Here is a 121,428-nt window from a genome sequence, read left to right on the forward strand (position 1 = left end):
GTAAATGAATTAAGACTAAGGGGCAGCGCATGATTGGCCATCAAATACTGGCTTCCAAATTGAGCAGTTTGCATCTTTTGGATATAGACATAAGCCGAGATGTTTCCTCTTTACCTGCACCCAAGGTGAGTTATGATCACAATGTCAGATGCTTGCCATTTAGAAACTCTGATCTCTGATTCTTGAGAGGGAATTATGGTGACGACTTGATTGCATTTAGGTTAAGAGGGGGTTGCAGTGTCAGGGACATTATAAATCTATAAAGATGGCGGATAACGTGGCTGTTTAACCTGTCTTTTTCTTTTTATACAAAAAATATAGATTTTTAGCCATGCACCTTTATAACGTTTTTCTTGAGTAAGGGACTGTTAAATCTTTCAAAAGTAAAATTGGCCCATTCATTTAGGTCACACATTAACTATTCAATTCTTTAGTTTTACCATTAGAAAGCACAGCAACTAAGCGTTTTTCAAATTCTAGATGTATTTTATTATGGTAGCAACTCTTAGCAGATGAATAAAGGATCTATCTATCTATCTATCTATCTATCTATGATTCACAGGCCGGCTGGTCTTGATTCTGCGAAAATCATTCAAATCCAAATATATGTGTACAACACTTATCAGGGGAATTGCATCTTCATAAGAAATTTAATGTACATTAAAAATATTCCAAAACACTCACAAAAACAACAGTTAATATTCTTAAGATCTATCCATCTACCTTGGTCATATCCCTCAAGAGGTATGACCGACAGCAAGACAAACACATACAATAACAAAGAAAATTTTAAAAAAGGAAATTAAAAAGAAAATAAAAAGGGGAAAAAATAGCAAAAAAAAAAACACACACACAAAAAACACACACACACATTTTTTTGGGACCATAACCAAAACCCCCAAACAAGTTGGGCACCTCGGCACCTAAGTTGGTTATGCTTTCGTCCATCCAGATGAAACGGGACACAAGATAACGGTCATGTCACTCGGGTCAGGGTGACACAACACACTTCTGTTCAACAGCAGGGCCCAACAGCTTTCACTGGTTTACCCCTGCCGCATCATACAGGTGCCCTGCTCATCCCTTAGAACGCATAAAAGAAAAACACCCCACTATCCTTTTACAACAACAATATTAATGATAATGATAATAAATGGGTTGGCACAGCAGATAAGTGGTTTGCGCGGCACGGTCATGGGATTTAAATCCAGCTACCAGCCTTCTTGTGTGGAGTTTGAATGTTCTCCCAAGTTTTCCTCCGGACACGAAGGTTTCCTCCCACATTCCAAAAACATGCATGTCAGGTTAATTGGCCGGTCCAAATTGTCCCAAGGTGTGAATGAGCGAGTGAGTTGTCTGTGTGCCCTGTGACTGTCTGGCAACCAGTTCAGGGTGTCCCCTGCCCACTGCCAGAAGATAGCTGGGATGGGCTCCATCACCCCTGCAACCCTACTGGGGATAAGCGGTGCAGATAATGGATGGATGGATGGATGATAATAAACAGTTAAGTCATGTTTATTTGTATAGCCTTTCAAAACCTTTTAAAGGTCTGCACAGACCACTTTCACAAAATCCCCTGAGCTGGAATCTGAAAAAATATCCAATTTATATAAATTAATTACTGAAATGATTCACCTTTGGAAGGCAGAGAAAACAGACAGAAGATGTTGCAAACTGCTTCCCAATCAGTTTCATTCGTATGACGACGTTTGAAAAGACAGCCTGAAGTGGGTAATAGCTGATCTGGAATCAGCCAAACCGACTCACCGCGTGAAGGCGAGCCAATCAGCTGACCGCCGCATGACAGGCGCCTGTCGCGCAAGCGCACTGACGCCTGCAGGCTGGCAGGGAATATGGCTGCGTCCTGAGCGCTGTCGCGGGGCCAAAAGCAAGTGAGCGATAGCACCGAAAGAAGCCGAGCAGGCTCCGGCGACAGACGGCACAAGGACGAGGGCGGGGGGCCTAGGGAGGCTTGCCTGCCTGGAATTCGCACCCGCCTGCCATTTGACAGGTAAACGCCTCACGCGTCATCGCCGCTCAGTGCTAATGCTAGCTTAGCCGAATGATGCGCTAGCTAGTCGCTCATCTTACCACAACAAGATGAAGCTCAAAGACGCTTGAGCTTTTTCGTCTCCATCAACAAAAATCCCCCTGGCCTTTCAAAGGCTCTTGTTATTGCGACAGCGTGGAGGCGACGACCACCAACCCGGGCTAGCCCAGGTCTTAGGCCGCCGCGTTTGACTGGAGCAGTCTGTGCAGGTTGCACACTCTGATGCCTGTCGAGGAAATAGGAATATAAACCAACTTTGATTTAATCAGCACCCAAAGTGCATCTGCAGAGAACACATTTTTTTCTACCTGACAATATGTGCAGTTGGCATCAGGCTTTGCGTCCAGAAAATCAACAACTCTGCCTTGATTTGTCTCATCAATATGTGGATTATTATTTTCTGTCATTTAATCCTCGTGTGTATGATCCTCATTTGTTTTAAAAATATCAAAAATCTGAATGGTTACCGGTCGAGCAAACGAATTATTATGTTGACAAATTTATCAGTACTAATAATTCCGTTGTTTCAAATGCGGTGCAGTGCAGTACAAGTGAGATGTGTTTCATTCTTTGCGGGCATAGCTTAAAAACGTGCAAAAACTTCATTTAATTGAATTTTCCATTCATTTCTATTTGCAGAATACTTTTGAAGTTTCTGGCAACATCTTCCAAACTATTTGTTTTGTTCTGTCTGTCCTCAAGTTATCGTGAGCTGTCATTTTGCATAAGTGGCAGAATGGCTTGACTGGAGGATATGTTTACAACAGTTACAAACTTCACTCGGTGCCATATAACAAAAATGTGCACATGATACATTTTTGATTGCGCAAGCCATGTATGTCTCAACAAGGTGCACATTCTATTTGCAGGTGGCATAATTTAACAAATAAAACCTTAAGAAAGTAAAATTTGTCTGGATTAAATTCATAATTGTTGTCCAGTTTGACTGACAAAAAAAAAATCCCAATTTTTTTCTTGGCCCTTTCATCCAATGTTATTATTTTTTAAGAGGCCACTCAAACTGTTGGGACACTTCTGGTATACGGCTATTGTTTTCTTTTTTCTACGTGCTCCATTTTTCCCCTCTCACTATTGATCCACTTCAAACAGGAAATGTGGGCTGGTTCCAGGATGGCTTGTCACATGACTCAATCCTGGAAGTCAAATTTATTTTTATGTCTCCTATGCACAAAGTGTCAAACGTCTTGACCAAGACCACATTTTTTAGCCGTTATTTCTGGAAACATGGGCAAATATTACTAAGTAAATTCTTGTCATTTGCTTTTCATGCAGACATTCTTTAAATTTGCACGAGAGTAGAGGACGGGAAAGCTGGAGTCTGACTTTTCCTGGCAAATCGAGCATCGACTACGCAGATATGAATGATTCCTCCCAATTGCCTACAATGTCTGATTTGTAGTTTCATTTGAGGAAATCCTAGTTTTCAAATCCATATTGTAGTTGTACAGGCCTCGCAAATGTCATAAAAATCCACTTTTTCTTTTTACTGACTTGTTTGATGAGTGATTGATGCGTGACAGACCCTTGACCTCCTGACTGCATCCGTAATCAATTGTGAGTGACTCAATCGATTGAAGCTGGAGCGCAGCGGAGAAGCTGCCAGATGATATGTGTTAGCCCAGTGGTGTTTTTTCCCATCATGGCGCTGAATGTTGAAGGCACGCGTGAAGCGTGCGTGTCGGTGCAGCATGAAACCACTGTCGGCCATTCGGAGATGGCATCCCGACGTCCGGACTCTGGAATACTCGGATGCCAAAATCTGGGCGACTTTTTGGCCGTGGTCAACATTGCGCCGTCTGCTGTCTTCCTCAGGTCCTGTGAAAAGATGAACGTTCTGAAGGACAACAAGGACCTGGCCTGCTACTACACAACGAAGCACTCTTGGAGGGGAAAGTAAGTGCTCTACTTTTCACGCCTCTACCCCGCTATGTCTGTTGTAGCTTTGACCTTTTCAGAGAAGTCCAAAAATATTTTTTTGTAATTATAAGTTTTATCCCTGTGCTGTCAAATAAGCTCAAGATTACATTAGAAGTTTATTCAATGCACCAAGTGAGGGAGTTTTTAAATCCACAACTCTTCAAATGAGACCGGTGGGAGACCGCAAAATCATTTCGTAACCTAACCACTTGAGGTCTGAATGGCTGCAAAGAGACAGAGACGGCATATTTATGACTAGGCAGTACGCTCCATATATTTCAGTCAGAACAAGTGAGGCTACGCGGACTTAGCCTTTTGCTCAATACTCATCTTAAATTCTACCAATTTGTTTCGTCAATGAAATTTATTCAGTTTTCTGTTTGCTTAATGAAGGAGAAGTGGTTTTGTCTCATAAAGGAAGTTGCTTCAGCCGCTGGGTTATGAAATATCACAAGTGGAAGGAAAAGCTTTTGGAGTGAAACCAAAATTTTATCAAGGAAAGGAAACGGGATATGTGCGCTATCTGTCTGCTTGTATGAAAGCCAATGAGGGGCTTTGTTTATCATGTGATTTGAAGTGAATCTCCACTGTTTTTTGTGTGTATATATATTGTGTGCCGTGGGTAAAATTATCCTGATGTCAGCTTTTGACCTGTGCAGCCTGCTCATAACCATCTGCTTGTTTGCTCATTAACTGCACTGTATGAAACCACACTTCGAATGTCGAAAAGACTGCTATAAGGTAGTTACCTTTTTCAATGGGAAAAGGCCACCAAAAAGGTGGAGGGGGGGATTTATCTCACTGCTAAACCCAGTTGTTTTTGTACGCACTGATTTAGATCTATTTGCTTATGGAATTTTTGATAACTTTGAAGCCAGACAAGACGCTCTCTTCCACACTTGCCTGTTGAAAAATATGCTGCACTTGTTAAGTCCCTTTGCCAGTTTTACCAAACAATTTCATTCCATTTGGCTAACCCAAATTCCTTGTCTTCTCGTCCTGATTTTTTTCCTTTCTATGCACAAAAAGCTGGTTCTTTTTAGTTGGTTGGTATTTTTTTCCTGTTAACTGTTTGTGGTGTCATGCTAGCCAGGGGAAAATGAACAGCCCGCCATAAATGGGATAGCAGGACGGGCCTCGGGCCACTGCGTGTCCTGTCTCTTGGCCTTAAGTCATTGTAATAATGGCTCTGAGCTAAACTTGTGCAGCCTCACAATGATTTTTATGGGAAAAAAAGAGAATGTGAGCGAGAGAAGCCAAGTCTTCAAAAAATCAAACCTTCATATCGTGGTCATGAGCCAGATCCAATAAAACAGTTTTTAGGGAGAAATCCGTGGTTGCAATCCTGATGACTTCTGCTTACCTGTGCCACCTCCTTTCACATCTTTCAGGTACAAGCGTGTCTTCTCTGTTGGAACGCATGGCATCACCACGTACAACCCCGCCACTCTGGAAGTAACAAATCAGGTTTGTGACCGCTGGAGAAGTTCCCCTGGTGATTGTTTCCCTGAACTTTCCCACATCACTTTGCCAGTGGCCTTATGGAGACATTTGCGGCATCGGCCCAGTGGGGAAAGGCCAAGGAACAGAGTTCAGCCTCACCTTCCGGAAAGGAACTGGCAAGAAGTCAGAGACGCTCAAGTTTTCCACGGAGCATCGGACCGAGCTGCTCACAGAAGCTCTGGTGAGGGCCATCGTGCACAACTTCTGTCCAAACGTAGCTTGCGTTTGCTTACCGGGGCTTTCGTCATTTCAGAGATTCCGAACAGAATTTTCAGAAGGGAAAATCACCGGGAGGGTAAGTACAAGACAGTCCACTTTTTATGTTGCATTATTCGTATTGAATATTTAATTTTCCCATGTCTAAAAGTAATTACCGTAAATTCCGGACTATAGAGCGCACCTGATTATAAGCCGCACCCACCACATTTTGAGAGGATAGTCGCTTTTGTACTTACACAAGCCGCACTTGTATATAAGCCGCATGCGCCCAAATTAAAATACGTAACGTAATCATAAAATTAACCCAAACCCAACTTTGAGTCCCGCGATTTTAACTGAACACAAAGTTCACAGTCCAAAAACCACAGCCGGCAAAATAACGGAAAACGATTGGTTACAGACCTGCAGAGTCCGGGTCCCGTTAAAAGTAATCCAAGGAAAAAAAGTGTGTATTTCCAAAGGTAAGGGTGGGAAAAATATATATCCACTATTGTCTGCCGTGTCCACAAAGACTCACCTTTACCGGTCCCCACTTCCCGTCATCCCCCACGTCTGTTACGCCCCTTCTTTTTAATTGGTCAGTGCAAGACTTATCAGAATAAGTGTCCAAAATAAATACAAAAATATACAGTTGCAAATACATATTATACATGGTTACACATATTTACAAAGAAAGACGGTACACCTAGAGAGTTTTCAAAGCTTTAATATAATATTATAACTTTCATCCCAAACCGTGCCTGTGAAGGGTAGCAAAACGCTACTAGAAACACGCTCGCAACACAGTGAACCGACCTGTTAAAAAAAACAATCCATTCTTGCAGAAACCACGGTAAACCGTCCTCATCTATCTCCTTATAATTGACGTCATCAAAGTTGTCTTCCCCAGTATGGGTAAGAGACTTGGTCTTATAGACGACGTTCCACGCTCCCTTAATCAAAAACACGCTAGCAACATGCTCGCAAGGTAATTTACCTTGCGAGCAGTAGCTCTGTTTCCTTCTTTATCGGACTGCTCGATTGCTTTTAGCTTGTAAGCCGCGTCATGTGCATTGAATTCGAGCGCTGCTGGCGGCTGTTAGAAAAATTACATAAATTGGCCGCATCACTGAATAAGCCCCAGGGTTGAAAGTTTGGGGAAAAAGTAGCGGCTTATAGTCCGGAATTTACGGTAAATAGCTTTTAAGTTGGAGGGGGAAGAACCAAAAACATTTGGCAACACTCTCATTGAACACCATTGTGATTGGCCAACTTTACAACTAACTTTGATCTCATTGTGCGTTCGTCAGCGCTATAACTGCTACAAGCAGCACTGGAGCGACACACGAAAAGCGGTAAGCTTGGAGGTGACGCCGGGCGGTATCGACCAGATCGACCCACACACCAATCGGGTGTTATGCTCATACGACTACCGGAACGTGGAGGGCTTTGTGGAGATCTCTGACTACCAAGGCGGCTTCTGCATCCTCTACGGCGGCTACAGCCGGCTGGTGCGGACACCGCAACATTGGAATCGCGGTCCCATTTGGCTTTTTTTAAGATGAGAAAGACCTTTTTTCCTTTGTCAGCACCTGTTTGCCTCAGAGCACCGTGACGACATCATCCGCAGCGCCATCGAACACGCGGGCAACTTCATCGGCATCGTGCTGAGGCTCAGGAAGGAGGCGCTCAGCTTTGAGAACTTCGTTACCGACCGGCTGGGGAAATACAGCTCGGACGAGAGCATCACGTCGCTGGCTGAGTTCGTTGTGCAGAAGATCTCCCCGCGACACCTGGTCAGGACAGCTCAATTTAATTGACAAGGCACTTTTAGAAAGGCATTGTTGTGTAAAAAATGAAGTGAATGATAACAAAATAATGCCAGGGAATAAAAGTCTTGTGCCAAGTCAAAGACCAAAAAATAAACATAAAATTTTAAAGTGGGTACACAGACGCTAAGCAGAAGGTTGTTTGGAACAAAAGACTAAAAAGAGATAATTGTCATCAGATTCCTTTTGTTAGTTCTCGTTGATTCATGTGTCATGTGACTTCCAGGAGCCCATCAAGCGAATCTTGGCCCTGACCGAAACATGTTTGGTGGAAAGAGATCCGGCCTCCTACAACATCGTTACCATCAAACCCTTCGGAGAGGTTTGATCGTCACCTCGTCAAACTCTTTTGTGTAATCAGAAGGCTGGACTGGATTTTTTCTCATCTGCAGGTGTTTGCTCTCATCTGCGATGCGGACAACCCACAAGTGTTTACAGTGGAATTCATCCGAGGCCAGATCAGAAAGTACTCCTCCACCGAACGGTATTGACAGTTCGATAATCCTTGTCCGATTTGGGAGTCACGAGTGAGCTTGATTCTATTCAATGTGTTCTTAATGAATAGGCTATCCTTGTTAACCAAGCTGCCTACATCTTTTTGATTCTCCTTACTTCTCTTAATTAAGGCTGACTTAGCGTTTAGTTTGACTTCGTCAGTCGTCAAATTGTTCCATGACCCCTACCTGGTCTCTTATGTTTAGGGACTCTCTGCTGGCCAGCCTCCTGGACGGCGTGCGTGCCTCAGGCAACAGGGACGTGTGCGTAAAGATGGCCTCAACCCAGCGCGGCCAGAGATGGGGCCTCCTCAGCATACCCGTGGACGAGGAGGTGGAGAGCCTGCACCTCAAGTTCCTGGCTGCGCCTCCAAGTCAGTTGCCGCTCGTCACCCTTTAGTCAGACCAACATAAATTGTGGAAGCTTAACTGATAAATGATGGATTTTTTTCCAATAAGATAACACGATCCATCTTTGTTTTGCGCCTCAGATGGAAACTTTGCCGACGCAGTATTCCGGTTCAATGCCAACATATTCTACAGTGGCGTCTTGCACGCAGTCACACAAGACGTGAGCGCCTGCGAGTCTTTTGCCATCTACAAAAGCACAGAAGCTCACCTTTGCCCCGCCATCTTAAATCTAGGGTCTTTTCTCCGAGAACAAAGAGAAGCTGATCAACAACGCCATCCTGGCCTTGCTGTCACAGGAGGCGGAGCTCCCGGCGCTCAACACTGAGCTAGAGAGCCACTTTCAGGCCATCCGCAGGCTGGTGGCCTCCAAAGCTGGCTTTCAAGCCTTTACTCAACTCCCCAAGTAGGAGATGCCGCAGCGTGAGTTCCAGTCAGTCATCCGAAATAGTGAGAATCTTTTTTTTTTAGATTCAGGGAAAAACTGGGAGTCAAGACGGTGAAAGCTTTAAAACGGAACAACAACGGTGTGACGCACGCTGCTATCGACATGCTATGCGCGCTGATGTGTGTAAGTAGCACCTCCCTTGTTTTTACACATGAGCGCCTTAGATCCCGTTTCACTTCCGAGCATCTGCTGCTCTTCCTTGAATCAGCCCATGCACGACGACTATGACCTGAGGCAAGAACAGCTCAACAAGGCCTCTCTGCTGTCGTCCAAGAAGTTTCTGGAAAACCTGCTTGAAAAGTTCATCACCAATGTGGTAAGTTCATTTCTAACGGTGGTCAAGGTGGAGCAGGCTTTTCCTTCAAGTGGCTTTTATTGACCTTCATTGTTGACTTTCAGGACCAAGGAAGCGGGGCTTTGGTCATCAGCTCCCTGCTGGATTTTTTAACTTTCGCCCTGTGCGCCCCCTACAGCGAGACCACTGAGGGCCAGCAGTTTGACATGCTGCTGGAGATGGTGGCCTCCAACGGCCGCACACTCTTCAAACTTTTCCAGGTCGGGAACATATTTTTTTATCATAACATCTCAGAACAGCAAAGAAATAAATGGGCTTTTTTTACTTGGAATGATTGAAATATACTGTATTCTGTTTTATTCTTCTTAGCATCCTTCTATGGCCATCGTCAAAGGAGCCGGTCTGGTGATGAAGGCCATCATTGAGGTGACAGAGAATGTTTTGTATACGGCTTAAACTTCTTTATTAACATGCTTTCCTTTTTGGACTCCAGGAAGGTGATAAAGAAATCGCCAGCAAAATGCAAGAACTTGCTCTGAGTGAAGGGGCCCTTCCCCGCCATCTGCACACATCTTTGTTCACCATCAGCGCTGACCAAAGGATGCTCACCAACAGGTTGGTGGAAGGGGCAGAAACTCACTCGTCCTCCTATGGAAAAGCCTGAACATCATGTTTGACGTTTTTAGACAGTTAAGCCGGCACCTGGTGGGACTCTGGACGGCTGAGAACCCCGTTGCCATGAATCTTCTCAAGAGAATATTGGTAACGGTTTTGCTCTGTGAACGAATGAAAAGCTTTGGGATGGTTTTGTGATTCCATTTTTGCTTGTAGCCGACAGGCCTGCTGGCTTACATGGACAGTCCAGATCCAGTACCGGAGAAAGACGTAGATCGGATGCACGTCCGAGATAACTTGAAAATTGCCACAGTATGGCAACAACCTCAACTGGCAAATCACGGTTCGGCTGCTCTCTTTGATTGATATTGTTTTTGGCTTTGTGCAGGACCTGCTCAACCGCAACAAGGTGCCTGAGTGGCAGCGCATCGCTGGCAAAGCAGCCAAAGAGGTGGAGAAGTTTGCAAAAGAGAAGGCAGATTTGGTTCTCTTGCACTGGAGGGATAAGATGGGCATCGCTCAGAAGGAGGTGAGAAGCAGTCTGGCCTGTTTTCCATCATTGTGCTGCTCAACTTGAAGAGCTGGCCCCTTGAGAACCGATCACCATTTTGTGAGGTTTCATGCACCAATCAATAATCACGCCATCTTGTCTCCGCCCCTCCCCTTTGCTCTCAAACTATTGTAGCAGGACAGAAATAACCTGGTGAGTGGCCGACGGGGACACCATGCTTTTTTTCCTTGTGTGCTTTGTGTGTTCCTTGCATCCCTCCTTATCATTTGATTCATTTGAATAAACCATCGGATTAAAATTTTGGCAGCAAGGAAGAGATATACTCATAAAATATGTAAAGCCTGTCTGTGAACGTTTTCTCCATTGATTTGAGTGTTAAATTATCCCATTCATTCAGAACATCAGTAGGTCGTTTAAAGAATGGGATTTTTGTTTGTATGTTCCTCGTGTCAATAAGCGTGAAAAGTGCATGGATACATTTGAAAGGCTTATTACTGATTATCACTGATTTCTTGGTTCATGTCGTAGAATGCCAATCAAAAGCCAGTCATCCTGAGAAAGCGAAGACAGCGGATTAAGATTGAGGCCAACTGGGAGCTTTTCTACTATAGGTAGGTGGCCTGATCCAGACTCCCAAGTTTTGCCAAGCTGCACCACCATATCTGACATTGTGAATTGAAGATTCCAGCTTGACCATGCGCGTTCCAACCTGATCTGGAATCTGAAGACCAGAGAGGAGTTGCGAGACGCGCTGGAGGGGGAGATGCGTGCCTTTAACGTGGACCGCGAGCTAGGCAACGCCACCGTCATCTCTTGGAACCACCAGGAGTTTGAGGTTTTTGACCGGTATTGGCTCTTCATTGTGATGTCATCATTTGAAGATTGCCCTTGATGTCCCTGCAGGTGAAATACGAGTGCCTTTCTGACGAGATCAAAATAGGTGACTACTACTTGCGCCTCTTGCTGGAGGAAGATGAAAACGCAGAATCCAGCGCCATCAAGAGATCGTAAGAAATTAAGGCATTGTGTTCTCATTGGTCTAGCCTGATCCTTTGCTCGGGCCTCTTCCGCCTCCTAGGTACGAGTTCTTCAATGAGCTGTACCACCGCTTCCTGCTCACGCCCAAAGTGGCCATGAAGTGCCTATGCCTACAGGCCCTAACCATCGTTTACGGCAAGTGCTTCGAAGAGATCGGGCCCTTCACGGACACCAAATACATTGTGGGCATGCTGGACCGCGTGAGTGAGGGCACGAGGGGCTCTCTTTAAACCTTTCTGCTTTTGGCCCGACTGTGAAATTGCGCCTTTTCAGTGTTCAGACAAGCTGGAAAGAGACCGACTCATTCTTTTCTTGAACAAGCTGATTCTCAACAGAGTAAGTGCATTTGAAAACGCCAGAACTACCCTCAACAACAGATTTTATCTTGTTTTTTTTTTTTTGCTGCAGAAAAACGTAAAGGACATAATGGACTCCAACGGGGTGCGCATCCTAGTGGACCTCCTGACCTTAGCCCATCTGCATACTAGCAGAGCCACCGTGCCCTTGCAGGTGTGTAAATGTGCTTGGCCTCGCTTTCCCGTCCGTTAGTTTGATCTCATAAGCATTTTGTGAGTAGAGTAACGTTTTGGAAGCGGCGCCTGACATGAAGCGAGAGAGCGAGAAGGAGTGGTACTTTGGAAATGCGGACAAGGAAAGGAGAGGACCATTCTCGTTTGAAGAGGTGCAGATGTTCCGTCACACAGACATGTTGATGCTACTCCAAACCTTTTTTTTTTTTTTTAAAATTCAGATGCAGGAGTTCTGGAATACGGGCATCCTATCAGCCAAGACGCGCTGCTGGGCCCAGGGCATGGATGGATGGCGCCCCTTACAGGCCGTCCCTCAGCTTAAGTGGTGCCTGCTTGCCACGGGGCAGGCGGTAATGAACGAGACAGACCTGGCCACACTCATCCTAAACATGCTCATCACAATGTGCTCGTACTACCCCAGCAGGTCTCGGCGGCTTCTGTCTGTCATTCGTGACAACCAACACCTTCGTCATTCATTTTTCTTCTTTTCCAGGGATCAGGATAATGCTATTATTCGCCCATTACCAAAGATCAAGAGGATGGTATCTGACAGTGCTTGCTTGCCTCATATTGTCCAGGTAATATGGGATGCCAGTGTAGACTGAACTTGAAAATGGTCCACTTTTGAAAACAAATAGGGTGTTTTTTTCAGCTTCTCTTGACATTCGACCCTATTCTGGTGGAAAAAGTGGCCAACGTCCTGTACCAGGTGATGCAAGACAACCCTAACTTGCAGCGGCTCTACTTGACAGGAGTCTTCTTCTTCATCATGATGTACACAGGCTCTAATGTGCTTCCTGTGGCAAGGTGCACAACGCACTTTTCTTAATCTGGTTTGAATCGAGTATGATGGAAATCTTTTGTTCTTTCAGGTTTCTCAAGTATACGCACTTGAAACAAGCCTTTAAATCGGAAGAGGTGATGATGTCATATTTTTTAAATACTCCGACCATAGATTTGGGAACTACTCATGATGAACACCCACATCTGCTTGTGTCTGCAGTCGAAAGGACAGGACATAGTGCAGCGAAGCGTTCTGGGTCCAGTCCTTCCTGAAGCCATGGTGTGCTATCTGGAGAACTACGAGGCTGAGCGCTTCTCTGAAATTTTCCTGGGAGAATTTGATACCCCAGAGGCCATCTGGAGCTGCGAGATGAGGTGTGAAGTTCATTTGGAAGGAGAAAAGCTCGGGACTGACCATCCCTGTCTTTCAGGCGCATGATGATAGAGAAGATCGCTGCCCATATTGCCGATTTCAGCCCAAGGCTGCAGAGCAACACGCGTGCTCTCTACCAGTACTGTCCTATTCCCGTCATCAGCTTCCCCCAGCTGGACAATGAGCTATTCTGCAACATCTACTACCTCAGGCATCTCTGTGACATTGTCCGCTTTCCCGACTGGCCTATTCGAGACGCTGTACGTGGCTTTTTCTTGTCTCTTTGCGGGAAAACTCGTGCTTAAACACTGTTCACCTCTTAGGTCAAGCTGCTTAAGGACACGCTTGAAGCATGGAAGAAGGAGGTTGAAAAGAAGCCTCCCTCCATGTCAATAGATGACGCTTATGAAGTGCTCAATCTCCCCAAGGGACAAGGAATGTGAGTTATTTTACTCCATTCTCAATCACACGGCTTGGATTATCTCCGAGTGCCTCACGTACTTCTTTTTTCTCTCTGGGAAAGGCACGAGGAGAGCAAGATCAGAAAAGCTTACTTCAGGCTAGCACAGAAATATCATCCGGACAAGAATCCAGACGGCAGGGTGGGCTTTCTTTTTGTTTGCTTATTGTAATAATTTATTTTTTTGCATACCCACCTTTTTATTTCCACTCTCTCAGGATATGTTTGAAAAAGTCAACAAGGCCTACGAGTTCCTTTGCACAAAGTCGTCTCGAGTCCTGGATGGACCCGACCCGGAAAATATCATCCTCATCCTCAAGGCCCAAAGCATCCTTTTCAACCGGCACAAGGATGGTATGAAAACACTGGCCAGCATCAATCGTTCTCCAAAAAGTCCCAATGTTGTACAGGGGATTGTCTCAACTACTGCTGCTGTTTTGTCTTTAGATCTGGAACCCTACAAATATGCTGGCTACCCAATGCTCATCAAAACCATCACCATGGAGACTCAAGATGACCTCCTCTTCTCTAAGACTTCCCCCCTTCTGCCAGCCGCCACCGAACTTGCCTTTCACACTGTTAACTGCTCGGCCCTTAATGCTGAGGAACTCCGACGTGAGAACGGAATTGAGGTTAATGTTTTTCTTTTGAATAATTTATTCAACGCTACACATAATAGTGACAACGCACTGTCAAAATCTCCAGGTGTTGCTGGAGGCGCTTTCCCGATGCGTCTCTGTGTTGACGGCATCCAGCAAGGCTAATGACATGGCTGTTCAGGTAAGTCAGCACACAGGACGCCTTCCTTTCTTTGTATAAAAAACACTAAATGCGAGAACTGTCCCAGGTGTGCGGGCACATCTGCAAGTGCTACAGCGTGGCAGCACAATTCGAGGAATGCCGAGAAAAGATCATCGAGCTGCCATTCATCATCAGAGACCTCTGTCACATCTTGTACTATGGAAAGGTAAGCATATAAATAACCAGCTTCGGGGAAATCTGCCGGTCGACTTGTACGAGGTTGCGTTTTTGCCATCTTCTCTTAGGGTCTCCCAAAAACAGCAGCCCTGGCGGTGCAGTGCGTCAGCTCCTTTGCAGTGGACTTTTTCCTGCAGACACAACTGTACCACGCCGGCGTGCTCTGGCACTTGCTGGTGCACCTCTTCAACTACGACTACACCCTGGAGGAGAGCGGCGTCAAGACCAGCCAGGACACAAACCAGCAGGAGGTGTCCAACAACCTGGCCAAGCTCAGCTTGCTGTCCCTCAGCCGGCTGGGGGGCTACTTACCGTCACTGCACGGAGGCAACCCCGCTTCGGAGACCAACGGCGTTCAAAGCGTCCCCCCGGAGAACCCTAGCATCCGCAAGAGCTTGGCCGCCATGCTGACGCCTTACATCGCCAGGAAGCTGGCCTCTGGATCTCCAGCAGAGGTTGGCTAAACTGCGGTCCTGGAAAGGTGCATATGGAACTCAGAGCGGCCTTTGTTTGCTCTTCCAAGGTCTTGAAACTGCTGAATAGCAACACAGAGAACCCCTACCTCATCTGGAACAACGGAACAAGAGCTGAGCTGCTGGAGTTTCTGGAGTGTCAACAAGATGGGAATATTAGACGGGTGAGAGTGGCTTTTGTTTAGTTTTATTTAGGTTAGTGCAAGTGACATATAACGTGTGGACTTCTTCTTCAAATCATTTAGAAATGGTCTGTAACTGTCTGCCCTTTTCCTCCTTAAGTTATACAATCTTTGAAAAGAGACTACATTACCTTTTGAACACTACACTCGTTGGATCACTAAATTCCTTCATTTGAGAGGCTATTCAGAAAAAAATCAAATCTCTCGTTCCATTAATAAGTATAGTTGAAAAGCATTTCTCCATTAGAGTGAGGCAAGAAAAGACATGCTAAAGTTCAGACACACTCGTAGAACATGGCATGAGGAAGGCCATGCAGGAAAGGCGGGCACAGCGCAAGGGCAGGCACAGAGTGTTGATAATTTAGTGGCTACCCGAAGGCTAAATCAACCTCACCAAAAGTTGTGCTTTGCTTTCGGCATTCAATGCCGCTTGCAGTTTCATCATGTGTGACCACTGTGCAGGTAGGCACTATTTGTAACATTCATGATGACTCCAAAATAGCTTTTAGAGTAAAGTTTTAAATGTGATGTTTCAAGTGTCAAGTGTGAATGTCTTTTATTTAGACTAACGTCCTGTCTTGACAGGGGGACAACGACGAGAGCTTTGGTGCTGACTTTGTATTCAGCGAGCACAGCAAAGAACTCATCGTTGGAGAGATTTTTGTTAGGGTCTACAACGAACAACCGACTTTCCCACTAGAGGTGAGCTCCCCATATTACTATTGCAGATTATTTGCTCACAGCCATTTTTACTTCCTGACCTGCAGTTTCCCAAAGTGTTTGCGGCCAGCCTGCTGGATTACGTCGGCTCGCAGGCACAATACCTGCACACACTGCTGGCCATGAGTCAGAGCAACAAGGTGGAGTCCCAGCAACACGCTGAGAGGCTGCGCTTCGCTGAGATGGCACTAGAGGCCCTGCGCAACGTCATCAAGAACAACCCCGGTAAGATGCCACCCCCGCCGCTCCCCTTTACTCACGAGCAAACACTGAAGCAAGTCGCGTAATGCTCGCAGGCTCCGAGACGGAGTGCATCGGACATTTCAAGCTGCTCTTCTCCCTTTTGCGGGTCCATGGCGCTGGCAGGGTACAGCAGCTCGTGCTGGAGGTGCAAAAACATCACACAAAGAAGGATACCATGTCTTCTGGTCTTCTGGTGACCTTCTCGTCCACTTTCCCGACAGGTGGTCAACACAGTCACATCCAATCAAGATTGTGTGAGCAACATTGCCGAGTCACTGGTGCTGTCCAACCTTCTCTTGCTGCTCCACTCCCTCCCCTCAAGTAAGTCCAGTCAAAAATCAAAGGATCGTTATTATGCAGGGCTGATCCTATTATATGTAAAAGAAATATTCCACAAGTAAATAAATAGCTTCATGGCATATTAGTAGCTATTCATGTATACATTTATTTCTTCGTACAGCTGGATCTGTCCACCATACTTTCTTTCAATTGTGGTTCTGCATTTTTCACGTGTGTTTTTGCAGGTAGGCAAATGGTGTTGGAAACGCTCCACGCTTTGACATCCAACACCAAAATAGTCAAAGAAGCAATGGCAAAAGGTTGGTGTCATGCTTTTCTTTTCTGGTAGATAGTTTCTGTCAAAAGCATCTTGATTGTGCTTTTCTGGAGCTGTCGTTGTTGGGATATAGACAAAATATAGTTTGTCTGTTCTTCCAGGGGCGCTCATCTACTTGTTGGATCTCTTCTGTAACTGCACCCACCCACAAGTGCGCACGCAGACGGCCGAGCTTTTCTCCAAGATGACTTCGGACAAACTGGTTGGGCCTAAGGTGAGTGCGGCAAAATCGATGTCTGACAGGACTCCACTTTTGACGTTGTCCTTTGGCGCCAGGTCCGCTTGACCCTGATCCGATTCCTCCCGAGCGTCTTCATGGATGCCATGAGGGACAACGCGGAGGCGGCGGTGCACATTTTCGAGGGAACGCACGAAAATCCTGAGCTCATCTGGAACGACAGTTCACGAGAGACCGTGTCCACCACCGTGCGGGAGATGATGCTTGAGTCAGTCCTCATGCTTGCTTTCCCAAAAGGAAGGAGAAGCCCGATACCTGACTGTTCTTTCTTTTGCAGGCACTTTAAACAGCAGAAAGATAATCCTGACATCAACTGGAAAGTAAGTTTGTGAAATGGAAGGCTCAAAATCAGGACACACTTCTTGTCGCCACTCAAATTAAGAACGAGTTTGTCGAGTTTGGTTTTTGCATAAAAATTCATTCGCCCTTAGTTGCCAGAGGACTTCACTGTGGCCTACGGAGCTGGACAAGGCGAGTTGGAAGTCGGCGGTGTCTTCTTGCGCATCTTTATTGCCCAGCCTGGTTGGGTGCTGCGCAAGCCCCGCGATTTCCTGGTGTCACTGCTGGAGACACTGACTGAGCTGCTGGAGAAGAACAAGCCCAATGTGAGACTGGCCACAAATTCAAAAGTAAATGACAAATGAGGGTTTTTTTTGACTTGTTGAACCGCGGCTGCAGGGGGAGGCGTTGGAGACGGTCACCACGGCAGCTGTTTGTCTCTTCAGCACGCAATCGCAGCTTGCTGATCAGGTGCCCCCTTTGGGTCACCTTCCTCGCGTTCTCGCCGCACTTAACCATAAGAACAATGCCATCCCCAAGAGCGCAATCCGACTCATTCACGTCCTCTCCGATAATGAGGTAATCCACAGCTCACATCACTCTAATTGAGGAGCTATCCTGACATGTCCATAAATAAATACCTACAGATATGTGCGATAAAATCAATGAACACATTAATAAATCATGTAAATACCTCAATATATGACATTCATGCTATTCATTTAATTATCCATTTTGGCATCTGTGTTGTATTTTGATGTGAATTTTTATGCATTTTGTCATGTAGTTTGTTGTTTATTTTTATTTATTTTGTTGTTTATTCTGTTATTTTGTTACGTATTTTGTTGTGTAGTTTGTTGGCTAATTTGTCTTTTATTCTCGTTTTGTTATGTACTGGTAATTTGTCGTATATTCAGTCATTTATTTTGTTTGGTATTTTGTGTGTTCTGTCGTGTGTTTTGTCATGTATTTTGTCATTTATTTGCTCATGTATTTTGTTGAATGTTATTCAATGAGGTGGCCGCCCAGTAGCCTGAGGTTTTCACCTTTTAATTGATTAGTGGTGAATATTCAGCCTCTTCAACGATCAACCAATAGATAAAAAGCTCAGCCAGTTTGACCAGTCGCATCGTTTGAATAACATTTTCTTGCAACAAAATGGATTACAACACACACAACAAAATGAATACCGAAATAAATAAATGACAAAATGCATAACGAATAAATCTCATTGATGTCATATATTTAGATATGACGCAATATTAATGATGTTCATTTATTTCAATGCAATATATTTGTCGCTATTTATTTCTACATATAGCATGATTGGTCTTCCACAAACTCGCACACAATTTTCTGGGACCATTGTGCACATTTTCGGTTTAGCTGCAAAATAAACTGTTTGTCCTTCAGCTGTGCGTCCGCTCCATGTCGGCCCTGGAGGCCATTGGCCCGTTGATGACTGGAATGAAGGTCCGGGCGGACATGGCTGGGCTGGCCTGTGAAGCGCTTAACCGCATGTTCCAGAAGGAGCAGACGGAACTGGTGGCTCAGGTAAGGATTTTTTGGCAGTCCCCATGGAACGTCATCGACCTCACAGAATGTTTTCAGGCGCTCAGAGTGAACCTGGTCCCGTACCTCCTCAAGCTCCTGGAAGGAGTAGGCCTGGAGACGGTTGAGAACCCATCTGCCACCAAGGCCCAGATCGTCAAGGCGCTCAAGTCCATGACGCGCAGCCTCCAATACGGCGAACAGGTCTGAGGCACCTACTCCAACTTATTTGCACTCTAAAGGCCGACACGATTGTGACGGGTGTTTGCAGGTGAACGATATCCTGGCCAAATCTTCGGTGTGGAGCTCCTTCAAAGACCAGAAGCACGATCTCTTCATTAACGAGTCTCAGACCGCTGGTTACCTGACAGGTAGATGCTCAGTGTTCAAAAATGACTAACCTTTTTTTCCCTGCCCTAATCCTGACTCTGCTGCCACTGCCTTCTACCTTGCTCTCTTTTTGGTTGTCTCCTCCTCCTGGTTTCCTGCTCAGGGGTTTCCACTCCCTCTCTCTTGGCCGCCAGCAGCCCATTGCGAGGGGGGCTCTAGAGCCCCCAGTCGGGCCCTCAAAGCCCTCCTCTCTGTTGCACTTAAGCAGGTAGATGCTTGCCTCCTTCTTTTATCCCATTGCCCCGGCCTCTCCATTTGTACATTGCCACCTCCTCATCAAATTTGGACACTAGCTTTTGAAGCTCTTATCTGTTCTTTGTCAAATTCATCCAAATCTTGTTTCATCTTGACGTGGCTCCAAACATGCATGATTTGTTTTAAAAGGCTGTTGCTGGGCAACCATGCCCATTTTAAATATACAGTGGTATTTCTTCATACAAGCTTAACCCCACTAAACAATCCTGTAAGATTTGCCTCAAAAATCAATCCAAGACATACTTAGAATAAATAAAGCTGTCCTTGAACCTTTTTAAGAATATTGACAGTTTTTGGTCTCTTTTGAAAGGCAACATAAACTGAAATGATCACTAAAAGTGCTACTAACATTGAGTAATCAAAGTTAAAACACAGAGAAATGGTTATCTTTTCTCTCCTGGATTTTTTTTCTGCAATCACTTGTCTGCTGAGTGTAGCATGGGGATCCCAGATGGAAAACATCTAGGACAATAGCATGAAGCCTTACCTGGTCTTAGGTCAAATTTGATCACAATCTGAAAACTAAGAATTGTATTTTACCAGTTTACAGTTCTAAAATCTCTGCAACCGTGTATTTTACTTTGGCCATTTTTTAGATGTTGCGGAAGAGTTGTAAATGTTTGACTTCTCCTATTTCCAAATTTGCACAGTTCCGCGTAACTGAGCATGAAAAAGGAGTTGCGTTACACACATTTATTTTCAACTCTGGTTTCGGGTTTGTAGCCGGAATGTAGAGCGTAAAGTTTCTGTTGCAGGAATGATGGTGGTGGGTGTGATCTCTAGCCAGTCAGAGAATATATATCTACATAAATAAGGAGAATTTGCAATGATTAAATTATTAATCATTGTATAGGTTGACAGAGCTCGAGACTGTTGATGATATGTAAGCACTTACACTTAAAATTAAAGTTACTAAAACTTTAAATAAACGTACACACAAAGATGTTTACAGCACTTTTTTAGAAGTTTGAGTGTGTAAACTTGACTGATGCTGGCGAGATGCAGTCACGTGCGGTGAGCGGTCTCTACTCGTAGCTTCTGGGACTGCTCGTGAACTGGATTTAACGAGTAAGTTTTTTGTTGCAAATAAAACTTGTGTACCAAAATTCTCGTGATTACAGGTGCTTGTATAAAGATATACAACTGTAATGAAATGTCAATAGTATAATTTTAAAGATGACATTCTGTCCCTCCGACAGGGCCAGGAGTGGCAGGTTACCTGACGGCAGCAGGCAGCGGCACGACCGTCCTGCCCAGCGGCCCTCCCCCGGTGGACAGCGATCAAGGCTGACAGGGCCCGAGGAGCCACGGGCATTCGCTACTGGGGCCGCCCAGCCCGGCAGGCCCTCCCCAAGACACAAGCGGGGTCCACAAGTGCGGAGGAGGATTTCGTCGACTTCTTAATCTCCTTGTACCCCCTCAGAAAATTTCAAACGGGCCACATTTTGTTCTTTTGATACACTTTTCTCCCAATGAAATGCAAAAGTTTTGACTTTTTGTATGAAGATATTTTTTACTGGAGATTTTCTTGTGTTTTTCCCACAGGAAGACTGTTATTCTGTTGATTATGTCACTTCTCATTTAACAATTTACTTCCTTGGCCCCAATCTAAGAAAAAAAATGAATCAAATCGTGATACATTTTGGAGTTTAATTCCTGCTTCATTCCATAGTTACAGCCTCAATTTTTATATAAAAAAAAATCCACTTCCCCAGAATGAAAAACAAGCACTAGAATATTTATAAATAAAAAACTGCACGAAGAAATAAGTTTCTGCTGGGTTGACAGGACAAATGATGTTTGAGAGAACTAGTGCAGTTTGTGACATGTTCAATGTAATATTGCGTATATAAACTTTATATTGAATGTACATTCAATCAGTCGCACTTGTACATAAAATTTTAAGAATAAAAGGGAACTCAGTGTTGAGAATTTGTTGATGTGGTCATTGACGCCAGTAAACGTTTTTGCTCCTAAATTCTCTCATATTGATTCAGAAGTAACATGTTTGCCTCACAGATATAAGGGAGAGCAAAAAAAAATCCATGATGTTCTGATTGAAATGGACAAGTCCTCCATTTTCTGATTGTTATTTTTATTATACCGTATATTACAAATGCATTTTTCTGAATAAAATATTTAATATTTCCATTATGGCAAGAAATTTAAATGTTTTCATAACTAAGTTATTAAATTATATTGAGCTTGAATCATTTGTTTTTTCGGTGTTTCTCTGCACCCACTTTGTTGACTTAAAAAAGTATTTAATACTATTTATCATAATGTACTATTCAAAAATCTTTGGGATGCATTCAAAGTTATTTGACTGGGGGGAAAGCATATGTGAAAATGGGTGAGTTGACATCTGGATACTTGGGGTACCACAGGGTTTGGTCTTGGGTCCAAAGCTATTCCATTTATGAACTATATGTTTGTTTCAAAACCATTAAAACTAATCATACTTGCAGAGGACACTAACATCTTCTATTCCAGTGATGTGTATAGTAATATAGTAACTTATCCTAATAGTGAATTAATTATCCCCCAAAACATGGATGGGTATAAATAAATTAACTTTAAATCTGGAGAGGTGTTGTAAAAGGATAGTGGGATGTTTAGACGTGTTCTAAGGGATGGGCAGGGCACCTGTATGATGTGGCAGGGGTAAACCAGGGAAAGCTGTCTGGCCCTGCTGTTGAACTTAATAGTGTTATGTCACCGTGACCTGAGTGACTTGGCCGTTTTCTTGTGTCCCGTTTCATCTGGAGGGACGAAAGCATGACCAACATAGGTGCCGAGGTGCTTAAATTGTTTGGGTGTTTACGGATTTGGGTTGGCCATGGTCCCCAAAAATTTTTGTGTGTGTTTTTTGCTACCTTTTCTTTTCTTTGTTTTTGTATATGTGTTAGTCTTGCTGTCAGTCACCCCTCTCGAGGGATATGACCAGGGTAGATAGATAGAATAACTTTAAATTTGAATAAAATAAAGTGATATTCATTGGTAATCACAAGGAAAATCTAAACCTGGCAGTGAAAATTGATGTTGCCTTAGACACTGTTTCAGAAATTAAATTTTTTAGAAGTTACCACTCAAGGGTAAATTAAACTGGAAAACACACTTCAGACACATACAAATCTAAAAGCATTTCAATTATGAATAAAGCCAAATTATTTTTAAATCATTATGCATTGTATTTAGTATAGTGTTCTCTACTTTTGACATATTTTACATACTGTGCAGAAGTCTGGGTTTATAATTGCTTAACCCCATCCCCTTTTTGTGCTCCAAAAATGCGCAATAAGAATTAAACACAAAGCAGGATAATGTGATCACACCAATATTTTATTTCTGCAGTCCAAATCATTAAAACTGTGTGATCTAGTTTATGTTGGTGATGATGGTGAAAACTAAACAAACACAAAAAAATTGAGATACAATTACATAGAGATAACTTTAATAATAACAGAAAACAACTCGTAGCTAGGGCAGACAAGTGGGAGTTTTGATGCTGGCGGCATCTGGTTTAGGCTCCTCCAGCGGCAGGTTTAAAGATACCTAGTATGAAGGACAACAAACACCAGTTAACAGTCAGTTGTCACCATGATCACAAGTGCTAATTGTTGTTATTATAATAAATATTCTTATTATATAGTGTACTGAAAATGTATGGAGACAGCAATGATGATGATGATGACAATTAAGTGACTGTGCCTCCACAGAACATATGAGAATATGTATATTTGTGAGGTGTTTGTTATATGTAAATACTCAGAAGACCTAGCTGTAAGACACAATTATTAAGGAAGCCGAAGGGGTAGAATTAAATAAGCATCTGCTTCTTAGTAATTCTTTTTTTTCGGGCATGTTTGGTTAACATTGTTTTTGTTTTTTCATTTACTCCTTTGTTTTCTTTTTGTTTAGCTTGCGTTTGGAATATAGTTTCATTAATTCATTCATTTTTCTTGTAACACCAAGAGGAGAAGAATTTCAATGATGAAACAAGGACACATTTACGCTTTTGTAAACCACTCGACGAGGACATATTAATATATATTTGTTTTTTTCAAATTATTTATCTTTTGAAAATAGTTAACAGGAGGATTTGTCAGGTGATGTGCTGAGAATTGCACCCCTGCCGGGGTCTGTCTCCCCTAGTGTGAGCGTGCACACGTTACTCCCGCTAGTATAACCACTTTTACCTCGTTTTATCTCACTTTTTGGGAATGTAATAGCTAAAATGTCCCCAAAACCATTTCATCTTTCATTTGTTGGGAATATTATAAAATGGTAATACACATTCTATTTAAATCACTTTTGAGCAGGTAACATGTTTATTTTACCTTTTGCTTACTCAAATCACTGGTATTGTAACTGTTATGCGTTCTACCATAAAGCGTATTATGCTGAAATGAACTGTCAAATCATCAACAGATAAAACGGGAGACGAACGTTTTTAATTTCTTGTTTATTATCGAACGAGACGTAAAACGTGAACACATTGTATTTTACTTGAATAAACAGATCGTCTTGTGCCTAGCATTGTCACAGCAACGGTGTGAATTGTTTTTCTAGTACAAATGATCCAACATCATCCTGATAAATGTAGCTGATGCTGGTGGGAGGGTATGCGCATTTCAGAGTGGACTGTTGTGTTTGATGCCAAGAAATGCACACACCAGAACATCTAATGCAGGGCCCATCTCCTCACAGTATAAAGCACCTCTTGCTGGATGCAACTGAACCTGTTTTGAGAAGGTGTGTGTGTGTGTGTGGGGGGGGGTGTTTCTGGTCAGCCTGTCAGCCATCTATCTATGGCTATGAAGGTCACAGGTCCATAAAATGTACCCTGGTAACCCATAGTGGGCCCATTTCCTCACAGTAAAAAACACATCTTACTGGATGCAACTGAACCTGTTTTGAGGGGGGTTGGGATCTCTGACGACAATCACGACGAAAAAAAATAAATTGCAGTAAGTTCTCTTTAGCATCAGTCGTTATGCTTTTAAGAAAAACTTAGGGCGACATCTAATTAATCGGTTAAGCATTTACATTTTCACTATATATAGGCCCAGACGAAATGTATGTCTAATACTGTTTTCCAACACTTTATTGTCACAAGATAGACCCCAGCCTTTAGAAATTGTAGATTACAAATAGAAAGACTTGTATGTGGAGGGCATTTTGAAGGAAAGCAAACATGCAATCTGCTGAAAATCCTCCTATTATGTTGTTGTAGGCAAGTCTCATTTTTAATAACACTGATGTTGCACTGTCTGCAATCAAACACATGTGCAATAACGGACATAATTGAGATTCACTTTGAATTTAATTTACATTTTCATGTGTAATAAACCCCCAGTCTAAAAACTTAATTGAGAAGTCTGATTGAAGAAAAGCTCAATTTCCTGATGATATACATAATGAAGCGTGTTTGATTAGGTAACATTGTGCACAATCCATTTCTTGTCCCATGCTTCGAGTAACTAGTTTTATTAGCTACAAGTCATCTTCTTTGATATGAAACATTACGTGGAGCTTTAGGTAAACATTTATCTATACATGGTTAATTTGTTCTTGTACTCATTTCCCTTACCACTAGGCATCTCCATCCATCCATCCACTATCTGCTCTGCTTATCCTCAGTAGGGTTGCAGGGGTGCTGGAGCCCATCTCAGCTGTCTTTGGGCAGTGGGCAGGGGACACCCTGAACTGGTTGCCAGCCAGTCGCAGGGCACACAGAGACAGGGGGGTATTTCTGGTCAGCCAGGCTACATACCATCAGGAAATTGAGAAGCTCCATCTTGTGATAATAAAGTGTTGGAAAACAATATTAGACATACATTTCGTACAGGCCTATATATAGTGAAAATGTAAAGGAACTAAATGCCTAACCAATTAATTAGATGTCGTCCTAAGTTTGTTTTAAAAGCATAACGACTGACGCTAAAGAGAACTTACCGCAAATATTTTTTCTTTGTCGTGATCGTCGTCAGTCAGGCTGACCAGAGAAGCCCCCCCACACCTCCCGACCCCTTAAAACAGGTTCACTTGCATCGAGCAAGATGTGCATTTTACTGTGAGGAGATCGGCCCACTTTGGGTTACCAGGGTAAAATTCATGGACCGGTGACCTTCAGAGCCATAGATAAATGGCTGAAAGGCTGACCAGAAATGCACCCCCCCTTCTTAAAACAGGTTCAGTTGCATCCAGCAAAAGGTGCTTTATATTGAGAGGAGATGGGCCCAAAAGATGGGCATCAAACACAACAGTCCACTGTGAAATGCGCAAACCCTCCCACAAGCATCAGCTGCATTTATCAGCATGAAGTTGGATCATTTGTACTCACTCATTCATTCATTCTCTGCACCACTTATCCTCAGTAGGGCCGCAGGGGTGCTGGAGCCCATCCCAGCTGTCTTCAGGCAGTGGGCAGGGGACACCCTGAACTGGTTGCCAGCCAGTCGCAGGGCACATAGGGACAGACAACTCACTCGCTCATTCACACCTAGGGTCAATTTGGACCGGCCAATCCACCTGAAATGCATGTCTTTGGAATGTGAAAGGAAACTGGAGTGCCCGGAGGAAACCCACGCAAGCACGGGGAGAACATGCAAACTCCACACAGGAAGGTTTGATCTCATGACCTCAGAACTGTGCCGCACACGCGCTAACCACTGCGCAGCTGTGCTGCCATCATTTGTACTAGAAAACAAATTTACACAGTTGCTGTGACAATGGTAGGCACAAGATGATCTTGATTGATGATGACAAGAAATTAAAAACGTTCGTCTCCCGTTTTATCTGTTGATAATTTGACAGTTCATTTCAGCATAATACGCTTTATGGTAGAACGCATAACAGTTACAATACCAGTGATTTGAGTAAGAAAAGGAAAAATAAACATGTTACCTGCTCAAAAGTGATTTATATACAATGTTCTATAACATTCCCAACAAACGAAAGACAAAATTGTTTTAGTTATATTACATTCCCAACAAATGTAAGGTGAAATGGTTTTAGTGGCATTTTCGCAATTACATTCCTGAAAAGAGATACAAAAGTGAGATAAAACAAGGTAAAAGTGTTTATCATAGCGGGAGTGATGTGCGCGTGGTCCCGCTAGAGCACAGGTGTCAAACAGGCGCCCCTCGGGCCAGATCAGGCCCGCTAAGGGATTGAATCCGGCCCGTGAGACAACACTCAGAGAAGCGCAAGAGAAAAACAAGCTGCGGGTTGAAACATGTCAGCTTGATGTTGCCTCTCACAAAGACACTGCACTCTCTCTCTCTTTCTTTTCCACCCCTCTTCGCCCACTCAGTCTCTGTCTCTTTTTCTCTTCCTTTGTTGCTCTTTATCTCTCTGTGTCTTTTAACCTCTTTTGCTCTAACTTCCTTTTTTCCTTTTCTCTCTTTTCTCTTTCTCTCATCATACCCCTCGCACTTTCTTTTCTCTTTTCTCTTCTTTTGTCTTTCTATTTCTCTTTGGATTTCTTTCTTCCTCTTCCTTTATTTTCCCCCTCTCTCACGACTTTTTATCTTTTGTTTCTCACGCTCTCTCCCTCTCTCCTTCTTTCTTTCTTTGTCCCGTCCTCTCTCCCTTTCCCTCCCTCTTTCTCTTATTTCTTTTTCTCTTTTTCTTTCTCTTTAATCCACTAGTCCGGCCTCCGACAGAATGTTTGTTCTATTGTGTGGCCCCCGAGTTAAAATGAGTTTGACACCCCTTCGCTAGAGAGAGCCAAATCCCGGCGGGGTGAAATTCTCGGCATCACACTGGCTGCCACGCTGTTTCCTCACGGATCGTTTAGTCTGTCGCTCAAAAGGAAGTGACGTAATGGCGCGAAGCTCAAGGCCGACACGAATTACATAGGGTTATTATTTAGTGGTTAATATATTGTGTACAGTATTCGGACATTTCAATGGAATAAATCACTGAATAAAAATTAGTTTTTTTATCATAAATTTAAAGTGTTGTTTTAATATTTTGTACACTTAGTGGTATTATTCTTCGAGTGTTTTTGTGACGGACCCAGTAAGGTTTTCTTGCTTCAATTTTCTGTCAATTTTGTCCGTTTTATAGAGAATTATTTTCCTTTTTTCAACTATTTTGTCTTTGCGGCCCTCGGGCAGGTAAGTGATTTGAGAAATGTGGTTATTTAGTGGTTTTATTTAGTGGTTTCGAACTGTAATTTTTCAGGTTAGTCATCATGCCCAAAGGAGACAAGGATGGCTTCATTGTCAAGTTTGTCGGAAGTCAAGGACAAAGTTCACAGTTTGCTGACAAAGCTTATCAAGTAAATAAAATCAGACTAGAAAATGTCCATTCCCGTGCAAGCTTCTCAGAATTACACGAACTTTATTTATGAACAGTGTCAAATGAATTGACAAGTGATGATTCTCTTTGTTATTAAGGCAATTCTGGAATTGCAGTCAGAAAAGTATGTCAAGAAACTGGATGAGGAAGCTGTGCTAAAGATGGAAAAGAAGGACGACTCCTTGTTTGTTTTCAGCGACTTTGACACGGCTGCCTTCCAGCATTGCAAGAATGTAATGCCCTCTCTCGTCATTTCTGTGTCAACGGGGATAGCTTTTGAGTTTTTTTCTTTGTGTCTGGCAGCTGGGCTGTCGTATGGTGAGTCCGCTGGTGGTACTTTTCTGCCTGCAAAAGCAGCGTTGCGTTCCCAAAGCTGAGAAGCCGGTTTATAATATGGCAATGGCAGATGTCACCGTGTCCTGCACCAGCCTGGACAAAAGCACCAGGGTCTGTCGTGTGATTGTCGCTGACGCAAAGGATATATGAAGAAATGGCATGATTGTGTGCCTTTCCAGAGCGAGGTGTCGAATCTGGTGCAGCTGATGGGCGGGCGCACTTATCCGGATCTCAACGTGTCTGTCACGCACCTGATCGCTGGTGAAGTAGGGAGCAAAAAGTACCTGGTGGCTGCCAATCTGGGAAAACCCATCTTGCTGCCTTCTTGGGTCAAAACGTGCTGGGACAAGTCACAAAACAGGTCACATACTAAAACAAGTTGTATAAAAAATCTTAGTTGATCACAGGTTTTTGATATATTACTGTCTTTTTTTCTTTATCTGTTTGTGCCTTCTCTGTCTTTCACTTGCGCTACTATCTCTCTGCCTCTCACTCGCTCTATTGTCTGTTATTTGAAAGTCTTTCTCCCTTTTTGACTCAAAAAAGCTGTAAAAGCAAATGTTTATTTTTGACCACATATTTTAAGACAAAATTCAACCAAAATGCTCAATATGCTCTTCAGACAAAAGCTTAGTCTTCAGCACATTTTATTTCACTGTGTGATGTTTGATCATTCAATCAAATCTATGAGGCTGTGTCCCATATAACAAATATACCACTTAAAATATATCTCCCTCCCGCAGTTACTTAAGTCTCATTTTGACCGTTATTCTCACATAAATAATGTCACAAAAGTCTGCAAACAAGGATACCAACGTGTTTACCTTTTGTACAGACAGCACTGGGCGAGAGACAAAAGAAAGTCCTTGCGTAGCTCTGTCCATTCCTACCACTACCCAATCACTTTGTTCTTGGTGTTTTGGGGTGTTTTACAGTTTGTTTTGCCGTTTTTTTATAATGTGTCGCAACAGTGGACATTGATTATTTAATGAACTTCCATATAAAGCGATGTACAGTCAAAATTGGGTCTGTTGGTGTGACACCTTGACTGTAAAGTTTAGGTTAAAATGTGCCCTACATATACTAGACTTGTTTTAGCTTCGCTCGCATTAAAATAGGCTTCGGTCAGGTTCAAGATGAGACAACGGAAAAAATTTGCAGGGTCTGAAATTTGTCTCCAAGCCAAATGTACTTATGAAAAGAGCCATATAGTGCTCGCGTGCCGTGGTTTTCCAAGCCCGCTCTACTGTCTCTCTCACTCTGTCTCTCTTTCTCTCTCTCTACTGTCTACCTTTTCACTCTACTATATTTTTCAATCTTCTCTCTCTCTCTCACTCTCTCTCTCTTTCCTTCTTTTGACTGTCTCTATCTCACTCTAACTCTATTGCAAACCTCTCTTCCTTTCTCTTCGCCTCTCTCTCTGTCCTCTCTTCTTTTCTGCATGTCATTATAATCTACACTTTTATTTCTGTGGTGTTTACTGAGCATAAAGCACTCGCATCTAAGAAAGTAGAGTCAAGATCAAGTGAGAAGTACATTTTTCAAGATGTGGGCCTCCATTTCTAGTTTGTTCAGGTACACTGATCTGCCGGTAGAGGAGCACCTATGCCCTGTTTTGCGGGGCTGCACCGTGTGCGTGACGGGCCTCTCTAGCGTCGAACGCAAAGAAGTTCACCGTCTGTGCGAGCTGCACGGCGCCACCTACACCGGACAGCTAAAAATGAACGAGTGCACACACCTCATCGTCAAAGAACCTTCCGGTCAGTCGGCTTTTTCTCTGGTGTGCCACCATTTTATTTGTTTTTGTTTTGATTTTGCTGTGTGGATCCGTGCAGGTCAGAAGTACGAGTGTGCTCGTAAATGGAACGTGAAGTGCGTATCCCTACGCTGGCTCTTCGACAGCATCGAGAAGGGCTGCTTTCAGGACGAGCGCCATTACACTGTGGAGCGCGCCGCTTCCGCCGGCGGACGGCCAAACACGTCCACACCCACGGGTGCTAAAAAGAAAGAAGGTCGGCTTGCACGTCAATTTTATGGTGTTAAGCCCTGCGCACATTTAATGCCACTAGCGTGAGGATTTTGGCGTCAACGCTTTTGGTTGCAGAATGCCAATGGCGCCGTCCCCAATACAAATGAAGACGTTTTCAGCTTTGTTGTTATTGAGGTTGTTGGTCTCCAAGTTTCTCACAAAAGACATGAGTAGAATATAGCTTGCAGTTGGTATGACTGGGGCCCGCATCTTTACCAAACACCTAGTTCTATAATCTGTCATTACGTAACAATTATATTACATTTTCATCAGTACTGGAGATCTGTAGCAGAAACATCTCCAGGTTTAGTCTAGACTGATCCTTCCAACTCCCTGTTACGCAAGCTTCCTCTGGTCATTTGTATAAGACTCCCATTCCATTGAGATTTTGTCCTTAACAGTTCATATCTTTTACACAATCAGGTTACGTGTGACCATTCAAGATGCCAACTACGAGCACATATTTATTCCTGTGAGACAATTGATTATTTCTAGACCACAGCGCCAGGGAAACTACTGTGGATAATAGTGACATATGCAACACAAAAGTGAGAAGTTGTCTTTTTGTGTTGTTGTCATTGGTGGTTTTCGCAGTAATGGACCAAAGTTAATTTGCTTCTGATTGTTCCTCGAGTATTTGAGGGAACTCCCAACTTCATACCAAATGGAAAACGTAATAATTTGATACATAACTTCGCCTGCTGTTCAATTTGGTCATAGACATTAATAACTTTGCTTGATTTGGCTGAAAAACTTGAAATATATTGATTAAATGTTGAATAAGGAAGCATAAATCCTAAAATTATAGATGTTTGATAACTGAAGCCAGGGTGTGCCGCCTACTGTGCAGGGGGCTATATTGGTCCAGTAAGCTCTATGCTGATCATGAAAATGAGGCAAAGCCAAATTGTCCGTCTGCTCCCGCACAGAAGGAATCTCGGTGCTGGGTTTGAGCAGCATCTCGGTCAACGCCAGCGCCACCGTCCAGGACACGGCTCTCACCAGTGTCAACGGCAGCCGCCTGGATGGCCCTGACCTCTCTGACAGTCTGGATCTCACCGTGTGCCCGGCGGACGACATCTTAGACGGTTGCAAAGTAAGCGCTTCTTATATTTTGTACCCGTTCTCCTCTCATGTGGAAAGATGGGCACGCAGCTTCATCTGTGCGGCTTGCCCGCTAAGAAGCTGGAGAAGTTGCGGCGCTTGGTGAGCACGGCCGGCGGTCTTTGCTTCAACCATCCTAGTGAGGAGCTCACACATTTGGTCATGGGAGAACCAGACCAAGACCTCAAGACTTTTCTGGCCAAAGTCACTCACAGGTTGATGGTTATTTTCATCCAAAAGTGAAATACACAAGATTCAATTGATAAATGGTTTTATTGATTGGTCAGACCTCACGTGGTAAGCGTCCAGTGGCTGCTGGGCAGTTTGTCCAAAGGCCGTCTCCTCTCAGAAGAAGGCTTTCTCCACCCGTACTATGCGGTGGAAGATTCGGCTGCACCGGGGCAGCGCTCGGTCCCCTCCAGGATTTCAATGGGCCCCCCTGCTGCCAGTCCCAGTACTCCAAAACTGAAGCAAGCAGAGGATGACCTGCTCTCGCAGTACATGACTAGCGAGCCAACAGTTGGTGAGTTAGTTTGAAGGAAAACAGCACTTGATAATGCTGTCTACTTTTTCCGTTGTAATGTTTTATTTCAGCCCAATCATGCTTTCTTTTAGTTTTTGTCTATATTTATTAAGATGGTCGCCTGTGGCACTTGATGGTATCTAAGTTGTGTTATGCATTTCTATCTTCATTCAAATGCAAATCCATTTAGTCAACTATAACTTAGACAAGATGCCACATGAAATTCTCTCCTTATTAAAGGGACACAGTGTATTATTTAGTGCCTCAGTGGTTGAAAAAACTTCATTTATAACAAAACATTATCAGTTGAAACAGTAAGCAGGAATATATGTACTATTATAGCAAATATAAAATGCATTTTTAAAATACTTGTAGGTAAAGAAATCCTTATTTGTTTGACATAAAATGAGGGGAACTGCGGTAACTATTCCCCATTTTGCTACTATGAGTACCCGAAAAAACAAATAGCCTCAGAGGGTCTTGGCTATAAAATTCAAAGATATGGTGCGGTTTGGTGACCTTGAGTCTCTGTAGTTTGTATTCTTCCTTGTGCTTTTAGCACGACACTATACAAGTGACATCTAGTGGCCAGACTATACACACTGTCCCTTTGTTATGTTAATAATGTATGCATTTGTCTTGATTCAGTTACAGTGGAACCTCGGTTTTCGAAAGCCTCTCAGTTCGAACAAATCTGAGTCCGACCCAAAATTTCGAGAAATTCTTGCTTTGCTGTTCGGTCAAAAAATCGGAGTTCGAACGCCGGTAATGCGTGAGTGTGTACGCTAGGGTGCGATGCTGAGCGGCGTACGGGTATAGATCGCTCTTTTCGTGACCAACTTTTATCGCGTGCGGACGTGCTTCGTTTTGCTTTCGCTTTTAATATATGTGTACAAAGTGTTTTAGCCCCTAATTATGCCTCCGAAGAAAGTCAGTGCAAGCAGCAAAGTTGCTACAGGTGAAAAAAGAAAAGTAGTGCGTACAACTATTGCATTTAAGAAAGAAATAATAGCAAAATATGAAGGAGGTGTGCGAGTATCTGATCCTCTCCCCACCGTCTACCTGCGCCTTCTGCTGACCACCACAAAGGTAAGAAATCCTATTCATAATTCTTTTCTTTATATTTTTTTTTACACGTTCATGTTAGCGTAATCTTTCGTACGGAAGATTACGATAACGTACGATTAGCCTGGGTTAGCTTTATGTTTCTGTTAAACATTCATGGTAAACATTCAGGGTGTTGGAACGGAGCCCCCTTTCCAATGAACCGCTCACCACTTGTTGTGGAGACCCAGGTGCTAAATGACTTGTAAATGACCTGATTTTTTTTTATTTTTACACGTTCATGTTAGCGTAATCTTTCGCACGGAAGATTACGATAACACGAACGTACGATTAGCCTGGGTTAGCTTTATGTTTACGTTAAACATTCAAGGTAAACATTCAGGGTGTTGGAACAGATTAAAACGATTTACATTATTTTTAATGGGAAAAAATATTTCGGTAATCGAACGAATCGGTTTTCGAACAGGGTTCTGGAACGGATTATGGTTGAGAACCGATGTTCCACTGTACTTGATTTTTTTTTTTTTTTTGCCCGGATTAAGTTTAGTGAAAATGTGCATGGACAAATATTTCCCCTAATCAAAATGATCCTAATTTGTAGTGGAAGAGCCACCTCCTTTAGAATGTGAGAGTGTGACGTCCCTCAAGATGGCCTCTGTACATTCCTGGACGCTGGAGCGCAGCACCAGGCCAGAGTCGGACTCCACCTTGAATGAGGCCGGTCTCTTTGCTGGGAAATGCTTCCTCCTGCAGGGATTCAGCGCCGAAGCTGAGGCACAACTCTCTTCGCTGGTCACTGAGAACGGCGGGCGAGTGGCCACGAGCCGCACGCGTGCTGTGGTGGACTATGGGGTGGTACCCCTCTTGGGAAGTTCTGTGGAGGCCACTGTTGATGAAGTGGTTACCGACACGTGGATGGTGAGCTTTCATCATGTACCTAAACATGTAAGCAATTTAAGTAGGGCTGCAACTAACCACTATTTTAATAGTCGACTAGTCACCGACTACTAAAACAATTAATCATATCATCAGATAATTATGATTTGTTTTTTCTTAGTATAGCAGCAAGTTGATTTAGTTATGAGGCAAATGATAATAATAAACAAATGAAATATACATTTTTTTTTTAACAAACTGCGGATCCGTACATAAATGAAATAAACACACCCTATCTAAAACCAATTAGGCACAGTGCTCGTTCAGTACAGACATAAATCTATAAATAAACTTCTGGCCATTTTTAGGGACAGAAAACTAATTAACACAACTCAAGTAAACATTTTTTTTAACTTGACCACGACCCAAAAACAAGCCAGCAATTGTCAGCAGTTGCAAAAGCTATCCAGAATTACGTCCTCAGTGGTTCCCTGACAACCCAGGCGATTAAGGGTTCCTGGAACCGTAAAACATTTTTATCCCCGTAAACCAAGAACAGGCTCATTTAGCGGCACTAGAAAAGTAAATAAAAACAATAGGTGTATTTCGGAAAGTACTTAACAATTCTCAACAGTTTGAAATCAAATGGTTTTAACAACTGACAACTGTTGTTTTTAATGTTAATATTTTAACAACCAATGTTTGTTTTTCGGACTGCATGAATTTAATTTCTAAAATGTTCTTCATACACAGTCTGGCATAATGCTCAAGCTCTTATTCTAGTGAAATATATGTGTATAAAATGGACAATTCATGTTATTAAAAGCATCAACTGTCAGACTGATCTTTTTTAATATTCATGCATCACCAAGGTACTGCCAGGATATGCGAGGCCTGCTTTGAAAATGTACATGATGTTGACGCTGTAATTTCTGTATGTTACTGCTTAAGAAAGAGACACTAATGCGCATGAGTGACTCTCAGCAGAGATTATATTCATGTAAGGATTCCTAACTCTGTTGGAAAAACGGTGTGGCCCAATAGTCTACAATGGAATTTATTGTTGTCTATTTCTATTATTGATTTCTGTCGACAACCTTGACTAATTTTTGCAGCCCTAAATTGCAGGCCACATGTGTAGAGAGGGAGTGTCTCCTGAAGCCATCGTCAAATCCTCTCTTCACTCCTGTTGCCGTGATGGATGGATGTTCCCCTCTGGAGGATTGCGTCCTTTCCGTCAGCCAGTTTACGGGAGCTGAGCGGGAGTCGCTGGTGGAGCTCGCCAAACACCTCGGAGCAACGTAGGTGTCTGCCTTTTGTGTGTGTGTGTTTTTTTTCCCATCTGAATTTAGCATGTAACTCGACGGTAAGCTCGGCTCTTCTTTCCTTTTCTCATTTCTGGGTGGGAATTACTTCCGCAGCGTCCAGGACTACTTTGTGCGGCTGGCCAACCAGAAGAAAGGAATGCTGGCCAGCACTCACCTGGTGCTGCAGATTCCAGACGGCACCAAGTACCAAGCGGCCAAGAAATGGGGGCTCCCTGCAGTCTCCCTATCTTGGATCCTGGCGTCGGGCAGGAGCGGACAGAGGGCAGCCGAGGAGCTCTTTCTCATAGACCTGCCGCCTTCTCCCGGTTCGCACACATTTATCCGTGCATCTATAAAATTTTGCTTCCTTATTGGATAACAAGCTCGCTCCAAAAAGTGGAACGATTACAAATACTGTGAAGAAGACAGTCTGAATATTTTCTGGATGCCTTCACAGGGCTCATTAAAGTTTTGATTGAGATTTTTGATATTTCTTCCCCAGAAAGGGAGGACGAGAGTTTTGTGGGTGCTTCTCAAAAGACACCCACATTGCAACCCCCAATGCCGCCACGACGGACACGCTCCTCCCCAGAGGTCCCTTTGCTGGGTCTGCAGACTGGCAAGGCCATCACGCCGCTAGATTATGGACGCTTCCAGAGCAAGACCTTTCACTCTTTGGTGGCTAAGATAAAGTCCAAAGAGGACATGGGCACGCCCAAACCCAGCCAAGACGGTGGACAAAGGAACCCCCCCATCAAAGAGCCCTCACTGCAGTTAGACACGCCGTCCCGCTTCCTCAGCAGAGATCAACTTTTTAGGCCTTCTTTCAATATTAAGGTGAGCAAACAAGTGGGCCAACTCTGCCTCAAAAACACTTTTTTCCTTGTAAAATTTTAAGCTAAGTGACATAGAAAAGATAAAGTTTATTTTGGCAGAAAACATCCTAATGCTGTCACTCACCCACAGGACACGTTAGCGGCCTTGGAGACTCCAGGCGAGAGAGCGAAGCCCACTGTAAAGCCGGAAACGCCACTGACTGAGCTCGTCAACCGAAACATGAAGATAGCGCTGGCCAATAGCTCCCGCAGAAACCACGACATGCAAGAGGCCTCCGCTAGCCCTGTGCTCAACACTGCCAGGAAAGAGGTCGGTGTCTCCTTCTCTTCACTCTACGATTTGTTGTGTTATTGATGTTGTTTCATCATGCACAGGCAGTCCAAAAAGATGATGGCCCACTGATGGGCATGGTCATTTGTGTGGCCAAGAAGCTGAAGGAGACGCAGAGCCAGCTCAACGCTGTGGCCGCCTCGCTCGGAGCCCAATTCAGGTAGACCCCACCCACTTCAAAAATAAAGAAGCTTACATCTTCCTCCCACCCAAACCAAAAAAAAAATGTTTTTTTCTTGCAAAGATGGGCCTGCGACGATTCCGTCACTCACTTCATTTACCAGGGAAGACCGGGCGACAGCAGTCGGGAATTGCGAGGCGCGAAGGATCGGGGGTTACACGTGGTTTCGCCGCACTGGCTGGATGCCGTACGTCTCCTGCTGTCTTGTCTGGCCTCGCTCCAAGAATTTAATCTGTCATTTCCTATTTTGCTCAGTGCGCTGAGGAGCAAAGGCACGTACCTGAGTCTCTGTATCCCTTCACGTACAACCCCAAAATGAGCCTCAATCTCAGTCAGCTTCCCAGAAGTTCGCAGCGCTCTCCGCCTTTTGCGTCAATGCAAGACAACGCCCAAGACCAGGAGGACAAAGTAAAACATTCTCTTTTTGGTCTTCATTTCTGCTTTTACTGCACACAAAAAACATACAAGAACTTGACCATCTCTTTTTTGAACTAACATTTTAAAAATATTATTGGGGAAACGGCTGGAATTTCTTTTACCTTTTTTGAGGACTATTATGAGGCTCTGTGCAGATTTTGTTTTTGTAAACTTGGAGTAACATTCGAGCATCATCTTTCAGGATGCATGCAACACTGCAGACCACGCTTATCCAAATGGAGATGAAGACAACATGGGTGGGTGCCGCCCCCTCTCTTTCTATCCATCCCAAAACCAAAGGGTCATCTCCCTCCATTCGTCTTTCAGATATGGCAGAGTCGCTGCAGATGAGAGAAAACCTTCAAAAAACGCTACAAGAAATCATGTCCGCCACCAAGAAGACGACTGTGAGACGGACGTCGATGCGGCTCCGCTGCGATGGCGCTTCGGGCGCCGACTCCACTCCTGACACACCTGGTGCCAGCAGGCGCACTCTGGAAGCATTAAGGTGAAAAGGCTACTCCATGGTCAGGCAAACTACGGTCGGCAGCCCATATTTGGCCCACATTCAGATGAACAGGCTTTTTAATCCAGCCCGCCAACTGATAAACATATTATGATGTCTAAAATGGTAACAAAAAAGTATCATGTTTTCCGCACTCTGAGGCGCACTGGATTTTAAGGCGCACCCCCAGAAATTCATATATTTTTCATACATTAGGCGCATCGGACTGTAAAGCACATGAAATTAGGACTGCAGTAAGAGATTCCTTGGGTATGGGTACATATTAGAACAATGCATTAATAAAAGATAACATTGTATGCAGTGGGAATAGAACCTGAGTAGTGCTAGTTAGAGTACAGACGCTTGACCACCAGATGACATACAAAAAGGCACTAGAGATTATCTCATTACACTACAGTGGGACCTCGCTACTTCGCGCTTTGGCGTTTGCGGATTCAGAGCTTCGCGGGCCTAAAAAAATAAATAAATAAAATAAAATAATTTAATGTTTTTTGTTTTGATTTATTTTTTTATTATTATAATTATTATTTTTTTAATTTTAAAGCATTTTTGAAGGGGCGTTGCTACTTCGTGGTTCCATGTTCACGGATTCAGAGCTTCGCAGGTCTAAAAAATAATAGTAATAGAATATAATATGCAGATTTTCACTTTTCGCGGGTGGTTTTGGTCCCCATTAACTGGGTTTTAAAAAATAATAATAATATTTTTTTATTTTTTATTTTATTTTTTTTTAAGGTGCTTCGCGGATTTTCACTTATCGCGGGTGGTTTTGGTCCCCATTAACCGCGATAACCGAGGTCCCCCTATATATTTTTTTAAGCATTTTTGAAGGGGCGTCGCTACTTAGCAGATTTTCACTTTTCGGGGGTGGTATGGTCCCAGTTAACCGGGTCTAAAAAATAATAATAATAAAATAAAAAATATATATGTATATATATAATATATATATATATATATTTTTTTTAAGGTGCGCCGCTACTTCGCGGATTTTCATTTATCGCGGGTGGTTTTGGTCCCCATTAACCGCGATAACCGAGGTCCCACTGTATTTGTACTCATAGTGCCACAACTCTTGACTTCTTGGTGCATTCTGACAGGTTAAACAATTTCTCCACTTCTTCACATGTGCGTAGATAACCTCTCGGATTTATTTGTATGCGTACGTAAAATAGCTTGTGTAGTATTTTGCTGAAAGACTTCCTGTTTTCTCCATTCTCTGACAACCAATGGTGAAGAAGTGAGGACTGTTTAACCTATCCGTTTGCATTATGCAAATCAATGGGTAACTGATGCAAATCCCTACGGCAGGGTCTCTAGGGCAGCGGCTGTGGACGTGAACACAGAGCAGTCCCAGAGCGAACAGATCGTCTGGGACGATCCGACGGCCCGGGAGGAGAGAGCCAGGCTGGCCGGCAATCTACAGTGGCCTGGAAGTCCCTCCCAAACCCTCTCGGAGGTTGTGGCACAGCGCCCAAGCAATCTCAAGGACTCCATGACCGACTCGGAGCTTGCTGAAATGGGTACGGTGATTAAAATTGCCCCTAAAGATCAGCTTGTTAACCCTTTTTCTACCCTTCAGCGGCTTGTGACATAATCGACCAGCAAATGGGCAAGAGGGCCCTGGTCCCTCCAAATGAGGAGCCAGAAGATGATCTGTTGACGCCAGAAGCTCCCAGTATTGCCTTTCCCCTCATCAAGCCTGCCGTGGCTCCAACGCCAAAGGTAAGGTTTCAAAATGCGTGTTAATGTCTGTGTGCTCAACTGGTTTCTGGTCTTTTTTGAGAGGAGGTGAGGACTCCTCCCAGATTTCAGTTGTCCTCTCTCACTCCTGAGGAACGCACTGATTACAGCCACCTCATTGAAGAGCTCGGTGAGTCCTGCCTCCAAAAATGACACCTTTCAATACGCTTTATTTGTTATGTCTGGATCTGTCATATGTATAAATAAATGTTTAAACAAATAAATGAATAAAAAGCTACAGATAAATCAGTGCTGTGGTTAGAACTTTCGCTTATCATGCGAAAAGTTCCCGGTTCGAGACCGGGTGGAAACATTTGTTGGCCTGGAGAGGGATGAGCGCTACCAGGCTGGACTTGCCCAAGAAACACCACATGAAATGGTGCTCCTTTGACCCTAGTGGTTAAGGGAAACAGCCACCCACACATATGACATGAAAACAATGTATTGTCATATTTATGCATTTTGTTATTTATTTCTGTATATATTTTGTCATGGATTTTGTGGTCTATTTTGTCATTTATTTTGTCTCAACAAAATTTAAATTAGGCGGCGCACCAAACCGGCTGAACTTTTCACCTATTGATTGACTGACAAGTGCATTGATCAACCGCAATGCCTTTCTTTATCACTGATCAACAATCAGGTAAAAATCATCAATTTTGTTGTGACAGAACAACCGGCCAACTAGATACTGAAATAAATAAATGAAAAAATATACAACAAAATTAATAGTGAAATAATTAAATAGAACTGACTAAATAAATTCTGAAATGTATAATAAAAAAAAAGCCTAACCGCAGCCCTGACAAAATACATAGATTATTGCATTGCATTCTTAGTGTGCATTTTTAGCGACTCTTAGCAGTCAACTAAATACCTTAAAGATAAGGATTAAAATCGTGCAGTTTGGACACTTCAAGTTCCCATCGTTTCTATTCTTCCCTGTGCGTTGTACTCTTTTTCAGTGGCACCACACAATAAAGTGACGTCAAATGGTCAAATATACCAATGTGGCTTTAACCCTTGTGGCATGCAGGTACATATTATGTACATTTTCATGCATTTTATATTTTCAATCAAAGAGAGAGCATTGAAAAGTAAACACATGGGAGCTCAAGTTTTCCACGGTTTGTGAGAACATTCGGATGTTCAAAGTGGCATTGTGCTGTGATTTATATTCTATTGCATTTAGGAGCAAACCAAATAATATACACAAAGCGTGCTATATACATTATTTGGACGTATAGACATCCATTATAATTCATAATCTTTGACTTCTAAACCTGGTGTATGTCAATGCCTTTCCCGAGATTTGGGTATTTTTCTCTTTAGTACCGCAAAGTCAATTGTGTGCAAAGTAAAATAAAATCTTGAGTGGCGCCAACGTCAAAATATAATAATAATAATAATGATAATAACTTTGCCTGCAGACCACTGACTGCAGCCCCCATGACACTGGTATTGCACACCGTGTAGCATCACTTGCTTGACAATTCTTTAGCATTGCTTTTCAGAAACGTCTACAAAGCAATGCAAAGGAAGTGTCGAGCTTTTTACCTTGTTGTTGCAAAAACAAAGTATCGTGAAATTGATTTGCGTGTGTGCCTCTTGGCACAGCCAAAGAACTTTGTATGCCATTGCCCGCATCAGTAGCTTTGCCACCCCATTCAATTTATTTCATATTGAGCTAATTATTGACCACATAGTTCCAATGACTCATTTACAAGAGGAGATAACAACAATGCACTGGACCACGATCACTTGAGACTTCTCATTTGAGCTGGAATGTGCAAGTCAAAAGATGAGTCTACAAAGAGCCTGTTGGACAAGGAACTGGGTCGTTCGATGTTCGCTGCAACAATGTATGTCTAGTTTAGACGAAGTTTAGTCAAGAAAAGTTTAGAGGATAAAAAAAATAGATGGATAGATAGATGCTTTATTCACCCCCGTAGGGAAATTCACACTTTCAGCAGTATCCTTTATTGTTTATTAACAGAATGCCCTCGGGGTGCTATGTTGTAGTTAAGCAGCACAACTACACATGCATAGATAGGTCTGATGCCACCGAACAATTTGAGTGGTTGAAAGTGAAAAATATATTTATAGACGACTGAGTTATCACTATTTAAGGTCATGTCCAAATAATGTACACTGACATGTATTGTGCGAGGTTATGGGGAAACCGCTCATGTGTGAGCGGCGGCTTGTGCAAACAAGCTATTCGTTAAGATCCAAACATTTCCATTGTAATGACTTTGTTCTGAGAAATGAGGAGGATTAAGTTGGGCAAACATGAACACGTCTCTATAAAGGGGCGCCGCAGAGTACTTAATCTCAAGTGATCAAATAATACACTTTGTCATTTCAAGTCATATATTTAGGTATGACATGATTTAATTCTGTGTTAATTTTTTTCCTATGGCTTATATTTGTAGCTGTTCATTTATTTCTGCATTTATTTCTACTTATGGCATAAATGATCCTCCATACATTGCAACCTCTTTAAAGAAAATTATGGAATTTCTGACTTTTTTTGGGTGTTCTCCTTTGTGTAGGAGGCGTGATCCTGGTGAAGCAGTCGTTCGACCCGAGCTGCACGCACATCCTGGTGGGTTCGCCTTTGCGCAACGAGAAGTATCTGGCGGCCATGGCGGCCGGAAATTGGATCATGCATCGCTCTTACTTAGAGGCCTGTCGCTCCCAGGGATGCTTTATTGCGGTGGGTGCGGCCAAAGTCACCATTGGCTCTTGACTTTTCCACTGTGCTCATTGTTCTAATTTTTCCAGGAAGAAGACTATGAGTGGGGAAGCAGCTCGGTCCTGGACGTGTTGCCCTCCATCAGCTCACAGCAGAAACGCTTAGCAATGGCCGCCATGCGCTGGAGGAAAGCGCTGGAGGGAGCCTCCGAAAAAGGAGTATGTAATGCTTTCGTCATCCAATGATGCTTTTCTGAGTTCCACTGACGTTGAATATCCTCCAGTCTTGCAAACTATAGTACTTATTAGTTTAATCTCGTATTTCGGGAGTAAATACAATTATATTCTGGCTTCTTATGGCTCTTTCCAAAAGAGAAAAAATATGTGGCACAAGGGTGGGCAAACCACGGACCACACAGTCCGTTGGGCGTTATAATCCAACCCGCCAAACTACAAGTTTAAAGGGACATTGTGTATTTTTTTGCTTGTTTTTGGAAAAAATCTATTGATTTGAATGAGAAAAATTGAAATGTGCATTTTTTTTTTTAAATGGGCAGTTTGGGAAATTTGTATTCATCTCACTTAACATGAGGCTCATCTACACAGAGCTGATCTAATTGTTGGCCATCTTGCTACATGTACCCTCAAAAAAGGCATACAATGTGAATTCCTTCTAGTGCTTTTTTAGCACCTGTTTTTGGTTCCACAACACTACAGCGACATCTACGGATCAAATATTACACATTGTCCCTCTTAAATAAACAGGGTTTGTATGAGTACTTGAAATTATTGAATATCCTTGAATTTTAATGTTTTGTTTTCAAGGTTTGAAAAGTGCTTGATTTTTGACTAAAGTGTTTTTAATGCCTGAAACTGTTGCGATGTTTCTCGGCAGTCTGACTAAGACAACGCATTAAGTGAACAAAATAAAACTTTAAAATAATTAACTTTCTTTGGTTTGCACCCAACTTAAATAAATCGTTGGTGGGATCAATGAAATAGATAACGCCAATCAATAATTATTATTATTATTACTAACAATATCTATCCATCTATCTACCCTGGTCATATCCCTCGAGAAGGGTGACCGACAGCAAGACGAACACATACACAAAAACAAAACAAAATAAAAAGAAAATAAAATTAAAAAGTTAAAAAGACACACAATTCTTCTTTTGACCATGGCAAACCCAAATGCCCTAAACACCCAAAGTAGTTAAGCACCTCAGCCCCCAAGTTGGTCATGCTTTCGTCCCTCGAGATGAAACGAGACACAAAAAAGCGGATCAGGATGACTCAACACACTCTTCTGTTCAACAGCATCTTACACTGGTTTACCCCTGCCGCATCATACAGGTGCCCTGCCTATCCCTTAGAACACGTCTAAACATCCCATTATCCTTTTACAACACCTCTCCACTCATTCCTATCCCCAACAATAGCTCTAGCTTCTACTATATTTATACCTCTTTCCCGCAGTGCACTCATACCATCCATGTCAATCGCGGCCTTCCTCCTAGTCTCCTTCCATTTACTTCTGCTCTGTAGATCCTCTTCAACATTCGCTCCTCATCCATCCTCTCCATGTGTCCAAACCAACCAAGTACTCTCTTATCCACACACTTTCTCAGTTCCACTACTACTACAGTTCTGTCTCTCATCCAATCTAGTCACTCCTAACTACTGTGATTAAATGTACAGTGGAACCTCTGTTCTCGACCATAATCCGTTCCAGAACCCTGTTCGAAAACAGATTTGTTCAATCACCGAAATCGTTTTTTCCCATTAAAAGTAATGTAAAATCGTTTTAATCCGTTCCAACACCCTGAATGTTTACCAGGAACGTAAACATGAAGCTAACCCAGGCTAATCGTGCGTTAGCGTAATCTTCCGTACGAAAGATTACGCTAACATGAACGTGTAAAAATAAAAAAATCTGGTAGTTTACACTTCATTTAGCACCCGGGTCTCCACAACAAATGGTGAGCGGTTAAAGGATAAAGAAAATATTTATGAATAGGATTTCTTACCTTTGTGGTGGTCTGCAGAAGCCATGCTCTATTCCCTCGAAAGAAGGGAAACTCGCACATCTTCTTCATATTTTGCTATTATTTCTTTCTTAAATGCAATAGTTGTACGCACTACTCTTCTTTTTTCACCTGTAGCAACTTTGCTGCTTGCACCGACCTTCTTCCGAGGCATAATTAGGGGTTAAAACACTCCGTTCACCAATATTTAAAACGAAAGCAAAAAGAAGTGCGCGGTCACGTGACAACAGTTCTTCACGAGGGGTGGGGGCAATCTACACCCGTACGCCGCTCAGCATCGCCCCTAGCGTACCGGCGTTCGAACTCCGATTTTTTGAACGAAAAGCGAAGCAAGAATTTCTCTAAATTTTTGGCAGAGAACCGATTTGTTCGAACTGAGAGGCGTTCGAAAACTGAGGTTCCACTGTATTGCTTAAAATGGCTTGCTATATGACTTTGGTTTCAATCCAATTTAATAAAATGGTCTAGGAATAAAAATGTAAAGAAATTTGAGAAAAAATATTCTTGTCCTCATGCACTGCCATGGTTTCATATTGTGACAATAGAATAAAAAAAGTTTTCCCCTCCTGGCCTCACTCCTCTTCCAAATGTTTTAACCAAATGCGGCGATAAAATTTGCCTACTGCTGGTGTAGCAGCTCTACTTTTTAACATTCAGGGCTTTTGATTATCGTTTTTCTTCCAGGGGGCCTTCAGCGGCTGGACGGTGATGCTGAACATCGACCAGAGCCGAGAAGCCGGCTTCCGGCGCCTGCTGCAGTCAGGCGGAGCCAAGGTGCGCCCGCCCGCCCTGTATTTGAGCACTCCACCCTTTTTATCTGCATTTACAATTCGCTTCCGTGTTCTCTAGGTGCTTCCGAGCGCTTCGCCCGCGTCCTACAAGGAGGCCTCGCACCTTTTTGCCGACTTCAGCCGCCTGCGGCCGGGTGATTTTCGCGTGGACGTAGCGGATGCTTCCGCCCAGGGAGTCACATGCCTCAAGCCCGAGTACATCGCTGATTACCTCATGCAGGTAGCTACACAAATGCTAGTCTTCAGTCGAGATTTTTGTTATAGTTTGAATTAAAAAAAGAGTACCGTTTCAGTTCTGTTTTTGAAGGGAGAAAAGCAGTTATTCAACACAAGAGGTAGTCTCAATAAGTATGTTTTTTTATTTTATTTGCTTTCTGTGTTTTAAGATGTAGACCAGTAATGTCAAACATAGGGCTTGCAGGCCAGATTAGGCCCATTGAATTATTTATTCTGGGCCAAAAGACAACACCGAGGGCAGTGCAAGAAAAAATGAAATGCATCTTGTCGGTAAAATAACTTGCAGTACTATATATGTCCGCTAGATGTCGCAAAAGTCTTCATTCCTTACTTGACTGTCCTTTCAGTACTTGAAACTCCTTTCGTCCATTTCATTATTTTTTCTTTTTTCATAACTTGTGTCCTTTTAAGCTAATTTTTCACATTTTTCAAGACTTTCCCACGAGTTTCAGTACTTTTTGTTTACTGGACTTTCATACTTCTCTGTACTTTTCAATACGTTTTAATTATTTTAAAATTTTTCCATACTTTTAAGTATGTTTTTCAGTTGTTATATTTTTTTCATGACTTTTTCATACAGTTTACGTGTTTCCATTTTTTAAATCATAATTTGCAGTGCTTTTGATGTATTTTCATACTACTTTGTAATTTTCATACTTTTTTATCTTTTTTATAAGTTTTAGTAAATGTTTCACTCCTTTATATTTGTTAATACTTTTTAGAACTTTTTATAGCTTGCAGTACGTTTTGTATATTTTCAAAACTGTTTTGTACCACTTATACGTTTTCAGTTTTTTCTTTTAAGTACATTTTTTCAATTTTATGTTTCTATTTCATAGTATTTTAAAAATATATATTTTTCTGAAGTTTTTTTTTTAACTTTACAGTACTTTTTAATGCTTTATTATATTTTTCGGTACTTCTCAGAACCATCAATATTTTTCCCTAGTTTTAATACTTTAGTATATATCATTTCAGGAATTTTTAGTACATTTCATACCTTTCAGTAAATTTCGTTATTTTATTTCTAATTCATATTTTGTATTAGTTTTCTCTCCTTTTCCAAACGTGTCAGTGTGTATATATTTATATAATATATATATATATATATATATATATATATATATATAATATGTGTGTGTGTGTGTGTGTGTGTGTGTGTAATTGTGTATGTATGTATATACATATATTTCTTTCTTTTTATTATTCTTTTGCAAGTTTTTTTCTACCATGTGAGATCAGAGCAAAACCAAGTTTGACACCCCTAGAAGACAGTGCAGTAATGTCTGACGTAAGCGAGGGGGATTTTCCCGTATGTGATTGATGAGAATCTCTCGTCCCGCAGGAGCCCATCCCTCCAACGTCCCTCTACCTCCTCACAACCGAAGAAAAGCCCGTCACGCCTTCACTGAAACGCCAAGCGGCATCGGAGCACAACTCCCGCCTGAAAAAGTCTCGGTTGCACTGAAAGCAACTAAAAAAAAAACTGTCGTAAATAGACCGTTTTTTTATTGTGAATAAAGTAAGCGTGGCACATGTGGAGACTGCAGTGTGTCTGCAGGCCTTGATGGATTGCCCCTCCCTGCACAAAACGGCCACTCGGCCTCTGTGATTGGCTGCCGGCACTGTGCTCCATCTGCATCGTCACCCTTTGCTCGACGCGTTCAGTTCTAGGTGACATTTATTGTCTTTTTTTTACCGCGTGTCAGTGAATTTATTGTGAATACGTGTTAATAAAGAAGCATTCCTAAATGGGTTCTCTGCTTCAGGTGGTCCTGGTGTCTTCTTTTTTTATCAGCTCCAAGATAACTGCGCAGCGTGGGGAAAAAAAGAAAAGAATGATTGAAAAGCTGTGACATTTTATTTTGGAAGGAGTGGAGCAAGAGGTTAATTCACACTGTTTCATATTTTTAAAAGTGCAAAAAGTGTTATTTCAGGCATTATTTGAAAGGGACAAATCTCAAAGAGCACAACTGTTTTGCAATGTGCAATTTGGTTGCTTGTGGCTTCCTCCTGGTGGACCCCCCACAACCCAATCTTCCTCCCCCCCTAGTGGGCCTTCATTTACATGAAAAAAGGTCAACAGATCAGCCACACAACAGAAGTTGTCAGCTGCCTTGAGTTACGAATCCACTGCAGCATCATCATAACACCTCTTGGAGTCTTTACACCAGAGCGGTACATTTGGCTCAACATGGGAGGCAAATCAGCCTTGTGGCTGCCCCCTACCCGAGCATTTCCCGATTTATTAGAAAACTGGCTGTTTTGGCCTGACTCACTGAAAAGAGCCGGTTCTTATCAGCTTCCAAACCACTCTAGATTGCTTTAAAGCTGTGCTTCTCATTTATTTTCTTTCACGTCCCTGCTCTGAAGAAGAACTCTTCTAACGACCATAGTAACCAGTACTCTTGTTTAAGGTGGGGGAACAAACCCCTACTCAAAAAAAAACGCCTCGAGAAGGATGGGAACTGTAGTACTTGTACTGTGAATTCCATCCATCCACTAGGTGCACAGCTTATCCTCAGCAGGGTCACGGGGGTGCTGGAGCTCATCCCAGCTATCCTCGGGCAGGGGACACTCTGAACTGAATCAGCCATTTAACCTGACATGCATGTTTTTGGAATTTGGGAGGAAACCGAAGTGCATGGGGGAAACCCACACAACCACGGGGAGAACATGCAAACTCTGCACAGGATTTGAACCCATGACCTCAAAACTGTGCCATGGACATGTTAACTATTTCGACGCCTTGCCGCTGAACTGTGAGTTGTGTTACTATATTGTGTTAGCCTTTATTGTTCAAATCTGCAGAGAACATTTACCTAATTTAAACTTCCAAGTTGTTTATACTAAGCAAACAACAAAGATGAGGCTGCTCATGTTGACCTGTCACAAACGCTTTCGAGAAGGAAAAAGGGAACTGCAACTAACGATTAATTTCATGATCGATTAATCTGTTTATTATTTTTTTGGATTAATTGGTGAATCAGAGTCTTAATTTCCTTCCTATTCATTCAAACATTGAATTTTTAGACACTTGAAAATTTTAACTTTGTTTCATGATGAAACAGTCAAACACTACAAAGTTGAAACTTTCATGTCAATTTAGTTTGTAAATGATGCAATGTTCAAAATGAAGTGCTGTATATACAAAAATTAACTTAGCTTTTTTATAAAAATCGTTTTGACGCCCTCTGTCGGACCAAAGCGGTACTGTAATTCCCAGCGTCACAACAAAATGACGTGCACGTATATTTGCATTTATAGAAGTTCTTGATGGTTCATAAATCATGGAGTTGCCAACGCTTTCAATCATCGATTTTAATCGACTTTGTCGATTCGTTGTTGCAGCACTAAAGTGGACAAATAGAGATGGATAGAAAGAAAAGGAGACAGAGCGAAAGACAGAGAGCAACGAGAGAAATAGAACGAGGAGGAAAGGAAAATATAGGTAGGGAAATAGAAGTAAAGAGACAGAAAGATAAAAAGACGGAGAGAACGAGAGGGAGAGGAAAGAGGAGGGGAAGAGGAAGAAGGTTTGAGAGAGAAGAGAGGGAGAAAAAAATGTGAGAGAAAAAGAAAGGGAGAATGATAGGGAGAGAAAAGAAAGGGAAATAAAGAGGGTCAGAAAAATATTGAGAAAGAGAAAAAAGAGACAGAGAAGGTATGAGAGCAAAGGAGGGGGAGAAAAGGGGAATATTAGATGGAAGAGAGAGAGAGCAAGAAAGAGAGAGAGAGAGAGCAAGAAAGAGAGAGAGAGGGAGACACAGCCTTTCGAAGGGAGCCAGCTCTCGTCTTTCACTTGTAAGTGCCAGCTCGTAAAGCCGTTTCGTTCGCGAACCACCCATCACTCATGTTCACAGCGAGTCCGGGTGAGCGCAGCGTCCTGTTCGCGGTTCCGGTGTCGGTTCTGCAGCAAATTCTTCCGTCCCTCATTAACATTCTGTGCACGCCTCCCTCCAGGTCCTCCCTCGCGCAAGAGACCCAAGTCTGACGGTTCCGGTCCGGTGGCAGACACAGAAAGAGCGCGAGCAAGCGAGCGAGCTGCGTCACAGGAGCGAGGAAAAGGGTTCGAACCTCCGCCACAGCCTGTTTAGCGCGTCGCTCCCTTTGGAGCAGGCGCCCACCGTGACACTTGTTCGCCATCCGAACCGGAGCGGATCCAAAGGGGGCCATGCGCGCCTGGACGCGGTGAAGCGCAATTGGCCAACGCGCATTCATAGGTGAGTTCACTTGCCTTATGTACTCAGTTGGATATGGTTATTCTTTTTAAACACCGGTGGTGTAAATGCACTTCTTTGGTGGGTGGGCGTCTGTTGTCATGTGGGGGCGCCTTTTTGCCTCCAGCAGACATGCAGACGGTAATAAAGACAGAAAGGAGTGGGAGAGGGCTGTTAAATATACAGCCAGTGCACTGTGTTGTACTAGTGCAAATTCTAGTGCATCAGTTCTCAACAGGACCCACCTTCCTACAATGGAAAAATCAACCTCTCAAATTTTTTGAATGTAAATATTGCGCAGTTTAAACCAGATATAGTAGCGTACCTGTCAACCTCCAGGGCTCCTTGCCCTTACAAACTGTCGTATTTTCCCTTACAAAATAATCTTACACCATATTCTTTTTTTTAAACGTGATTATTTATGTAGTTTAACATGTTATATTGTACATGTGTTTTGTTATATCATATATTGTGTTAATTAACACTTTGTTGTGAGATCCCGAGTTGCTCGACATGAATGAGGTTTATTATAAAAAAAAGTTCAAAAATGAAGTCGCTTGAACGTTCTCTGTAGAAAGAAAAAATACATGCATATATAATTAAGTAGAATAATACATTTTCTTATTCAAATTATGAATTCATTTTCTGCATTCAATTATTGTTGGTAATATACTGATTAAAGGGATAACCACAAACCTCTTTTTTCATTTTCTCATTTTATACTTCCTTTTTTTCGTAACTTCTTTATACAACATCATAATTCGTAATATAATGCATCAAAGCTAGTTAGCCGTTCGAGACCCGGCTCTCTTTAATGAGTTGAGTCGAAAAAGCCGGTTCTCTAAAAAGAGACGGACTTCCTTTCACTACATCAAACCGCACGCTTCGTTTGCAACGAAAACAACGATACCGAGACAGAGGCTTCTGCGGCGAACTCGTTTGACTTGATTGATTTGCCGTTTCGTGATAGTCGGTTTATGCCGGATGGTACCCATCATTGATAAATTTGCGTTTTTCCGTAGAGATTTCCTTGTACGTCGTACACGTCTTAAAATGCATAATAAACGTACTTTGTAAGGCAAAAACGTACAGGTTGACAGGTATGTAGTAGAATAAATTAAAAAAATCGCCAGCAAAACTAAAACCAATTCAAGTCATAGAATTCCCTTTTACAGGGACAGTGTGTACGTTTTACCACCTTTTAAGTAGTAAAAAACTGTAGATTTGAATAATAAGCTAAAATATACACATTAGACTATTTTCCAGACGATAAGTAAGTATAAGTCGCACCAGCCCAAAAAAGCATAATTAAGATGGAAAAACATTAAAGTCGCGCCTGGAGTATAAGTCGCATTTTGGGGGAAATGAATTTGACAAAAACACCAAAACCACGTGTGACATTTTCAAAGACAATTTAAAATGTATGCTCATCAGCTTCACTTCAAATCACTAAATCCAATGAAATATTCATCCTTGGTGTCCATTTTACCGGTAAACAACTCCTCCAACCTGGGAGGTCGACAATAAGTTGCTTCCTCCTTCTGCTTCGAAGAAATGTCCACTCACAACAAGGCAAGGTCTGAAATGTTTAACACAGCCCTAGAGCGCCCTCTTGCGGTTTAGTTTTAAAATAACAGGTTCTTATATTCAGAACTGGTGATGAGAAAATAAAACTCAATAACATAATAATGTGTTCATAATTTCACATAAAAGCCACACTTGGAGTATTAGTCGCACCAAACTATGAAAAAAACGGCGACTTAAACTATAAGTACATATGAACATGCATTTTCTAAACTATATACCCGTCGGTTGAAAGTTTGTAATGTATTTGACGTATCATGAGCCTCACCTAAAGGGAGCTGACATAATTGGCAGCCATCTTGCTGCTACAGCTACACAAGAGAAGCAAATAGCTTGCAAAAGGCTTGGCAAAAAAATGAGAAAACAAATGTTGCAGTTTTGTCCCTTTGAGTCCCCTGTAGTTTGTATTCTTCCTTGTGATTTGGAGCTGCAATTTACAACACAGTAACATCTAGTGGTCAAATATTACACACTGTCCCTTTAAGATTGACTATTTCCATACCAAAAAGGCTTGGCAAAAAAAATGAGAAGCTTGTGCTTTGTAGCGCTCATTTTCAATTGCACGACACAATACAGCAATATCTATCGATCTATCCACCGACCGACCGACTGACCTACCTACCTACCTACCTACCTACAGCAAGACAAACACATACAAAAACAAAGACAATTAAAAAAAGTGAAAAAGTAGCAAAAAAACCACAACATTTTTTGGTCCATGGCCAACCCAAATGCCCAAACACCCAAACAAGTTAGGCACCTCGGCACCCAAGTTGGTCATGCGTTCGTCCCTCCAGATGAAACTGGACACAAGAAAGCGGCCGTGTCACTCGGGTCAGGGTGACATAACGCACTCTTCTGTTCAACAGCAGGGCCCGACAGCTTTCACTGGTTTACCCCTGCCGCATCATACAGGTGCCCTGCCCATCCCTTAGAACGCGTCTAAACATCTCTCCACTCATTCCCATCACCAACAAGAGTTTTAGCTTCCACTAGATTTAGACCTCTTTCCTGTTTCCTACAGCAACATCTAGTGGTCAAATAATACACACTAGCCCTTTCATGTAAGTGCAGCCCACGCAAATTATGTATTCATTTATTAAATGGATAGTGTGTCATATTTAGTGCAGAGTAGAGGTACAAACAACTTTCATTAAAAAAAAAAAAAAAAAACCATAATTTGAATACTAGTCAAACCAATGTTAATTTTTATTTAACAAATCACAGGTAGAGAAATTTGTATTTCATTTACATAGTGGAATCCCTACCTAAGGTCACTGCCATGTTTGTTTTGCCAACTTGCTGCTACTTTGTGCCCTTTGGCACTGGTTTACTTTCCCAATAGACAATACATAGCCATCTAGTGGTCGAATATTACACACTGGGGCTTTAATGATTGATTAATTTTGATTAAGTAATTCTTGATGTTTTTAGACCTTGTTTTCTCTAGCAGTTTTAAAAGATGTATATTTTAAAACAGTGGATTCTTTACGAGAGGTTTTCTTATGGAAAATGCGAGTCGGTTCTACCGCATTCGGACCCTAGCTTCAGCAGCCCCCAAGTCAATTGAGTTTAAGACCCCTGGTGTATATGCAACAGTCTCAGATTGCACTTGACATGATTTCCTCCTTTTGAGACAATTAGTTTGCTTTCTTTTTGATTTTTATATTTCTTCGTGCAAGGCTTGACCCGATTGGGTCAGAGTTGCTAAATGAGAAGGGGTCTCAAACAAAAGTGAGTGTCGAGACTGGAGCTAGGGTCTGAGTGAGGTTGGGCCAAATGGGGCGGTTCCATGGAAGAACAAGCATTTCTAGAAACATTTCACATTCTATACAAATTCAGATCTAAAAATAACTTGAAAATCAATTCTGGCAATGGGCTGCATTTATACAGCGCTTTACAATGTGTTTCACGCTTACCCATTCACACACACACTTACACACCAATAGCAGCGACAGCCATGCAAGGCATTTAGCTGCTCATCAGGGGCATCAAGGGTTCATTGTCCTGCACTAGGACACTTCGACATTGAACTCGGAGGAGCCGGGAACTGAACCTCGAACCCCTCGGCCCCGAGACGACCGCACGAGTTGTATTGAATGTATTGAAAAGCAACTCAGACAAAAATGACGTCAGTGAGAGAACTCCAAGACAGCTAAACTTGAAGCCTAGCAAGGACCTTCATCTCTATTTTTCCTTGTCTGTTTTTGTCAGGCGGCAAAATTCTGTGTCATGTTTGTCTGATCCAAGATGACAGAATAATCGCTTATCGTCAGCAAATGATGGTCAGGTCTTAAGGGAGAACTCATCAAAGCAACCTAGCGCTTTCTCACGTCATGTTCAGACGTTTATCAGCAGTCCGGAAAAGGCGGAAAATCACCCGAAACTATCAGCTGTCCTATCAATCCTGGACCAAACCATCGCGGGAAACGCCCTGGATGGGAAAACGAAAGTTTGAGGAGGTGGCTCCTAAATGCTACCCTCAACTGCAAAATCTGTCGCGAAATACAAGGGATCAACCAATATGGGTTTCTCAGAGCAGATATAGAATATTAGTATTAAGAGGAGGCCGATAACCGATATTTGGAGCCAGTATTCATTTTCTGTAAAAGCTTAAAATTTGGGGTACATTTTTTTTAATCGTGCAAAAAGAAATAAAGAATATTAATTATAAATTCAGATAAAACTTTAAAAGCTGTCTGTAACATTTTACAGTAAATACATTAGAATTTCAACACAACTAACATGGCTAATCTTTCACTTTAACTAAAAATAGTGCAGGAAGTAAAATTAGTCTTCTATGAAGGTACATGATAACTTAAATAGCTCCCTTTTTTAAAAACAATAAATGAATAAAAATGTCATTACAATCAACATGACTTAAATTATCTTAAAACAAAAAGTGCATTGAAATTTCAAAAGGGCTTGTGAATTGAAAAGTGTGGGCACTCAGGTTTTAGAGCCAGATTGACAAACTAATGTTATGGTAAGAGCTAATCTCCCAGCCTCCAAGTTTATCATGCTTTTTATGCTATCATTCACAAACACACACGCTTGATTGACCAACTAATGTTATGATAAGAGCTAATATATCAGTCTCCACTTCAACGTGCTTCCCTCAAAAAAGTAACTACCTTTTTTCTCTTTATCTCACACACATGCATTTCTACCACGACACAGACTTTTTAAAATCTCAATATTATCAGCCACTTGGTTCTGGTCTGGAGTGTTTGAATTTGGGAAAGCTTTTGCCTCCGGTTGCTTATCTAATCAGAAGGCGCGGGTGGGTTGTGGGAGATAAGCATAGGGAAGGAGTAGGGGACAGGGAGAGAGGCTCAGCTGCATCTGAGCCTAAACAATTGGCCCGTTGAATCAATAAAAATGCTGATACCGATATCCGTTAAATCCTCAAATATTGGTGCCGATAATCAGGCCGCCCGATCATCGGTCGACCTTTACTAAATACAATTATGTTGCTTATTTGAAGTATACCATATTTATTCGTGTATAACCCGCAGTTTTTTTTTTACCTAAAAGAACAAGTTTGTGTTTCACTGTAGTATACCACTGTATTTGTCTAATTTTGACCACAATTGCAAAACCTTGGATGCAACAGGAATAACGGCAGCGCAGTGGTTAGCACGTGTGCGGCACAGTTCTGAGGTCATGAGATCGAACCTTCCTGTGTCGAGTTTGCATGTTCTCCCCGTGCTTGCGTGGGTTTACCAAAAACATGCATGTCAGGTTTATTGGCCGGTCCAAACTGTCCCTAGGAGTGAATAAGCGAGTGATTTGTCTGTCCCTGTGTGCCCTGCAACTGGCTGGCAACCAGTTGAGGGTGTCCCCTGTCCATTGCCCTAATATAGCTGGGATGGCCTCCAGCATCCCCGCAACCCTACTGAGGATCCCCTATAAGTCTCACCAAGAAATAAGTCACACTCCTGGCCAAACTGACGCAAACTGCAACTTACAGTCCGGAAAATACAGTACTATTTTCTGGACTATCTATTGTCTTTTCATATGTCATCTGTATCAGTTGTGATCTAATGGTAGGCTTTGGCGCTCTCACCCCTGTGACCCAGGTTTGATTCCTGTTGCATTCAATGTTTTGCAATTGTGGTCAGCCAAATAGTTCAACTAATCAATCCTTTCAAGAATACAGTTGTTATTTTTTTAGTTAAAACAAAATTGCCGTGATACACTAAAAAATGCAGTAATAATTTTGGGGGCCTTTTTAGTATTTTCAGCGCTTGTGACAAACTGTACAAGAACAGTGAGCTGTGACTTCTGCTCTCTGTTAACAAGTGTTTGCATTTTTTGGGGGGTAAAGCGTTTTTTGCGTAGGCACACAAGGAAGCACATCGCTAATGAATAACTAAAGGGGGGAGTATTGTGCTGAGCACCAGTAGATAAGAGTGAGGGCGATGTGATTCCCGCTGGGAGAATTCTCAGCATTCTTAGGCTGTGGCCCCCCCACTGCCGCAACCCCCTGCCCCCACCTGCTGACACAGGTGCCGCCCCTCCCCAATGGGGGCAAAAGGACCTGTTAGCTTCAATTAATCCGCTGCTGCGCTTTTGTGAAACGTTTTTTCACATTTCTTTTCAGACTAAAGCAACTTTCAACCTTACATAGTGCAGGTTTTAGCGCAGGGGTGGGCAAAAGTTTGGAGTCACGGGCCATATTGGGTAGAACACTGGTGGGCAAACTACTTTGCTTTTTGACCTGGCCTGCCGAACCAAAATGGTCAATTTATAGTGACAATATATTTAATAGTAGATAAAGAACTAGTAATAAAAAATGTTTTTGGATGCCAACTTTGTCCCTATTGTCCTTTTATGTGTTCACAACAAAAACACTACGACAGAAATTCCAAAATGGACTTTTAAATGGACTATATTTTTAAATACTACAAAATCACTTAAAAACTAAATATTAAATTTAGTGCTTAAAACAGGTGCCTAATATATCATTTTGCTTTCATTCTGAGATGAAAAAAAATACAATGGAAATACTTAAAAAATACTTCTGCAGTAATACGATAATACAAAAATACGACTACAAAAATACCACTACAGAAATACTAAAATAATACTACAGAGATAATACAAAATACTCCCTTGGAAATACTTCATAAATACTTCCGTTGAAATATTACACAAATAACACTACAGTAATACTATGATACAATACTACTACTACAATAATATCGCAACAAAAATGAAAGTATAGTAATATAACAAAAATACTACAGATATGACAAAAATTCTACTAAGTAAATACTAAAAAAAACTACTGCCAAAATACTACAGAAATAATACAAAATACTAGAAAATACTCCTGAAATACTGCAGAAATACTTCTATGGAAATACTTTATAAATACTTCTGGTGAAATACTACACAAATACCACTACAGTAATACCTTGATACAATAATACTACTACAATAATATCACAACAAAAATGCAAGTATAGTAATATAACAAAAATACTACAGATATACAACAAAAACTCTACTGTGGAAATACTCAAAAAAAAACTACTGCCAAAATACTACAGAAATACTACAAAATACTTCAAAAATACTGCAGAAATACATCTATGGAAATACTTTATAAATACCTCTACAGAAATATCACAAAAATACTACTGCAGTAATACTATACTTAACATAAATATCAGATCGAAAATACTACAAATATAGGGCAGAAATGTTACTATGGAAATACTTTTAAAATACTACAGAAATATTACAAAAATACTACTAGTGAAAATTCTACAAAAATACTACTGCAGAAATGTTACAAAAACCAAACTGCAGTAATACTCCAAAACTAAAAATGAAATTTAGTGCTTAAAACAGGGACCTTATATTGTCACGACCGGAACAGAATTAGGACCCAGATGCGTAAAGTTAACCATAAGTTTATTGAGATAAAAAGGAAAGGCAGCGCCCGCCATCCGGTGCTCGCTGGACGCGGGAAGCAAGCTGCTCACAGAATCGGAACGTGTTCCGAATGCGGAAGTGGATCTTCCGGAGTGGGAGATCGTAGTGTCATAGACGGAAAAACAGGTCGATAGCTGGGACAGGAGAGCAAAAAGTGGTCGGGATCAAAAAAAGCCGGGACGGGGTCAGAAACGGGGAAGTCAGGAACGAACAGGTGGAAAACGGGTGAAAAAAAGCGGGACTGACGGGAATCAGAGTCAAAATGCTTGCCTTGTAGAAACAGAGGTTCGCTGACGGACTGACAACAGGCGAGTGAAAGGACGGAGCTTAAGTAGGACGGGGAACCAATCAGAAAGCCAGCAGCAGCTGGCGCCAAACGAGCGGGCACAGGTGAAAATAATCAGTCATCATGACATATATACTCTTATTTATTTAATTGTGAGGTGTTTCAAAACCAGTTTCATGAAAAGAATCTATTTGAAAACAAATATGAAGAAGTGTAACATCTAAATGTCTGCATGTATATTTATTCATAAATGAAAGAAATTGTATGGTTTACAACATTTTTAACCCAATGCGGCCCCTTGACTCCAAATGATTGCCCACCCCTGGGTTAGAAAAAGGCTGGGTAGGGGGGCCTACGGTAAAAAAAATGATTTGATTTTTGTATCGGTTAGTACTTAGTCTCGAATCCGAGTCCTTGACAATACTTGAGGAAAGATCACGAGTCTTATTCACTACTGGTGTGTAAAAGTGCGTGGGATTGGGTAAGTGTGAAGTACATTGTAAAGAACTTTTGGGAAATCTTCAGTGACTGGTTACAGTGCTATAGAAATGCAGTCCATATACCATTTATCTAATTTTTCTCATGAATTTAGAAAGAAATATGCATGCAGGCATTAAGAGCATTTGTGGAGTTTTTCTTTATTCCCGGGAGGTCGAAGCGTTGTTGGCGGTGGCCGTTCGGGTGAGGCACGGGACAAGCGTCACTAATGGGATTATGAGTGGGGGTGGAGGTGTGTTCTTCTCAAAGTGGGGGAGGAGGGTGCCGCATGTGACCCCCCTCCTTCATTCTGAGGTGCTTCGAGGTGAGACTGCTGCGTCATCTTGTTTCAGCATTAACTTGTTTTTTTTTTTTAATCGGAAAGCGTTTCCATGGCAACTTGTCGCGACCCGCAGCTCGCTAAAGTTGTTTTTTGTGCTTTGCGACCTCGGCAGCTGTCAAAGTTCAAAGGTTAAATCCAGAGGTGGGCGGTAACACGTTACATTCACTTCGTTACATTTAGTTGGGTACGTTTTTGGGACATTTTGTACTTCAAGGAGTACCGTATTTTCCGGACTATAAGTCGCACCAGCCAAAAAAATGCATGATTAAGAAGAATAAAACATATACAAGTCACACTTGATGTATAAGTTGCATTTTTTTGTCATGATCACTGATTTGACCTGTGCCCGCTCATTTGGCCCCAACTGCCGCGGGCTCTGATTGGCTCCCTGTCAGTATTTGAACCCAGTCCTGTCTGTCCCCTGTTGTCAGTCTGTCTGGGAACCTCAATTTATACTAGGCAAGCCTTTTCCGACCCTGACTCCCGCCTGTCCTGTTTTTGCTCCCGTCTGTCTCCGGCTACGACCTGTTTTGCTCCTGACCACGTCTGCTCTCCCGTCCCGGCTTACAACCCTTTTTGTCCTCGACCACGTCTACTTTCCCATTCTGGCTTACGACTCATTTCCACCCCGACCACGGCTTGCTTTCCCAGTCCCGGCCATTTTCCGTCCCTGACACCGCCATCGCTCGCTATGGAAGATCCACTTCCGTGTTCGGATCACAATCCGAGTACGAGAGCGACTTGCTTCCAGCGAACACCGGATCGTGGGCGCAGCCCTTCCGCTTCCTGACAAAAATAAAACTTGTGAGAAACGTAACGCAATTGGGTCCTGTTTCCGTTCTGGTCCTGACATTTTTGGGGGGAATGCATTTGATAAAATTCACCAAAAACATACATGTAGAGAACACGGTTTTACTAAAGTTTCATGTATGTGTATATCTTAGACACACTCCAATATGTGACGTAACATATTGAGAGTTATTCAGATAACTCTACAATAAAGAACATGCTTACCAAACTATCATTTTCACTCCGAATCATTAAATGAAATATTCACCCTCTATATCACCTTTACCGGTAAACAAATCCTGTTAGGTCGTGAAGTAGATGATGCACCGGCTTCCTCCTTCTGCTTTTACGTCGCAGTTAAAGATAAAATAATCAAGTACGCCCTCTTGCGGTTTATTGTGAAAACAACATGTGAAGTGATCTAGAGTACCGGTAAGACACATTTTAAACTCAATGATATAAAAATGTGTTAACAATTTCATACCATAATGTAAGTCGCACTCCCGGCCAAACTGTGAATTGTAGTCTGGAAAATACGGTATTTATTCATTATATTATACTTTTAACTTTTAGTTGAGTAGATTTGTGAACAAAAAAACACTCTTACTTCACTACAATATGAAATGAAATGATCTGCATTTATATAGCGCTTTTCAAGTCCAGACTTCCCAAAGCGCTTTACAATGTGCTACACATTTCCCAATAGCGGCCTTGCAGCCATGTAAGGCGCTAACCTGCTTATTGGGGGTATCAGGGGTTCAGTGTCTTACCCAAGGACACTTCGACATGTAACACGGAAGAGTCGGGATCCGAACTGGGATCCCTTGATCCCAACACGAGCGCTCTACCTCCTGAGCTACTGCTGAACCTGTTACTTAAACCCCCTCCATGTAAGTACACATCTGTCTGTCCCTGCTAATCGCATTCATTTTGTCAGAGACCTTGTTTCTTTTATCTAGATTGTCCAGTGAACCAAACAACCACCAGGTGTGACTTGTGACCACGGTTAGGAACATTTTATTTTTGTAACATTACTGTATGTGCAGTGTATATAGCTGTAGCCTCACATATATTTATATATATATGTTTTAATCCACCTAGGGTTCACTCAAACAATCTGTCTGAGTACACAGACTTACAATTACACAGACTTGTAATTTATTGTTGATTGGATGGACTTTGATGATTTGATGTTCGGATTTAATGGTTGTTTAAAAACAAAAAACAAACAAAAAAAAAGACGTTGCTAGAGTTACTCAGTACTTGATTAGATTTTTAACCAATTGCTTTTTTACTTTTGCTCGAGTGATTATTTGGATGACTACTTTTTGCTTCTACCTGAGCCATTTTATTCTGTAGTAACAGTACTTGAGATTTGTTTTGCTACTCTCACCAGCTCTGGTTAAATCTTTGGCTTGTCTTCTTGAGCCAATTGTATTTTTTTTGCAAGATTTGAATTTGAGAGATCTTTTTTTTTTAAAAACAGTTCCATATAAGGGGCAGCACGGCGGCACAGTTCTGAGGTCATGAGATCTGACCTACTGTGTGGAGTTTGCATGTTTTCCCCGTGCTCCGGGCACTCCGGTTTCCTCCCACATTCCAAAAAAACATGCATGTTAGGTTGATCGGCCGGTCCAAATTGTCCCTAGATGTGAATGAGCGAGCGAATCGTCTGTCCCTGTGTACCCTGCGACTGGCTGGCAACCACTTCAGGGTGTCCCCTGCCCACTGCCCGAAGATAGGAGGGATGGGCTCCAGCACCCCCACAACCCTACTGATGATAAGCAGTGCAGATAATGGATGGATAGATGACCTAGAAACTTGCCTTTTATTTAGAAATACCATATTCTCTGCAGTATAAGTCGCACCAGCCAAAACAGGAAAAAAAAGAAGGGGAAAAAAAATCCTATTTAAGTTGCAACGAAGTACAAGTCGCATTTTTGGGGGAAATGTGTTTGATCAAATCAAACATCAAAAATAGACATGTAATATTGAAAAGCGTTTTAAAATAAAATAGAACAACAGGCTGAATACGTTTGTACAGTATACAAACGTGACATGATTGACATGCGTGTTATTTTCAGGGACAACATAGATAGATAGATAGATAGATAGATAGATACTTTATTCATCCCCTAAGGGAAATTCACATTTCCAGCAGCATCCCTGAGCTGAGAACAATACAATAATAAAGCCAAAAGAAAACAATATACAAATACCCAGTGTGACGTGCAAATGCCCACTTTAGCATGTTATATAGATTAACTAAATAGTGCTACACATAATGCAGTAAGATCCAATGTAGGTGGTGTGGTTTAATGTGGGCCTTTACTCTGCCGGGTGGAGTTAAAGAGCCTCATGGCATGAGGAAGAAAAGAACTCTTCAGTCTGTCCGTAGTACAAGACAGTGACAGCAGTCTGTCACTGAAACTGCTCTTCTGTCCGGAGATAATGCTGTGAAGCGGATGCGATGGATTGTCCATGATTGACCTCAGCTTTTTCAGTGCCTGTCTCTCAGCTGCTGTTGTTAGGCTGTCCAGCTCTTTGCCCACAACAGAGCTCGCTTTCCTAGCCAGTTTATTGAGACGAGAGGCATCCTTCTTCTTGATGCTGCCTCCCCAACACGCTGCCGCATAGAAGAGGGCGCTTGCCACTACTGTCTCATAGAATATTTTCAGGAGCTTTTTGCAGATGTTGAAGGAGGCCAGCCTTCTGAGGAAGTAAAGTCGGCTTTGCCCTTTCCTACATAGAGCTTCTGTGTTGGCAGTCCAGTCCAGTTTGTTGTCCAGCTGCACACCCAGGTATTTGTAGGTCTGGACAAATTCTACACATTCTCCCTTGATGGTTACATGACATATTATTCAGATAATTCTAGTATAAAGAACAAACTATCATTTTCGCTCCATAATCACTAAATTCAATGACATTTACATCCTCTATGTCACTTTCACGCTTTGGCTTTCCACTTCTACGTCGCTTACTTCAGACTTATTGTCACCTCCACTTTCTGCATTTCCGCTGCATATCTCAAATTTTGGAGTTTTTAATCTGCATAATATGATTTTCCTCTCGGTGCCATTTTTCTTCAGTAGTTTTTGTAAATTTTCGCTCTCGTGCTGAAAATTGCCCCCCTCCGCGGGGGATAAAGCAAAAGCGGGAAAAAAACAAAAGAATAAAAGGAAAATACAGAAAAGAAACGAAAACAGATCAAAAATAAGAAAAAGAGAAAAAATCAAGAAAATAAGTTAAAAGCTCAGAATAAAAGAAAGAAACAAAAAATAGGGAAACAAGAAAAAGAGGAAAAAAGAGAAAAAAAGCAGGAAAAAATAAGTAAAAAGTCAGGAAAATAACAAAATGGGTAAAAAGAATAAAGTAAAGGGAAACAAATTAAAAAGTAGAAAAAAGCAAGAAAAAAGAAGTAAAGGTCCAGAAAAAGAGAGGGGGCTATCTTTGTTTTTGTATTCAAATAATTTCTAATAATATCAAGTCAATCGTGCTGCCAGCATTGTGTTTCCATTAAAAACTATGAAAAAATACAGTTCTGTATTGTGCAACTCACTAAATAAATCCCCCCAAATGGAAATATCATGTTAAAGTTGTTGTAAATACAACATTCGTCGGCCGTACAACCTTTCCAATAGTGCATTAATTCATTAAAATGCAAACTCACTGAATCTGTTTAAATCTAGGCTTAAAACACACTTCGATTTTATAGCTGATGAATGACAATATCTGTTTTATTTGTTATTGCAATATCAGTTGCAGCCTAGTCATCCTGGAAGGAGGATTACCCTTTCTCAAGATTTATTAATTTCCTAATGCTGAGGTTTTGAGTTTTTCCTTGCCCTCATGTAGGTTTTAGATCAGGGGATGGTGTTTTGATAGTCTGTAGTCTGTAATGCTCTTTGAGACTTATTGTGACTAAGGGCTATACAAATAAACATGACTTGACTTGAAAAATAATGTAGCAAAATGTAGTTTTATTCAGGTTTTGGACATGTTTGATAATGATTTGGTTTCCACACTTGGGATCGATGTTGCTCAACGTTGTTTGAAGTGACGCTCATAGACTTTGTGTGAACGCTCAGACCCACGGATGATTAGAAGGAACATTGGTCCTAAGACGTCTACCTTAAGGCAACAGTTCAAACAAGTAATATCTGCGTTGGACATTGAGACTTTTGTTGAGATTTGCTCAGAGAAATGAGGAGGATTAAGTTGCAAATATGAACAACGTGTCTGAAGGGGGCGCCGGTCGGGACGGCTTAATGGCGAGTGAGCCGCTGATCCTCTTGCATCACGCCTTTAATTAGCCGTCGGTAATTCAGGCCTGGATCGACGTGATTGAGACTGTCTCGCTCGGCGGATTGTTTGTCGACTTTCGCCTTTGCCGTCATTTGCCGTGAACGGATTACGAGGCACCAAAAAGTTTGCCACGTGGTGGGCGAGTCCACACGGATTGCGGCCCTAACCTTCAGTCAGTTTTATTTCTCGGCCGCACCGAAACGATGAAGCATGTGCTCCGTTTGCGTGTTTGCAAGCGAGCTAGCAGCTTTCCCAGCTTAATCCGCAGCCGAGCTGTCGGGGGGGTGAGGAAAAGAAGGGGGAACAATTCCAGGTTTTCTTCTCTTCTGGACTAAGCGCTGTTGGGGGATTAAACTCCATTGAGGGTTTAAATCTTTTACCAACAACGACAGACGTTTTTTTTTTTCCAGTGAAAAAATGTTGTCGAAAATGCCAACATACGAGTTTTTGGTTGCACTACACCTGTGTTTCTCAAATAGTGGGGAGCGGGGCTCTGTGGAATTTGGGGGATATTTTTTTTTTACATGTCCAAGAATAAAGTGTAATTGTGCCCCCACATGCTTCCATTAGGTGATATTATTCACAAGTATAATATCAGTTTCCATTGCTACGCAGATGACACTCATATCCTCCGATGGAGGAATCTGCTAAACTGTGGAAATTTGAAAGGCCTGCCTCACTGAGATAAAAGATTGGATGTCACTCAACTTCTTGCGCCTTAACTCTGAAAAGACTGAAATGTTAGTTATTGGTCCATCTAAATGCTGTGACTTCTTCTCAAAAACTGCCCTGAACATTGACAAATGTAATATCACCCAGAGTGAATCAGTCAAAATCTCAGGTGTAGGTGTCATATTTGACCCCAATCTGTTCCTTCAAACACACGGTAAGAATGTTACTAGAACAGCTTTTTTCCATCTCTGCAACATTGCTAAAATTCGCCCTATGCTGTCTCAGCCAGATGCGTAGATTATAATTCACGCATTTGGTACCCCCCGTCTCGAGTACTGTAATGCACTACTCTCCGGTCTCCCGAAGTCCAAAATCAAGAGCCTTCAGATGGTACAAAATGCTGCAGCGAGGCTTTTAACTAAGACAAAAAAAGTTTGATCACATTACCCTGATTTTAGCTAACTTGCATTGACTCCCTGTTAGCCTAAGATGTGATTTTAAGGTTCTGTTGGTAGTATAAAAAATCGTGCATGGACTTGCTCTCTCATATCTTTCGGATTTAATTTCCCCCTATGTTTCGGTCCGGAGCCTTCGCTCTGAAAATGCTGGTCTACTAGTGATCCCAAGTGCCAAGAAGAGATCCGCACGTTCGAGAGTGTTCTCCATTCGGGCCCCAGTACTGTGGAATGCTTTTCCCCCTGAGATTCGATGTGCTACCTCAGTGGAACTGTTTATAACTAAGCTTCTATTCTATATCATATAAATAACCTATATTTTATGTTGACAACATCTGTGTAGTATTTGCCCTCATGTAGGTTTTAGATCAGGGGATGGTGTCATAATACTCTGGGGTTTGCAATAATCTGTGGTCTGTGTAGCCCTTTGAGACTCCTGTAGAGAAACTGAGATCGAGAGACAAATGACAGTTTTCTCTTGAAAGCCAAGACGAGGAAAGATGTGGAAGCGTGATTACGGACCTTGAAAAGATTAGTGTCTTACTCTGTCTAAAAATTTTGGCAGAGGAGAGCATGGAGCCAAATATATTTGGCCGACGTTTACAGACGTTACAGCCCCCTCACACCGGGCAGCTTGAGTTTTTTTCAGTTTTTTTAACGTAACAGACGTGACATCACAATATCGAGAAATCTTTTTGACCTGACAAATATTATGTGATCACTTAAAAAAAACTAATATACGATCTCTCCTCAAGCACTGATACATAGGACTAATGCTTTGGCGGTGCATTTCCCCTATTTCACAGGAGACGTAAGCTTTTTTTGTGATTTAGTCCCTATCAAGCCAAATGTACGCCCATTATTGCCAACAATCATCCCGCATCTCTACTTCAATAAACCAGCGAACGTTGTTGGCATCATATTTTGAGAAAGAGCTGAAATTCGCGATGTGCTGCTTCAAAGCCCACTTCAGAAATTAGTGTATATCTTGTAAAACTTGCTCATTGTATTCGTTAGTCCACCCATCGTCTTTGATTAGAAACTATCTGCACTAATTATATTTTATCGTTTTGTTTTGAGATTTAACCGTTCATATTTATCGTGCTTTTAAGTTAATGTCGGTAATCAGTTTGAATGATCAATTATTGATTTTAATCTTATTTTATTTTTCAGTACCATAGAGTTTGGTCAGTCAGAAATGTTTGAAGTTTAAGATTTGTATTTTATTTTTGAATTTCAGAAGCACTTTAAATCTTTTCAGTTACAGTTAATAAAGTTACCCCTTGTTGTAAGGTGCTCCATATTTCTTTCTTTTTTATTCTCTTATACGTCAATAAGGAGAGTGTTTATGCAGAGGGGTACTTAAAACACTTTTATCAATGATACTATTTTTAGTCGGGACGTTTTCTTCTTCCTAGGGGGGGCATGACAATGAATAATTAAGAAGCACTGCTTTACACAATAGATCTAGTGGTCAAATATTACAAGCTTTCAAAAGTAAATATTTTCTTGCTCATGGACAGAGTTGCTGCAAGATTTTGGTGAAGGTGATTGGCTGAGTATTAGGAAGTTGGCCATTGATTGACTGTTCTCATCAATGCAGGGCAGCTCCAGTCCCTCGTCAATCATTTTTTTTTGTGTTCCAAAAGTTGGACGCAAGAGAGGGGAAGGCCGGCTCCCGTCAGGATTGAAGAATTTCCTGCGACTGCCACCGTGTCGCTAGCAACTAGCGGCTACTCGTCTAGCTTCCGTTTCCTGTCCTGGAGTATTTGTCTTCGAACAGGAAACTGTGAAAAAGCTCTATTGTTCCATGTGCAGAATTTCTTGTTACTTCCTGACTAGGGACTGCTGCTCTCTTGGACAACTTCTGCTGTCCAAACTTGTGATTAGACAGGGATATTGTCTTTATCTTCTAGAGAAAAAGTCAACTGTTATTTGAGCAAGTATTAGAATTGTAAAATCCACTCTACTTGAGCATGCATTCATCAGATTTTAATGACATACGATCAGAGGTGCATAGTAACTAACTGGGGATCGACAGATATGGCATTTTCAGGGCCGATACGGTACTGATTATTAGTATTAGGAGGCACAGATTGCACAAAAATCAAACTTGAACTATACTAATGTTATTTTATTTAATTTACCTTTTCAAAAGGTTGCTTTTTTGTTATTACAAATATAAACTGCACTCATTTTGCTGCCCAGATAAAGGGCACATTATGCAACTTTAGTTTTGTTTTTTTCCAATCCTCAAAATAAAAATGACATAAAAATAGGATTCCTTAATTGCTTTTCTTTAATTTTATCAAAAAAATTAAACATTCCCTAATTAATTAATATAGAAACAAAGTTACTAGTTGTGTTTTATCTTATTACCTTAACTTATCTTGAGTTAATCTTGTATTTCTATCCTTTTTAATATTCGTAATATTCTTTTATGTATATATGTATATAGTTTCTTAGTTTTATTAAACCGGCAACTGTGTGGACAGCAAAGTAAGAATTTCATTGTATAGAGAATCGTGGTTCTTTACTGTGCATATGACAATAAAAACTTTGAATTTGAAGTTAAGCTTGAGACGGTATTATACGTCAGTATATAGAGTAATCACATCATTCTTCACAGGATGCGCGGCATCCAACTTAGTCATTTTGATAGAGGCTAATACAGCATGTGTTGCGTTCATTGTAAGGCTTATATAAGGGTTTTAATTTTTTGCAGCTCCTGACGGATTTGTTTTTTTTTCTTAAACATTTTGGGCTGGCGACCTTGGGGTTAGCTTGTTGTTCTGCCAGCAGAGCCTGTTAAAAAGTATTGGAGCCTTGAATGTGCTACATTTGCTTAATTTATTTATTTCATATGTACTTTTATTATTTTATTGTTTATTGGAATATTTCACTTGCCGACCCCATCTTTACATGCCTAAATTGACCCTCTTTATATCAATTTATATCCAAATGAAATGTGATATTTAGTTGATTGAATGGACTTTGATAATACGATAGATCAATTGTTTAGAAAAGAAAATCAATTAATAAGACGTTGCTGCAGTTACTCAATACTTGAGTAGTTTTTTTTACTTTTACTCAAGTAACTATTTGGATGACTACTTTTTACTTCTACCTGAGTCATCTTATTCTGAAGTAACAGTACTATTACTTGAGTAAATATGTTGGCTCCTCTACCCACCTCTCGTTGAATCTTATGCTTGTCTTCTTGTTGTCTTACAATGTCCCGCTTTGAGGAAATTAGCACAGCTGACGCTAGCAAACGGCACTTTCGTGGTCATGGCGACAAGAACTGCAGACCAAAAAGGCTGTTATCGCACAGATTTGTAACATACCTGGAAACCGTTGCCGTGGAGACACAACGGACAACAATATGCCGGCGATTGTACTCAGAGGGACCGAAATAGACCGATCGGAAAGAAGTCATCCATTAAAGTGCGACCAAAACAGGAAGTGGAAGAAACAATGTCCTGGAAGGTTTGCCTGAGAGCGCTGTGGTCCGATGATTTGAAAAAAAAATTGTGATCATAATCATTTGTAAATCAAATTCCGACTTGAAGGTGGTGTATGTAACTTTCAAAATATTCCACTTGCTGAGGCCATCTTTTGGCTGAAAGCATCATTGCAGCTCCTTGTGTTGCACGGTGGAAGTATGTGAAATTCCTAGACGCACTCAAATAATCTTATCATTTATCATCATTTTTGGGGTTTGGGTTGACATTTGGACTGTATTTGAAACAGTCCTTTTCTTGCTTTCACCATTTTCATCCTACGATCAAAGAAAACCACAACCAGGCGCGTAATATCACACTGTACCACTCACCCCCCCGGCCTCCTTCCCTTCAGCGTAACGTGCTTTGTGGCTGGAACACAGATGATAAAGGTAGGAAAAAAGCAGATAGTCGCGGTGGAATACAAATGTATAAAGGCTCTTCGAACTCAGTGGGGCATTGTTAACACATAATAGAGAAATCATTTTATTTTAAACTTTTTAAGGGTACCTCAAACTACGCACCCCACCCTTAGAAAGACAGTGTTTAATGCAGGGGTGTCAAACTTATTTTAACTCTGGGGCCACACGATAGAACAAACATTCTGTCGGGGGCCGGACTTGTAGATTAAAGAGAAAGAAAAAGAGAGATAAAGAAATAAGAGAAAGAGGGAGGTAAAAGGAGAGAGAGCGAGACAAAGAAAAAAAAAGGGAGAGAGGGAGAGAGTGTGAGAAAGAAAAGAGATAAAAAGAGAAGTTGTGAGAAAGGGGGAAAGAAATGGAGAGGAAGAAAGAAAACCAAAGAGAAATAGAAATAGAGAAAAGAGAAAAGAAAGCACAAAAGGTAGGAAGAGAGAAAGAGAAAAGAGAGAAAAGGAAAAAAAGAGGTTAGAGCAAAAGAAGTTAAAAAGACACAGAGAGAGAAAGAGACAAGTTATTTTACCTTTCAGAAGCCCTAAACACATTGTTATTACAAATATAAACTGCACTCATTTTGCTGCATTTTGAACACCTAATACACATTGTCTATGTATCATTCATGAAAAATGTGTCATTTCTGTTCATAGCAGAAGATCAAATTAAAAACGGATCGTGCTGAAATCTTTGCATCGTTGCTAACCTTACTAACTCTTACTACTGACATGTAGTCAGCCATTTTATGTGCCTGTTGCCGAGCGAGAAGAGACGTTTTCGGATGTTGAGGTGAGGACGGCAGGACAAGGACGTTATTTACGATCGAGAAGACGGCGGCGGCGGTCTGTGAGCGCATCCTAATATTTGCCCTTTAGCGCTCATTCGTTGCCGGCGACCTTTCCCATCAAATTTCTCAAAATTTGGCACTTCCTGTGCTGTTTGTGCTCACAGCACAAAGTCTCTAGGACATTTTGTCTTTGGGACACAAAAAAAGTGTTTGGGCCGAATCACAGGGGTCAAGTCGGCAAGTGTGGCGAGTGGCAATGCAAGATGGCCGCCAGTGACGCTAAATTCTAGTCGACTGTGTTTGTTGTAAAGTAAGGGTGTGCGAATTCATCCAAATATTGATGTTATCGGTACTGATCAATGGAGGTCATCAGATTATCGGGCGGGACGATTATCAACATCTATATTTGGGAATTTGGCGGATATTGGTATCAGCCTTTTCATTCAATCAACAGGCCAAAATCTAGGCTCAGATGCAGCCGAGCCTCTCTCTCCTTCTCTTCCTTCCCTCTGTCTCGGACGCTATCGGCCCCGCACCTTCTGATTGAATAAGCGACTGAAGAATAACGTTCGATCGGAATAAACAGCGGCAGTCCCGCTAACTCCTGAGTCCTGACATGCCTGTAAATCAAAACCGCTGATAATATAGAGATTTTTAATTTGTAACAGCAAATGAATAGGGGCTCCAAATATCAGTTTTCGGCCTCCTCTTAATACTAACATTCGATATCAGCCCTAAACCAATCTATTAGGTTATGCCTGAGTTGTGACTGACAGCCACTCTATTAGCACCTCTCTCTACCTTTCCCGATGCTGCATCCTGCCTGCCAAGCAAAAGAGAGGGCCAAATCTGTACATGCACCCCTACCAGAAGCTAAAAATGACAGAGGCAAAGGCAAAAAGGTTTTGTAGCGCAGTCTGGACATTTTTTTTATCTACAGAAAAGGACAATTCCAAGTGTAATTTGTGTGGTAAATTAGACTGCTACTGTGGCAACAACACACATTCACATAACCACATGAAAAAAGTCACTCCTAATGTAAAGGCCACTGCTGCAGATGTGCCCAATGAGGTGATTGGTCAGCACTTATGTTAAAGAAGGTGGGGGGATGCTGACGCCCTTAGTGGCCCGCTAATCTGTTTATAATGGCCGCCCACACATGCAGTGTTTCAGCATGAAGCAACGCAAGTTGCTAGTAGCAGTTGCTCTTGTTTTTAGTTTGGGTGGGTGATGCTTGGTATGGAGCCGACCCAATGCCCCCTTGTAAATGGCTAAACTGTATATAATGGCCACACACATATGCAGTGATTCAGCACGAAACAATCGTGCACGTTTACTGCACTAAACAAAGCAAGATGTGTGTGTTTGTGTGCGATCGTGTTTGTCATCCCACTCACAAACGCTTGGCACGAGTGCAAAGCATTTCACCAATTTCAGAGAGTCTTCCCCCTTACTGATATTTTCTATTGAAACTGTAAACATGGCGAAAAGCAAGGGCAAAAGAAAAACAATGTACTGTATATTAAAATCAAAGGTGAAAAGACAAACCTTTTGTGCACAAGGTAGCAAAAATTGGAATAATAGTCGTAAAAAAATATGTAATTTCAAATAGAATGATTTTTATGTTATACGTGTAGATCAATAAGGGGTGGGGTCCCATTTTAGCCTGCGGCGACATTGTAGGGAGTATATTCTCACAAAGGCCAGACTATTAAATGAATGGCATTAAAGTGTGCATTAGCTGGAGTCTTTTTGGAGGCTTAATATTAAATTATGATTCAGGGATGTGAGATTTGATAAATAAATAAGTATATATAGATAAAACAATTATTGGGGGTATTTTTTCTTTAATATTTTGTTTTCCTTTACCAAGATTGAATCTCTTGTAGTTTTTATCAACTGTGCATTTAAAAAAAACAGTAGAATATATTTACACTAGAGTTTATTTAACTCGGGAAAACCCATACGGACCGAAAAGTGACAAAATAGTAGACAAACACTAATTTAAAAGATTGACAATATTGATTTAAAAGTCTTTTTGCCTTTCATTTTTATTTTTTAATGAAAATGTTTAAATGCATACTGTTACTTCACTGTTACGTTTCATTTCTATTATATGAAGGAGTTAAGGCTTCTTTAAATTTCTCCTGCTCTGGGAGATCCACTTCCGCTTTCCGATCACGCTCCAATCCCGTGAGCGGCTTGCTTCCGTCGTCCAGCGAGCACCGGATCGCTGGCGTTTGTTTTCCTCTATTTATCAATAAACTTGTGAGGAAACGTGACGCATTTGGGTCCTCCTCCTGTTCTGGTTCTGACACATGTGGTGTAGATCTTTTATGTATTCCGGAAAATACTAAAGAAGAAAAACTGAAGCAACACTTTCAAAAATGAAGTAAACAAGGTTTTTTTCCCCTGCTTACTCATATGATCCCTTTTGAAGACATTTTCTGGAGGCGGGGTTGCTATGGCGACAGTGGATGCAGGCAAGCTCGTGCCCCGCTCCATCCTCCTCCCGTCCTGACAAATTTTCGTCCATAAACATGGCGACTTCCCGGTGGTGACATTTAATGGGCGCCTCTCGTTCGTTACTAGGCAAAGCGCCGTTTCTAGCGCTCGTCTCTTTTCTTCCCTGCCGCAACTTACCGGTGCTGTTTTCTTTTTTTCTTCTTCAGGGAAGCATGAGCAGTGCGGAAGAGGACTCGGCTCACAGCGTAGTATGAAGACGGGCCGCCCGCTGACGCCACTGCGCTGCCAGCTGCTGAGTGAGTGATGGGGTGATATAGAGAACCAATCTTGAGAAATGTAGAAACAAAGAAATACATACAATTATATGCCTTACAGATAAATCAACATATGAATAAAACACGCCATGCCAAAATGTAAGGGAAATGCAATATTTCTTATATTTCTGGGTTACGTCGTTTATTTTTTCATTTATTTATATCAGTATTTATGTATTTATTTTTTGGTGTATTTTGACATCGGGTTTTTTTTGTGTATTTTGTAGAAAGAATATTTTATTCAAATAAGAAGGAGGGTCAAACTGGCTGAGCTTTTTACCGATTGGTTAATCGGTGTAGTCACTAATCAACCAATAGGTGGAAAGCTCAGCCAGTTTGACCCTCCCCTTTTTTGAATAACATTTTATTGTGACCACGTACAGTACAAAATATACATAAAGATAAATATATGACAAAATGCACTTCAAACTACATAACAAAATACAAGAGAAAATAAATGACATCACAAATGTCAAAATAAACGACAAAGTAAATGACAAAATTCGGAAAGGACAAATCATGAAAAAATGAACAAATTACAAAATAAATGACAAAAAAGTGCCAAAATACACAACAAATTATTAACAAAATATACGACACAATAAACATGATAAAATGCACTTCAAACTACAACAAAAAGACACGACAAAATAACAGAACTTACATGTCAAAATAAAAACCAAAATAAACAATAAAATACATGACAAAATACATGACCAGATGACTGACAAAATAAATGCATTTATGAAATTATTGGTGGGGTTGCTTCTTTCTGAATATTGAGTACATTGTATAATTGTATGAGTGAAAATATTGAATATTGTGTTTTTATTATCTATTTTTTCTTTGTGACAGGGAGAAAAATAAAACCATGTACTATTGTCTTTTATGTTGATGGTTTTGTCTTTCAATTAAAAAAATTAATAAATTACAAAATCAGTTTAAAAAAAGTGAAAAAATACACGACAAAATGAACGTCAAGATAAATGACAATGCATACACTTTTGAATAAATTGCATTAAAGTCATTTTCAGGGTGTCACAAAATATGTATACACACTTTGACTTTAAATGGCCAATAGATTTTTTTTATTTCAAATTTTGTTTTAGAAAAAGAATGATGGATAATAAGTCCATTATCCATCATTCTTATGCTTGGCCCACCCAGTATTTAAGTATTACAAGATTTATTTCTATGGCATATATTTGAAGCTACTTATTTATTCCTTTATTTCTACATATGGCATGATCGTTCCTCCAAAATGGTACACTTGTGCAGTCCAAACAAGGCAAAAATCTTCAGTGGCCACTTTGGACATTTTGTGTCCGCTTGTTTCCGGAATGTTGGGCACTTCCTGTTTAATGGCGCCACTTCCTGTTTGCGGACTGTCCTCGATAAATGCGATCTTTTGTTTGTTAGCTTTCTGTGCCGCTTCAAACACGTTCAGGCGGCAATTAGCAAGGCATTCCGTCCACAGGAAGTGCTTCACTTTTTATCTGTGTGCCCACATCTGCTTGGTTGGCGCCGCCCAAGCAGGAACGTCCACAGGATGGAGGACATTTGACATGAAAAACGTTTTTATTTTTGACAGTGTTACATTTGGGACAGACTGTTTGCTTCCAAAAGGCTCACTCTGCCTCCACGGCTCTAGGTGGCAGCATTTAAAGATTTGGCCCTAGAAAAAAATGTGTCCCTTTCCCTGTCCCATCCAAATAGTAAAGAATAATGTAGTGTATGTGTTTGCAACAAGATTAGACACGCCACACCAGGAAAAACAACATAAACCTGTAATAAAGGCTGAATAGAGAAACAGTTGATGTAATTAATTTTTGGATAAATAGGCAAATATGGGGCAGCACGGCGGCGCAGTGGTTAGCGCGTGTGCGGCACAGTTCTGAGGTCGTGGGAACCTCCTGCGTGGGTTCAAATCCAGCTCCCGGCCTTACTGTGCGGAGTTTGTATGTTCTCCCCGTGCTTGCGTGGGTTTCCTCCGGGCACTCCGGTTTCCTCCCACATTCCAAAGACATGCATTTCAGGTGAATTGGCCGGTCCAAATTGTCCCTAGGTGTGACTGAGCGAGTGAGTTGTCTGTCCCCGTGTGCCCTGTGATTGACCGGCAACCAGTTCAGGATGTCCCCTGCCCACTGCCCGATGATTGCTGGGATGGGCTCCAGCACCCCCGCGACCCTATTGAGGATAAGCGGTGCAGCTGATGAGATGAGATGAGATAGGCAAATATGTCAGCAAAGTTCGATTTTATTCAAATAGGAATTCCTACCTGATTACATTTTCCATTCTGAAACAATAGAATTGAATCGTCCTCATTGTCATTGATTTCAATATAGTGAATATTGTATGCAACACGATTAGACATGAAACTCCCAGATAAACATGTAATAAAGACTTTAAAGAGGCAGTGTGTGATATTTAGTGCCCCCTAGTGGTACAAAAAACTTTCATCCATTAAAAAAACATTGAGATGATTATTAGGCAAAAATACATGAACTATCATACTAATGTGTCACTGGCCCTCCCTCGTACCAGACAACACTGTTCCATCTAGTAGTCGAATATTACACAATAGGGCCTCAAAGAGAAATATATGATAGGACTATCAGGATAAATAGTCTGCCCTGCGACTTGCTGGCAACCAGTCCAGGGTGTCCCCTGCCCACTGCCTGAAGACAGCTGGGATGGGCTCCAGCCACCCCGCGACCCTACTGAGCATAAGCGGTGCAGATATTGGATGGATAAATAGCCAAAAATTTTATAACATAATACTTAGAGACTGGGCAGCACGGCGGCGCAGTGGATAGCGCGTGTGCGGCACAGTTCATGTCTTGGGAACTTCCTGCGTGGGTTCAAATCCAGCTCCAGACTTCCTGTGCGGAGTTTGTATGTTCTCCCCGTGCTTGCGTGGGTTTCCTCCGGGCACTCCGGTTTCCTCCCACATTCCAAAAACATGCATTTCAGGTGAATTGGCCGGTCCAAATTGTCCCTAGGTATGAATGAGCGAGTGAGTTGTCTGTCCCCGTGTGTCCTGCGATTGGCTGGCAACCAGTTCAGGGTGTCCCCTGCCCACTGCCCGATGATTGCTGGGATGGGCTCCAGCACCCCTGCGACCCTACTGAGGATAAGCAGTGTAGCTAATGAGGTGAGACTTAGAGACTGGTCTAAGTTATAATGATAGCCTCATGAAAAAAAGAGTGCATTGTAACAATAGTGCAATAAAATCAGTGGAATACCACTCAGCAGCTACACAAACTCCTAAATAAGACACAAGTTGTCTTTTTTTTCAGTATTTAAGATTCAAGACTGACAATATTGTCATTGACAAAAGCCCTGGTGTCCAATTTGTAGAAAAATACATTTAAAACAGCACTTCATTGGCTGAATACATTTAAAACAGCACAATAAAATATGTATACACATTAAGGGTCAGACTGTGTATGTGTATTCTGTTTCACACACTTGTTTAGTGTCGTGATGGCCCTGGGGAAAGAAAATGTCTCTGAGCCTGTTTGTCTATATTTAAAGGACCTGTAGCGCCTACTAGAGGTCGTGGCCAGGGTGAGAAGATTCCTGTATAATATTCATAGCCCTGTGGGAAAGAAGGTCTTGATTGATAATGACATATTCTGCCTTGAAACATTTTCAGATTGCAGATTAAAGAAGTGTCAAATGTCATGTTTAAAGATAAGAATCCCAGGGCAAACACAAAAATTTCAATTGTAATCCCGTTAGTTCTTCTACTCCAAAATCACTTTTTCAATTATTGTCCAAACGAATCATCACAAGTTATCATGTCTTTTTTCAAAAGTGTGATCAATACTATTGATTGGCTGACACCTTTTTTGTGGGCGGCATCTCAAATTGATCCTCAATCGATTTTCTTTTGTTGCAACTGTTATCCTCTAGGGGGCGCCAAGTCGACCTCCTCCGTCACGTTTGTAACATTCCAAGAGGAAATCTATTTTGTTTAATATCACATCGAACCCTATTCAAATAGATTACAACTGTTATTTCATAATGATATCATTATTTTGGGTCAATGGTATTTTCAAATTAGTCTTCTGCTGTTCCAGTCAAGTAAATAGAACTTGATGATCCACAGAAATAACTATTTTATATTGAAGGATTTCTGCTAAAACTTAAAATAAATGTGTATTTAAAAAGGTACAGGTCATTGCATAAGTGTTTAAGAATATATATTATTTTATCTCGCGTATGCGGCACCGTTCTGAGGACATGGGTTGAAATCCAGCTACCAACCTTCCTGTGTGGAGTTTGCATGTTCTCCTCGTGCTTGTGTGGGTTTCCTCCGGGCACTCCGGTTTCCTCCACATTCCAAAGACATGCATGGCAGGTTTATTGGCCGGTCCCAAATTGTCCCTAGGTGTGAATGAGCGAGCGAATTGTCTGTCCCTGTGTGCCCTGCGACTGGCTGGCAACCAGCTGGGATGGGCTCCAGCACCCCCGCGACCCTACTGAGGATAAGCGGTGCAGATAATGGATGGATGGATGGATTATTTTATCTTGCTGGATTCTTGCTTAAAAAAAAGTAATACTGTATTTTCTGGACTATAAGGGGCACCTAAAAAACTAAAAAAATATTTGTTTCTATTTTTAGATACCCTAACTGGATAAATGTTTAAAAACAATATATTTTTTGTTTTATTTTGTTTTTATTTTTGTAGTTGTAAGATTGCAGTAAAATCTCTCTTTTTTTTAGTTGTGCCTCATAGTCAGGAAATATGGTATCTTAAAACTAGAAAAAATAAATTTGTATTATTTACTACCTCATTGTCCAGAAAATACAGAAACTATTTTTCTAAGCAAACTTTTCCTTGTAAAAATGTGCTATTATTTTGTAAGGAAGCCAGGATTTGTTTTCCTGCAGGTATGTTGGCCCTCCTGGCACTGCCAGTGGGACCGCTGGCATCATCGTCACCCGGGTTGGATCCCATCGCCACGGCGACCGCCAACCTCAGCACCGCTCGCCCGGATTGGACCCCAGAAAGTTCCGGCGCTGGCCAATTTTCATCCGACGATAACGCCGTACTCCAACCTACCCGGGCAACACACCTGCACAACATTACCTCCCAACAGGTACCGCTGCAACTAAACACTACTTCAACAGTCGACTAGTCACCAACTATTGATATAATTAGTCAAATAATTAGACAATTATTGGGTATTTTTTAACTTAGCATGGAGTTGATTTAACAATGCGGAAAATGCCAATAAAGACAAGAAAATTGGTAAAAATGAAAAATACATCTTTTTATTGAACAAACCAATGACATGAAATGCTCAGTTAGGACACATGAATCTGTGAATAAACCCTTGTCTATTTTTTAGGGACAGACAAATAAAAATCAAATTAAAATCAAGTCAAAGCCCAAGACACCCCACAGGAAATGGTGCCCCGAAGACCCTAGTGGTTAAGGGATACAACCAACCAACCAAGTCTCATGAGCAGCAGTAGAACAGTAAATAAACAAACACGGTGTGCATTTTGTGAAGTACATTCAATTTTCAACTGCAAAGTTTGTGACATACAATTCTTAACAGTTTGAAATGGAACACTTTGAACAAGTGACGTTTGTCGTTTTTAACATTTTAACCACTGATGTTAGTTCTTGAGACTGCATGAATTTCATTTCAAATAGGTTTGTCTGGCACAGTCTGGCATAATGCTCAAGCTCTCTTTTCTAAGAAAATATACGTGTGAACAATTTAAAATATATGTCATGGTTTGAACGTAAGTTGATTCTTACCGAGGCGAGTCAGACTCGTTCAAATGAAAATGGTCTGCATTTATATAGCGCTTTTCAAGTCAATGAAGACCTCCCAAAGCGCTTTACAATGTCCTTCACATTTTTCCCTTTTTCACGCTAAGAAACTAACCGATAGCAGCGTCAGCCATGCAAGGCAACTACCTGCTATCGGGGGGATTAGGGATTCAGTGTCTTGCCCAAGGACACTTCGACATATAACACGGAGGACTTAGGAATCGAACCTGCGTCCTCTTGATCCGCAGATGAGCGCTATACCTCCTGAGCCAATGCCGCAACTGTCTGATGTAATTCTCTATACAACTGCCACTTTGAATATAGACATATGTATTGTATATAATTAACATAATGTTTTTTAACATTTTTCCCATTTGCACATTTTCCCTTTTTAATTTGTTCTGCTTGCAAAGAAAGGAACCAATTTTGTTAAACTTGTATAATGACAATAAAGGCCATTCATTCTTCATTTAAATGTTGATGCATCACCAAGCTACTGCCATGATACGCAACGTCTGTTAAGCTTTGAATGTAGTCTTTCTATACAGGGTTCGTACACCTTTTTCATGGCTAAATTCAAGCTCTTTTTAAGCACTCTCAAGGCCAATTTTCCAATTTCTCCAGTACAATTAAAAGAGGTTACCTGGTGTGAATCAATCCATAGCCCTGTTGTTTGAGGTGACCGAGTGCTGCCTGTAGGAAAAATCATCAGAAAAGTTCATCAGTCTTAAGCCGAACATTAAACCAGCAGCTGAATGGGGCATAGAGAATAAAACGGAGTTTCTTTGCGCCATTTCTTCAGTGTTTGCTGTTGTCTCTGTTTGGTTCATGTATCAAATGTTCTTGTTATTTGTATCATGGATGTGACTCGATGACATCAAACTGTGGAGGTATTGGTTGCTTTAGGCCAGTTTAATACGAAGCTTACATTTTCAATTGCAGGAAGTTCTTCCCTTCACAATTTACCACTGGGAAACATTACCTTCATTTTTTACACAGCCCATAATAAACGTCCATAAATGATACATAATCCTTGCACGGAAACACATTCCGTAGTGCCCTGCTTAGGGGTAAAATGTAGCAAACCGTTAGCAGAAAAATCATACGGTAGTTAAGCTACAAGTAGTTATCTTCGTGAGTTACCTTTCATATGATTGGAAAGAGCCGACTCTCCCATTGTAAAGAGTTGGATCTCTTTCTTGCACCCTTTTCAGCATGCTGAGAATCGATTTGTTCTACGTTTTGACCAGGGTTTGCATTTTCTGTTTTCAAGCACTCTATTAAAACAATAGCCTCCCATCATGTCCTGATGCACCTGTCCTAATGCACCTGTAGGGAGCAAAGATGCTTCGCCGTCATTTTTAAACCGATTTTATTCATCTCATCTCATCAGCTGCACCGCTTATCCTCAGTAGGGTCGCGGGGGTGCTGGAGCCCATCCCAGCAATCATCGGGCAGTGGGCAGGGGACACCCTGAACTGGTTGCCAGCCAATCGCAAGGCACACAGGGACAGACAACTCACTCGCTCAGTCACACCTAGGGACAATTTGGACCGGCCAATTACCGATTTTATTATTATATTATATTATATATTTCTCTGTTTAATAAGAGCTCTGTCGACTAAGACTGCTGAGAAACAATGTAAGAATTCCAAGCATTTTCAAGCAATTCACACAAAATTTAAGCATTTTCTTTAAAAGACATTAAAATTCAGAAATTTTCCTGGATTTCAAGCACCCCTACCAACCCTGTTTTATAGGTCGTATCCAGGCCAAAATGCTCCCAAAGTTTTGCTACTTATAATAATAATAATAATTATAATAATAATAATAATTTCCTTTGTATTGTCATTCTTTGTTAGAACGAAATGTCGATACACCTGACCCGTTGTAGCGAGCCGATGCAGCCGCAGCCAACAGAGGGCGCCGCCATTTTACCAATGTTATAAGTCTTAGGTATGACTCGGCCGAGGCGCGAACCAGCTTGTACTTGATGTTGATGCTGTGTTTTCTGTATGTTACTGCTCAAGACAGAGAAGCTATTGCGCTTGGATAATTCTCAGCAGAGATTATATTCATGTGGAGATGCCTCACTCTGTTGGGAAAACCTGTCTTGCGACAATAGTCAACAATGGAATTCAATGTGGACTATTTCTGTTCTTGATTTTTGTGGACTAACGTTTGCTGCCCTATTGGCAGGTGCTCGCTGGCACCAGCGAGTTGCCGGGAAACGGAAGCTCTTCTGTAACTTCGCTCCCGCCCGTCACGAGCGATGACGGTAAAAGCAGATGGTCGCCAACGCCGGGTCCTCGACTCAACGTTACGGGCGTCGGCGTCAATGCGTCGTTGTGGACGGATGGCGGCGGCAGCTTTCTGAACAGGCAAGAGCCGGCCACCACGGAGGACCCCTGGGGGCCCGCCAACAGTTCGGGGCCCGGCCTGGACTCGGCACGCCTCGCCGTCTGTCTAAGCCGCGTAGACGTGGTGTGGATGGTGCTGGCCATCAGCGTGCCCGTCTCCACTTGCTGTAAGCCGCTACTTTTGCTTCAAATATGGGAAAAAAAAATCCATCAAAATTAATTTGTAAATCACGTTTCAGCCAATGAAGTGCTGTATAGAAATTTCCCTCCCTAGTACCTGAAACACTAAATACACAGACACAAAAAATAAAATAAAAACAAAATAAATAAGTGCTTGCTAATGTCCGCCATTTCTGTATGTGAATGATGATCCATGTGGCGATAAATTCAATTTGAAATTAAAAATCCTTCTATGGGACACTCAAAAAACAGAATTTACTCAGCATTTGAATGAAGTCATTTAGTCTTTTTTTCACTTTTTTCAAAAATATTCTTCCTAATGTGGTTAACTGTACATGATTATTTTTTACATTGAAAATTAAAATCACTCCGTAAAGTGTGGTTGGGACTTCCACAGATGCCAGAATGTGTCAATTGTGCTTTTTGTTTTAGAGAAATTGAGGGTGTATGTTCAAAAAATTTCAAAAAGAATTGTTATTTGCTTCAAGAGACATTGTGTGTTATTTAGTGCCTCTTCTGGTAAAACGAAAAACTTCATTCATTAAAAAAAATGTTTTGAGTTAAATAATAAGCAAAAATACATGAACTATCATACAAACCAGCATTTTTTAAATACTCGTAGGGCAAACAAATGTGTATTTATCCGACATTACCTGAGGCTCATCTAAAAGCAACTGACATGGTGATTATTTTGCTATGGGTACCCTCAAAAAACAAAAACAAAACGGTGAAAGGAAATAACAGAAAAAAATGTTGCAGTATGGATAATTTTACTCTCCATTGTTTATAATCTTTCTTGTGCTTGGTAGCTGTTGTTTTTGGTTGCACTACACAACACAGCGACATCTAGTTGCCAAATCCTGCACACTGTCTCTTCAAGATTGGACGATTTCCACCCATAAAGGTTGGGCAAAAAAATGAAAGGAAAAATGATGTTGGTCACCCTGAATCTCTATAGTTTGTTATCTTCTTTGTGCATTCTAGCACTCATTTTTGGTTGCACTACACATTACAACGGCATCTAGTGGTCATATGTTATACGGTGTTTCTTTAATTTTGGGTTAACATCATTATTACTGCCCCGCAACCACGGTGAGGATAGGCCGCGCTAAAAATGGATGGATAAATTATTATTATTATTGGGTTTGGTATCATTTATGTTCTTAGTGGATCATTAATTCATCAAAAAATGCATTGGTATCGGCCTAACCACCCTTTTTTTGCAGTATACCAATATGCAGGTCAAAGGACCCATCCATCCATTATCTGCACCGCTTATCCTCAGTAGGATCACGGGGATGCTGGAGCCCATCCCAGCTATCTTCGGGCAGTGGGCAGGGGACACCCTGACCTGGTTGCCAACCAATTGCAGGGCACACAGAGACGGACAACTCACTCGCTCATTCACACCTAGGGACAATTTGGACCGGCCAATTAACCTGACATGCATGTTTTTGTAATGTGGGACGAAACCAGAGTGCCCTGAGGAAACCCACGCAAGCACGAGGAGAACATGCAAACTCCACACAGGAAGGTTGGATCTCATGACCTCAGAACTGTGCCGCACACGCGCTAACCACTGCACTGCCGTGCTGAGGTCAAAGTACTTCTGTCCCTATTTGACAATAGCCAAACATGGCTTCTTAACAGGCAGGCAAGCAACTTGAGATGTGCCCACAGCCCCCCCTAGTACCTCCTGTTTAAAAAGTGCCATTTATTTTGTTGTGCCTGGTGACTCTGTGCAGCTGTGCTGGTGACGCTGTGCTGCATGAGACGGCGAAAAAAGTCTTCTAGCCACGAGAACAACCTGAGCTACTGGAACAACGCCATCACTATGGACTACTTCAGCCGACACGCCGTCGACCTGCCCAGGGAGATCCACGCGCTGGACGGAGAGGTGACACATCTACTACCCACCACCTACATTCTAATCAATAATACGTATTCCTTCGCTCGATCGCCATTGACTTATCGCCTTTTCTGCTCATTCTTATCGCGTAGTGTGTTTTGCATTCTGATTGGCTAAACCAGGGGTCTCAAACTCACGTCCCAGGGAGCAATTGCGGCCCCCAGGATGATAGTTTGAGACCCCTGCCTTAATATGAAAGTTAAAAGGGACAGTATGTCTTATTTGCCCGCTAGATGTCGCAGTATTTTGTCATGCCACTGAAAACGAGTGCTTAAAGCACAACAGAAGAAGACAATATATGGAGACTCAAAGTGACCAAAACGCACTTGACTTTTAAAAAGAGAAACAAGAAAAGAAAAAACAAAACAAAAAAGAAATGAAAAAGAAAGAGACAAAAAGGGGAAAAGAAAAAAGAATCGAAAATTTAAAAAAAAGACAAAAAGTAAAACTCAAGTACAAGTGAAATAGAAAAATGAAAAACAAAAACAAAAGAGAGAAAGAAAAAGAGAGAGAAAATCGTACTATTATTTTGTCTATTATTTTTTAGGTTTTGGATTTTTTTCTCTTTAATTAAATTATTTTCTTTCTTACCTTCTTTCTTTTCTCCGTTTCCTTTTAGGCTGTCTAATGACCTACTTTTCTTTTTATTGCTGTTTTCCTTGTTTGCCTCTTTTCTTATTTCTCCCCATTTTTTATTCCTTTAAGGATCAAATCTGTTTCCCTTCTTTTTTTCTTTATTTGACACAGACTGGGTAAAGATGTGAAGACCCCTGGGCTAAACAGTCATGCCGTCCCTTTTCTGGCTGTGTCTGCCTGTGCATCAATAACATTAAAGCCTAAGTTGTAAACAAACCGCTTGACAAATCTAGATAGATAGATAGATACTTTATTCATCCCTGAAGGGAAATTCACATTTCCAGCAGCATCCCTGAGCTGAGAACAGTACAATAATAAAGCAAAAAAGAATACAATATACAAATACCCAGTGTGACGTGCAAATGCCCACTGTAGCGTGTTATATAGAATAACTAAATAGTGCTACACAGAATACATATTGCAATAAGATTCGGTAATATGCAATGTAGGTGGTGTGGTTTACTGTGGGCATTTACTCTGCCGGGTAGAGTTAAAGAGCCTCATGTCATGAGGAAGAAAAGATCTCTTCTATATTATGTACGTGCAAATCTTTGTTGATTTCAGGTTCTTCTGAAAGCCATCATGTTCACAAAACGATCTGGACCGACAAAAGCACCAAAAGGCAGAGGAAGATGCTTTCTATTGCCAATAAAGTTGAACTTCTCCCCCAGCTAAATTGTTCTGTAGCTACATGCAGGTCATCTGCAATCCCTAGTTCTCTTGCGCCATTTCAAAAATGTTGTGGTTTCTTTAGGACAGGAGTCGGTAACCTATGGCTCACAAGCCAGATATGGCTCTTTTGATGAGTCCATATGGTAGATAAAATGCTACTTGTGATCATTTCCTATGTAGCGTTTGGTGCATGGATAGCTGAATATTCTCAGAATGAATGTTGTTCAGTCCAGTATATACAGGACACAATCTTACCTACAGTTTACTGCCAAGGTGTCACACCGACAGACTCTGTTTTGGCTGTCGCTTAAGAATCCTTTCTATGGAAGCTCATTAAATAATAAATGTCCACTGTTGAGACACCTTATGATAAAAAACCCACAAAACTGTAAACCTCCAAAAATCGCCAGCCAAGCACACAGAGCAATTTGATTGGGTGAGCGGTAGTGGTGGGTGGATCTCTGCGCACATAGCATGCTTACCCTCTCTCTCCCACGTGCCCACTGCGCTGGAGGGAAATACAGCCATAAACTTTTCAATTGCAGTTTTTTGTAATTTTTTTTACAAAACTGTGTTGCACCTTATTTTGAAACCATTATTTACAAAAAAATTAAGTTCAAAATGAGCCTCAATGATCTTAAGTTAATGTGGGAGGGAGACAGGTTCAAAGTGGTATATTTGTTGATATGGGACACAAGTTCTGGCATTATCATTTTAAAAATTCTATCAAATCATTCAACGTCACAAAGAAAAATGGAATGCGCTGAAAAATTAGCTTTTGTCTGAAAAGGGGGTTAGTTAGTTTTACTGAATCTTGTCTTAAAACATGAGGTGTAGATCTCTTAAAAAACAGGAGGACAACAGGACACAAACATTTATAACATTAGTTAATGAATGTAGATAATATATACAGTATGTGTTTCATTCCTTATTTACGTTATAGGACCGTTTTTTTGCAGCTCCAGACATTTCTTTTGTTTTATTTTGGGGTCCAATGTGGTTCTACAACATTTCAGGTTTCCAATCCCTGGAGTTTTCCATAACGTCCACATGATGGTGACAAAATATCATCTGAAGTAAAATACAAGTGTCCTTGTTGAGTTTAAACTTCAGTGGACCCTAAAAGAAGGGAAAAAGGTCATCAATTAATTCTGAACTTGCAAGGACAAACACGAAGATGAGCCTTCAAATAAGAGAATTCAATTCCCCATTTTCAGTCTTCTCCACTGTTGACGGTTCCTGGCCTGATTTTAGGTTGTTGCAAAGTTGGCACCAGTCCATTCCTTAATGTTTTCAGCTCCATTATTTTTCAGTCTTCCTCTCCTTCTGCCCCCTTGGACTGTCCCCTAACGTGACCATACCACTCCAGTCTTAGTCAACATTTCTTGGTAGGGTCCAATGTGCCCTCTGATGGTGTTGTGCACCGTTTCGTTAGTCACATGGGCTAAGTAGCTGATGCCTAGAAGTTTCCTGAAGCATCGCATCTCCATGACCTGGACTTTCTTTTACACTCAATGTATAAAAGAGTATTTAATAGTGATGGCTAAATGAAGCCCCACAAAGCAGTGAAGCCCTCAAGGGAAATACTCCACACACATGTAAGGGCTTCAAGATGATTCATGCCCTTGACTACGCTATCATGTGGACAGAAAAATGTATAATATGCTTATGTAAAATTCGCTCTGAATAGAAAAAATATATATACTTTTAGAGTTTACGGAGAGAGTAACAGAGTAAGACTGTATCATGAATTGTTCCGTGTTAATTTGTGCTTATGCAACAAGTGAAAAAAGGAGAGAAAACAAAGTGCTTATTTGTTTTTATTTAAAAACAATATCTTTTGCAAAGTTATTGGACAGTGAATTTCACCTGCTTATGAAAGAAACTCTTCCACGTAGTACAGATGAAGCAGTGGTGCATTGATGTGTGACAGCAAGTTTGTAAAGAATTTCAAGTGCACAATTTGATTTCCAATACAAAAGGGGTTTTTCAACCCTGCGGGCGTTTCTTTGACACTTTTATTTCGAAGCACACTCAAAGCTAGCGAATTATTTCCTGAATCAGTCATGTGGTACACCTGCTTTGCGGGATTTTAAACATCACCGCTTACGTCATCAACACACTCACGGTTCATGAAGCGCTCGTCTAAATTACTCTGCAAAGGCTTCAGGATCCGAGCCAAGAAGCACAACACAAGTATTTAATAAACAAATAAATAGTGGTTTCTACTTCACAGGTTTTTACTATTGCTGTACCTTTATGGAACGCAACCTTCGCAAAAAACTAGCTATTACTGTATTGCGATAAAAAAATTATTATTCATAGAAGAGGAGTGTTTTATTTTGAAAACTTACATATGTTTTCGTTTGTGCTCTTTACAGGATCTTGACAGTTGCCTGCCCCCCAATGGGGACTATGGCGGAGGGGGCGTAGTCCTGGTCAATCCATTCTGCCAGGAGAGCCTCTTCATTAATAGGGACAAAGCCTCCGCTGTCTAGCACTGGGTGGGGACCCCAGACCGGACCCCAGAGACCAGACCCCCAGTACCGGGACCAAACGCCCTTCTAGACTCGAATTCTCATCAGAGCGGGGAGGCTATGCTATTCCTTTCTTCTGATGTACAGTTTTTACACAATCACATGCCTTTTTTTCCACATCTCTGTAAATACACAAGCAGTTTAGATCTTTTCTTTTCCATCTTCAAGACTCCAAAGAATTGTATTTTTCTGTGCGAGCTTCATATGCGTTTACTACGACTCGTTCATCGAAACCTCTGAGAGTTTCGTCGAAACGTCAACCGCAAACGAAGACGGATTAAGAACTTTTCGCTAACTCGTTTGTAAACAAGGACAGTGAATCTCTGAATGTTTTTCCAACCATTCGCAGTTTGTTTTATCTGCAAACACATTTTGCCTTTTAAAGTTGTGCTGCGTTGTATAAAGCTGGGAATTTCCAGTGACAGGGCTCAAAGAGGTGTACTGCTCTTTCATTGCAGCATTCAGAATCGATTGTGTAGAAAAATTCATGCAAGCTGCCTGACATCTTTTTGTTTTACTTGCAGTCTGTTAAGCAATTATTTTTGTAATCAGCATTTAATCAGCAAGTCATTCATTATCGTTTTTTTTTTTGTCTGGTGCACAACAAACAAATAAAGGAGACTTGTCAACTATTCTTCATTTCTTGGCACACAGATCGACGTGACAACGTTACAATAGCGAGCAGTGTTGCATTGAGTCTGCTCGGAGTTTATTTTGAGGAAATGTTATGAGGACTGTCAAATATTGCATACTAGTGAAAATAAAAACATGTTTATTGCTGCCCTTGCGCTGGGTTGTGAGCATACTGTAAGACATTAAAGCGGTCCGTGGAACAGAAAAGGTTGCCGACCACCTCTTTAAGTGATACTTGGACGGTCTGCAAATCCTTCTTTTAGTGCTATTTGTTGCAGCTTGCATTGAAAACTGTAAACAAATCTCTGCTGAAAAAATAGCTCCTGCTAGGATAGCCTTTGTATATTTAATGGTAATGTAAAAAGAATCACAAGCTTTTTTCTAATCTTGCTTGATATTTCAGGGACACGTGGCACCTTTTTTCAGCGCGACATATGAGAGTAAACAACATGGAAGAGTATTTTACCAAAGGCATGGTGGGTGTTTTTACCAAAAGCAACAATTTAAATCGTAACCATGCCAGGATTTTTAGTCTCTCCTGCAGCTTCTGTCACCATTCTATGTCAGTTACTTCTCGCATGTGGTTTTGGTTGAAGCTACGGTTGGGGTTAAGAATTTTGTTTGGAAATAGAAAGCACTGGTAGCTGAACTGCTGAGATACCTGTATTACCCTCATGGGGTTGTAGGTTTGATCCTCAGTCAAGACAGTACAAATTCCAGAATTTGGCTTTTTGTTGGAGCAACTAAAAACCTAACTGTAGCTCTAGTCTAAACCTTTAACCTTGAATGTATTGCCTTGTAAAAGAGTGACAGCGATCTTACCATTAGAGTTACTAGCACTTCTACAGGTACTGACCAAAACAACCCCATTGCTAGCTTCAACCAAAACTCAAGCTAGGGTTAGAACATTGGTTATAATCAGAAAAAACGCTGATGGCTTAACTCCTAACATGGCTGTATTTCACTTACTGAAACTGAGTTTTATCCCAGTAAGGACCGTCCAAGTTCTAGGATTAGGGATTTCGTTGGAGCAACCAGAAGCTTAACCCTACCTCCAACCAAAATCTTAACCCTAGAATTCACACTGTCTTGACTGGGAATCAAACATTCAACCTTGAGTGTAATACAGATATGTTACCATTTGAGGTAGCAATGCTGTCACTGATTCGAACCCAAACTCTTAACCATAACCCTAGCTCCAACAAAAACAACCATAGTTATAGCCAAAGCCCTAACCCTTGCTCCAACCAAAACCCCAACACTAGTCCCAACACTTAACAGACTATGCATGGTCCCAACCCTAATTAAAGCAATAATCCTATCTCTGACTAAAACCTGAACTATACCTCAGACCAAAAACATAAACCTAGCTCCAACCAAAACCCTTAACTTCTTACTAGCTTGACAAGGGATCGAAACAACAACCGTGTGGGTATAACATACATTTTATCAGTTGACCTACCAGTACTTCTGCTTCGGATTAAATCTCTGACTCAAACCCTAGCTCCAACCAAAGCCACCCTAATCGAAGCAAAATCATAACGGCAGCTCCAACAACAGAGCCTTAGCTCTAGAATTTGTAATGCAAATCAGACACACAACACTGTGTACAGAAATCAAGCAGCTTACCAGTTGAGCTTTGATGGTGATCTTACCTAACCCAAGTTACAAACAAAAGCTTAACCCTAATTCCATCAGTAATCAATGGCTCCAAAACCAAGCCCCCTCATCCCAATGAACATGTTGGTTGGGTTTAGGATCGGACTCACAACCTTATGTGTGAAAACCAGGTATACTATCAGCTGAGCTACTGGAGTTCCCTTGTTTTCAACCAAAACACTAAATATATATATATTGATTTATGGCAACCAGTTCAGGGTGTCCCCTGCCCGAAGATGGCTGGGATGGGCTCCAGCACCCCCGCGACCCTACTGAGGATAAGCGGTGCAGCTAATGAGATAAGATATATATATATCCTGCGATTGGCTGGCAACCAGTTTAGGGTGTCCCCTGCCCACTGCCCGAAAAAGGCTGGGATGGGCTCCAGCACCCCCGCGACCCTACTGAGGATAAGCGGTGCAGCCAATGAGATGATTATATATATATATATATATATATATATATATATATATATATATACATATATATATATATATATTTCTTTAACTAGCTCAGCAAACCAAGTCTTTTATTCTATTTTTAGGAAATAAGATTAGAATCACAGTTTCTATCAGACATTTTTTTTCGTCTTCACCAGACTGAATCTAATTAATTTCAAATTAATTTCATCATGTAATTAGATTTTAGGAATTTATATTCTTACTCTCTATTTACTACACTAACTCTACACGTCCCAATAGTAATCAACCAGCCTTTTAGAATGTGCTCAATTGCCGTGCGGTCAGCTATTTGTGCCGTCCGTCATGGTGCCCATACTTCCTGTGACTGCAACGTGGCGTCACGTGCAAAGGGTCATTCTGTACACCTACCACCTTATCCAAAGATCACATTACATATGGACTTGTTATAAAAAAATTAAAACGAAAAGAGACCAATACCTTTTATGTGTAGCAAAAAAAATGTTACCCACAAAAAAAAATTCACTCATTTGGTGGTTAAATCTTTGAAAATGATAATCATCCCCAATGTGCAAATCATATGTAATCTGCTTAAGAATCAGACCGCTGTGTGGAGTTTGAAATGTCACCATTATTGTTTTTCTTTTAACTTTATTTATTTTATAATTTCTGATTTCTTTGCATTCCTGCAGCATTTTGTGTTCCCTTGAAAATTGTTATCTTTGTAGTGTTTTCCAACTAAATCGGCATAAAAAAGTCAATGATCAATTAAAAAAATATATATATTTTAAAAAAATGTAAGATGTTTTTTTTATATGAATCGGTCTCGAGGCGCTCTCTGCTGGATTAAAGTGGTACAATACTACAGCTTTTGCCCTCTCAAGGAAATGCAATGCACCCATTTGCATTAATTTACCGTGCCGAGAGGGTCTTATAAATCGTGCACAAGTAAAACCCGACGAGGAAAATAGTTGCCAACGCTTTTCTTAATAGATCTTTATCGATTCTTTGTGGCTATATCTCATCAGTGTATTTTTGCTGTCCTCCATTTTACATCACACACAAATTGAAAGTTAAAAAAGGCGGAGAATATTCCAAGGTATGATTAACATTATCAAGAATATATTCTCAGTGCATGTTTTTCACATTTGTTGGTGATAGGAATGAATGGAGAGGTGTTGTAAAAGGATAGTGGGATGTTTGGACGCGTTCTTAGGGATGGGCAGGGCACCCGTATGATGCGGCAGGGGTAAACCAGTGAAAGATGTCGGGCCCTGCTGTTGAACAGAAGAGTGTGTTGTGTCACCCCGACCCGAGTGACATGGCCGCTTTCTTGTGTCCCGTTTCATCTGGAGGGACGAAAGCATGACCAACTTGAGTGCCAAGGTTCTTTACTTGTTTGGGCATTTGGGTTGGCCATGGTCCAAACATTTTTGTGTGTGTTTTTTGCTATTTTTTCCCTTTTTTATTTTCTTTGTTATTGTATGTGTTTGTCTTGCTGTCGGTCACCCCTCTCGAGGGATATGGCCAAAGTAGATAGATAGATAGATAAATAGACATGTTTTTCATAAAAAATTTTTTTTCAATAATTGCTTTGTCGAGTTTTCGAAAATGTGTTTGTGTTGGACTTTTTATCCAATCATTACTCAGCTCTCGTATGTTGCCAGGCTGTGACATCTGCCGTCATAATTCAGAATAAAACGCCATAGTGGCAACGAGCCAATCAGCTCTGAAATGACGTCATAAAAATGAGTGTCTTTTGATTGGTTGGTCGCTTGAACATCCGCGTATACTTCTCGACGTCACAATTAAGCCCGCGGTACATTGAAAACAGTTCAATGTCAATTTAACGAGTTGATTTATTAATTCAACCAATAATATTTGCACAGTTTGGGATTTTAAAGTGATTTCCCTGTTTCACCCTGACATGTTTTTATTTATTTTATTCCATGGTATTTTGATTGTTTCTATATTTGGTTGTACTGTACAGTTAGTGCAATATTGCTGTGAAATCGTGTATGGAAACGTTTTTTTCGTTTTGTGAAATAAAGCATTCAAAAACCACCAACAACATATTAATGTCGGATTGTTTGTCGGAATTAACGAATCTTACGGGATTTGCTTGTATATTTATCAATAGCCAGTAACTCTTGTGGGCGTTTGTTTTACTTGAGTTTTGTCAAATAAATAAACGCCTTTTGGGGGTTGGAAAATTGCATTTTTTTTCAATAGTTATGTTGCTTTATATCTTGACATTTGACTTTACGGTCAAAGAAGCCCCCTTTCTCGTTTCTTTCCCAAAACCTCTCAATGGATAGACTCTAAAATACGTCAAAGTTGAACAAATAATTGGTTTATTTTAAACAAAGGATGACATGATTCTCAGCGCTTTAAATATCTGTGGGTTACGAAGTGACATTGAACGCACCGCTCGTAACCAAGGCAATGACGCTCTCGTGGGCTCTGTTGCAAACACTTAGCTTCGCTGCTAGCTTGCATTAAAGCCGAACATTTTCTTCGCAAAATTATTTCTTTTGAGTTTCAAAATTTGCCCCAAGGACACAACTACCTTTCTGCAGTATTTTGTTTCCCAGATTTCACAATTGGACGTGTGTCGTCTTCATTTTGCCTGCCGATTTTCATCAGCTAGCCAGCTTAAGTTCACAGCCAACATGGTGGGTCACCTTTTATTTACCTTTTCGTCATTTCAACTTGACAAAAGATGTTTGCACCGATGACCTGTTGCTGCCCTCTCGGTTTCTCCTGAAAAATAGTTCTGTGGTAACACTAAGATTTTCAAATCACCTGATAGGAAAAACAAGCTCATATAGTGCCTGGATTTTCTTGCATCATCTTCTAGAGAATTGTTTTTATTTTACCAGAGAGTTATGTAGTTTTAACCTGCATGTAAGCAACAATAAATGATGCACATGACTTTTGTGTGTGGAATTCAATGTTTTGTGTTTTGCAGGCTGAGAGTGGCTGCAACGATCATCATCAGAACGAGGTGATCAAGTACAGAAGATTTGCTCGCTCCGAACGCATGTTGAGTCTCAAGACTGTTGATAGCTGCTTCAAAGAATTTAAAGACAGGAGGTGGGTAAATCCCCCAAAAATTGCAAATTCCGATTTTGTCTATTTCCAGGTACTCAAATCGTTTTCAGATTGGGACAAAAATCAAGTCTCACTCATGCTACTTTGAGATGACGTTGGTGTAGGCAATACTTAGAATTTTGGTATCGATCCGATTCAAGTAAATACAGTGGGCTCTCTTACTACATACAGGATGAATTTATTCCCGGTGGAGCTCATATCTAGAATTTCTTGTATCTCGAACAATCCTTAAGAAATATATGAAAAGGAATTAATTTGTTCCCGGACCCCACAATGTATAAGGATATCCTACTGAAAACTTAAACACATTCAAATAATCACTGAACTTTAAAAAATATATACAATAATCCTGCATTTCTTTTCTAAGTCATGGTTCCAAAAAGAAACAGTGAACACTATTTTTCCTTATAATTATCTCATCTCTCATCTCATTAGATCTACCGCTTATCCTTATTAGGGTTGCGGGTGGGCTGGAGCCCATCCCAGCAATCTCCGGGCAGTGGGCAGGGGACACCCTGAACTGGTTGCCAGCCAATCGCAGGGCACACGGGGACAGACAACTCACTCGCTCAGTCACACCTAAAGACAATTTGGACTGGCCAATTCACCTGAAATGCATGTCTTTGGAATGTGGGAGGAAACCGGAGTGCCCGGAGGAAACCCACGCAAGCACGGGGAGAACATACAAACTCCGCACAGTAAGGCCGGTGGCTGGATTTGAACCCACGCAGGAGGTTCCCAAGACCGTGCCGCACACGCCCTAACCACTGCGCCGCCGTGCTGCCCCTTATAATTATTATACATTAAAATACTCTACTCTGAAAGCCTACAGGCTCAAGCAAGTTTTTAACAAATAAAAGTACAATATAAACTTTATTTTTTTCTTTTACAAATGACTCCTGTACTGTCAAATAACAAAGGAGACTGTTAAGCCAATCAGAATGCGAAACAATATGCGAGTTTATTATGGAGTTAGCAGTCTTAGGCACTTGTCTCACTAGTGGTAGCATCTAAAAACTCTTGTAACCTCAATTTTCTTTCATATGACGTAGTGCAGTGATTAGCACATTGGCCTCACATGCGAAAGTTTCCCGGTTCAAGACTGGGTGGAAAGATATGTTGACCTGGAGAGAGATGGGCGCTACCTAGCTGTACTTGGCCAAGACAATTTCACAGGAAATGCTGCCCCTAGGACCTTAGTGGTTAAGGGATCGAACCAAATAACTAACCATGACAGGCAAGATTTTTCCTCAAAAGACATCTATCTCAAATTTTTCTTAGCTAACGTATTTTACAAACTTTGAGACGCATTTTTTTATAGTTTGGCCGTGGGTGGGACTTCTACTCCAATTAGACCTATATGTGGAATTATTAACACATCATTATACCAATGACATTATTTTTTATTACCAGTACTGTATATCACTTCTCATGTTATTTTCACACCAAACCGCACGAGGGGCGCTCTAGGCCTGAGTTGCTCATTTTAACCCTGCCCTGTGTGGGTGCAGTTTTTTCGAGAAGGAAACGGCTTATCGTCAACCTCCCAAGTTGGAGGAGTTGTCTACCGGTAAAAGTGACACAGAGGATAAATATGTCATTGGATTTAGAGATTTGAAGTGAAGGTGATAGTTTGGCAAGCGTGTTCTTTATGCTAGAGTTTTTTGAATAACTTTTAATATATTACGCCGTTACTTGCATTCCTAAGACATGCACGCACGTGTAGCGTTGGTATAACGTGTCCTTTTTTTTTAACATGTATTCATACTTGAACTTGCCTTTCAAAAATACATGTACGTTGGTTTTTATCAAATAAATTGCCCCCAAAATACTCTACTTTATCTATGGCTTTCCCTTCTTAATCATGCATTTTTGGGCTGGTGCAATCTATACTCTTTAGAGACGTATAGTCCAGAAAATACAGTAAATTAGCTTGGGTGTTAAGAAAGATCTTGGGGGTAGGATTAAATTAGCATATCCTTGTTCCTATTCATCTTCAGACATGTAAGTCAACATTGTTTTTGTTTCTGTTTTTTGACGTGTAGTTTTGTTTTAGTTTTTATCATGCTCGAAATAAAGTTTCATTCATTCATTTAAAGGTTTGGAAAACTGCTCTCTATTAGTAGAGCCTGGAAATTCTCATAACTTGAGTTTTCGGCAATATTTTTGCTTGTATATTGATTTGCGACTGCACTCGCTTAGTATCTATGATTTCAATATTTGCATCGATCCGCCTGTCTTTTGACGCTGAAGTTGTGCACCGGTAGGCTGGTGGAGAACATCTTCACGGCGGACGAGGTTGGAGAGATGTTGGCCGCTCTTCATTCTTTTGTTCGCGGCGAAGTGGAGACGGAAATGACGTACGCGGCCAACGCCAGCGCTGTCATGCTGGAGCAACTATTCCTGCAGGCACAGAAGTTCGACGTGCACCTCCAGATCGACGTTTCGCAAATGGCCAACAGGTTACAACTAAATCTGCTTTCTTTCTTTCTTTTTTTTTTTTTAACTTATTCAGAGCTCTCGGTTGTCATGGAGATGAGCTCTCACTTCTATTCGGTTTGATTCACTCATAACATGAATAATGGGAATATCTTGCTTATGGTCCAAGATGATGATCTCATTTCGTAGACTTGCAAATTTTACAACTTCTTTGCTGACTATAAGATGCACACACACCGCGGTACAGTTCTGAGGTTCATGGGATCAAATCCAGTTAGTTAACAGCCTTCCTGTGCGGAGTTAGCATGTTCTCTCCCTGCTTGCGCGGGTTTCCTGCGAGCCCTCCGGTTTCCTCTCACATTCCAAAAACATGCATTTTAGGGTTATTGGCTGGTCCAAATTGTCCCTGAGTGTGAATGAGCAGGCAGATTTTATGTCCCTGTGCGCCCTGCGACTGGCTGGCAACATGTTCAGGATGTCCCCTGCCCACTGCCCGAGGATGGCTGGAATGTGCTCCATTACTTAATCAGGATAAGCAGAGCAGATAATGGATGGATGGAAGGCGCACTCTTAAAAAGTATTTGTGAAATAACTCATACTAGCATAATGGGCCGGTGTTGCTGGGCTTAGCAATCTACTTGAGCGAGGTTGTTAGGGCCGTGGTTTGTTGAAAAAGTACCAGGGAGCCACTAGGGAGTGCCAAAGAGCAGTATGACCACATGCAGCTCCACAGCCGCAGATGTCTATTGATTTTGTTTGTATTTATTGGGGGTTTCTTAACACGAAACCTAGCTTAAACACTCCCAAAGGCCTTAATTACTACTGTGTAAATGTACACGAAAAGCCGTTTCAGAGGGTATTTGCACCAAACATTTTTTTACAAGGTATGTTTGATGTATTTTTGAGCATTTTAATGTTAAGCTGGTACGAGTCACGTCAAAGACACTCAACATAATACGTCAGTTCTGTTACATTCCCACAAAAGTAATGTTTGCGTGAGGGGACATATCATGCCGGGAGTGCATTTTTCTGGTACAACACCGATAACTGGTAACCATCCTGACCTCTATAAACTTTTAGAATAGCATTGCTAATGTTATCCTTAGTTTCTTTAAAGAGCGCCATCTGTGCTTTCCGACAAGGTGAGCCACCTCATCCGACAGCTGCACAATATTCGTTTAATTGTTCATATCAATGGTGATGAATAATAGTATAGCTGTTTTTGCTATTTATTACGGGTTACTACCGCCCGTCATGGTGTCTTCACATGTGTGCAAAGGGTCAATATCTGCAATGAGTTGAAACGTTTTTGCTGACCACAATCGCTAAACATTGTATGCAACGTACATCGAACCCAGGTCGCAACAGTGAGAGCTTTGAACCCAAGCCCCTCGAACACCGGTGATGAAAAGGCACTCAATTTTATCTCAATATCACACTATTTTCATTCATTTTACCAGAGATAAATTTAGAAAATGGATAAAAACAGAAAGTCGTCCTGAAAGATATAAATAAACGCAAAATAGCACGATGAAGGGAAACCATTCATAATAACAATTGACAACACAAATAATAATAATAATCATAATACATTGTATTTTGAACTGCCTTTCAGGACACCCAAGGAAGTTGGCTGACCGGGTGATGTTATTTATATGAGAGTTAAAGGAGAGTGTCCGATCGAGGATGAGACCCAGACTCTTGACCAGAGAGGAGGGAAAAACTGAGGAATTGTCAACAGAAAGAAAGAAGGAGTCAACTTTGGAGTGGGTGGATTTGGTGCCAATAATAAGTAGTTCCGTTTTACTGCTGTTCAGTTTTAGGAAGTTGACGGTGAACCATGATTTTATATCAGAAAGGCAAGAGTAAAGGTCAGGGGGTGGGAGAATCGAGTTGGGTTTGCAGGACAGAGCCCTGAGGCACTCCCAGAGGAGACTGGAGAGAGGTTGGAGGAGAAGGACTTAAGTTGAATGAAATGAGTGCGGCCAGAGAGGTACGAGTGAAACCATTGGAGGGTTGTGTGGGATAGATCAAGTGAAGAGTCTGCTCAGAAGGATAGAATGGCAAATGGTGTCAAAGGCAGTACTTAGGTCGAGGAGGATGAGAATGTAAAATAATCCAGAATCAGTGCCTAGGAGGAGGTCGTTTGTGATCTTGATAGGTGCAGTTTCAGTGCTGTGGCGCACAGAAACAGGACTGAAATGGTTCAAGTAAACTTTTGGTCAACGTGTTTTAGGGGAGCGTTAGAGTCCGCAACCCTACCAGAGTTTCTGCGTGTTTAGTGGATCAGAATGATTTGATTGCTGAGGAAGAGTTGTGGTGAGTGAAGATCCTGCGGGATCACCTGCATGTTTCCCCTTCAGTTGTTTTGGGCATAAAGCCCCGTGTTGTAAACCTGCACTGATGGTGACCAACCTCATCTTAAAGTTCTTCTTTTGTATGCGCTCAGTAAGGTCAGTCTCTTGCCCCCTGCAGGGAGCTTCTGCCCGAGGAAGTGGTGGCCTTCGAGAAGACGGGCTTCAAAGTTAGTGATCAGATAAAGCGGGAAAACAGCAAAGCAAAGTTAGCGGCGCTCAACCAAGGCAGATCTCAGGAACTTCTCAATAAGGTGACCCTCTCCTTTCATTGCTGATTGCATGTAGAAGCCTGAAAACTTTTAGTGCGGTGTTTCTCAACTGGTGGATCAGGACCCAAAAGCAAGCCCTTGCTAAAATAATGCTAAGAAAATAAAAATACAAGGTTAAATGACCCTCCTTAACATTACATTGTGATAATGAGCTGACATCTGCCATTTCTTACCACAGAAAAAGACTGGTAACGTTTTTATTACACATGTTGAGCATGGCCAAACGCAGATACGGCGGAGTGTAAATGAGATATAGATTTTATTATATTGAAGACAAGGCCACTGAGGTGAAATGTTTTGGATTTCATTAAAAATGTATGTGTGTATTAATTGACCTCCAGATGTCACTGAATTGCATCGTGCAACCGAAAAAAGTGTCTAAAAGCACAAAGAAAAATACAAACTACAGTGACATGAAAGTGACCAAAAGCTTCATTTTTCACAACCTTTTGCGGGAAAAGAAAAAAGACTTAAAAGAAAAAGAGAAAAAAGAAGATGAGAAAAAGAAAAAGAGATAAAAAGAAAATACTGAAAAAAAGAAGGAATAACTGAGAAAATGAAGTGAAAGAGAATTTTCAAACGCAACACAGTACTTATTTTCTCACAGCTAGACAAACTGTTGAAAAAACCCCAAAGATGATTGGTGTCAACAAGTCTAGGTGGTGTATTGTGACAATGTTACCAATCCATGGTGACGATGTTGTCAGCTACCAGTGATCGAAACCATCCTGATAATGGGCAAGACTAGATCAGTCTAAAACAATTAAAATTGTTATATACCCAATCTGAAACGATCATAAAACAAATAATGTGGGCAAAACATATACATTGACAAGTTTGTTTTTAAAACAAACCCCAACACACATAAAATTATTACGTTATCACAGCTGCTTACTTGCGAACATCTATCAAATAAAAAAATAAAATAGAGTCCATTTTTAAAGCACTTATAGATAAATTAACACTCGAATTGGTGTATAAAAACATTAAGTGTACAATAAGAAGATACAATCCCCTCCTTTATTAACAACTAAAAATACATAATTCAGACACACGCAATGGTTAAAATACAATTAGCACAAAATAAAGTATAGAATTAAAATGTGATAACAAGGCACAGACTAACCATGTGAGGAAAGGGACCTGAGGGAGGCTTATCCACACTGATCGGGATGGCAGCAGATGGCCTCAGGAAATAATTTTCAGCCATTAAACCACACCCTATACCAGTATGCCCCCCAAGGAAATACTGAAAGAACAAAAGTAAAAAAAACAACTGCAGAAGAACATAAAAATGTAATGTAAAACGTATAGTATGTCATTCTAAAAGGGCTAGTAATTGAAGTCAAAGTAAATACAAATCTTCAATTATAAGCCATATTACAAAAGTGTGTCTTGAGCCTCTTCTAAAAAATATCAAGGGCCCCTTGGACCTGATTTCCTCCAGCAGACCGTTCCATAGGTGAGGACCAAGGTTGCCTAATGCATCTTCACCATTGGTTGGTTTTGGTCCCTCAGCCGAGGAACAGTCAACAAACTTCTTCCAGAGGACCTCAGGGGCGGCGACGATTGATATAATAAAAGCAATTTTTGGCAGATAGGATAGCCCAAGACCATGAGAAACTAATAAGAGCACGTTAAAAATCAATCCTGATGAACACGAGCTAATGGAGCCATTTTAAAACTGGTGTTGTGATGTTTCAGGAGATGTCTAAACTCCAAGAGGAGAACGACAAACTCAAAGCCAAACTACGCACGTTAGAATCACAGGTAAGGAAACAAAAACAATCCATGTCCTGTTCCCTCATTTTCATTCAATTTCATTTGTCCAGACCATGAACGTGCTCGACGAGAAAACCAAGGCCCAGAAAGCCCTGGAAGACCTCCAGAAGTTGCAAGGGGACAAACAGGTAGAGGTGACATTAGCCCATCCTAGCCATCTCCGGGCAGTGGGCAGGGGACTGGCAGCCAGTTCAGTGATATAATATCTCCCTTTTTTAAGGACTGAATCTGATTATTGGCATAATAATGTTATAAGGCTTATTCAGAATTGCATTTAAACATATTGATGAATAAAGATAACGATAAAATAAATCTCATGTACAGATAGGACATAAATGCAATGAAAAATGTTTTTAGCGGGGCAGGATGATGCACCATTTTCCTTTGGCAGGGCGGATTAGCATGCCCCCAGGCTGTAGTTTGCCCACCCCTGGTTTAGTCTTTTACTGTTTTGGCCGTCTACCCACACACGACTCAGCCTCACCACTGTGCTAATGTGGTCTTAACTGGATAACATTTGCAAGAGTCCTTTTAGATAGGAATGCGCCAATCAAAAACAGTTCACAGCAACCTAGCGAATCAGCTCAAGTCTTGTAACATTTGAGAGGCCTAATCTAACACTTTATTCTTTCAGCTGAAAGAAATCAGCAGTCTTGAGAACACCATGGCCGCCCTCCAAGAGGACTTTCAGCGCTCGCTGAACAACAGCGCAGCTTCTCAGAAAGACCTGCAGGACGACTTGCTCCTGGCCAAGCGACAGCTTCAAACCGTGCAGGAGCAGCTAACCATGGCTGAGAAGGTCCGTCTTCAATACCCGATTTGTGCGTCTTTGCCATTTGAACCTGGTTTAACGACGCACGGGTCTCTGCAGGAACTGGACAAAAAGTTCCAGCAGACTGTGGCTTATCGCAACATGAAGGACATGTTGACTAAGAAGAACGAGCAGCTTAAGGACATCCGAAAACGATTGCGCAGGTACGCCACAAAAACACTAAAAGGTGTTCAAGACCTCACATTTCAAATCAAAAGTCAAGATGCTAAACCATTTGCCTTTTAGATACGAGCCCGATGAATGATGGTCCGGCACCTGAAATGCATTCGGGACTCAAACGGACCAAAGCAGCACTTCTGACAGAATGAGTTTTTATTTTATTTTTTGCCGTCCTCATCAGAATTGGACAAATAATAAAAAGGAAAAAGCCACCGCATGTTTTGTGACTGCTGCTGACCAAGTCAATGTTCTTCTCTCCATCCATATGGACAGCAATGCTAATGCTAACAGCATCCTCAAATGCTTTAATTGTATTATTTTCGGAATAGTTTGGATGTCCCTTTAAACATAGCCTTAAATTTTGTACAGAGGATGGATCCTGCCGTATGAAGGAATAAACGAATACCTACTAATATATACCATAGAAATAAATCTGTCAGGATTTGACACACCCTCCCTTCCCTCATAGGGTGCCAAGCGGTTGTGGAACAAGACCCACATCTGCCTAATCTTTCCACGCCTAATTGTGATTACCCCCATCGGGGCTCGCCCTATGTAAATGTTAGATGGCGCACTGTGTCGGGTTATCATCAATTATCACCATAAATTTCACCGTCACTCAATTTCCAGGTTCATCCTGGTTTGTGAGGTTTGATTTTTGTCTTCTAGTATGAATAGTTTGTTAATTGTTCATTGATCATTTGTTTGTTACTTTGATGATTTTGTTATTAAAGCCCATCATTGTTGAGCACTTTGGCGTGGTTTCTGCTTCCCTGCATTTGGGTCCACTGCAAACTGAAACAAAGTCCACAAAAATCACGTACCGCACAGTTGTGGAACAAAACACAATTTCTCTTCTCCTGGTCATGATTACCCCCACCTGGGCCCACCCTATCTGAGCACTGGTTAGACATCATACTCTGTTGGGTCATCATCATATATTACCATCAGTTTCACCATCACATTGCTTTCCAGTTTCATCCTGGTTTGTGAGGTTTGGTTTCTGTTTTCTAGTTTGGATAGTTGTTCTTTGACCACTTGTTTGTAACTTTGATTTTGTTATTAAATACCATAATTGTTGAGCAGCCTAACTCGGTGCCTTCTTCCCCTGCATTTGAGTCCACTGCAAACCACAACCAAATCAACACAAATAAATCACCTACCATATTTTCCAGACTACAAAGCACCTTCAAAAACGGCCCTTTGCAAAAAAGGTTCACAATTAAAGCGCATATGACTATAAGGTGCATGGATTTAAAACTAAGATCAAGGGGTGCAGAGAGTAATAACCTGTTTCAAAAGAACAAAACTGGTTTCACTGCCAAAATAGATTCCTTTATTCAAAAATGGTTACCTTTCGTAGTAGGATTTAATTCTAATGATGCACTTCCAATTTAATTTAACATATCTCCTTGCATATATGGCACACTTTGAATGTCTTGCAAAATTTTGTTTTAACTGTGACTTTTAGTCCAGGAAATATGACTTCAATGCAAATAGTTTATGCTTTTGTTATTTATTTTTCAGTATTTATTTTAGTGTATTTTTGTATTGTGTATTTTGTCACTATAAAGTGTGATCAAGTAAGGGGGCGGGTCAAATTGGCTGAGCTTTTCACCTATTAATTGATTGGTAGCCGGTTTGTTCATGAATAATCAACCAATGAAAAGCTCAGTCAGCTTGACCCACCCCTTCGTTTGAATAACATTTTGTGACAAAATACAAAATGAAATAAATACCAAAACAAATAAACCACAAAATAAATGACCAAACGCATAAATAATTTGCATTGATGTAATATATTTAGGTATATTCGATCTGAATTGTCCTCCGTTTCCCAGGCGGCTATTGTGAAGGGAAGGTTGTCAGTCGAACTGCGTGACTAACTCCCGTGTTTTTGTTGTGTTTTGTGTGCGGTTCCCCTCGTGTGCCTCTTGTGCGGTTAGCAATGTGACTGCTGTCATTTGATGCATTTCCCTTTCCTAGCCTGACACATTTTTTTGTGATCATGTCACATGTTTAATTTGGAGCAACATCGTCAGGGCGAGGTGTGAAATCTTGAGCCTCCATTGCAAACCTGTCTTCCCCTTTTGTGGTTTTGTAGCTTTCAGTGGCGCACTTGTATTTTGCACGTGGGAATTTCCGTCATTTCCTCATTAAATGTCTATCAGAAGTTGTCCAAGAGATCAACTTGATTCCCAATCAAACCAAGTTACTTTTTCCTCTTGCTGCTTGTCTTAGAAACACACACAACATGCTCCAGCCCCACAAATTGATAATTTGACAAATCAATATAAAAAAAGACCTACTCGCCCCTAAGAATACGTTAACGCTTTTCAGAACTTTTTTTGAAAAATTTCTTGCAAGATAAGTTGTGGTGTTGCTGAATGATTTTATATTCGGGCATAATCTTTTTGAATCTATGCAATCAGGATTCAAGTCTAATTACTCTACTGACACGGTCCTGGTTAAGGTAACCAATGATCTTCTACTGGCATTGGACTCCGGCGCTTCATCACTGTTGCTGTTGCAGGACCTTAGTGCTGCCTTTGACACTGTGGACCATAATATCTTACTAGAACGGTTGAAAAAATGGATTGGTCTCTCAGGAACCGTCCTCTTATGGTTGAGATCCTACCTCTAAGATAAGACGCAATTGTGTTAAATATGGTGAAATGACATCTGAGCTCTTTCGTGTTACCTGTGGTGTTCAGCAGGTTTCAGTACTTGGCCCCCTTCTTTTCAGCATTTAACATGCTTCCCTTATGTGATATTATTCACAAGTATAATATCAGTTTCATTGCTACGGAGATCACACTTAACTATATCTTCCGATGGAGGAATCAGCCCCACTAAACTGGAGATTTGGAGGTCTGCCACACTGAGATAAAAAGATGGATGTCACTCAACTTCTTGCGCCTCAACTCTGAAAAGACCGAAATGTTAATATTGGTCCATCTAAATGCCAAAACCTGTTCTCAAAAACCGCTCTGAATATTGACAAATGTAATATCACCCACAGTGACTCAGTCAAAATTTTAGGTGTCACATTTGACCCCAATTTGTCCTACCAAACACACGTTAAAAATATTACTAGAATAGCTTTTCTCCATCTTCGCAACATTGTTAAAATTTGCCCTATGCTGTCCCAGTCCGATGCGGAGATTATTATTCATTTGTTTGTTACCTCCCGTCTCGATTACTGTAATGTACTACTCCCAGTTCTCCCCAAGTCCAAAATCAAGAGCCTGCATCTGGTACAAAATGCTGCAGCAAGGCTTTTAACTTAGACAAGAAAGTTTGATAACATTGCCCCGATTTAAGCTAACCTGCATTGGCTCCCTGATAGCTTAAGATGTGCTTTTAAGGTTCTGTTGGTATTATACAAAATCATGCATGGACTTGCTCCCTCATCTCTCTCAGATTTAATTTCCCCCTATTTTCCGGTCCGGAGCCTTCGCTCTGAAAATGCTGGTCTACTAGTTATCTCAAGAGTCAAGAAGAGAACCGCAGGTTTGAGAGCGTTCTCCATTCGGGTGTTGTGGAATGATCTGCCCTCTGAAATTCGAGTGGAACTGTTTAAATCTAGGATTAAAGCACTTCTTTTCTACAGTTTATGAATGACCTATATTTCATGTTGACAATATCTGTGTATTATTTGTTATCACAACATCCATTGCAGCCTGGTCATCCTGGAAGGGGGATTACCTCATGTGCGGTGACATCTCAAGGTTTCTTCATTTTCTTCATGTTGAGGTTTTGGAGTTTTTCCTTGCCCTCATGTAGGTTTTAGATCAGAGGATCGTCTAATAACGGGTCTGTAGTTTGCAATAATCCGTGGTGTGTGCATCCCTTTGACACTATTTGTGATTAAGGGCTATACAAATTAACATGACTTGACTTAAAGCCCCAGTGCCTAGCTTGAATTTGAGGCTGCTTGAGCACCCCCAAAACGGGCTGGTTATGCCCATTGTTCCTTCCATGGTGGGTCCAGTTCGTGGTTATCTGTTGGAAATCCTGCTTAACTTTCACTTGAGCGCATTTTTGGGTGCGGCGCAAACACCAATATTTCACTTTCAGCCTTCAGTTACACCGAGCAGTCCACCTGTGGCCACAAAATTTCAGTTTAGAGGAACCTGAAAAGTTCTCACGTGTGAGGGCCCCACAGAGTGAGGAAGGGGGCCCATGTGATTATGTTAAAGCAGTGTTTCTTAACCAGTGGCTTGCAACCCAAAAGTGGGATCTGTTTTCAGTAAGTCGCAGGTCTTTGCCTTGTCAAAATAATGAAAAGAAAAGGGGGGAAAAAATAACTAAGGGTCGATGACACTTTTTAAGAGTAGATGGCGACAATCCCCTGCAACTGCTGCAATCTCACACCACAGAACAAGAGCAGTCATTTTCAGATTCAGATTCAGATTCAGATCTACTTTATTGTCATTCTAGTACACGTGTATACAGAACGAAATGTCGATACATCTGACCCGCAGTTTCCTTGAATGTACAGATATAAATAAAATGTTGTATTGATTTGGAGTATTGAGTACTAATAATATACTAAATAATTATGGCTATGTATACTATTATACATTTTGCTGGAGAATGTTGAAATGCAGATAAAGCAAAGGGTTTTTCTATAAATTGATTTTATTATCTTGAAGACAAGGGAAGACAAAAAAAGATCGGGGTCTTTTGTGCAGCCGTCAAATTGGAAGCAAAACAAGCAAAAAACATGGCTGCTCCTCCCAAACTGAGCTAATGTGAAAGTAAGCTTTTCAGCATTTATTTATTAAAAAATATTATTTAATGTATTTTCTGATAAGCTTTTACTTAAATCATTTTAAATTGCATTTTTTTTGTTTGGTTTTCAAATTGTGGAAAAAAAAATGTTACAGAAGAATTATATATTTCCCCCCACGGTGCAGGGTTGCTTGTTCAGCTTCAGTGAATGAAGTACAGTATATCTGCTTAAATTAGATAATTTGAGTTGTTTTGAAATATTCACAGTACATCTATTTAACTTATGTAAACTTATATGTAAATCCCAATTTTTTTTGTGGTTGTGTGTTCGTGAGGGGCTTATAGGCTTTGAAACGGCTGAACTGATTTTCACAGTTGTACCTTAGGCTTCTAGGAGTGTCCTAAGCGAGGTTTCGTGTCAAGGCACCCCCAATAAATACCAACAAAATGGCTTAACATCTGCTTTTGTCTGCAAGCGGCTCTGGAGCTGCATGTGGTCATACTGTTCTTTGGCTCTCCATGGTGAATCCCTGGCACTTTTTGAACAAACCATGGCCCCAACAACCTCCCCCAAATAGAATGCCCAGCGATGCCACGCCTGGCAACACTGGACCTTAATGCTTGTGTGTAATTTATATATATACATATATATATATATATATATATATATATATATATATATATATATATATATATATATATATATATATATATATATATATACTGCAGGAGGGATCTTGGCCCACTCCTCCATACAGATCTTCTCTAGATCAGTTAGGTTTCTGGGTTGAGAAACACGGAGTTTGAGCTCCCTCCAAAGATTTTTGATTGCATTCAGGTCTGGAGACTGACTGGGCCAAGCTAGAACCTTGATATGCTTCTTACAGAGCCACTCCTTGGTTTTTCTGGCTGTGTGCTTCGGGTCGTTGTCATGTTGGAAGTCCCAGCCACAACCCATCTTCAATGCTCAGACTGAGGGAAGGAAGTTGTTTCCCTAAATCTCACAATACACGGTACACTCGTCCTGTCCCATGTGTGGAAAACTACCCTTAAACCATGATGCTACCATCCCCATTTTCAACAGTAGGGATGGTGTTCTTCAGTTTGTACTCTTCATTCATCTTCCTCCAAATACGCTTAGTGGAATTATGACCAAAAAGTTCTATTTTGGTCTCATCTGACCACAAAACTTTCTCCCATGACTCCTCTGTATGATCCAAATGGTCATATGCAAACTTAAGACGGGCTTTCACATGTGCTGGTTTAAGCAGAATCTTTCGTGTAATGCGTGATTTCAAATCATTACCTACAGTATCCTTGGAAACGGGGGTCCCAGCTCTTTTGAGGTCATTGATCAACTCCTGTTGTTTAGTTCCTGGCTGATTCCTCACCTTTCTTTGAATCATTGAGACCCTACAAGCTGATATCTTCCATGGGGATCCGATTGAGATTGACCATCGTGTTTAGCTTCTTCCATTTTCTAATGATTGCCCCAACAGTGGACCTTTTTTCACCAAGCTGCTTGGCAATTGCTCTGTAGCCCTTTCCAGCCTTGTGGAGGTGTACAATCTTGTCTCTGGTGTCTTTGGACAGCTATTCGGTCTTCGCCATGTTACAAGTTAAAGTTTTACTGATTGTATGGGGTGGACAGGTTCATCTGATTTAGGATAATACATGGACAGCAGGTGGACTTCTAATAGGCGGACTAACAGGTCTTTCAGGGTCAGAATTCTAGATGATACACAGGTGTTCATATATTTATTTGCAACTGTATCACACAAATAAATTGTTGAAAAAATCATGCATTGCGATTTTTGGATTTTTATTTTTATTTTATCTCTCTCACAGTAGTGCACATTCGATGAAAATTTCAGACCCCTCCATGATTTCTAAGTGGGAGAAATAGCAAGATAGCAGGGTGTTCAAATACTTATTTTCCTTACTGTATATATATATATATATATATATATATATATATATATATATATATGCACTTTTTCATGTCTTGAAGGTTGGGTTTGTTAAAAGATGGCCAAAGCTACTTGATGAAATGTTTTGAATTTCATATTGTTATTTAGTTGTTTTGGTTTTACTTGTCATTTGATTTCGTTTTGTTTTAAAATGTGATAATATTCAATATCTGGGTTGAACTGTGCAGTCCTTGCATCCAAAACCCTCGAGAAAGTGGAACTTTTTCTTGATTGTGGTATTGTGGTCTATAATTAGGGTAAAATAGTTGGGTACTCCAGTCACAACAGTTCTAAACCAGTAGAAAACCAGTATAAAAGCAATGTCTTCGAGCTGAGTGTGCCCTGAGGAGGCAACAGCTAGATGGTCACGTGATCTTAAAAGGTCCTAATAGGCAGCTGAGGACAAATCTGACGCCACAAAAGAAGAAGAAGAAGCTTAAAAAGGTCAGCCAACATTCATCTCTCTTAACCAGGTTGATAATCTCTCTGAAAGGTTTTTTTTTTTTACTCATTTTAGACAACATGGAAGATTTTTTAACTTGGCCCTTCATGACAACAGCAACTGATGAATTGCTCACTGTGAGTAGTTTTATTTTTATCATTTTTTTATCTTTTATCTGGATTTGCGGTCTAAAGTAGAACAACAAATGATTGAGTTGGACTTCCCTTTCGAGCTTCCTTTGGTATTAAGTTGACTTTTAAGAAAAGGGGTTATTGCAATATTATTTGATTTCTGTATTCTGTATTATCTGTTCTGTTGGGTGCATTGGATTATCAAGTTCTAGCAGTTTTTTTATGTGTGCCTTATATCCTGAAAAATACGGCGTATTATTTTATATACTGTAATCTCTTCCTATATTTAAATTGACAGTGTGTAATATTTTACCACTAGATGCCATTATATTGTGTACCGAAGCCAAAAAAGTGCTGAAAAGGAAGAATACAAACTACGGAGACTAAAAGAGACCAAATTGTAACATTTTTTCTTCTCATTTTTTGGGGGTTTTTGTGGCCTCCGTAGCAGCAAGAAGGCTGCCCATCATGTCAGCTCAATCTATGTGAGCCTCATTTAAATAGATACAATTTTTTTGACCTACAAATGTAAAAAAGGCATGTTTATATGATATTTCATGTATTTTTCCTACTATTCAGATCAATATTAATGATAGGTCTTTTACCACTAGGTGTTAAATATTACACAATGTGCCTTTAACCTAATATTATCAACATCCCATATATTGTTTATTCAAATTTCGTAAAAATGAACATGCAATTTAATTGACATAAGTTGAAAGTGGCATTCCACTAAATATTGACAGCATTAATTAGCATAAAATAGCATGAGTTGAGCTAATGTCAATAGAAATTACAGCAAGATGTACAATTACAATTAGATATCAATTGTATCTATTAAACAAGAGCATATGCAAAACAATTGGACCTCACATAAATGTTAAGTGGAGGATTGTCAAATGAAGGCATAGGATATAGTTTAATTTAATTTAATTTAATTTATTGTATCTGGTCCCCTTAGGGAGATTCATATGCAACCAAATAAAAACAAGAAGATCCCCAGTCTTGTTTGTTTACTCAAAAACATCCACATTATTATTGCAACATCCATTGCAGCCTGGTCATGCTGGAAGGGGGATTACCTCATGTGCGGTCCCTTCTCAAGGTTTCCTCATTTTCCTCATGTTAAGGTTTTTGAGTTTTTCCTTGCCCGCTTGTAGGTTTTAGATCAGGGGATAGAGTAATAATGGTCTGTGGTTTGCAATAATCTGTGGTCTGTGGAGCCCTTTGAGACTCTTTGTGATTAAGGGCTATACAAATAAACATGACTTAACAAAATATAAAATAAAAAGCAATATCATCAGGCACACATCTAGGGGGGACAGCACCTTCAAGATTTTGAAATAAGTGATTAGGGAAAGAGCCTATAGACACTTTCATTTGTTTGTAAACATTGTGATGTATTCATGGGCGTGGCTTATCTGAAAGGCAAAAGAATCTCCTTACCGGTCAAAACATGGAAGAAAGCAAGCTTTGGTTCCGGTGTTAAAATGTCGTCATGTTGTGTTTCGGAGAAAAAAAACGTCAATGATCGTAAATTGAAGTTTTACAGGATCCCAATAGAGTTAGACAATTTTCATCAAAGAAAAAGAAGAGAGAGAAGAGACTGAGGCAATCATAAAAAAAATACTCTGTAGCCTTGTAAACAATGCGTGGTTTGAAAATAAAAACGAGACGCGTTGCAGACAATTGTTGGACACACAATCCAAGTTAGTTATTAGATATATTTAATTAGTCAGGTATTTATTGTTTTTGTGTGGCATTTAGGCTACACACGAACAGTTAGCTGAAGCTAAGAAAATAATAACATACTTTGTCCATACAAAAAGTAATATGGACTCAAATGAATAATCATAAATATTGAATTTCTATTACCTGATATGAAATGTACGCTGCAAACCCAAGCATTTTTGACGAGTGCCTCGGTCCAATCTTTTCGCTTTAATGCATTAATCACAACTCTCTCTCTCTTTTTCACAAACACACAACATTATTTTTAACAGAGAAATAGCAGAAACAAAAGCTTTGTTTCTTCAGTGTGCTGACCAGCACGGAACATTCTTTTGCCTCCAGCTTCTACCGCAACGCGTGACGTATAAGCTATGAGAGGGTCAATAGTTTTATCATCTCAAGCATCATGGAAATATTTGTCAGGGCCTTCAGCTTGCTGAAGTTTTCTGCAGATTGTATATCTGCGACTCTGTTTAGGAACTACAACGTTTGGCCTTTATTTGACTTGGAAGCCTCGAGAAAAAAAAAATGTCGAGACCTCTTGTACACGCTGCAAAGTGGCAGGAAACGGCGCATCGGTGCGGTTTCTCCAGCAGCTGTGACACACACATGCACGCCCCCTTTTGGCTTGCGGTTTGGGTGCATGCACGGTGCTGTGTGCACCGCCACCAAAGTGGGGAAGCAAGTGGGTGACACCTTATTAAAGGTCTCGTAGAATAGACCAGAATAGAATAGAATACAATGCAATAGAATACAATACAATACAATACAATACAATACAATACAACACTATACAATACAATATAATTTATTGTCATTGTAACAAGTGAAAAGCACAAGGAAATTTAAAAAAAATGTCATGCATGGTGCAAACACATTTACAAGATATGATGCCACAGTTTACGTTAGTAAGGGTAATAACATAAAACTAAATAATATTCAATAAAAACAATAAAAAAATAAAGGACTGAATCACCCCATGTCCATTGCCTTTCCCGTTTAAGCATGTCAGAGGTCAGGACAAGCGCCCTCACCCACAGCTGTTGCTATGGGGGCAAAAAGAAGAATTTAGAAAAAGCAAGAAACGCGTACAAAGTTAGGAAAGAAGTAATAAAAGGGAAAGAGAGGAGCAAAGAAAAAAAACATAGAAAAATCAAAAACGAGTAAAAAAGAAGAAAAACCAAACAGTTACAAAAAAGAAAAGAAGAAAATGAAAAAGAAAGGATTAAAAAAGCGAGATAAAAAACAGAGAAGGAAAAAATAAAAGAAAAACTTGAAAAAAAAATAGAAATAAAAGCTTAAATCCCTGAAAATATGTATATGCAATCGCAAGAAGAAAAAAAGAATCTCAAAGGGAACCGATTCCTGGCAGTCTTTTATATCATTTTTCTCTTAAAGGTCTTTTAAAGTTTTTTGCCCTGCAGTTCCATGTCTAATCTCCTTGCATATAATATTTCAATGACAATAAAGACAAAATGCAATTCAGTTGCGAGTTCCCAACTGACGCCGTCCTGTTCCTTGCGTGTTCTTTTCTCCTGGGCCAGGACCCCTGGGACTACTCTGGCGACTACGGCACGGGCCCCACGCCCGCCAGCGGCATGTGTGACCGCAGCCGGGTGCGTCAGTTCCGCGCCCGCTACGAGCCCCCTCTCCTGTGGAGCATTTTCGCCCTGGGCGCGCTGGGCAACCTGACGGTGGTGCGAGTCCTCAGCAGGCGCCTGAAAAGCACCACCGACGTGTATTTACTCAACCTGGCTCTCGCTGACCTCCTCTTCCTCTGCACGCTTCCTTTCTGGGCGGTGGACGCGGTGCACGGATGGCGGGCAGGGGGCGCGCTCTGCAAAACCGTCTCGGCCCTCTACAAAGTCAACTTGTTCAGCGGTGCGCTCCTGCTAACCTGCATCAGCGCTGACCGCTACGTGGCAGTGGCGCGGGCGGCACAAGCGCACCGGCGACAGGCGGAGCGGCTGCGCTGCGGGAAGCTGGCGTGCGGCACAACGTGGTTGGCGTCGGCGCTGCTGGCATTGCCAGAGCTGCTGTTTGCGCGCGTCAAGACAGGCGCGGACGGAGCGTCTTTTTGCGTGCTAGTGTATCGCAGCGACAGCGGCAACCGCGCCAAGGCGCTGGTGCTGGCGCTGCAGGTGTGCGCCGGCTTCGCGCTGCCGTTGCTGGTCATGTTTGGCTGCTACGCAGCAGTGGTTCGGCGTCTGCTCCTAGCGCGCAACCTGGAGAAGCAAAAGGCGCTACGGGTGGTACTGGTGGTCGTGGCGGCTTTCGTGGCCACGCAGTTGCCGTATAACGCACTGCTGATGCTGGAGGCCTCACAGGCCGGCCGCGCCTCCATCGCCAACTGCAGCCTCCTGCGGCGCCTAGATGTGGCCGGCCAAGTGGCAAAGAGCCTGGCCTACACTCACGCTTGCCTCAACCCGTTCCTCTACGTCTTTGTGGGTGCACGCTTCCGAAGGGATCTAGTCAAGCTGCTACGCTCCTGCGTCAGGGGCCCCGGCGGAGGGGCCAATTTCCAGGCGGCCCCCAGACGGCCGTCGGCGGCCACAGACACCGAATCCACACCGACTCTGTCTTTCTGAGAGGTTTCTCCTGCCATGTCCTCTGTAAGAGGCCACAATGCATGCTGTTATTGACATTGTTTTGCTTCAAACTTTCCAAACCAGCTGCATGATTTTCTTTACTCGTGACGCATGCGCAGTCCACTGACGACATTGTATGCGCGGAAAGAAAGAAAAAAAACTCACGACAAGCAAAATCCAGAACTTGAGTTTGCATACCTGTCAACAAGTGGCAATTTTAGATTCAGATCTTTGGTGTGTCCGACTGGTTATACACAGTTTTATTTTCACTTAAGAAATATACTGTATATGTAAAATTCAATTTTGATAACATTTTCGTCAGAATATTTTGCTAAAGGCTTTTTATTTTAAAATGCCGTTTTTATCAACTGAATGTTTTTAAAGCTGTTTATTAATTGAATGTTCCTTTATTTAATTGAATTATGGCACTCTTGGGCTTCCACAATAATTTACTCTCATCGTAATACACCAGAGCCCCCACAGACTCCGCCGCTATACTTTAAATTACATTAGCCGAGCGAAACGGGAGGAAAGGGGTGGGCGAGAGCGGTTCTAATAAAATGGACTGAAACATTTCAAGGAAGCGGAGTATTTCCGAAACCGTGTTGTTCCCATTTTACTTTTGTTTTACTTTTTTATATTTCATCTGGTGTTTTTCATTTTATTTAAACCTATCCTTGTGTCCTTAGTAAGGGAAATGAGAGTTTTAGTGGGTGCGCGGGTTGAAAAACGGGCTGGTTACTTGCATGTTGTCAACCTCCACCAATTGCTCCCCTTATTAATGAAAGCAATTCCCTTTGTTATGCAATGAACTTAACAACACAACGCTACACCTATCAACTCACAGCAAGAAATTCTATGTAAAATACTGGAACAATATTAGCAAACTATAAGATGATGCTGTTGTCTGTTACAGCAATGAACGAAATCAATCAGATTGGAGCTCCGATGGGCAATACCAAATCAGTCTCACAAAATGAGTTTTGATGTTATTGAACCTTTTATTTTTGGGGGGGAAATGTTGCACAGCGTACAAAAATTGAAATGATTAAAATAAAATGTTAAAAATGAGGAAAACGTACATATACGTCAACATTTGCTAAGTATGACATGGTGGATTTTCTTATCCCGACATTTGAGACCCTCTTGTATATAACGTGTACAGAGGCGTGTTCAGGAGAGTGAGCGATTGCTATCGCTAGCTATCGCTAGCTTCTGAACGGCCAATGATTATTGAGCGCTCGCGTGCCCGAGTAATCACGGGAGAAAGACCGCTTACTTTGATTTCCAACATGGCGTCGACAGTGCAGAAGATGGAGGATCTCACCCTGACGAGTGCTGTTGGCGATGTAATATATCGTCTTACATTGCCTGGTAATGTTTGTGAACAATGCAAGACAGGTATTACCCTTCCACTGCGTTTAGGATAACCTTAACTGTGTAAATATGCGAACTGTCGCTCATATCAGCCAACTCGCTCAAAGCAAGCTGTAGAACGAAATCCATTGTACTGTCGTCGGCCATTTTGGATCAGTAAGGCAATCACAGTGAGCGATTACAAAACGTTCAGCAGTGCGCGGCAAGCGATTAACAAGCGACTACATGTCTGATTACTCTCCTGAACACGCCTCTGGTGTCTTTGTTTTTAGATGCACAAATAAAAACGCAAGATGGCGTCATTTCCTTTTTTTCCCCTGCTTTGCAATTTCCCACTAATTGGTCACACACAATTGGCACGAATAGCGCAGATTGGCGCCATCTGCACTCTTTATCCACAGTCCGCTCTCCATCTCGTGGCGATCAGGGGTCACTTAGATTACTGATGGCAAAATGAAGCCCCATAAAGCAGTGAAGCCCTGCAGGGAAATGCTACACACACACACACACACACACACACACACACACACACACACACACACACACACACACACACACACACACACACACATTTGAGCTTCAAGAACGCCATCATGTAAACAGAAAAATGTATAACATGCTTGTATGCACTAAAATGGTGTGGTGTAAATTATGCTCAGAAAATAATAAATCGATATATAAATATATTTATTTTTATGTATATTTCTTATAATTTTAAAAAGTGATTTAACATGAATTGTTCTTGTTAAGTGGTTCTCCAAAGGGTTTCTTTGCCACTTTTATTTCGAACTGCACTCGAACATAGCAAATCATTTTCTGAATCAGTCTCATGGTACACCCACTTCGCGGGGCTTCAAACGTCACCACTTACGTCATCAACACACGCATCGACTCGTGGTTCATGAACAACTCATCTAAAAACTCTACCCAAGAAGCACCTCACCAGTGTGGGACACGTCACTTTAAAAAAAGTAATTAGTTTTACAGTTACTCATTACTTCTTCAAAAAAGTTAGTGAGTTCGTAACTGAGTTACTCTATGATGCAAGTAACTAGTTACCAGGGAAAGTCACTATTTCCTTTACCTAAATAAGTTGTGTGTTGAAGTATTTGAAAATTTCTGATCAGTATATTCGAGTCAGTTGAATAGAGAACCTTGTAATATTTATTACATCCCACCAGCAACATTATCCTACACTTCAAGTGCAACAAAAACAGTAAACAATATAATAAAACAACAATATAAAGTTTAATGAATTAATTGTAACTGGAATGGTCCGTTTCAGGGATGGGAGTTCCAAATCATTGCAGAGAACCAGATTTTTCAGCTTTGCTCTCCTTCGGCTCCCAAATAGTTCCTCGGGTTGTTTTTGTTATTTAATCCATATATTGCCACGATTCAATATTGTCTTTGTTGTTGTTTACATAAGGTACCAATGAAACTTCATTTGCAACCCCGGTGTAAACAAGTTTATCGTATTATGTATTGCTTGATATTAGTGGGGACACGTCCCCTCCGTCCCTGCCCAAACTAAGCCCCTGACTTACACGCTTTTTTGCCATAAAAAGGGATCCCCATCCAGTGAAAGTTCGTGTTGGCGTTTGTCAAGCATGTTATCGTTTACGGTCTCTAGATGGCGCCATTTGCACGTTTTCTAAAAACCGATGGGAAAAAAATGTCAATTCTCTTGAGTTCATAATAGCCGGAGAAAAAAAGCAGCCGATTGATTGATTGATTTAATTGTTTGTATATGCCAATAGAAAGATCCTTAATCCTATACCTCGGCAATACACGAAGAAAATAGATATCAGAAGCCAATCTATTTTTCTTGTTTGCATTTATCTGCACAGGTCGTGTTTCACTGTCTATTTGTTCACAGGGGACTATTTCATCCAATTGGTTTGAAAATACATCAAATATACACATTAATAAATCCACTTACAAACAACAAATATATTATGAGTAATAGTCCAGAAATACCTCCCCTTTTCAATGCAATAGGGCTATTTCAGACACGTTTTATTGCATGAAATTAAATGTTTTGCAAAATAACATTGATATAAAAAGCATTTAAGAAAATGGGAGCTGGCTATCAGAATGTTGGCCATGAATACAATGGAAAATATAGGTTTTTTGAAAGAGTTAACCAGCTAAGACATCCCACTGAGTGTAATTGTATTGCTTTAAACCACAACACATCATATAGTTAGGTAGTTAGATAGATAGATAGATAGATAGATACTTTATTATTTATTATTGGAGACAAAACAACAATTGCTTGGTATTGGTGGAAACAAGATAATTCCATCCATGCCATATCTACGCCTTATTAGTGCGATTGGTGTGTAATGTCTTGAAGTGACAGCTTAATTTATTTGGCTTTATGCTGCCCGCTGCCAAAATGATTAACAAAGCAAGCACACCATTTTTTGCCCGTCTCACTCCGTGGTCGTGGTGAAGTGAGTCGTCAAATTTTCGGGAGAAGACTTTTGTCCGTCTCTTTACCCCGTCTCTCTCCGCCTGTGTCCTCTTCCGTCTAAATATTTTTTCATGGGTTCACTTGAGTGTCTGCCTTTGTGTCTACACTTCATACTCAAATTGAATACTTAAATGGGAGTGCCACTGGGACCTAGTGTGGTGGTGGTGCAATTGCACTTTATTGTGCTAGGAAAGTTGAAGAAAAAAGTCCACAAATTCAAATGCGTATGTGCCCCCTTGGCAGAACATCATGCCCCCCATCCCCCTAGGGGGGCACCCAACTTTTGGAGAACCACTGACAAGTACTTCTATTTTAAATTAAAAAAACAGCTAATTGGGCGTCAGCAGATACGGCTACTGTGTGTTATCTGGAGTGGCACCTGGCTTGGGCGACACCCGGTGGACATGTCAAAAACCGCAGGTCAATGTTTTTTTATGCTTTTCTCAGCATTATTTTGCGGGCAGGATTAAATAGTTCAGTGACCCCTGCTTTAGCGGTTCATCCGACCGCCGCCTAGCGACTTTTGTTGGAAGCACGCTGCAAAAGTTGTCCTCCAAGACGGATGGCGCTCTTTGTTTCATGACAAATGGTGAGCGCAAGCTCCAGGAGGGGGGCGGAACCCTCATAGACAAGGGGGCTCTGAGAGCTACTTATCATTACTAATAAGTGCAAAGGGCGCCTAGTTTGCATTTCTAAAATAACTTATCGTGTTATTACTATGTTGTTACTATGTTATTACCAGGTTAAATATTGGAAGTTAGGCTGAATAAGAGGTTCTCAAATAGTGATGTGGGTCCCTTTGGGGGGAGCTCCATCAAGGGAGACATGTCCGTGTTTGACTTTGGGAGACCTTTTTTCTTAACTTTCCCAGAAAATAGTTATGATGCAATAGACTCAGTCAACCACTTAATAAAATAATTTGACCAGAAAATCACAGACTGCACATCAGGGGCCCCTTAGGCACATTGAAGACCCCTGCCATATACCCCTCCCCCCACATTCCCACACATCTTTTCTTTCCTGACCTCTCACTCTTTGGCGCTGGAGCCCCAAAAATGTGTCAAGTGGAACTCCACAATAGGAGACACAATATTGTTTTTTCTTTATTTACTTTTATCTTTTGTCATTTTTTTTTGTTGTTTTTCCACTATCAGTTATTTTTGTTATTTTTTTCTTCTCTTTTATTTCCTTTTCTCTTTTCTTCTTTTTCTACTTACCTTATTTGCTTCCCCCCATTTATTTCCTTACTTTTTTTTCCTCCCCCAACCCTTTCATCCTTTTTCCCATTTCCCCCATTTTTACTCATTTTTCTTTGAACTTTTTATGTTTATATTATTTTTTACTTGAATTATTTATTTGTGTTTTCTTTGATTTTTTTTTTCTTTCATTTCTGTCTTTTTGTACCTATTCTTTCATTGTTTCTTTTTGTTTCCTTTCTCTTCTTTATCTTGTTTCCCCTTATTACTTTAATTTTTACTTTTAACCTGTTCTTCCATTTTCCTTTATCCATTCCTTTCATCTTTTTGCTTTCTCTTTGTTTAATTTTCTTCCTGTCTTTTTATCCTTCTTTTCTTTCTCCTTTCTTCATTTTCTTTTTTCTAATTTTACCTCGATTTTTTTGTTCTTTTGTTTTTCCAGGTTTTTTTTTTCCTATCAACTTTTTCTTCTCTTTTTGACTCTCTTCTTTCCATTTTTACCGTTTTTTTGTTCTATTTTCTTTATTTTTTCATTCTTCTCATCCTTTTTCTTTCCTTACCCCATTTTTTTGTGTTTCATTTTTATCCCTTTTTTGCCCTTTTCAAACCCTTTGTCTTTTGTATTCTCTTTTCTGGTTTTACGTGATTTTTTTCTTTTTTTTGTCTTCTTTTTCCCTTTCCTTTTCATCTATTTTTCAAATGGCGGGCAACGATAAGCAAAGTGTTGCAGTTTGGTTCGTAAAAGCCTCTGTGGTTTGAATTCTTCTTTGTGCTTTATAGCACTCGTTTAAGGTTGGACTACAGAATACATCTAGTGGCCAAAACAAACACACTGACCCTTTAAAATTTTACTATTTCCATCCAAAAAGGGCTGGGAAGAAAATTGTAAAGGAGAAATATCTATTTTGGTCAATTTGTGTCTTTGGATTTTCTATTTTTATTGTGCTATTTTGCATTTATTTTGCGTTGCACCGAGCACCAATATTCAACTAATTTCGACAGATTTTCTCCAGTGACTTAATTGTGCTCAGGCCTTTGGCGGCCATTTTATCTCCTCTCAAAATATTGACAATCCAAAACCTGTTTCTCGCTGTAGTTGTTTTGCACCCCTTTTAAGTCAGGCTTAAACGAGGAAGGCGTGCGCTTGATAAAAGAAGCGTATTAATAATTCACTCATGATTATTAAGCCATCAGCAGCTCGGTTTTTTTCCCCCGCGGGCCGCGGAAGCCGTTCGAGGTGGACAGCTGACCGTGAGAAGAATGCCGCCGAGGAGGCCTCGCACACGAAGACCTGAAGCCCCCCGCACCACCGCAAACGCCCCAAAACCCCACCTTTGATGCGTCCGCAAACGCAGCGCCTGCATCAAATATGGATGCCTTTCTTTCTTCAGCCCGGTCCCGGGGGAGCTGGCTTGTGTATGCACGCCTGTGCGTGATCATGTGAAGCTCCCCGGCTATTTGTTTGAGGAGCTTCCTCATCGGACTTCCAACGATGTCTTTCTCCGCCGTCCACATTTCGGGCAGTTTCGAGCAATAATTGGAAATTGAGAAAACTTTTTTTGTAGTTTCCAACCTTGACACACCTGCACATTTTCTTTATCCTCTCGAGAAAGAATCCATCCTTTATATGTCTGAAACATAGATGCTTTTTCTTAGTTTGAATGGAATAGAATACAATTGAATTGTCTTTATTGCCGTTGATAATCAACATTGTAAAACATTGAATGCAGCGAGATTAGACGTGGCACGCCAATAATAAACATGTGATAAAGACTTTGAAGGGACAAAGATAAAAGACTATCAGGATAAATAAGCAAATCAAAGTTACAACAAAGTGCAAAGACAACTTATTTAGTGTTTTACTAAAGTTAGCAAAATGAGAAAAAAAGCATTTGACTAGAACAAATGCAAAAGAGGATACAATACTGCTCAATTTTATAAAAAAAAGAAAGAAAACCCAATAAAATAAGAAATAATGAAAACCCCCAAAGAAGTGATGCAACACAGCTAAATTCTATTAAAACATGCTAAAAAAATAAATAAAAATTATCTGCATATTAAAACATATAGGAAGACTGATTAAAAATAAAGTCAGTAAATAATTAATTAATAAAAATTACCTCCCGTCTACTCTATGGTCTCCTGAAGTCTAGCATCAAGAGCCTGCAGCTGGTACCAAATGCTGCAGCCAGGCTTTTAACAAAGACAAAACATTACCCTGATTTTAGCTAACCTGCATTGGCTCTGTTAGCTTAAGATGTGATTTTAAGGTTCTGCTGGTAGTATACAAAATTATTCATGGAATTGCTCCCTCATATCTTTCAGATTTAGTTACCCCCTTGTTGCTGCTCGGAGCCTTCGCTCAGAAAATGCTGGGATCAAGAGTCAAGAAGAAATCCGCAGGTTCAAGTGCATTCTCCATTTGGGCCCAAGTGCTGTGGAATGCTCTACCCTTTGGATCTGCGACCTCAGTGGGAATGTTTAAATCTAAGCTTAAAACACACTTCTATTCTATATCTTATGAATGAACTATATTTCATGTTAATGATGTCTTTGTTTTATTTGTTATTACAACATTTGTTGCGGCCTGGTCATCCTGTGCGGTCATGTGCTGTCCCTTTTCAAGGTTCCTTTATTTTTTTTTTATGTTGAGATTTTGAGTTTTTCCTTGCCCTCATGTAGGTTTCAGATCAGAGGATGGTGTCATAATAGTCTGTAGTCTGTACAGCCATACCTGTCAACCTCCACGGCTCCATGCCCTTACAAACTGTCGTATTTTCCCTTACAAAATACAAAATATTCTTACACCATATTTTTTTTCCAAACGTGTTTATTTATGTAGTTTAACATGTTATATTGTACATGTGTTTCGTTATATCATATATATTGTTAATTAACATTTTGTTGTGAGATACTGAGTTGCTCGACATGAATGAGCTTTATTATAATAAAGGTTCAAAAATGAAGTAGCTTGGATGTTCACCGTAGAAGGAAAAAATACATGCAAATATAATTAATTTTCTTATTCAAATGATGAATTCATTTTCTGCATTAAATTATTGTTGGTAATATACTGATTAAAGGGATAGCCACACACCTGTCTTTTTTCATTTACTCCTTTTATACTTAACTTCTTTATACAACATAATAATTCGTAATATAATGCATCCAAGCAAGTGAGCCGTTTGAGGGCCGGCTCTCTTTAATGAGTTGAACAAAAAAAAAGAGACAGACTCCCTTTCACTACACAACTACCACGGAATGATGCATGCGCACAGTAGCATCAAACCGCTCGCTTCGTTTGCAACGGGAAAAAAACGATACCGAGATAGAGGCTTCCGCGGTGAACTCATTTGACTTGATTGATTTTCAACAATCAGTTTCGTGATAGTTGGTGTATACCGAATGGTACCCATCATTGACAAATTTGCGTTTTTCTGTACAGATTTTCTTGGACGTCGTACACGTCTTAAAATGCATAATAAACATACTTTGTTCGGCAAAAACGAACAGGTTGACAGGTATTATACAGCCCTTATAGGATTAAGGGCTATGGGAAAAAAACATGACTTGATTTGGCTTAGAATGATGAAACATTAATAACAAAGTAATCAAATAAATAAACCTATTAAAATACAAACCCGAACGAGCAGGGAGCTGGAAAGATGTACGGAGCATCTGGTTGTCAATCGAAATGCCAATTTTTTGGAACTCAGATCTTGGTGGTCAGGACAAACGATTGTTAAAGTTTGCATGTGACCCATATTCCCACACAAAAGACAAAAAGCAATATTGATTAGCGGCGGCAGTTTTTTGTGTGCGGAAGTCGCAATGGCGTGGGGGGAAGCTTTATCGCCAGCTAGCTCGGCGTAATGAGTCGAGCGCCGCTAAAAGCCGGCGGCGTGCAAGATAGTCTGGGAAAGTTCTCAACAGTCCGTGAGACCCTAGAGAAATCGATGACAAAACCAGACACTTGCTTTTAATCCTTACTGATAAGCGAGGGCTCGTGGGGTTTGTGGGGGTTCGGGGCTCCTTTTTTTGTGGCCCCCATTTGGAGAGGGCCTAATACAAACGTGAAGTCGCTTCCAAAAATTGCTGTTGTGCTTGAAGGATTTTCTCCTTTTTTCTATAAGGGATTTTGTACAATCAAATACAAATTACATTTAATGCAAAAGATATTCACTGAATGAGCTTCAGGTCACGTCGTTCCCAATGCGAATGTTTTGTTTAGTTCTGTTTATAACAGGACTCTGACGGAGGAGGCCAGATGCACAAGGACAGACATCGAGGCGAGGGGGCCACGTGGGTTTTTTTCCCTGACGCGCCCATGGGAGGAGACGGGGCGCCGGCCTGCAGAAAAAGGCGTGGGCCGGGAGAACTTCATAGATCGAGAAAGGCAGAAGACCGGAGGAGATCGAGGGGGAATCGAGAGAGAAAAGGCTTGACGAAAACTCGAGCGACAATAATTCGGCTAATTCGGCTAATTCGGCTAATTCGATGGAATTCACTCAGTTTATTATTTAAGAAATTAAATCTGCCCCCTTGTGGAAATGCCCGTCTCTTGTCCATCTTTTCACAAAAAGAAACGAGCATGCATTGTTAGGTGAATGAAGGTTATGTTTGGTTAATGGAGTCAGTTAACTAATTCGAACAATTTGGTAAACGGTAAATTTCAATATTTATTCCCTAACATGCTTTTCTGATCTTGCACACCAAATTGACCCAAACTTGAGGTGGAATAACTTGCCCTTCAACCTTTGACAGTGGACAGGTAAGAATTATAAACACAGCTCAAAAGATCATCGGGTGCCTCCTGCGCAGCCTGGAAGAGATCCCTAGCTCTCGCTACCTCTGCAGAGCTAATTACATACTGAACGTCAAAACGTCAGAAGCTAACGGCCATATTGGAAATCAAAGACAAGTCTGTTTATTTGTAAAAGGGAATTATGGGGCAGAAAGAACTGAAAACAACAAGGATGCAGGAATGCTTTCAGGTGGATTTTTTTTTAATCTGTCGACATTATCATGTGCTTTGAAGTAAGTATTCTACACAGTTGGATTCACTGGACTGTCCTGAATTTAATAAGACCATGTATGCGGAGAATCGTTTTATGAATGGAATACTAAGTCACGTTTTCGGTGAGTTATACCAGCTTTATAGTTTTCAGGTATCTCTGATTACTCAAAGTTTACTAAAGTTTACTAAAGTTAAACTCTAACTTTTTCATTTTGTGTGGGTTTGAGTTGACGTGACTCTATTTGAGCTAATGCTTTTCTTACTTTTACAGTTTTTGTGCTATACTAACGAGGACAATCATGATATCACTCTCCAGCACTATCCCCACTTTCATTCTTTCATTCTTCCTGCCTACTGTGTTCTGCCCCAAACAACTTTGCTCAAAGTCAGATAAAAGCAGATAGATACAGTAGAAATTAAAGCACGTGGGCTCTTTGAACTCAGTTGGGCATTGTTAACACATACTTCATAGAAAAGCACTTAACCTTTGACTTTTTAAGGGCACTTAGAACAACACACCCCACCTTCATCCTGTAACTTTATGAATATAAATGGAACCCTTAAGCCTTAAAGCACCCATGTGTAATATTCAAACACATAGAGTGATTTGGGAAACTATTTGGCCCCTTTGAACTTTGTGACCTTTTGCCACATTTCAGACTTCAAACATAAAGATATAAAACTGTAATTTCTTGT

The 121,428-nt window shown here is 41.1% G+C and overlaps 5 protein-coding genes across 8 annotated transcripts; all 5 read left to right on the top strand.

Annotated features, from left to right (window-relative positions):
• Positions 1 to 1,828: 1,828 nt before the first annotated feature.
• On the top strand, positions 1,829 to 21,330 carry dnajc13 (dnaJ homolog subfamily C member 13). Of its 3 annotated transcripts, XM_088322183.1 has the most exons (57): positions 1,829 to 2,011; positions 3,884 to 3,964; positions 5,380 to 5,455; positions 5,523 to 5,672; positions 5,745 to 5,786; positions 7,000 to 7,200; positions 7,279 to 7,485; positions 7,745 to 7,840; positions 7,911 to 8,002; positions 8,220 to 8,386; positions 8,504 to 8,583; positions 8,657 to 8,826; positions 8,892 to 8,991; positions 9,077 to 9,184; positions 9,268 to 9,423; positions 9,533 to 9,589; positions 9,657 to 9,778; positions 9,850 to 9,925; positions 9,995 to 10,090; positions 10,167 to 10,307; positions 10,464 to 10,481; positions 10,818 to 10,900; positions 10,971 to 11,124; positions 11,193 to 11,296; positions 11,368 to 11,527; positions 11,601 to 11,663; positions 11,736 to 11,837; positions 11,905 to 12,009; positions 12,079 to 12,281; positions 12,351 to 12,435; positions 12,510 to 12,664; positions 12,730 to 12,775; positions 12,861 to 13,015; positions 13,072 to 13,273; positions 13,337 to 13,452; positions 13,537 to 13,615; positions 13,692 to 13,827; positions 13,921 to 14,105; positions 14,179 to 14,253; positions 14,321 to 14,440; positions 14,520 to 14,906; positions 14,975 to 15,088; positions 15,692 to 15,808; positions 15,874 to 16,051; positions 16,123 to 16,214; positions 16,291 to 16,390; positions 16,594 to 16,668; positions 16,787 to 16,899; positions 16,962 to 17,131; positions 17,201 to 17,243; positions 17,355 to 17,528; positions 17,602 to 17,781; positions 18,616 to 18,756; positions 18,814 to 18,957; positions 19,025 to 19,124; positions 19,247 to 19,351; positions 20,598 to 21,330. In XM_088322183.1, exons 2-56 carry the CDS (start codon positions 3,897 to 3,899, stop codon positions 19,300 to 19,302), a joined length of 6,735 nt encoding a protein of 2,244 aa, XP_088178309.1. In that variant the 5' UTR covers positions 1,829 to 2,011; positions 3,884 to 3,896; the 3' UTR covers positions 19,303 to 19,351; positions 20,598 to 21,330. The 3 variants fall into 3 exon arrangements, with proteins under 3 accessions (XP_088178309.1, XP_088178307.1, XP_088178308.1); XM_088322181.1 differs by lacking the exon at positions 19,247 to 19,351; XM_088322182.1 differs by lacking the exons at positions 10,464 to 10,481; positions 19,247 to 19,351.
• A 5,881-nt stretch (positions 21,331 to 27,211) lies between these two features.
• Positions 27,212 to 46,517, top strand: topbp1 (DNA topoisomerase II binding protein 1). Of its 2 annotated transcripts, none has more exons than XM_088322702.1 (28): positions 27,212 to 27,524; positions 27,592 to 27,688; positions 27,807 to 27,941; positions 28,012 to 28,155; positions 28,224 to 28,405; positions 29,611 to 29,804; positions 29,880 to 30,056; positions 31,003 to 31,169; positions 31,229 to 31,392; positions 31,465 to 31,700; positions 33,367 to 33,683; positions 34,770 to 34,942; positions 35,063 to 35,274; positions 35,451 to 35,785; positions 35,915 to 36,094; positions 36,160 to 36,275; positions 36,360 to 36,483; positions 36,552 to 36,704; positions 36,916 to 36,970; positions 37,041 to 37,221; positions 38,548 to 38,759; positions 38,819 to 38,961; positions 39,025 to 39,109; positions 41,535 to 41,698; positions 41,767 to 41,895; positions 44,409 to 44,498; positions 44,574 to 44,735; positions 46,098 to 46,517. In XM_088322702.1, exons 2-28 carry the CDS (start codon positions 27,602 to 27,604, stop codon positions 46,218 to 46,220), a joined length of 4,440 nt encoding a protein of 1,479 aa, XP_088178828.1. In that variant the 5' UTR covers positions 27,212 to 27,524; positions 27,592 to 27,601; the 3' UTR covers positions 46,221 to 46,517. The 2 variants fall into 2 exon arrangements, with proteins under 2 accessions (XP_088178828.1, XP_088178829.1); XM_088322703.1 differs by having other exon boundaries at positions 39,028 to 39,109.
• A 1,994-nt stretch (positions 46,518 to 48,511) lies between these two features.
• Positions 48,512 to 86,030, top strand: tmem108 (transmembrane protein 108). Its single transcript, XM_088322773.1, has 7 exons — positions 48,512 to 48,624; positions 48,716 to 48,975; positions 71,205 to 71,294; positions 76,213 to 76,421; positions 79,307 to 79,634; positions 81,393 to 81,544; positions 85,246 to 86,030. Exons 3-7 carry the CDS (start codon positions 71,249 to 71,251, stop codon positions 85,360 to 85,362), a joined length of 852 nt encoding a protein of 283 aa, XP_088178899.1. The 5' UTR covers positions 48,512 to 48,624; positions 48,716 to 48,975; positions 71,205 to 71,248; the 3' UTR covers positions 85,363 to 86,030.
• Positions 86,031 to 90,530: 4,500 nt separating this feature from the next.
• Positions 90,531 to 99,815, top strand: lztfl1 (leucine zipper transcription factor-like 1). Its single transcript, XM_088322740.1, has 9 exons — positions 90,531 to 90,787; positions 91,084 to 91,208; positions 93,494 to 93,688; positions 96,141 to 96,273; positions 97,996 to 98,061; positions 98,124 to 98,201; positions 98,708 to 98,872; positions 98,945 to 99,048; positions 99,131 to 99,815. Exons 1-9 carry the CDS (start codon positions 90,785 to 90,787, stop codon positions 99,147 to 99,149), a joined length of 888 nt encoding a protein of 295 aa, XP_088178866.1. The 5' UTR covers positions 90,531 to 90,784; the 3' UTR covers positions 99,150 to 99,815.
• A 6,397-nt stretch (positions 99,816 to 106,212) lies between these two features.
• On the top strand, positions 106,213 to 111,633 carry LOC148348309 (C-C chemokine receptor type 9-like). The gene is made up of 2 exons (XM_088322233.1): positions 106,213 to 106,350; positions 109,620 to 111,633. The coding sequence occupies exons 1-2, from the start codon at positions 106,294 to 106,296 to the stop codon at positions 110,661 to 110,663; spliced, it is 1,101 nt and encodes a 366-aa protein (XP_088178359.1). The 5' UTR covers positions 106,213 to 106,293; the 3' UTR covers positions 110,664 to 111,633.
• Positions 111,634 to 121,428: the final 9,795 nt, after the last annotated feature.

This window comes from Urocampus carinirostris, chromosome 18 (assembly GCF_059441175.1).
Source record: "Urocampus carinirostris isolate Australia breed hairy pipefish chromosome 18, RoL_Ucar_1.0, whole genome shotgun sequence".
NCBI lineage: Eukaryota > Metazoa > Chordata > Actinopteri > Syngnathiformes > Syngnathidae > Urocampus > Urocampus carinirostris.

Bases quoted from the DNA above. Each gene is read 5' to 3' on its own strand.
- dnajc13 (XM_088322181.1), top strand. From the start codon at position 3,897: ATGAACGTTCTGAAGGACAACAAGGACCTGGCCTGCTACTACACAACG. The intron at 9,590-9,656 runs GTGACAGAGAAT...TTTGGACTCCAG, and splicing joins TGATGAAGGCCATCATTGAG to GAAGGTGATAAAGAAATCGC. The intron at 11,664-11,735 runs GTAAGTGCATTT...TTTTTGCTGCAG, and splicing joins ACAAGCTGATTCTCAACAGA to AAAAACGTAAAGGACATAAT.
- topbp1 (XM_088322702.1), top strand. From the start codon at position 27,602: ATGCCCAAAGGAGACAAGGATGGCTTCATTGTCAAGTTTGTCGGAAGT. The intron at 31,393-31,464 runs GTTGATGGTTAT...TTGATTGGTCAG, and splicing joins CTGGCCAAAGTCACTCACAG to ACCTCACGTGGTAAGCGTCC. The intron at 41,699-41,766 runs GTGGGTGCGGCC...TAATTTTTCCAG, and splicing joins CCCAGGGATGCTTTATTGCG to GAAGAAGACTATGAGTGGGG.
- tmem108 (XM_088322773.1), top strand. From the start codon at position 71,249: ATGAAGACGGGCCGCCCGCTGACGCCACTGCGCTGCCAGCTGCTGA. The intron at 76,422-79,306 runs GTACCGCTGCAA...CCCTATTGGCAG, and splicing joins ACAACATTACCTCCCAACAG to GTGCTCGCTGGCACCAGCGA. The intron at 79,635-81,392 runs GTAAGCCGCTAC...GACTCTGTGCAG, and splicing joins CGTGCCCGTCTCCACTTGCT to CTGTGCTGGTGACGCTGTGC.
- lztfl1 (XM_088322740.1), top strand. The intron at 91,209-93,493 runs GTGGGTAAATCC...GTGCACCGGTAG, and splicing joins AAAGAATTTAAAGACAGGAG to GCTGGTGGAGAACATCTTCA. The intron at 98,062-98,123 runs GTAAGGAAACAA...TCATTTGTCCAG, and splicing joins TACGCACGTTAGAATCACAG to ACCATGAACGTGCTCGACGA.
- LOC148348309 (XM_088322233.1), top strand. From the start codon at position 106,294: ATGGAAGATTTTTTAACTTGGCCCTTCATGACAACAGCAACTGATGAA. The intron at 106,351-109,619 runs GTGAGTAGTTTT...CTCCTGGGCCAG, and splicing joins CAACTGATGAATTGCTCACT to GACCCCTGGGACTACTCTGG.